Here is a 144,179-nt window from a genome sequence, read left to right as displayed (position 1 = left end):
GCTCCCCCGGGCTGCCAGCACTTCTGGGGGCTCCCTCTGCTTCAGGCTGGCATACTCCCCCCGTCTTTAGCAGACCTGGTCCCCCACCGATGGCAAGGGCCAGTGGGGGGTGTTTGGTGCTCAGTTTCTGACATCTTGAAAAAAATGGGTGTTGCAAACGGATGGCAGCATTTTTTAAGGTATCAGTATATAGAGAGGTGGCGGCGGCTGTAAAGGGGCTCAAGCTGTCTTCCCACCGTCTTAATGGGCAAACGAGCCCTGGGGACATCTCTGTTCTGACTGACCTGAGTCTGCTTGGCACAAGGGCAGTGTCGGCACCCAGCTGCCCAGGCACTGAAGGATACTCCTGGGGGGCTGCTGCTGCTGGTGGCTCTAAAAGGAACCCACTGCCCGTTTGATACTGGGCTTTGGCTGGTGAAGATCTGGCCTGTAACAGTCCCCCAGGTTTTCTGTAGATCATGAGTAAACTGCTTTGTCACTTGATGTCTCAGTTGCCTCTGCGGAAAACAGAGTGAAGGTTTTACTCTTCTATCCACTCCTTTCCTTGCTGGTAGAAACTGTAAATTTGGGGAGACGGGGATGAGATGTATGATTGTACGTTTCCCAACTCAGGAGAACATTTCTGCCATAACACAAATTAGTGGCAATGGTAGACAGTGAAGACAACTTGCATCTTGTGCTACATCCTGCTAATGCACAGTGATAAGAGTGGCACTGGTTCATCTGCTGCTGCTTTCCATGCCTCAACTGTGAATGTTGGCCCCCCTCCCCCACCTTTAATCTGCATTATTGAATAAGGTTTGGAGAATCCAGAGGACAGCCACCCATGCACATGCCATTACAAATGGTGCATAACTGGCTATTAATGTTTTTTTCCCAGCACTTACAGTGCAGGTCTCCTATTCTGATGTCTTTCAATGGAAGTACATAGTCTGCTCCTGAGCAAACCAAGAAGCCTTGTAAACCCAAAAATTACTCAATAACCTTGCCTTTACCAAAGTTAAATTTGCATGAAATAAGCTTCTTTCGATTCCCCTTTATATACATAGAGCAAACAAGCAAGCAAACAAAAAACAACTGTGGAAGCTTGACTTCAAGTTCCTTTCCAGATCATTTTGTTCTAAAACATCCCAGCAAGTCTCCCTTTCTCATCACCAGTGACACAGGTCCATTGCTCCAGAGCTGCGCTCTCACCTGCAGGCTTTGCTGGGCAGGGGCACCCCAGAGCTCAGTAGCATGGCTGCTATAGCAGCGTGACTCCTGCAGCACTGAGTTGAGTGCAGGCTAATTGCTTTTGGTGAGGTTTTGCTTCAGTGATTGCAAATTAAAGTGACACTGCAATTGAAGTCAGCACAATGAAATGATGCTCTCCTTGCTTTGATCTTGGCCCTTAGATAGATAACTCTTAAAAAATAAAAAAAGGATCTGCTGACTAATTTGGTACTAAGCATCAATCAGAGATCAAAAATGTCAAAGTGCAGAGCCTCCTTGTAGGTGTGATGATAACATCTGTAGGTGAAGACAGGTAAAAATTTTCTGGTTCTCCTGCAGCAGCTAAGTGTGTTCCACTTTGCTAGCTGAAGAGCTACATTTAATCTTTCATTTCAGAAGGAAGTTTTCAAAAAAACCAGCCAGAGCTAGTGCTGAGAGAAACAGCAGTGCGGCAGTCAAAGGCAGCCAGGTGAGCCTAGTGGCGAAACTGTTCATTTAGAGGAAAAAATCACAGATGTAGGATGCCAGATTTGTAGCAATAAAGCAAGAAGCTTCATCATCATGAATGTATGAACAGAAACAGTTCCATGACTGTTAACTTCTTCTCAGTTTGGACTGACAGAGCACCTTCAGGCAGATTTGGAGCCTCCTGCCAAAATGTATGACAAATTCAAACTGGCACTGGCTTGTCTCAGCAATTTCTTGCAGTATGAGATCAAATGATTATGTTGTCTGATACATACGGTGTTCTTCACTGGCCTTCAACACTAGATGAGTGGATTATTCAGTATATCAGAACATGAAAAGCTCAGCTATTTCAAGACAAGCTTTATCTACAACAGGTTCCTACTGCTGTAGATAGTAAAGAATATCTAGCTTCAGGTGTAGGACCAAGTCATCAAATTGGAGGTTTACAGCAATTCTCATCTTCACTTCTGGGAAAGTTTGTGTCAAGTAGCAGCACCTTTTCTGGGTTTGGTCAGCTCCAAAGTACCTTGAAGAGTCCGTGGTTGATATAATAGCTCATTTAAGACAGGGATGCCCAAACTTTTCTGGGACAGGACAGCAGCGCAAAACAAAAAATGATCTTGGTAGCATCACATTTCGCTTTCTTTCTTGCCCTCAATCTTAGCTTTTAAATTCTTGTGACCACAAATGACATGTAAATGTTTACCTGAAGCTGTGCTTCACTAAAGATTTTAGAGAGACACTCTTTTGCCTTGAGAGGTTCAACCAGGCAAAAAACCACCCTGACGTGCCCGACCTCTCTGTCATGGTTATCTACACAAGAAGTAAGGGTCTGGCAGTCCTGGCTAAACAATGCTCTGAATCAAGCTTTGTTCTGAACTTAAACACCTTAGAAGAAGTTTAAATCTATGCCCGGTACAGGAAAAGGCATCCTAAAAATGACACTTCTCTTTTAAGGTAGCTGCTACCACTGAACCATAAATAAAAATAATAAAAAGGCTAGTTCTTCAAAAGACCTAGCTGCTTCTTTCTTACATAAGCAATCTTTTGCACAGACACACAGGTTAAAAATAAAGGCAACAACCTGGACACTAAGATGAGCTCAACTCATCTGAAGTACAATTTGCAGTAAGGAAATTGAAACTGAACTATGGAAGTGATTCATTAGCCATATATTCAGTTCCAGCACGGTGTTGCAGACAGTTATGCTGGGCCTTAATTGCTTCTGTTAACATCATATTCTAGAGCTCATTAGTGATAAACAATGAGTATTAATATCATTCAGACAAGAACTAAAGATTAAGGTGGAAATCCATTTGCTGTGATGGCCATTAGTCAATTCAGAGATGTTGAATGATGCTTGAGAATCTAATATGAATTGGAAGAGTCAATATTTCATCAGGCAGATCCTCTCATCTTCCTGTGAAAAGTTCTTTGTCTAAAAAAAGTTGCTTAATGAAAAGTGCGTGCTTGAAAAGGACACATACTAAGTACTGCCCTATTGGTCTCCTCAACAGTTTAAATTCTAAAGAGTGGATAAAGCCAATTTGGGATCTGAAAGAAGCATGCCCACTTTAGGAGGATTGTGCTGCTTGTCACAGTGGTAAATTTGGCCCAGCATTTCCAACCTAAGTGCTTTCAAATATAGAGTTCCCAACTTCAGTTCCATTTTCAAGCTCTGGGCAGGTCACTTGCGGTTTTGTAAGTGACTGTATGCTGGGATTTCTCCAGACACAACTGACTGAAAGCACCATTTGCTGCTTCCTGTTCTTAATTCATGCTAGAGAGATCCCACAAATACCCTAGCATTAGATACATGAACATGAAATGTGTCAGTGGCACAAATAGTCTTGTTCACATTCAGAGGCTGTTGTAGAGTAAGTCCACCTGCTCCCTCCCCACACACCGTTTCATCTCCCCTCTCTTCCTGAGTTGGCAAATGTCTATTTCTATTCATAACTTTGCTTTGAATATGCTTTTCCTTAGGATGTAGAAGACCACATTGCTGGCAGCATGCGTGATCTGAGGAACAAACGTGGTGCAGGTGATGCCAAGACACAAGCAGCAGCTGCAGCCCTGCAGTGGGGCTCCTGTTCCCGGGTCTGGAGGGGTAAGTCACATCCATCCTTCTGCTGTTTGTTCTCCCAAGTAAAGGGAGGAAGTATATCAAGTAAAGGAGCTGAACAGGGTCCTGCACATTTGTATGGGAACCCAGTTCTGGGGTAGAAGTTTGTAGGAAGATCTGGAACATCTTCAGAGAGTTCAAGGGAACTTGAAAAAAAGGAACTTAAAATCTTTAAGGTTAAATTTGAAAAACTGCCTTGTTTTAGTTTATTTTTAAAAATAGTGGAGAGGTAGTTTGACTATTGAGTTACTTATAAAACAGGAGCTCTGGAAAGAGTGCATTTCTGTATGTCTTTATAAAAGGCCTAGCAATATTTAACAGCTAGAAGCAGAAATTTGCCACTTCCAGTGAAGCTGCCATTTCTTACTAATAGGCAGATTGTACACTGAAGGCTCCTGCTTGAGTGAGCTCATATAGCATTATTTTTTGGAATGCATCTCCAAGATATACTTTATTCAACTTCTGGGAAGATTTTTGTAAGCTCTATACACAGGGGGTCAGACTAGCCCTCAGAACACAAACTTACATGGAAGTTGAAAAAGAGCTGGAAAATCAGCTGGATGTATGTATATATAATTGCATGGGATTTCTCTTGATGAGTTGCATGTATTAATTGCCTGCCCCTCACCAAACGAGCCCAAATTTCTCCCACATTTTTTGGTTGCTATCTGTGATGTGGTTCATCTAAAGATATTACTCCAGCCTACACTTGAGGAAGGCAGCATAAAGGTTTCTGTTATCAGAGATCCCCTATTCCTGATGCAGAACGTCTGCAGTGGTGTTTAGGGTGATAATCGCTAATGTCAGCGCAGTCATCCCATGTTTAGCCTTGTTTCTTATTTATTCTCCAATGTATTCATTTCTTTCTCTTTTCGTGTAATTAAGAGGCTATTTCGGTTTATGGGAGCAGGGAGCAGCTCTCTCCTATTTGTAGACAGTGAGCGCCACCTGCCGCAGGTACCACACTGAGCAAGATGCTTTTGGGGCAGGCAGGAGCTACCTGTAATATTTTAATTTAACCTCTTCTCCAGGATTTTTCAGCTGCTTACCTCGAGGCTAGAGCTCAGATAATGCCCTCCTTAGCTGTCACTTATGTCCAGGGTACCACAGGAGGAGAAGCACCCTTGGGGTTACTACATTAATTGCATGTGAGTCCTCTTCTGGTTTGATTTTTTTCAAATGTAAAGATTTTTTTTAAATTATTTTTTGAGAAGCAGTGCACTTTCAGATGTCTGTAATACTGGTATCATTCAAAATTACAGGATCTAAAATGAGTACCAAAGATGCAGTTCTGGTATTTTTGTAACCTAAGTCTTTAGTGGATCATTTCAGCAGACAGAGAGCAGGTAATCACCACTATTAATCAGAATAAAATCTAAATTTATACCAATTGATGGTGTTAATTTTCTAGTTTAAATGGTGATTGGCAAAAAAAAAAAAAAGTTAAAAACAATCTGTCTGTGAGTCAGGACCCTCTCTGCACCATATGGTCTTGCAGACCAGTTTGATCGATGGCTGTCAGAGCCCCGAGGGCATGAAAGAGCTTTAATGGCCCTGAGCAGCCTCACCTGGGGCCTCCCCTCACACCCTGCCCAAGGGCACAGGAGCCAGTTTCAACCTGAGCCCTGGATTTTCAGTATCTCTTTGAGCTGCTCTGCAGGGAAGCTTGGACCTGGCTCAGCTACAGCCATGTTTTGGCTGTCCTTGGACCCTCATCTGTGGACTCATGTCCTGGACCGATACCGGGATGTGTTTTATAACCATGGTCCTGCCTGGCCATCCCAGGGTTGTGTCTCATGCTGGATATTTTTGCTGGACCTGATCCTGAGCTGTGGATTGACTTTCTAAACTTGACCTCAGACCTGCTTTATCATCATGGACTTGTTTGGTGATCCAGGATCCTGGCTGAACCTGACTGACCCCCTGGCCTGCCCTGCTCCCTCGCTTGGGGGGGGGGGGGGCAGGGGGCAGGATGGGTCCTGGCTGTGAGGTCCTGATCTGGGCCACCGAAATGGAGCCAGTGGCTGCCTGAAGCAGCTTTCTGAAGGAAATATTGCCCAGCTCTAAAGGCGATGGAGCAGGAGAAGATTTGAGCACAGGAAGATGCCCAAAACCCAGCCGTCAACTACAAAGAGCTGATGTATAACTGAACAGGACTATTGTTTCTTCTGTTTTTGCCATCGTTGTTACCTGACAAAAGCAAAACCTCTGATGGGCAGAGCTATGTCCTGTGTAGCAGCCAGGGGTAAGTGAAGAGCACTGCTGTGCTGGTTTTTTTTCTTGGTCTCATCAGGTGCTGTAGGTGCATGTGCTTGTTGACTCTGGAGCAGTGCCTGAAGCAGGGGCACTGCAGATTTGCAGGAGGCTGGGGATAATGCATTCACCAGATCAGCTCTGTGTTGTTCAGATTTTGCAGAGGGGACTTCATCTGAAGGGGCTCACCTCAGCTGGAGCATTTTGTTCTAGAGAAAAACTAAAACTCACTTCACTGAAGTGGGAACCAGGCTGGGGAGCAAATGCATCAATGTCTTTCCACAGAGACCTGAAAACTGTACAGAGATGTTTTACTTGGCCTTTTGAACTCGAGTCATACTGTGCTGCTTTTACTTAGGCTGAAAGCAGCCTCATTTGCACATCTTGGTAAGCAGCCGTTACTTGTTCCGTTGGCCAAAAAAATCCCCCGGAGAATAACAAGACTGAGGCTTTGGTTTGATGTTGCCTTTAGGAAAGATTAGAATATAAGCTTTCCATGAAGGTTTAGAAATACAGTTAACAGTAATATAAACACTCTGAGCAACTTTGTAGCTGTTCTCTTTGCAGTTGCGCTGGTACCAATCTTCAGCATGAAAACCCAGCTGCAGCAAAGGAACCCAGAAAGCAGTGCTGGTTAACTGTGAGCAGCTCTGCCTCAGATGGGGGCAGAGCACTACACTGAGATCAACACCTCGCTGTCGTTTTCTGCCTATCTTTCTTTTGTATACCAGCTACTGAGCAGAATGTACTTGTACAGTTGTGGGTCAGCCAAGAGAGTTGCTTTGGGCGGAGGATGAATCAGTCTGTCAGTGCCTCTAACATTTGGAGCTGCTTTGCTACTTATTGCTTTACAAGGTGTGTGAATTCTGGAAGTTACTTTTTTCCCCTCATGTTGAGCCACTTGCAAATCAAAAGGTAGACCAAGACAGTGAAAAGGATGAGCAGCAAAATTATCATGGCTGCAAAGAGTATAGAGTTGTTCTGAAATCCAGGGTTGTTCTGTTCAAGGACACCCCTGCTGAAATAATGAATAGTATTAGTTTATATATAAGTGCATCATGTTGTAAAAAAACTTAAGAGTAACAGGACTGATTTATGGAGAACTCAGGCACAGTGGTGTGCATGTTACTGATACGGGGAAATAGTGTTCCAGTGTCTCTGGGATGCCATCTGGCATAGACATCCAGCGCAATGCATTGAAAAAATGCCTATTCTGTGCTCTATTGCTTCAGGAAGAGTTGCTCCTCTCCTCATTCCCATGCTTTCCTGTACCAGGAAGAATTGGAATAGGAGTTTATTCCCATCTTTTTTCCCCCCATTATTTTCAACTAAGAAAAAGAGGCAGTTATCACCCTCCCTTACTTCTAGAACTGACACAATGCTCTGGCAAGGCAGAAAAAACCCTGTCTCAGCAAGGGTCCGGCTGTAAAACAGGAGGGAAAATGAAATAATCTGGAATTTCCTAGATTGTGAGAGAGCTTGTAGGCTTTGATTTTGGATTTGGTAGTAGCTGAATTAGTTCATGCATATTCTGGGGGGGAATCATCTATCTCAAGTCACCTCGCCTTAAAAAAGAGCTGCCCCTGATCGGGTACCCCATGTGGTACAAGCAGCAAAAAACTGCATGTCCCATTGCATGATTCACCCGCGATTGCACCCAGAGTGCTAATGGGGGTATAAATGAGAGCTGCATTGGGGGTACTTTCGTTGACAGGCACTTTTCTGAACTAAGGTGAGTCCATCAGATTCTTTTCTAAAATAGTGTCTGTGTGCTGCCACTAACTGCTTTTGGATTGCTGGCAGTGACACAGGCTTTTGCAACAAGCAGCAGTCCCTCACACAGCCGGTGCTCCTGTTCCTCAAGAGAAGTGGTTGTGACATAGAGGAGACGGAGGAGCAGCTCCAACCCCAGCCCTGGACACACATGCTTATTCTTCCTCTGTGCCATGTGGCTGGTGACAGGCTGCCCGAAGAGTGTCTTGTCTTTGGAATAGCATGAGAATGAACATGGTGAGGCACTATGCTTTGGATTTCATGATGGCCTTTGGTGCAGGAAGTCAGTAGAGTTGTGTTCACTTATACCCCTTTGCATTTCTCCCACCTGATATTGTGTAGTACGGTTTTCTTTTTCATGTCATGACAGCTGGAAGTAGGGCTTGCTACTCCAAGCACTTAGGGCTCTGGTGTGGAACTTGTCTCTTGTAAAGACATCGTGTGAAGCTCATTTAGTGCTTCTGGAATCTGTTACTTGTGAGGTAAAAAGTCTTAAATGGGAGATAAGCTGATAGAAGGGGGAAAACACTTTTATTGCAGACTGTGAGCATAGTTCCTGGGTGTTTAAAGCAGTTTTTGTGCAGTGAGAAGGTTATGCTGAGACCTTGATGACTGCCCCAGCTTGAAAACAGCTTGTTTGAGGCCCTGTTGCCAAAGGGAAGGGTGTGCACAGCTGCTGGAGCAGAGCTGCGTGCAAAGGCTGACCTGGAATGGCTTGGTCCGTGGAGTAATTCAGGTCAGAGGGGACTTCTGGAGGTCACGTGTCCAGCTGCCTGCACAAAGCAGGTCTAGTTCTGGCAGGTGACTCAGGGCCTTGTGCCACCGAGATTACAGGTGCCTCGTGTTTGGAAATGGTGGAGTTCTTTCTTCAGGCCCTTGTGTCACTGGACTATGTGGAGACTAATAGGAGCCTTGTGTGATGTTTGGGCTATGCGATGGCATGGTGTGAGACCTGCAGGGAGAGATGAAGCTGTGACCTTCCTGTGGAGAAGCCACAGGCAGTGCTGTCCCTGCTGCCTACTACAGGGCTGGATTCTTGGTGAGGTCTGGGTTAGCCCACGTTAGAGGTGATACCCCTTTCACCGGCAGATCCAGAGGTAGGTGCCTTCCCTGTTTACAGCAGACATTTTAAAAGTGCTTTGCAATGATCTTTGGTTCTTCTGCCATCGCATGGCTGACAGAAGGATGCAGGGCTGGCTATCTGCTGTGCGTGGTAAAAGCTCGATTCCCTTAGTAGTTACAGCTTAATGAATAAAAGATCTTCTAATAAGGATTGGCTGGGAGCTTTCTCCCTTGGCTCAATCCTCTATCGGGGAAAAGAGGATTTGCAACACTCGGGCAGCTCTCCACTCCCTGCCAGAGCAGGGCAGTACGGGGAAGGTCTCCTCAGCTTGGGGTGGCTGGAGTTTGGGATCCTTGTCCCAGCAGAGTCTGAGGTGCAGGGCACCGAGAGCCTCCAGCAGCTGAGCTGTGCAGGGTGTTGCTGGGGGGGTGGGAAGCGGTAGGGAAGACCACATGCTGTCTTCAGCCACCCTGCAGTGCTTCAGCTGTGCCCTGCATGGCTGCTGCAGAGGGGAGCTGGGACCTGCCCCACCGCGACTGCTACAGAGCAGGATGCTAGAAAACCAAGTCAAGTGAGTGCCTGCTACCATAGCCCACGGGAGATGCAGAGCAAGGAAAAGCAAAGCTGTTCCCAGTGTAGAGGTTCTTGCCAGCAATATCAAGGTACAAATGACTGCAGTGTGAACATGCAGGGAATCAGCCCTGAGGGGTGTGATGGGGTCTCATGGCTGACACCCTAATCTGCGTCATCCACAAGCTATCCTGCTTCAACCATGTAGGCACTGGTGGTGGTGTGCATGTACATGGATGAAATTGTGTAAGAATGCACATAAGTGGGTTAAATCATGTTATCTGGAGATACTGTAAATAAATAGCACTCCTACAAGTCCCCCCACTGCTACAAAGGAATAAAGCAGATGGAGCTTTCACTTTCTAATATTTATTCATATTAAAACAGTGCTACTCATACTGACTTGTGACAGTGATTTGTGGCCTTACAAATCAAATGTATTAGTGTGAGCAGTTGGAGTTATACTTTCATCACTTTTGTAAAAAGAAGGAGAAAGCAAGGTGGTACAAGAACATCATTTATAAAGGGGATGGGAGGGAGGGAAGGAAACAGTGGGAGGACAGTTCCTTCCCCAGCTGTGATGCACTGAAAAGAAAGGAGTGATGCAGCTGGGTGATGAATGAGACTGTCAGCTGCTGCCTTTCAGCACTGGCAGCACAGCAGTGTGATCTTCCCAACAAGGACCTGGGTGAAAAGCAGGGGATGAGGAACCATGTGAGCTGTCCGTTTGTACGCTGAGCTCTGGGACTTTTCTGCTGTGTCTTATATTAACCAAGTGTTTCATTGTCTTAGCTGTGGCTTTCTCCAGATCTCATTCCCAAGAGCAGAAATGATGCAGCATGTTGCTAATGTGGAATTCATGTTCGGCTGTTCCTCAAGGAACAGCTCCACAGTGAGGGGAGCACAGGCATGTGCACCATGGGGGTGCATCCAAACATATAGTGAGAATTACATGCTTTAGGTCTGCTTCCTTCCTTCTGAAGCCTTTTATTGATGGGTAATGAATGCTAACTCCAGTGACTACTTCTTCTGCAGGGTTATCTGGAAAACAAGCTCACTTACTGCAGCTGGAGCTTCAAAGAGTATCCTCAGATGGCCCCAAACAGCAGGTCAGAGCATGGGCAAGGATGAGTTATGGGCTCTTCAACAACAAGCACCTGTGAGTCCAAAAACACACTTGAGCATCTTGGAGCAAAGGGAATCCACATCCCAGCTTATCTATGCCAGTCAGTGGTGATCTGATGAGCAAAACTATGCCATAGCTTGGTTCAGAGGAAACGCTTCAATAGCTCACAGCAGCTAAGCATCAACTGCTTTTTGAAGCAAGGTAACAAAAACTATCTGCCAGCCCTGGGGAGAAGAGTTAATTCATCTGGCAAGAGCAGCTAGGACACAGCACCCACCTCATGCTTGGCCATGCTTTGCCCAGCACTGTGTGCACATTGACATGCTGGTATCTGGCACAGAAATGATGCCACCGGGTCGGTATTGGCCATTCCCAACAGAGCAGGTGATCCTCAGCTCTCCTAGGACTCTTCTATCGCTGCAAAAGGAAAAAGAAACATCGCTTCAGAGCTTCTGCTGTATACATATCTTCTCCCTGCACTGCCTGATGGCAACTCTTCCCTACAGAGATTTTTAGATGCCTTGTACAAATCCTGCCTCACCTCCTCAGAAAGGTTTTCTTTTCCCTGCTGTGTCTCCATTACTTTCAATACAGATTTCTTGATGTTCTAAATGAATAAATGCAGAGAGGAGGAGGGAGGAAGAAGTTAAATCAGGAGAAATTAAGACAGTTTTCCATTGCCTTGCCCTAACATAAGCACCATAACAGTAACATGCCAGGAAAGTAAGATTTACAAGAGGAGCTACGCTCCTGGATGCAGAAGCTAAAGTAAACAAATTATTTTTAGCAGGCTATTAAGTAAAGTGGATGCTGAGAAGCACAGGATAACAAGGAACAGCATTAGGAGTAAGGCATGAGTTAGCCTCCCTGTTCTTTGCCTAGCACAGCACCAACAGAGTCAAGACTGGGCCAGATGCTGCTGAGTATGGATCAGCTTGTCTCCTGCCCATGGGACTTTTCCCAAAGCACCAAATAATCAGAGCAACTGGTCCTTAAACATTAGTTACAGACCTTCCTAGGAAGCACTTTTTGTTTGCTAAGCTGCTATAACTCATTCCACTGCATGTCACAGCTGTCCACCTACAAGCCCTAGTCACTGGGCCTTAAGGGCACCACCTCGGGGACTGCTGGGTCCCCTCGTTTCAGCCTCTGGGCAGCTAGCGGTCAGGTTCTGAGAAGTGGATTAGGATTTAGATTTGTCCACTCACTGGTTCAGGGTGCTTCCGTATCTTCTGACACTGCTTGTCTGGGGCAGACTTGTGCTCTTCACTGGGGTTTAAAGCTCTTTCTGTCTTTATTGTATCAACACAGCATTATCTGTGTTGGCACAAGACTCTTGCAAGGAAAAAAGAACAAAACTGTAGCCAGAAGAACATAACTCTTGTGCAAGTTTTCCCAATGGCAGCTCCCTGGCCTATATACATTTATATATTGCTTACAACACGAGACTGAGTTTCATGCAGGACAGCATCATTTCAGTAACATAGTAAGTCTTTAAACAGATGGCATCCATGATCCCCTAAGGACAGAGTCTGACTTGGTGCCATGTTTTGGTCCCTTCTACACCACGCAACATGTATTTACACCCATGGTGCGGGACAATCGTACAGAAAGCTCCACAGCCTTGCTCTGCCAGTACTCAGCCAGCCACCAGTGCTACAGCTGGCAACAGCCAAGCAGGATGCAAGAAACTGCGTTCACAGCAAAACACAAGGACAGCTCATGCTCCCTTTGCCCTGGTCAGAACGGAGACACAGCCCAAGAAATACAAGCATTTATACCTCGTGGCTTGATGGCCACTTAAGAAGATCTTCATGTGTTAGAAAGTGTCCAAAAGTTTCCTCTTTGCACTTTTCTCCACCTTGATACTTTCCTGTCAGAAAAGGAAAACAGTGACTATGCTCCAGCTGAAACAACTCAGATCTTCTGACTCCTTTACTTCAGCCAGCGATGCACCGTGCCCAGCATGATGGTACACCTCTCATACCCAGTGGGGTGCAGCTGTGAGCCCAGGTTACACCTTAGACCCACAAAGTAAAATACACAGGGAGCTTATGACATTATCCCCTACAGTTTCAGAAACGTACCCGTTTAACAGATGCCTCCTTTTTTTCTGAAAAAGCTGCCTGCTGACAGTGCCATGCAGGGCATGGAGCAGCAAGGCTCAACAGCTGTGCAGTGGTTTGCAACTGGCTACGGGTACCAGAGGCTTTCATCTTAATCCCACCCCTCTGCCAGCACACATTGCATCGTCTGCATACATGCAGGCCTGCTCCGAGTACACAACTGTCACTACAGAGCTATGTGTGAAAAAGCTCATTCCCCTGCCCAACAGCCACAAATACAAGGTATAAAGAAGATGCGTGTCCTACACACAGCTGTTCCCTTCAGCTTACCTCTAGGACATTTCCTACTCAGTAGACTGAATAGGTCCATTTTCCTGACAGCCTCTCCTTCCTGAAACAAAAAGGAAGATACACCGTGCTCCGTGTGTGCGCACATGGAGAACCATGTCTCTATGCCCAACATTTTAAGTATTTACACAAACAAACACTAAAAGCTTCTTCATAACTTCTCCACTCCAGAAGGTGAGGGACAAAAGAGAGGTTGTGAAACATGATTTAACTTAAAAGTAGCTAAACATTTCACCGCAGGGGCACTGCAGTTCCAGAACCCTTCGTAGCATTACGCAGACATCAGTCCACAGATCCTGGAGTTCTACACAGAGCACTTAACTGCCACTATGCTGCAGACAAGAGGCTCAGATCACTCAGCAAATGAAGATCTTTGAACACACTTAATTTAAAGCTAAATATAGTATCAGATGATGCTTGAGAGTGTTCTTTTAATAAAAAAGTTATTCGCCCACAGATTTACACTTTTCAAATGAGAATTTGATACCTGATGATATCTCTTTTTCAATTACCTATGCTTTCCATTCCTACAACTGTCATTTTATCTACCATAAAATCTCAAAGGCTGTATTAACTTGAATTAAACTGAGAACCTTTGAATACCCATGCTTCAGTTCAGGTACCCAAGGCACAAGAGCCAGCGATGTTGCCTCCCCAGCATGCTTGTGGCGTCAGCAGTGCTCAGTAATTCAGCTACTCAAAATAAGACATAATAATCCACTCCTGTGGCTTGCTGAAGGACACAGAGCAGACCTAAGGGTTTACTCTTGAGTTTCCCAGCAGACAACCCACAACACACCACAAAGTATGTTGCAAGTCAGCTGCTCAAAGACGGGTTACTGTCACAGACCTGGCTAAAGGAGAGTAGAGCTCTTCCACTGCTCTGTGATAACAGCCTTCGACAACTTTATTCTCTGCTTCTGGTGGGCTGAGCCCGCTTCCATTTGGGAGGGCAGATGGTAGAACCATCCAGAGCCACCACTCAAGATGACATTTGCATCCTGCGAGTCTTCAATGTCACCTTTCCTCTCTGCTATATGGCCCTGTGTCCCCAAAACACCCACTGTCTCTAATGAGAAACCAAGCAGAGACACACAAATGATAGTTCCCAATCTCCCACCCAAGCCCGGCTGACATCCCCAATTTTTTTGCTTCTGAATACCTGCCTCTAGCCTTACAGCCAAGAGAACCCATTGCCCTGCAACAGCACATTTGACGTTTTGTGCTGATGCATTATACTTTCTAACATGAATTTCAAAAGTGCCCCAAGATTGTCAGCTGTAAAAGCAGCTAATATGGCAGCAGAGGTTCATCCAAGCACTGCTCCAAGCCATGAGACTGGCAGCTCATCAATAGAGAAGGGACACCAGACACTGAAATGCTTCAGATCAAATAACACATCCTTAAAGAGAAAGCTAAAAATAGAAAAGCAAACCCACTCTTTGCCAAATGCACAGCTCCCTTAGTGCTACTGAACATGCCCTGTTCCTAAAGCCAGCATAACAGACAGGTATCTGCACTGAAGTCAAATATGCAAGGGGTGTGCGTGTCTCTCACCTGCTTTAACAGCCACTCAGCAGAGTGATTTGAAGTTCTCAAAAAAGAAAGTGGCCTGGACCAAGAAAACCTCCCAGATACTCCCAAGCTCCTTCTGGGGGCCTAATGGGGACCTATGCTCCAAATACAAATGCTACTGAACTTCAGCAGCATCAGTAGGTCACCCACGCAGGGGAGTGAAGAGCACCAAAACGTGGAGTGTTTCTTAGGATATTGCCAACAATTCCCTTCCCTACCAGAGGGTGTAAATGCAAGTGGAATAAGGAACCAAAACTCATCTTTGACTTGGGCTTACTCAGCTCACTGCCAAAAGTACACAGCAAGTATGTCTGAAAAGCTCGACAAACCTTTTCCATGTGCTCTTTGCTGCTGATCTTCTCTCCTTCCGAAGTTTTTTTCCTGTCTCCTTTCCCAGGGCTCCCTACGGAGAGCTGCTCAGTAGCACAGGAAGCTGAAACAGAGAAGTGCAGGTATCTGAGGAATTTGCATTATTGGTGCTTTGGCTTTTTTTGGGTTTGGTTTTGGTTTTTTTTGGTGCGGTCACCGGATTCCTAGCAGCTATTCCTTTTACACTGCAGCACTAGTCTAGGAGCACAGGCTCCCACTATCAAGTGACTGAGTGTCAGCTGAGACATAATTGCTCGCCACATACACAAAGCTTACTGCCATTGCAAAGAAAATGCACCAGGCTGGGGTGACTGAAGCAAAGGCATTTGGCTTGGTACCTTGAATTTGCACAGTGAATGACTGCCTAGTCTGACAAGCACGGGTCTGGGCCCGCAGAAGTGCAGGAGGGTTTATCTGCCTCAGTGGGACCGGGCTTGGCTGGCAGGCAGCGTCTTCATTCCCTTTTCACTTTGCCCAGCAGTTTGCTACCAGCATATTTGCCCTGATTTCAGCTAATAGCTCAAGCAGGTTCAAGTCAAGGACAGGTAAGTTCAGCTCAGGTTGTTTGCAGCTGGGATTATTTTTTGCATTTTTAATAATATGTAGTCACAGAGCATGTGTAGGATACTTTACTACTCTGAAAATGGACCATGCACTTGTTACATATTTTAAAAGGTGGGACACAAATTAGCAGAAATGACGTATGTGACACCTCAGCTCTCACCTCCTCTCTCTGGAGACATGTTCCTCATGACACAGGAGTTACTGGCTTTCCTCCAGCTCCCCACATACATTCACTGGCACAAACAAAAGTTCTGCTAGACCAGCAGTGTAAGTCTGAAGAAGCTTGTGCCCGCGGCAGGACAGCAATAAAATTTAGGATGGAGTTTATGTTCAGCTAACATTATCTTCACTTTAGCAATTATCATAGAATTACAGAGTCATTTAGGTTGGAAAAGACCTCTAAGACCATTGAGTCCAACAGTTAACCCAGCACTGTCATGCCCACCACTAAACCATGTCCCTAAGCACCACTTCTATGTGTTTTCTAAATACCTCCAGGGATGGTGATTCCACGCCTTCTTGGGCAGCCTGTTCCAGTGCCAGACCACCCTTTCAGTGAAATAATTTTCCTAATATTCAACACAAATCTCCCCTGGTGCAGCTTGAGGCTGTTTCCTCTTGTCTGGTCGCTTGTTATCTGGAAGAAGAGACCAACACCCACATCCCTACGTCTTTTCAGATAGTTTTAAGAGCAGTAAGGTCCCCCCTGAGCCTCCTTTTCTCCAGGTTAAACACCCCCAGTTCCCCTCAGCCTCTCCCCATGAAATTTGTGCTCCGGACCCTTCCTCACCTTCCTTGCCTGGTTCTGGACACGCTCCAGCCCCTCCACGTCCCTCTTGCAGCCCTTCCCAGTCTGTAAGCAGCCAGCCTAGGGGGACATCTCCCCGGCTGCATCACTGACCTGCTGTGCCAGGAAGGTCTCTTCCACATACCACAGGAACCTCCTGGGCTGTTTTCTCTCCACTGTGTTGTATTTCTGGTGGACATCTGGTAGGTTGGAGTCCCCCATGAGCACAAGGGTTAGCGATCATGAGACTTCTCCTAGCTGCTTGTAGAATTTTTCATCTGTTTCTTCATCCTGAGTGAGCAATCTATGCTTATTAACTTTCCTTCACCCACAGATACAGGTAGCTTTCAGAGGTAGCTTTCATGGTGCCAGGGTCACTATACTTCAGCAAACAGACCTAAATTTAAGTCAGAGGACTCCAATTTAAATAATCAAAGCACAAACAACACAGAACAAGGGGGAAAAAATTGCTAGCTTGGACCCAAAAGAAAGTAATCACAGTACTAACAAAACAATCTTCACTGGTGCAACTTAAGAGGAAGGACCCAGAGGCCCCAGGAGGCCAGGCTGCTTAACCAAGTCACCATGGCTGGAAGGTGGGAGATAATCCAAAACCCAAAAATGTTCCCTTTCCTGGGAGGATTGGATACCTTTTTTTCTGAAATCACTCAGTGCAAACCCTCTGTATATAATGAAGAAAAATTTACACAGATTTTTGCTTAACAGATGCTGATACCAGAGGTAGCCAGATAACTTGAATCGCAGCAGGCATCATGAGAGCAATGACGTCGTTACTGCCAGGATGATGGCATGGTGCTCCTGCCTGGATCTGGGGCAGCCACATGGCAGGCAGATCCAGGAAAACTGAGCAACACCTCTAATGCCACAGAAACTGATCTCCAAGGAACAGTTCACATACAGGGTATCACCGAAATGTACTGTGGGGGTCTGACTGCAGCTTGTCTGGCTGTTCCTAAACTGAGTTGATTTTAAGAAATTGCAGCAGCATGGATTTTAAAGTGCATTTGCTCTAGTACTTAATGTGGTAGGTGCCTCATTGCTACAGTCATTTGGCTTTAACCCTGCCATACGGGACACGTCTGCATAAACTGTGGTACCATTGTGGTGCATAAATCTGCCGTGGATAAGAGAGAACAATTAATGACTATAAAACTTTGTGTTGTTTTTCAGTTGAAAAAGAAGTCTAGGAATTATGAAGGTTGTTTTTTTTTAAAAGCTGCCTCATATGTCAGGGGAAAAAAAGAAGAAAAGAAAAAGAGAATCAGCCTTTTGCATGTGATTCATGTCTAAAAACACCCACGCAGCTCATCACATTGACCTCAAAAGACAGAAATGCTGCAGCAAGACATTTCCAGAGAAGGAATCCATGGGCACTAAACCACAGTGAACAAAAAGCCTGTGAATTATCAGCTCTTCAGCACTAATCTGCCAAGCAAATATTAATACAACTAGTGCTGATCCCTGAGTCTCATCATTTTCAAGTTATACTGGATTTTTTGAAGGACAGAGGCTTGTCACTGCCTTCAGCGGATCTGAGCTGGGAGGAAAAAAAACTGAGAAAAACCTAACGAGTCGAGGAACCATTTCTCTTCTCTCTGTGTAAGGAAGCAGCAACTGGGTATGGCCAGAATGGCAGAGATGATGCTTAGTGCTGCTTTCATTAGGCTGTTCCAGAAACTCTACTCTCCTGGCTCTCAAAAAGCAGTATTGCCCATGACTGCTTTCTGTGCTGTCTCAATCTGTCATATATCGGGCTGGCCTACACTTTCTGAGAAGGGACAGTCTGAAGGGTCTGTCATTGCCCTATGCTCACGCTCTCTGTGCCTGCACAGTAAAACAGCGCATGTGAAGAATGTCACACACCCTAACTGTAGCTCAGGCCAGCCCAGGCAGGAGGTTGCTCATGGCTCTCTAGAAGTGACGAGGCTGCATATTAGGCTGTGATCCAGAGTGACAGGCCAGCCACCCTCTCCTCTCTGCAATCCCCACTGAATCCAAGCAAAGAAAAATCCCCTCTTTCTTAATCTCAATTAGAAGAGTAAAGAAGAAATCTACTGCTTGGATACACACAGATAAACCTGCATGAATAATCACAAAATTATCTTTTGTGACTTAAAAAGTGATCAAGATCCCAGAGGTTTTCAGCCTCTTTTCCAACTGCTTCATGTGTTCTCCAGCGAGGTTCTGACTTCTCCACAAATTTTTGGACTCCTTGTAAGGTGAACCTTTCCACGGTGATAGAATCACCAAAGAGTTTGCACAGAGACCCTGATTTGCTCAGTACACATTTTGTAAACTGTAACCCTCAATGTTCAACCCAGGCAATTCTTGCTAAGAAACAAGGAGCAGACCGCAGCTACCTGTTGTGCGAGTGCTGTAACCAGTGGATCAAACACATCCGTCCAGAAAAGATGAACAAGCTGAAATACACTGTCCAGACATGAAATCCACAGCAAGGATATCTGAATGTCAGCTACAGCTTCAGCCCTTTGAAGATGGGGGAAGCCTCTATATATCTTCAGGCTACCAGAATTACAAGATACTCATAACTAAAAGGAAAAAACCCTACTATGGCAATACTCTTGCAATTCATTCATACCTCACGTGCATCCAGGATAGTTTTTCACATTATTAACGTTGTTAAGTATTGTTCTGGGAAATTCCCAAAGTATTACTGATTGTAGTTCAAAAAAAGACGTGTCCCTGAAGGTAAAACACCTCCTGAAAATATGGAACAATACCAACATGCAAACTTAACATGTTTTTTCCAGAAGATGTATGAAAACAGTTAGCAATACTCTAACAGAGCTGTTTAAGCATTTTATAAGAATTCATTTTTTACTTTCCAAATATAAGCACTTTTTAGAGTTAAAAAAAGCCTGTATTGAATAAAAATCACTAGGACGCAAAATTCTAAGTTTGAGAGAACACCATAATGACTCACACGACTGTCCACCAGTCCTAGTATGTCACTTCTAACAGGAGCCAAAAATAAAGGGAAGGAAAGAGCAAGGCAAGACCATGAGATACTAATGTTCTCTAACACCTTAACCCCCTTTCAGCTTCTATGACTCCGAGGCAGACGTGATTCCTCTGCCTTTAACAGCTCTAGTAGGAATATCTTTCATCAATTGATCATTTCCCCATCGATCCCATGTAAAACTTTGCCACACATGATGTCCTTTGCAGGAAGATCTACAGTCCAGCTACCAGCTGAGTGAAGAATCCCAGCTTTTTGCTTGCTTCCAAACTGCTCCTATCGGTTTTATTTGGTGCTGCCAGCTGCTAGTAGTGGAAGAGAGGTTAACAGTCAGTGCCCAAGCACTCACTCTATTCTGCTTATATGTATACATGTTGTGAGCATATAGATGAGATACTGGAGTAGGTATTGGGGAGTGTAACAGGACAGATAGTGGAATTCAATGTGAAGTCTTTTGATAGACTGATTGGTTCCCCCCTCCAGGTTGTCACTGGGCAAGAAATTTCAAAGGCTTCATTTTTAACATTTCTGCATGAAAAACAATTTTAAAATAGCAGAATTTCCTTTCATACAAAAAAAAATATCTGGTTTCTGTTAAGCAGTGCTGTTGAACAAGCACATTCTGTGGCACTTTTCTTCTACTGTTTCTTTGCAGAGACAAGCTCCATGCTGTCCCCTTTCCAGGTGATGTCTGTTACCAGTGAGAGGATGCGACAGGCAGTTTAGAAGTTCTCTTTTTCACCTATTCAAGGAAGGAGAGCTCTGAAGCTTGCAACGGTGAAGTGATTTCTTGCCATTTTCTCTCTTTGTGCTTAGCTGCAGGTTTCCACCTCTGGTCTGCAGCACCCCAGGGAAAATACATACTACTTGTAAGCTGTCAAGACGAGGTAACTCACTGAAGGAAGTCATAATCAGGAGGCTTAAATTAGCTGTAGAGGAGGCTGTATCTTCACTGGAAAATACTTAGATGCTGCATAGTGATCAAATTGAAAACAGAGAGGGCAGCCCTGGATGCAGTGGTTAGCAGAAAAATTATAGAAGCAGCATCTCTTCTTCTCTCTTCTACATCCTGAAATATTGCTTCTCAATTTCTGCACACTTTTGGTCTCTGTCCATTTTAATCAGAGCAGTGCAGAGGCTTTCCTCTTATAGATGCTTTGCATTATTTGTTTTTGGTTGGGTTTTCCACCCCCCACCCCCCCTTCTCCTCATTTGCCCCTTTTTCTTTTCTCTAAAGAGCTTTCTTGCATGGAAAATGGCAGCCACTTGCTTCTATTGTGAAGCTGCTGGGAAATTCTAGCAGCCACTTTACTGAACACAACTGCCTTTGGGCAGAAGCAGGCCCAGCTGGGACTGAGATCTACAAGTGGACAATTAGCAGCCAAGTAGTGGACTAAAGCTGGTTATTTTTATTGCTGCCCTGAGGAGATAGGTCAGGCAAGGCAAAACATTAATATAACTGGCAAACTGTAAGCATCTGAAGCTTCTGCAAGCCCTGAAATGCCTGCGTGCTACGTTTCTGCGCAGCACCGGGTAGCAGAAAGATGTTTCTCATATCATGTTTGTAGCAAGAAAGCTATTGAAAGAGACGCGTGAAGCACCCTTGATTATTATTTTGTGTGTCTCAGTTTTAAAAGCTGATTTTGTGGTTTTTCTTTGCTCACCATGTTATGATTTTTCAGTGCTGGCTGCCAGCACCACTGGTCACGGACGGTGCCAGAACGGCATCTTCCACTTGCACATGCATGAGACGAGATGGTGACCCTCTGTGCTAAATTCACATCCCAGAGACACAGGGCAGACTCCAAGAGACCCACCTGTCCAGTCCTGCTGACAGAGGACCTCGAGAGAAGGTGGCCACAGTTTTCTCACATTTCTTTGCACATCAGTGCCATCAACCAGCACTGCTGCTTGGTGGAGCAGGTCTGCCCTGCGAGGTGAGGGTGTAGATCAGAGGTGGACGTTGCGATGGAGAAGTGGCCTTAAGCTGTGGATAAGCCAGTGCAAAACTACAAAGTCTGCTGGGAATGACTTCCCTTATCACAGGCATCTGGCTGGACTTTGCTTCATTCCAATTTTCAGGCACGTTTTATTGCAGGAAATGGAACATTAGAGACAGAACTGGAACCTGCTTGTCTAAATCCTCCACGTACTGTTACAACTGTTCTTCAAGCCACAGTGACACCCCACATAGTGCCAACCTGGCAGCTGAGTTCTCAGAATAGATGCACATGATCTTTTTTTAAATCTGTTGTGATGTCAGAAAATTTCCCTTTTTAGCTTTTTCCTCATCTATCAGCTATAACTTGCTCATGGTTGCTGAGCCATAAATAGATTCTAGCAGTTAACGTAGGCTAAGATTCACAGAATCATTTGAAGAAGTTCAAGATCATTAAGAGGGAGCCAGAATCTCCTTACACTGCTTTTATTGCCTTGACCTCATGGCACGATGAGAAGCATGAAAATATAATGGAAAATACACAATATTTCATTGTGATGCAGGAAAGCTCTTCCAACATATTTTATATCTATTACCATGAAAGACTTAAGGCACCAAGTAGATAAATGTTTTTGCTTGGCCTAAAAAAGTCAAAGGCTGAGAAGTGGGGGTCGGACAGAGGGACTTGTACTCTGCTTCCAGAGCATGATTTCATCTCTCCCTGCAGTGACTGGAGGGAATCATCTCCTAGAAGTGGACTATAAATTCAGCTTTGAGTGAAAGCTTCATAGAGACATTTTAACCATAGATACGAGAAGCAAAACGAGGAATTAATCTGCCCACTTGTGGGTGCCTGCAGCTCCACCAGTGAGACCCCCAGCAACCAGGGTCCTCAGCACAAGCTGAAAGCTGCTGGGGAGCCAGCAGGGTGAATCCAGACTGCACCCCTTTTGTTCCTAAAACCCTCTGTCACCTTCTGAGGCTGTGCCAGTTGTCAGGGCACTATTAGTCTTCCCACCTCACTTCTAAACATCTATTCAGTCAACATATTGAACACCTCTGCCACAACCAGTGAATCAAAAAAATCACAGAGTCCAAAAAACAACATGAACCTGGCTAAGAAGTTCATATAGATGATGTACATTTAAGCCAGAAGCATTTGCTATCCTTTCTTCCTAGTTATTTACGACAAAGCAAGAACATGCAATGACAGAACAGCTGCAGCAGCCCTCACATGCATCCACTTCTTAAGTAGCTTGTGAGCATACCTAGGGACCACCTGTTGCTGTGGCAGTTGATGAAAGCTTGCTTTGCAGCATTAGATCCCATGCAGGAGACAGTCCAAAACTTAAGGGGGGAGCAAAACATGACACACACACACCCCCCCCGCCGCCAAACCAACAGCGAAACACTTTATCTTTTCCATCCCCATTCACTTCCTCCTATTCCCCCAGCTCAGAAATGACAGCTTTGCTTAAACACTCAGGAAGAAACCATTAAATGGTGAATTTTGGAAAGTAGGAAGACTGCTTCTTCATGTGTGACTGAATGTAAAGCAGTTTGCCTTAGAAATCCCGGAAATGTGGGACAGAAATCTTCCTCCAATTCCTTTATTAAATGCTTCTCCTTAAACAGATTTGCAAGGACTCCCCCATGCCCACTTCAGCCCCCCTTCATTCACCTCTGTACTTTTTCCTGAAATTCAGTTTATGCAATTCCAGATCACCCATTACAGCCGGTGACCCTGAGGCAAGCAGAGCATAACAGAAATGTGAAAAAAAAAAAAAAAAAAAAAATGGAGCTAAGGAGCAAACCTTGCCGCACATCATGGGAAAACTGCACCCAGGAAGCACATTTCATCACCACAGACACGCAGAGCTGTGCTGCATCACGACAAACGGCAAAGGTCAGAGTGAGATGGGGGCTGGTATTTAAGCCAGGAGTTGGCCCTCTTGCATGTAAATCAGGAAATCCCCAAATGGGATCCACATAGTGTAAGAGTCGGTCTAAAGAGAACAATATTGTCTCAACATTGCCAACTGACACCTGGAGATGGAATGTGGTCCTCATGGACACCAAGACACAAAGACCCTGGGAAAGAGAACTGCACGGTACGAGGAGTACTATGCCGTTCTCTGCCACCTGGGATTGAATAAGGCCGCATAACAGCTGTCCAGAAGATGGATCACAGCCGTGGTCATAACAACGAACCAGAAAACAATGCAAGAACACACCTCCTGGTCTGAAGCTACCCGCCTCTGGGGCAAGATAACCTGGCTCGAGAGGGCGGAGACTGGCGGCAGTCCATGGACCAGAGGAGGAGCAAGGTGTGTTGCTTGGCATAAAAAGATGCCTTCTTAGCAACTGAACTCTGGAGATCTTCCCCACCAAGGATCACGACGATCGGAAGGACCGGCGGGACGCTGCCTGGACCTGGGACCACAGGGACGCCTTGGACCCGTGGTGGTAGCTATAATCCTCTTTCCTTTTCTTTTTACTTTACCTTTTATTCAATTTCTGTCTTTCTAATCGCACGCCGCTTTACGGGCAAACAATAAAATTGTGCTGTTTGATTGAAGCATAACCCCTTGGCGTGGTTGCCTTGATTTTTGCGCTTCGAGATCATAGTTAATGAACCATCACGAGTCCACTGAGTGGACCGTGACACATAGCCATGAGATAAAGATGCCCAGAACAAGGGGAGTGAATGGTCTTCAGTAAAGATTTCTGAAACTGACAGTCTTTGCTCCCAAACAATTAAAGAATGGAATTATAGTTATTTTGAAAATACAGTCATAACCACTCCTTTCCATTACTCTAGGATAAGCAGCAAGAACACAGTCCTGCCAGGAATAATTTCTTCAAGAGAACTGCAGTGAGGTACAGAAGATAGCGCAGTTTATAAAAGCACATCTCTATAATTATTTATCTCTGTGGTATAATTGCAGGTCTCCGCCTGGTGACTTTCATGTTGTTTCAGATAGGGATTCTTGGAAGATTTCAATTTCAGATTAAAGATTTATGAACTTCATGTTAGTGACAGTATAGAAAGTTTGCAGGTGATCTGTCCAAAGGCATACGGTATTTGAGGGCAGAACTGTTTTAATCCAGAGGGGTTTGGTTTGGTTCTTTTGCTTTGGTGGTTTTTTTTTTTGTTTTTTGTTTGTTTTTTTGTTTGGTTTTTTTTTTTTTTTTTTTTTTAAAGAAAATAGACAGAAGAGACTTTTACCTTAGTAACGCTTAGATACATACCTAGATTGACAGACTGAAAAACAAAGCTCAGTACATTTGCTTAGCTCTTAGACTTTAATATTAGTTTTGCTAATTGCAGACTCAGTGCTCTTTCTCTTAAATCAGTACAGAGCCTGCAGTAAGGTCAAAGATGGAGCACTACCGTGCAACTCCTACTCGTGCCTGACAGGTTTTCATCTTTCTGCCAGGGAATCCCTTCAGGGATAGTGCCTGTTCACCCTAAACACCTGCTAGTCCAGACATGGCAACGCCATTATAAGTCTTCATGATTTGTCTCAGCAGCCCTCCGGTGCTGAGCTAGTTGACCGTAAAACTTGATGTCAAGACCTTGATGGCTTCGCATATTCAGAGCCCCTGATCAGCTCCTTCTCATCAATCTCTCCTAAATTAGTTTCCAGTTAATTTATAAGGTATTTATCATCTAGGATTTGTTTGCTGCCTTCAAGCTACACTTTGCAGGAGAGTGAAACATCAAGGGAGCCATGGCTGGTAAAACAAGTATATGTCATCCTTTTCACCTGGAGATTCAGGGCTGAATTTGTGGGAAGCCAACAATTCATGGAAGCATAACTCCAACTGAAAGACAAAATTCGTGAGGGGAAAAAAAAAAAATAATGGGAGAGCAAGGGAGTATGAGGTTACGCAATCTTCTGGGATAGTTTTGTCTGATTCAAGACTTCAGTTCCCAAGGCCTGCCACTAGATGGTAATAAAAACTAAAATAATAAGACTGACTTGGCATTAACATATTTGCCAACTGCGGCCTCAGCAGCTTCTCAACACTGCGCCACAGCCTCTCTAAGCCTGCGAGCCCAGAAGAAAGCCACTTGTCCCTTCAAAGCCCAGCAGACCGCCGTTGCCTCCTAACCACAACCACTTGCAGCAGCTGGGCTAGAGAGGCCCATTGCACAGTGGTACCTGCCACAGGGCCAGTGGTGTGGGCGCAGGACAGAGCTAACCCATGCTACAGTCCCCTGTAGTGCCCTGGCTACTCGCCACACAGGAGCTTTGGGCAAGCCTTTGCTCCATATTCATACAGACACCCACGTTCCCAGAAGCTATCCATGCTTTATGCACTGGTTCCAACTGAGCTGGGCTTCCCCACCCCCAGTTCAGACAGGAAAATAAGTTTTTCCTGGACACATCATGTCACAGGACTGGGAGGGACTGCCAGGCTTTGTGTCACATTAGTCCCTTTAAGCCTGGTTGTGGCTCCGATATCCTTCTCCACTGCATTTAGGATAAAGGGGAGATATGCCACCTCCGCTTTCTGCTCACAAAGATCCCAATTTCTCCCAGATTGCTTCATCTACTAAAAAGTATTCAGTAAAGCAGTGAATAATTATAGCCTTCAGCTTGCCTGGGGCAGATATCATACCAGACATGGAAGCAGGTCTGATTGGATCTTTTAATAGGGTGGCATCATTTTGGGGTCCAAGATCACCTGAGATGCTCTGGGACAGAGCCAGACTTTCAGCAGAAAAGCTCATTGCCAAGCTTGAGGATGCCTATGGATGGCAGGGTGTTCTAGCAAAACAATCCCCTCCTAAACAGAGCTTTTTAAAATGCTAGGTACTTGTGGAAAATTACTGGATTTTGGATACAAAACTAGTCTCAAAAACAGTATGAGCTCAAAGGCAGTTCAGAACTCTTCTTTCATCATCTAGTCATCAATAAAACCAGTGCTTTGTAGAAACACCCAAGTGGATGCACCTGTTTTGTCACCTTCCCCCCCCCCCCCCCCCCCGCCCAGACCATCTTTTATATTTTCATAACTTTCAATACCCTGTGGTTACTTGAACTGGTTTGGTCTCATCTCCTGTTGTCAGTTATGATGGCAGCGTGGGGTGTAGCCCATGCCTGGGATTTTTCCTTCCTTCACGTAACTTTTGGCCTGACTTTAGCAGAACCAGCAGATTCAGAGCTTCAGCTGCCCATTTGTGATGTTTCTGTGTGCACTAGGAGAAAGCACACCTGGTCTGTGTTGTACAAAGTGGTCACACAGCTTCAGGAGCCCAGCTTCTCTTCAGAGGCAAGACAACACACTTGAGGAATGGGAGAGTTTTGATGTAGCCAGATAGGGTCATTCTTTACATTTCTTGTAGAGAGGCAAACCCAGGGCACCGTGGTCCTGGCCGCAGAGTGCTCCCGGGAACGGACACTTGCCTTTCCTCTTAAGGAAGGTCTCCACAGAGCATCCCCCTCGCTAGGGCACATGCACCCAGGCAGGGGCTCCACCTACTGCCACTTCCACGGAGATTACCATCTCCCTCTAGCAGGGCTTGAGTAGTCTGGAAGGAAAATCTTAAGTAGAACATTTAAAACACTGAAATAAGTGGGACTGCTCGAAGCACCGCGCTACTCGGAAGGTGTCAGGAGCTAAATTATTCCAGAAGCACCCAACCATATGCTGTCAGGAGCAATCCTGCGTTGGCAGAGAGAGGATGGACAAAGCAGCCTGATAGATCCCTTCTTTCCATCCTAGCATCTATAATTTTTCTGTTAATGACTTGTAATTGTGTCCCACATGTCAGGACACATTTTGATTCCTTGCTTGATAAAGTGCTGGGGCCAGTAAGATCATTCAATTAACCGCACAGTCCAATACCTCCCCCAGCACCAAAACTCCTGTCCCAGATCAGCCAGGATTGCCTTTCTGTCCCTCTGTAAGGGCCCAAGGGGGACGGGAGCAGAGCAGAGAGAAACGTTCATTCCCCTTATTTAAAAATGTAAAACACATTCAGGACTGCGTGTAATAGTGTTGTAAATCTTATTTCCATAAAGTACCTCCAGGGCTAATTCACAAGACATTAATCATATTCCAGCTTCTCCCAGCTGTTAATTCATCTGCAGGGTTTTTAATGAAAGATTTCATGTGCGTTTTCAAGAGACAAAATCATACTAACAGGGGCTGGTCTACTCAGAGAGGAGATGTCCATGGTCTGGAACAAAAGCCACCTTAGAGGCTTCCAAGCCCCTTGCCTGGCAGGTTTCACTCCGTAGCTCCAACCAGGGTTACCTCACCCTCCGTTCAATGACGCCCTATGGTGATGAGGTTTGGCTAAGGGACAGGCAGTAATATATTTCCAGATCACTTCCTTCAAGTGCAATCTGATTTATTCCCAGCCAGTTCATTGGCATTGCTCAGTGGCAGAACCCTTAATTATTCCTTTAAACCTCATTTCAAATTCCAAGCACTGCCTCCCTGCTCCTGCCCGCCTCCCTCTAGCCTCCTGGAATTGTAATCTGATTTGTGGATAAACACACTGTTTCCTTTTATCCCACCTGTCTGAAAGCTCTTCTTTCCAGGAAAGACCTTATTTCACCTCTGTGTCATGTTGGGCAAGTGACAAGCTCTCAAAGGCATCAGGTCTTCTGTCTCAGGGACCAGGGAACACAATTGTCCTCAACTAGGGAATGCCACAGGACATCCAGAGAGATGGGATACACCTCTTTAAAATGCTGCACATACAAATTTCCCTTGGCAAGACAGCAAGTGACTTCAAGTTGCAGCAGCAGGGTGACCAGGCGTCGGTGTGCTGCATTACAATGTCTGTTCAAAGTCCTCCTCCACTAACATCTCCCACTCTCCCCCAACCCACAGCCACATCTGCATCTGCTCACTCATCCCCTGGGTCCCATCAAGTCCTTGTCTCTTGCTCCTTGCAAAAGGAATCTTTCAGATTACCATGCTTGTGCCTCTTCACACATCCTGCAAGTTTTTCCTCCAGGTGAGCCTGGGATAACAGGGGAGAGCTGGCCTTGCGATACCAGCCAGGCAGCAGGTCTGCCCTCAGCCTCTTCTTCCTCAAGTTCCTTTTCCATATGCAAATCCAGATTTGGGAGGATTGCATTGTCTAACTCCATCCCCTAAATCAGCTTGCTGGCTAATCCTAGTTTAAGTGTACTCCACTTTCAAGGGAATGTCACCGTGGTCACAGAAGCCCCTCTCTTGCTCTGCTTAATTACACAGAATAACATTCAACCCAGCCTCAAACTACAGAAGCCCAGTTGTCAAAGGGAAAGTGGCAGAGGCTTTCCAAAAGCAGGATCTCCTCCACTGTGACAGCTATAAAAATTAAAAGCCAGGAGCCACTGGCATTTATTAAAAAGGGAGAAAACTGGACATCTTCCCAGCATCAGGACAGCTAGTTTGCAGTTGCAGTTACCCACTCAAGGTAGTATTCCAACCTGATGATTCAATTTTTTAGTTGCTTAGCCACTTAAATAAAAAAAAAAAGCCAAGCCATTTTTAAAATGAAAAGTGCCACTTCACACTGAACTGTCCTGGTGTTTAATTTGTTATTTTCCAAAGGAAGCCTTTCAACTTTTCTTTCCTTTCCTCAGGTGAAGTTAATCAACGAATTTGCCTCAATTCTTTTAAGCTGCATCTTTAGAAAAAGAAATCACTGGTGTTACTAAATTTAGGAAAATTTTTCTTTCTTTTGAAAAAAGGATGTGAGTAATAGAAAGCCAAATTAAACATGGGTGGGACCACATTAGATTTAGACAGAACCACAGTGAAAGGAGAGACATGTCCTAGTTTTTACAAGGGGAAAGAAGATGTAGAATTGATGAGTAATTGTTGGTGGGCAAATAAACTTCCATATTTCAGCTTCTACATCTTTCTCTGTAATTTTTTTTCTTAAAGACCAGCTTCAGCTTCCTACTTTTATCGCAAGCAGTTGTGATGTCAGCACCCTCCAATGATCCCAGATGTGGAATGGGATGAGCAGCTATTCCCAGCTTCCCTCCCAGATGCTTTGCCAGCTTGAAGCAAACCAATGGCTGGTTTAAGACTAACAGGTGGCCTCCAGCTGCTCATAAAATTCAAGCATCCCCCAGCACTGGGTCAACTTTCAGCCAGCTGCATCACGAGCTACGTAAAGGCAATCAGCGCCTGGGCAGGCCGTGGAACCAAGGGACTGTACTCACACATGTTGCAAAGCTGTACCCAGGCTTGCTGCTGCTGCACAGCGGAGATGGGGAACCAGCATTTGCTGGGAAGGGGGATGGGGCTCTAAGTCCACACTGAGCACACAAACCAGGGGAGGTCTGACCTCACCAGTAAGTCATTCAAATGTATGTGAGGATAAAGCTACAAAAAACCACAAACCCAAACTGAACAAATCAGAGTCAAAAATGCTGATTGATGCTGCATTTTGGGTAAGAAAGTCTAGTCCATGCTCCAAACCTTTTGCCTGTTGACATCCACAAAGCCCATCTCCCTAAGTTCAGCACTGGCACAAATGCATCCCCATGGGACTGCAGCATTGTTTTTCTCCATCTACCACTCTGTCCTCAGAGGAGCTTGCTCTGCCCCTCTCCTCCCTTCTCTTCACCTGTGCTTCTTCCTTTCTAGGAGCCTTCCTGCAGAAATGACAGTCCAATACTGCAGCTATTCCAGATATTCTGCACTCCAAAGAAAGGGGAATATTTTTCCTATGATTAGAAACCTCTCTCCTACTAACCCACTGCCTACCGTGCTGCAGGCCTCACTCTTCCTTCCTGTTGCATCTCAGCTTGATCTTTAACACCATAAAGCAGCGTTACAGGAATACTTCATTAAAGGCAGAAAAATTCAAGAGCATGCTATCTGGCAGCCTGACTGTATCACAGCTAAAACGTGGTCTTGCAAGTGACACAGCCAGCAAAATAAATTAAAAAAAAATAATAATCAACAACTCTGATTCCTTTCTTCACCTTTCTTTGGCTTTCATTCCTGGAAGATTATGGTTTTATTCTAGTATTTCTGTAGGTTCCCCACTGTCCCATACAGCCTTTTATTATGAGAAAAAACAGACTCTTCACGTCATTATCAGACAGTTTTATTCACACTCTGAATTTGTTTTCCATGTTTCACCTTGGAAAGTACCATTCTTATCACTGCCATTATCTGTGTACTTCTTTTATACAGTAAAAAAGCCAACACCAAGTGCTATAGTGCTATTAAATGCATGTGATACCAGGAGTTATCTTCATGTTTTCCACTGCGTGAAGTGTCTATATTTCCCTTCTCCCAGCCCCCACTGAAGAACCAACCCTCTCCCCAGAAGTTCCAACCCACCACACATTTAGAAGCTAGCAATAATTATTTTGGAGTCCCACAGCTGCAACTGAACAGAACCACCATGAGTTCTGTGAGCAGCTTAATTTGGTCATCTTGGATAATCTATTTGTTTTCTTAGCGTTAGGTAGTTTAGATTGATTTTGCTATTATTTTCAGCTCCACAGGAAAGAAAACTGGTAAATAACTTTTTTTTTTTTTTTTAAATTGTGACAATCATTAACTGTCAACAGACCATCAGACAATCAAAATGCCACCAGCAGAGATCATTCTGTAGGAGGGAAAAGACCACAAGCTCCACAGGCACTCTCAGACCAAGCTCAGGCAGAGGTAGACCCAGTGAACACAGCACAAACCAGACAGCCATCCCACTTCTGGTCCCACACAACCATGGAAATCCAGCTTTCCTCTATGAAAAGAGGGCTTATGGGCCCATGAGGCTGCAGCATGTCCTTGCACCTCTGGGAGGGTACAGGCACACACAAGACAGCTCTGAACCTGACCTTCCCCTCCAGAGCTCAAACCCTGCCTGGTCAAATCCTGTACCCATGCACACAGCAAGCTGTCTGCCACTGCTCTGCTCACAGATCACCTGTTGATACCACCCTGCATCGTCTCAGTAACACATCCCAGACCACTGACAAGAAAAATTAAAACCACCCCCAGCTCTAAACTCCAGACCTAACATACAGCCAAAGGCAACTTTTCTGTTCCCCAAGCCACTCCTTACTTTGCCTTATTTCTCTGATTTTTCTTGCTCCTCTTCTTCCTCACCACTTCCCCAGTCTTTCAGGCAAATCTTTAGCAGCAGCTCCACATCTTCAGACTCTCATCTTCACACTGAATCTTCCTGCTTCACCCAACCCCTAGCCAATAAAGCAACTCAACACACCCCAACACTTACCAAAAAGACTACTCTCCAAACTCCACCACTAGCCCAACCTTCCTCCTAAAGCAGCCCTCACCTGCTGGGCTTTGCCCCGTTTAGCTCTAACTCAGTACAGCTGTGGCAGGCAGGGCTGGCTGAACTGGGCTGGGGAACAACAGGGTGATGTCGTGTGTGAGCAGTTCTTCTGAGATGAGGCACTCCATAAGCATGGAGGGTGGGCAATCAAATATCGCTTCTTTTTCCTCTCCAAATAGAAGATTTCAGGAAGCCAGGGAGAAGTACACCTCCTGTTTAGAAAGCATTGTTCCTGTAGCAGCACTACAGGGCTTGATGCTCTTCTACAAAGCATCTGCAGATACTATAAAACAAAGCTCCTGCTGCTGCTTGCTCCCAGAATTAAAAACATTGATCCAACATGATATTCAGGTGATTCAAGCACGGGAATCACATGCAACGCACTGCTTAAAGAAAAATATTGTAATTTCTTGTCAAGAGCATCAAGATGTTCTGATACAAACCTTGTCCCCACATATACTTCCATCGAAATATGCTCTGCCATCATCCATAGCCAGATGGCCACAAACCCCTCAGTTTTTTTCTAAGTGAGCATCATAGGACAGATTTTGTTCTTGCACACTCTGGTTATGATGACTAGAGGGGAGACTCTAGTGCAGCATTTCCAGTGAGGACAGTGCAGGACTGACAGCACAACCACTTTTGGCTAAGGAGAGGTTTGAACAACAGACAGAGAGGAGAAGCAGCAAACATTGAGGCTTAATTTTATATTTAGCCAGACCTTCACATCTCCTTCTCACTCAGCTCCATATGACAGGCTACCCTTTTCCTAAATATTTTTTGAAAACAGTTCCTGAGTTTATCCTGGGAGCTGGAAAGAGAAACTCTGATTGTTCCTATATCTAGCAAAGCTGCCTCTGTTACACCAGCCCAGCTCTGTCTGAAGGCAGCATCTCTATCCCTGGGCAGGCTTTTGAAGAGCTGTTACACCGTGACATCTAACATCCAGCTCATGCGCCTTGTTCTTGAACACCAGCCTTTCACCCTTTGTACTCAGTTTCATTTCACTCTCAGAACAAGAAGAGCCACTGTGGAAACTGCAGCAGCCACAGTTGCTGGAGCTGGAGGTGGTGTAACCTCTGTGAAAAGAGGAATGATGGCATGGTGGCAGCCAGGTGACCGCTGGCAACTTTGGTCTGTTTCCTTCTGGCATGAGGGCCATGTTCTGGCTGAGGGCTGGCACTGACACCTCAGTTTATCTCCTTCCCAGACAATTCACCAAGCCTTCCCCTTACTGAGTGGTTCTTGGAGTGTTTTGTGAGGCAGGGTGGGACTTGCTTCACTTTCCCCACCCAGGGCACTCTCAGTGTCCATGCTCTTCCTTTGGTACTGTGGTTTTTTTGTAGCACTTATCTCTATCGGGTAAACGACTAGTGTACATGATGATCAAGGTTTTCAATCAAGATGATTGTCTGATAAAGGAAAAATCACACATGTTACACCAGAAAGGGAAACAAGAGATTTTTTTCAGGCCTTTGTGTGCACTAATAGGCTTTAGTTGCCTGGACCAGCCTCATCGGGGACTCGCACCCATCGCCCATGGGTCTAACAGCTATATTAAGCTCTGGCACAGTTTCTGGCTTTATTTTCAAATACTTCTGACTGAACGGCTGTGTGGGCAATATCTTCCCTTGCCTGATGGTGACCACAGGCTCACCAGAACCTCTTACTGTCACCAGGCTGCCCCGTTCAATGTACTGAGGTTGCACCCTGCTGGTTAGGGTACTGCTGGCACTGTGGTCAGTCTGCCCCTGGCTTGGTTTTCCTTTCCTGCTAGATTTCATGGGTAGACAAGATCAAAAGGGAGGACGGAAGAAGAAAAACCTGCCCCTGTGCTCAGACTGTCACTGGATAAACAGCAAAGGCTGAGCCAGGATGTGATGGTTGTTTGTGACAGGCAAATCTAGAAATTAAAGACCAAAGTCACTTGGTAGGTGGGGAATACAGTGAACCACACTTTCTACTGTCCTGTGCACAACCCTTTACCGACCTCAAAAAGATGCAGGGGATGACCACACAGCTCATGTGCTTGACTGTGAGCATATGATTAGCTCGTTGAAAGCTGCATTTCCAGGGTGCAGCTCAGCTCTGGTGAAAGCCTCTGGCAAACTCCTACTGCTTTCAATGCATGGAGAAATCCAGAAACACCAGGCGCTCTGTTGATGTAACTTGATGGATTTGTCAAACACATTTTTGCAATTTTACCATGTTTTTATGTGGTGCAGAATCACGAGCTTTTTCTGCATTTGATATAGCTTAAATGCCTTGAATTGCTTATAATGGAAAGCTGACCTTTTGCGTGCTGGTGCTGTACCACATCACGTTGAGGCAGGGAGTTTGGAGGCAGCATGTGCCAAGGTTAGGAAAAGAGCAGTTTGCCATGGTGGGACTATTATATGTATGAGATGAGTCTTGACTTGGGAAAGTGGGAGGCAAGCTGAACTGGCTTTGGGAGGATGGGAGCATGTACCTGGGATCAGCAGGGCTCCCTTGCACTGGGTTTGCAGGACGGCACAGAAAAAGTGTTCCAGTCCCTTGGCAGATGATACAGGGCCCCTGCAAAAGGCAGCAGGGAGGACACAACTCCTGGGTGGTGGGGACAGACCAGATGGCCTCCTGCACACCGTAAGGGATAAATGTGTCTTGCTCTGCCAGGTGGTGTGGCCTTGTGGTCTGAAGAGAGGGTAAGCGTCCCAGAAGATATGGGGAAGGAAGTGTCAGATCATGCTAATTGTCCCGTGGGTGAAGGAAGGGGGAGCAGCCATGCTGTGCAAGATACAACTGCTCCTGTGAAGTTGGCTGCATATTGCATGAGGAGATGTATTTACAGTTCCATAGGTGACATACTGGTACCCTGGGTCCATTAGTTAGGGCTTTTCGCAGCCCAGCTGTGTCCCTAGCCCTCCCTGTCCCTGCTGGCGAGGGTGGCCGGGCGCAGAGCAGGTCCTCAGTGTAACTCAGGCTCAGATCCCTCTTGTAGGGGATTTCTTGTGCTTTCTGCCTCTCCCTCTGCAGCATGCAGGCCCCCCTGATAACTGCTGTATTTGGTTAAAGGAGCTCATTTTCTTTCAGCCAACCTTCAGAAGAGTCCCTCTTGGAGCAATTTAAATTTTTTTCCTTTAAGTAAGGCTTTGGCTGACAGCAGCTGCTCCACTGTCAGTGATGACAAGCAGAGAGGAGTGTGGAGCCGAACATGAAGGAGAAGCAAAAGGCACAGTAATGGAGAGCAGCAGCATTGCAGTGCCTTGTTAGTTTTGGCATCAGCTAAACTGGAAATGGGGACATATGGGAAGCAGGGTCAGGGGAGGGTGAACAGCAGAGAAGCTGCTGAACATCCCAGTCAAGACTTTGTATGGTTGCTCAGCACTAGCACTGCCGGTGCTGTTGTGAGGGCACTTCAGGCTGTTACTGGTCTCTGAACCTCGCAAGCCTAGCTGCAGCAATGGAAAAGGGGTGGGAGCAGGGATTCTTCAAGGCCGAGCCTCTGACTGCTGCCTTCAGAAGCTGGTGGTGGGTGGTGCTGGGGTCCCCCATGCCTGTGACTGAGGTCAGAGCCTGACTGAGCTCCTTTACAGGCCATAACTATCTATGTTGCACTGCATCTCTCGTCCTCACAGATGTGACAAGGATGTATAGGCTGATGGGGCGTGAAATTATGGTCTCAGCCATGCCTACAGTCCACTTGAAGAAAACAGTGCTCTGCCTTCTTGTCAGGGAACAAATGAGGATTCTTCTGAATGCACGTGGAGTCCATACATAGCACACAAACAGACCCTGTGAACTACAGAGAGATGTTGCCCATCTTCACGCAGGCAGGAACCGCTAACTGGGGTCAGGCAGTGACACTCAGGAAGATGGAATAGCTTTGTGCTGGAGACTTCTTCCACACCTCATACACATCCTCCCGGCTGGTCCCAGCCAGAGAACATCAGCGGCCCTGCTATAACGCTTGGTGGAAATCAGAAGAGGTGAAGGAGGTGTGGGTGCTCCCACGTGTGGATAGCAGTGCAGGCGTTGAGGGCTATAGGAACTCACTCATACTCTTTCCAAGGCTAACCCTGGCTCTTGGACTCAGTGCAAAGAGCCTCAGACATCAGGTACATTAACAAGTAGGCTTTAATGGCCCTCAGCAGGCAACCTTGGCCCTGCCAGGCTTCCCGCAGCACAGTTGGGAAGATCAAAGCTGTCATGCGTGAGTGCCAACTTGACTGATGGTGACACAGGGGAACAAATACAATTAAGCAGGAGGGATAAGGCTCTGCTCAGGTCTTCCCTGACAGCAGTGGGAGTTTGGAGAGCAGCTGGTGTTGATCTGATGTCTGGTCCTGGGTTGGGAAGGATGAGGAGCAGGTAGGGGAAGAACTGGTCCCCAGCCCAGTTTCACACAGCACTATGTGGGAGTAACTCAGCTCCTGGCACTGCAGTTTTCAGCCGTTCCCTCTGCTGTGAGTGCATGGGGATGCTGTCTCCTTCTCCCCGCAGACCCCCGCACCACAACTGAAAGAGGCACCATGGTGCACACCGAGCTTGCATCTTTTCAACCCCCTCATCAGGAGCTCGAGAGGGGGATGGGGAATTTCCCTGCAGTGATCCCACTTCTGGTGCTGACTTTGTAACAGACACTTATCATGAATTAATTATGCATTATTAGCATCCATTATTCATTCCTATTATGTGTACATACATGTGTGGTGCTGAATAATAAGGGAATTATGCCAAACAATTAAATGACCCTCCACCGAGAAACAGCCTTGAGAGGAGGGAGTGTATCACAAACAGAGAGGGGTTTAGTGAGGACGAGCATCAAACTGGGTGGGGGAAGGAGGCAAACAGACCGTGCAGGAGGAAAGCCAGGGCAGAAGGCAAGAAACTGGAAGAGACGTGTGAATTACAGCTGGTTGAACAGACTATTTTTCATGCGAATGGCTGAACCTAAAACAATCAGAGGAAATTTGGGTCAACCATTCTGGCAAAATAAAATTAGACCCTAAAGATCATTAAAGTCAAGCCTACGTAGTTCCTTCAACAGGAAGAGAAAATTGCCTTTATTGTCCAGTGTGGTTTTAAACGTTAGGCTAAACAAAATTTGCATCAGTTTTGGAATTTTAAAAAAGGCTGTTTCAAAACATTTCAGTCTGATGTCAAAACAAAAATGTTTCAACATGTCCCACATGCTTTTGGCTGAAACTTTTTGTGTAATTTGACCCAAATTTGCACACAGGTTGGATCTACCTCAAAAAGGAAATTTTTAAGCAATTTGGCACATTTGGTTTGATTATTCATGGCATGGTGGGGAGAGGAGAGGAAGGAATCACCCAGAGCTTAGGCCAGAAAAGCAGATCAGCCAGCATGGCTCAGAGATGCCATTTGTGTACAAAACACCAGAGCTGCAGCAAAGCCCAAGAGGGGAAGCTCAGGTTTTCAGAATCCATCTCAATTGATGGAGATAATTACAAGTGCCACATTCCCAATTTCTTCTTCTGGGGATTTTCTTTTTTAATAAACTCATTCTAACAAATTGATCACAGCCTCTCCGGTACTCAGCACATATCAAAGCCATTTTCAAGATTGAAGAGAACACTTTAGGTAAAAAATAGGAACCAGTGCCAGACTTCGTAGAGATCTAATCTACCTCAGCTATAATACAATTGAATTAACTTGCTCTCTTCACATGCCAATTACTTAATATGTTCATGGATGTCTGCTTCCGAGCTTTGGTCAGTGCTGAAACCAGAGGCAAGGACCGGTAGGACCTGCCTATGGTGTTTCCTGTATCTTGCACCTGCACAGGGGAGCCTTTGACAAGCTCAGATGAGTAACACCCTGCAGTCATCTACCCAATGCAGCTTGGAGACATCTGGTCTCTGTGCTGTTTCGGGCTGACTTCAACAGGCTGAGCCCAGCAGGACATTCATGTAAACCTTCTGCAGGGGTTTGAGTACACAACTGTTTGGTTGGGTCTAGATTTCTTCTCTTGGTCCTTTCCAGTACTTTCTTCTATATTCTCAGTGAAGTGATTGTACCAGCATAATTCTAGTGAAATAACTAGACAAAGAGTAACTTTCTCATAGGAGCATCCAGCATGCTGAAGACCTTGCTTTCTAAACCAATATAACTAAAACTGCTCCAAAAAGAAAATCAGCAACTGCCTGGGTGAGCTTTAAACCTAATGCTTTTAAGTGCATTTCATTAGACCTATGCAAATGCTGGGAGGATGTCCTAATTTCCTATTGCAAGTTAGTCTAAGCCCATGAGGAAAACATTACAATTAACTCCCCTGCCTCCAAAATAAACATTTTTTAACCCAAACTGAGAGCACCCAGATTGGCATTGTTCACTTGAATCAGCTACCAGTTCAGACAACCAGCGCAGACAAAACCTGAGCTGTGTGGACTTGGTTTGCTCTCCACGCAAAGGGCAATGACCCATTCAGCTGTCATCTGGCCCATGTTCTTCCACCAGCCCAGGATGTCAGGTGTTTACAGCAAGCAGAAATGCAGGGATAGGGCTTAGCCTGGACTGTTTTCCTGGTGTCTGGTTTAAACAGTGCTCGATCTAATATGGACTTCCCCTTCTGCTCTATAAGCCAAGCTGGGGGTGAGAAAATGGTTTGCTTTCCTCAAGGAGGCTGGGAAGGAGCAGCTGAGGTTTGCATTAAGAGCAACACATCTCAAGGGAAAGAGAGGTCCAAGGCTCAGTACGGCACATTTGTCTGCTGCAACTACAGCTGGGGTTTGTCGTAGTTAGGTCCTGTGGGGAGTTACAAGTCACTTTTTCCCCAAGATGCAGGAGCTTTTTTGCAGCTGCTGAAATTCCCAGAGTGATGGGGGCTGAGTCAGAGATCCCCAGCCTCCCCTTTCTGTTCCTCCTGTTCTCCCAAACCTGCCTCTCTCGTATACCCTTTCTACCCAGGAGAGGCTTCATCTGCACGAAAAAGTTGCATCAGTTTTATGTAACATGCAGTTGAAGCCAAGACAGACACCTGCACAAACCCTCTTTTGGCACCCCTTGTGCAAGCTTTCGGTGCCAAAGGCACCTCCTCCTGCTCCTCAGTGACAGCATTGCTAGTCTCAGGGCTTCATAGGCAGCCCCAAGAAAGGGAATGGCTACTCTGCATCTCTCCTTTGCACTCCTGCCTCCCTTAGTCAGCAGGACTCAGGTACTGACTGGCCACATTTCCTTTCAGCCTCAGGAGAAGGGTACCAGGAGCATCCCACCAGTGTCCTCTGCTGGGTGGCTAAAAGCAGCACTGCTGGCCTTGCAAGGGGCTGTTCAAGCTCCCGTCACTGCCACAGCCACTACACTATGTCAATAGCCAGAGAGGGATGTGGGTACCACAGCACAAAGCCAGCCGCTGGCACCACACGCCTTTGGCTGGCAGGAGCTCAGCACCGCAGGCAGGTGCAGGCAGACCAGGGGCACAGGGAGCGTGTGGAGCAGCCAGTGGTGGCTTATGAGCAAGATGCTTCTTGGGGCATCCCAGTGAGAGAGATCTGCTTTTGCAGGCACAGCAGCAGCATTTTGCAGGCCTGGGACTGCAGAAATGAGTTGCTGGCAGGCTGCTTATGCCCAAAGGGACTTTGCAAAGAGCTGGGTGGGTGGCTGACAGCCTGGGAAAGGAGCCATTCAAAGCAGTGGGAAATAATTCTTCCAGTTCAGGTGTGGTTTTGATGTTTCATATGCATCTTTTCAGCCTAAATGAGGAAGAAATTTTCAAATGGAAAAATAAGTTCTAAAACAGACCAAATAAGCACATTTGAGCTGCTGAAACATTGTATTGGCAATTTTTGTGTTTAATTTCCCTGTTGATCTTTTAAATGCCCTGTATTTTGAGCTACAAGTGGATATAAATTTATGGAAAAAAGATTGACCTTTTTGTTTAGAGCATGGGTTTTTTTCAATTTTTTGGGGAAAATGTATATTTTATTGAGACCTTCCCCGTCTCACATCTACTTTTGGCCTTACAGAATTGTTCTGTGATTACTATAAAAAGAAAAGAATTCACCAAGATGCTCACAACCTCTCTCTATCTTCCTGCGAGGACTATGTAAGGCAAGGCCATGACTACATTCATATGCCCAAGGGATCCTATATCTAGACTTCCAGAGGAAATGGAAAAGTTGGAGGCCTGTGGCCTGAGGCTCATCCTCCATTAGTTCAAAAGTGCTGGGTGACTAAGGCTAAATTTCAGCTTTGCAATAAAAAGTGAAGGAGGGCAGACATCATTCGCTCTGCGGGTTTTACCCAGTGGCGGGAATCAAAGGTAAAGAGAAAGCCGTGAGTGGGTTAAAAGCAAAGCTCCCAAATCCAGGATCCAAATCTCAAATACCAGCCTGGATTTGGTTTATAATGGCAGAGAAGAAAGTTGGTGGAAGACTAGACAGCACCTTTGCTGCAGGGAACTGGTCTACTTTTGTCTTATTGCCCACATGAAGCTTCACAAGAAGCATTAGGGCAGCACCAAGAAACAGATCTAAAACATGCTCGGTGTTGCACAAAGGTGAAGGATAGAGACTGCTTTGCTCTGAAAGGCTTGTACCTGCACATCACCCGCTCTGCAGTGGCCACTGCTGTGCTGGGCTGCCCTCCTGGGGACACCACATCCCACTGCTCCAACCCCAACATGGTGGCAGTTGTCAAGCAGGGCAAGCACCATGAGCTGTGCCACATTGGTGTTTGGGGAGAAAAAGCCTTTTCTGCTGTGCAGAGAAGTGCCCAACCTTAGCACTAGGTGCCTCCAGCAAGCTGGTGGCCTGAGAGCTTTTTGCTGTGTGTTTATGGAGATGTTATATGGCCATTGCTCTGGTGCCTTTCCTTGCTATCTCACCCTCATGCAGCCTCTCAGCCCCCTCCTGGTACTCCCTCCTCTGTGTCCTTGCCACTGTCCTGCTGTCAGCCTGCCTCTTCCCTCCCCAGCCCCGCGGGATGGGGCTTGGCTGACTGCAGAGGAACAATTCAGAGAAACTCCACTAGAGACGAAGGGCTCATGCCACTGGTCAGGGTGAGCAAGCAGGACACCTGGCTGTGCCGTTTCCCCTCCAACCTTGCTGTACTTTCATTTTTGGCTGGGGAGGGAGGTCAGGGGGAATTTCATTTTGCTGCTTTAAACACACACGGGCTCATCTGCAACGAGAACATTGCTGCAGTCATTAAAAGCAAACAGAGCACGCTGACGCCCAGCATCAGCACCACTGCAGAGGGGCAAAGTGAGAGCTGGCAGCCCTCCAGGGAGCCTGTGACTTTTCTGAGGTGGGGACAACTGGCCTATATGGACGAAGGTGAAGACACTTTCCAAACCAGCCTCCAGATAAGGAGCCCATCTATCCCCTGGAGAACAGAGGAAAGACCAAGCCATCTATCCCCAAGATGTCAATAATCGGCGCAAGATCCTCAGCTGGAAAAAAAGCATGTTATTGCCTTGGCTTCCCATCACCACTGCTGCTTCATCAGTTTTTCACAAGACAAAGCCACACTGATCTGGCCTAGTGATGGTAGCAGCCCTATGTTGGCCTGGATGGTCCCTACCACCAATGCCTAAGGCATGGAAAACCGATGGCCATCTGAAGGGGGTTCCTCCCCAGACCCCAGCAAGACTGGCCAGGCTTCCTCAGCATTGCTAACAGCAGAGGAATGGAAAGTTCTCTCAGGCTGGGCAAAACCTGGAGCTGGTGGGCTCTTCTGCACCCCCAGCTTGGCTCGCAGCCTTGTGGCAGAGGATATATTATTTCTGAGACACAGCAAGGTTGAATTGTGGTGTGGTAAGGCCCCAGACTGGCAGTGTATTAGTAAAAAAGCACTGGCATCATGCAAGATCAAGCAAGAGGGGTCAAATCTATTACATCACCTTCTATTCTGGCTGAAAATGTATTCACTTTTAGCATTAAAGAGAATTTTCTCCTGGGGTTAATATTTTTGTGGCATTTATGGGAAAGCAGACCACTGCTGTCTTGCTTTTCAGGAATATTTTTGAATTTGTTAGGTCTCCTGGGGTGGCCAAGCTAAAAATATTATTTGGGTTTTGGCTGTTACTGCTGCCAAAAATAAATCAAATCCAAATCCCTAAAAAGAATTTCATTAGGCATTGTTTAAAGGTCAATTTAAAGAGTCCTTACAAGATGGATTATTAAGTTTGTGTTAGGGCAACCTGGCCTGGAGCTTGGCATGGGTCTGGAGAAGTGAAAGTCCTGTTCTTCTCTGCAGGCACACTCACTTGCCCTGGCGCCTGCCAGAGCCAAGCACCATCCATTCCTGTGCTAGAGCAGCAGTGATAGCAAATAAAAAAATAATGAAGTAAAAATCTTAGTGCCACACAGGGCCTGAAGCTCCTGCTCCCCCAGGGCACATGTCAGCAGTGGCATTTGGGAAGGAGATAAGCACATGGAGAGAGGGAGCTGGGGATGGGGAGGGAAGAGACGCAACAGTGCAGATGAGCCACAGAAGCCATGGTAGGACATCACAAGTTCCCCCGAACAATCTGTTATATGCAGAGAAATTCATTATGACGAATTCTAAGTCCTGAATTTACATCTTCAAGACTACCATCATAAGGGAAAAGGTTAGACTATTTTTTGTTTGTTTGTTCATTTTCTTAAGTGGCAGCTCAGATTAGAGCTGACACCAGAAGGATAAGCACTGAATCCCGGGCTAAATATTTCATCTCCACAGATGCTGACATCAAGTTGGTTACAAAGAAACTCTTTTACTTTATTTTCTTTTGTTTTGTGTTGTTTGAAGGCTTTCACTTAATTTATTATTTTTTTTTTAAACAACCTTCTGCTACATTTTGGGGTGGACAAGGAAAAAGACAATTCAGCTCAAAAAAACCGACGTGGAACTGAAATGAGGCAAGTTACAAGATAAAGAAAAGGCTGAAGCAGCAAAACAACAATATCTCTGCCTTCCTTACAATTTTCATGCGTTCAGCTGCTCTGCCTCACACAAAGATCAAGGAGGGCTTTGCCCTAATTCCTGGCAAAAAAGAGATTTTTCTCAAGAATCAGCGGAGACAGGGTTCAAATTTAGGCAGAAGGGACTGCAGCCACGGTCATGGTAGGCCCCTCATCTTGCTATTCCCTGTGTCATGACAGGTATCACTGATGTCAGGGAGCCCACCTGGGACATGCTTGGCTTTAACAATCCCAAGGGCATACTCCTTTATGGCACCACACCTCAGACAAGCGGGTAACATATTGCTTCTGGTACAATCAGTGAAGGGCAGCTAAAGCAAGAAGTGATGCTGAGGAGCCACAGCTTCCCTTTGTTGTATTTCAGAGAATCACTATGAAACTTCACAAGGGAAATTATGCTTCAATGCAGTGAGCAGAAGCATCCCATTTCCCTCCTCAGCCATTCAGGCTAAATGCAGCTCTCCCTGACACTGGTATCATTGGAATACATCCATTCTGGATTTCCACAGTGGCATGTGGGAGCAGAACATGGACCTTATTTATTTATTAAGGCTATATGGGTTTGAGATTTGTTGTTGCAGGAGGAAACTTCCTCAGCATGTTTTATGCTCAGTTGCGGAGGACTCAGTGCTCCATCCAGAGGAACGGAGCCAATTAGCAGAGACAGGGCTGCAGCCGTCTGCGCACGGCAATCCTCCCGCGCCGCTGCCGAGTGCCAGCTTCCAGGAGATCCGACCAGGGTCTTTCCTGGCTGAGGAGCCTTTGACGTCGGCACTGATGCTGAGGCAAGGGAGACACAGATGGATTAAAATAGCACCACTATCATCAGCTTCACTCGAAATTCTGTTTCAATTTAAATTCATTTGTCAGGAGAACAAGAAAACTGACTTTTTCTTTGAGCAGTTTTTCTCCCTCCTGGCTCCAGAAGCATCTCAGTGCCAGGAACAGCAGACTTCAAGGCCTCATGACAGAGACACTGTTTGGCTTCTGGGGATGCTCCCAAATTCTTTCCAAACACAACCAAGCGCTTGGTGGCTCATGTTGCTTATCCCACTGGAGAGCAGTAGGATATAAGGGGTCAACCCCATCCAACTGCCCCAATGGCTTTCAAGGGAAGGAATGAGCCCACGCAAGGAGAAGTCCCATAGACCTGCTGTGGTCAGAAGACACTCTCTAGAGCCATTAACTGGAATTCCAGTTTCACCTTCATTTTGGGGAAAGCGGCTCCCTCTCTCTTCTGCTCCACAGCACTTATGAATACAGCCATTAACAGCACTTTCCACTATGCAAAAAGTGTTATCTCTGAATGCAGTTCTCTCTGCATTTGTGCAGGCTGGGATGTTCCCAGACTGGTCTTTAGGAGCTGGCACATTAGGTTTCCCTTATAAACACACTTAGGTACTTGGTGCTCCAGAGCTTGCGGACATCCAGTAGAACATCCCAGCTGTACATTGGTCTAGCCCATAAGAGTGGCCCCAGTGTCTCCTCCTCACCCCAGCTCTGCCCTCCTGCCTTCCCACATTATATTACTGAACACTAAGCACTGAACAGTATTTCCTTCCCTTCCCTCACCACTCAAAAAAACAGGGCTAGCATCCATACAGGGTGCCTCAATACAACAAGCCTCTGCAGAAGTGGTTTAATTTTTCTTGCTCCTTCGGAAGGGAAGACATCTCTACAGAGCCCAGTGTGATGCTAGCACTGGGTTGGTTGCCTAGTCTTCCTGTGTTGAAGTACCTTCACCACGCAAGGCTGCTCTCAACCAGGTGACTTGGTAATGCTGCTGACATGCTTTTATTTCAAGCCAAATTCCCAGCTGTTTGGGAAGCTTAGGTAGGAAGAGAAGAAAACCATTCCCTGGCCTCACACAGCCTGTTTCCAAGTCTGAAGTAGGGTAGGATCTGCCGAGTAGCAGCAGCAAGGAAAAAACTACGACCCAATTCATGGTTGCACTGCTCCCTGAGTGCTCAGGTACCATGAGGGGTAGAAAATGCTTCCATATCTGAAACGAATTACCAGTCCTCAGCATGCATGTGCTAGAGCCAACATCTGCACCTGGGTTTTGGCCATCCTCCCCATCAACAGGAAAAGACTCAATGCTGGTCCTGCCCTCTGTGCTGGAGTAGCATAGCCCCTTCCTTGGGTACCTCAGACCCCAGGGTGCCAGCTGCTAAACAACAAAAAAATACTGAAAAGCTGATGCCAGTGCCCACCATCTTGATTCCTGAACATGAAAGTACTAGTCCACCACCATCCCCAAGCAAGGAAAATGATAGGAATGTGATGATGTGACTCAGGCAACTGCTCCTCCTTTCAGTACGAGACACATTAACACGCTGTGCTCAGCGGTGAGTGCCTCCAGCTCACGGCACGTGGGCAGGACAGGGATGTGCTGACAGAGAGAAACCCAGCCAAGGAGGAGTTAATGGGTAGAGACACAGGTGGACCTGGTTCTGAACAGGGTCCTTGTGTGGCTCGGCCAGGCCACACACACCACCACAGCCCACCCTGGGGAGCTTCACGCATGCAGCCATCCCTGCGGCAGCTGACAGGCAGCTCAGGATTTGGGGTGGTGAGCTCCTGTATCCCACGTGTGAGGCAAGCTCAGCCTGCGGGAGAACAGGGAGAAGCATGGGCAATGGAGGAGGAAAAACCGTCACACTCAACAGCCAGTGGGTTCGCAGTACCTCTGCTCTAACAGCTACAGGCTGCCTCAGTTGCCCTCCCCCCCCCCCCCCCCCTCCCAAACTCTGCTTGCCTCCCCACCTCACTCAGCCTCTGGATCAGAAGATATTTTCCTTTCCCTTTCCTCCCTTCCCGGTGGTAATTCTGGCCGAATTGATGAAAAAAAGATGAACATGTTTCACACACAGCTGCCCATCCCTGGAGACCAATGGAGCGAAAGCAGGAGCTGCATCACTGGGTACTCTGCGGCAGAGCCCCTGGACCCATCCTCCCTTTCCTTGGGGACGGGACTGCTCTGCTGACGTGCTTGGCTGGGCATGAGAAGGGCTCGTTAGGGACAGAGGGCTCCCACAGGCCCTGGCCATGGCACAGGCAGCACAGCCCCGACACAACCCTCGCTCGCTCTCCTCTGCATGTCCCTGGGGAGGGATTCATCTCCTCCCTACCCTCTCAGAGCCACCCCTGGACTCCAGCTGGAGACAGACACTTCCTGGTCATCCACCCCAGCCCCACAGCACACGGGCAGCCTGTCCAGGGAAGCGGAATTTCAGATGGGGTTTTAATTTGTTAAGTGCTGCAGCTACTTCCCAGTAAGAAGATACTGAGCATGTGAAATGCCTCCCCCTCCTCTAGAGCCTGTCATGAAGTTTGTAGTAGATGTCTATAACCCTCCTCCTCCGAGGGGCTCTCCAGGACCATTTGCCCTCCCGAGCGGCTGGTGGAGCAGCCTGTGACTTGCTGCACCCCTGGCTCTCACTTTGCAAACCCCCTGCCTCTGACACAGGGGTTACCAAGGCTCTCGCTAGCTCTGCTCCCTGCCGTACTGCAGCCACCTTGTTGGATTCCGGGTGTGCTCTAGGCCTCAGCTCTCCATCAAAAAGGAAACGGTAATATATCACCATGTCAAGGGGCTGAGATGGGCAGAAGCAAAAGGCTACCAAGCAGCATTCAGATGCCTAAAAGATGAATTCAGCAGATGACAGTGATTTTGCACAGCTTCCCTTCATTGCTGACCACACAGCTTTCAGTGAAGCAGAGTTGGCAATGCTGATTTTGGGCAGGATAGCTGCACTTGCCCATAATGGCACTTGACACAATAGTGCCCCTGAATCCTGACCCCACCACAGAGCTGGTCCCTGCTGGGTGCTTAAGTGTGGTTCAAAGCAGAGCTGGCATCAGGAGCAGAAGTATACCCGCTGGACTTGTGGACTGGCCCCATCACTAACTGCAGTGACACAATGTTCAAGACTCTTCCCCAGACACCAGGAAGAAGTCTCCACTGATCTCTTGCACGTCTGAGACCTTTCACTGTTCACTGAGGTAACCTGAGCAGGATTCCCCCTTCCAGGCACAAGCAGCGTCATGCTGATTTGGACAGCTATGCGGGTGTGCTAATTGCTACCCACATCTACCTCAGGAATGCAAGCCATGGGCTGTTAGTTGCTTCTATGAGAGTACAAGAAAAAGACTGGTGTGATAGGCTCTTCAGCTGCCCTCTCCAAAAATCAGGGACCTCACCATTGAGAAGCACCCATCAGTAAAGAAAAGGTCCCTGGTTGCTCTGAGGAACGGTGCTTTGTCCCAGCCCACACAGTAGCTGCAAAAACATACAAATTCCTGACTAACTCATCTTGTTCAATTAAATCCCAGAACTGTTGGACCAGAGCTTGAAAAGTAAGCAGAGGAGAGGAAAGCAGGAGGACTGCATCCCTTTGCAAAGATTTGCTCCCTGTGCAGGGAAGGCCCCATGCTTCCCTCCTTCTCCAGCTCTGGAAGAATTGCCCGCACAGTTTTGATTTGGTATTTCCCACCTCTCTCCCTCATTTCGCATCCTTGTGTTTGCCGTACCTTCTGCACTGGAAACAAAGCCTTAAAATAAATTTGAGGAGAAAGGGAAAAGAAATCACACAGATCGCCCAATTAGCACGGAGCAGTTAAGCAGTTAGATCTTTGCATTTCAATTGTAATCAGTCCAAACACAAAAAGCTGAAGTGACAAACCCCACAGCTAATTCTGGCTGATTAAGTCACTCTCCATCCCAACACTTGTGTATGTTTCTGGTTTAATTTCTTGGCCTCTGGGCACAGCCCACTGATAAAGGCAGTGCTTTATTTTTACTCTCCTCCACCCAAATCAGTTTGCTTCACTGAATCCTATTCCAAAGTAATATCTGCACACTGGAGCTCTCTCCCCTGGTCAGGGCCGTGCCCTTAGATCTTGTGGTGCCAGGGACACGCCCAGCACTGAAGGCTGGTGGTGTGGGCTGAGGAGCAGGTGAAAACAAGGCAAAAGCCAACACAGGGTTCACAACATCCCAGAATAACTCAGGTGGGAAGTGAGCTGTGCAGGTCGCTGGTCTAAACCCTGGCCAAAGCAGGACCACCTTTGAAGTTAGCGTAGGTCCTCAGGTCTGTCCAGTCAAATAACGAGTATCTCCAAGTACAAAGATCCCACGGCCTACTGGGCCTGTGTTTTGATGACTGCCTTCCCTATGGAAATTTCTCCCTTTTATCTGATAGGATTTCCTCTGTTGCAATTCTGCCTCTCATTCTATTACTGTAAAAATAAATTAGAATCAAATTAAATCAGGGAGTACACAGACCCAAGAAGAGTTCTTGATCCTCTGTGAAAAAAAACCACACAGGGTGCACAGCCCAGTCTCAGCGCTGAGCACAGCAGACTCAGACCAAGCCGCGGATTCAGGCTTGCTGGGGCTTTAGCTCTGGATCAAGATGTGCAGAGCTGTGTACACAAATAGATAAGCCTCTCCGCAGTCTTCCCCAGAAGGGGCTCCTCTTTCCAGTATTTAGCACAGATACAGTGTTGATCTTCTGAAATGATCAGTCCACTTTTTCCACCCCCTACACCACATATTGCTACCAGTTACACCTCTAATCACAGGGACTCTCTGAACCTGTTATGCTCTCCTTCCAGCCACAAACACCCAAGGTAAAATCACAACAGAGACCAAAACTGGAGACATTTGTTACCAGTTGAATCAACATCACTAAAGCAACACTGTGTGTGGAAGGACACACGGTGTTGGATCACACTTATACCAGAACAGTGCAGAAGGGGATGTGTGAAGAGAACTACAGCTGTACACACTGCTTCAGACCCTTTACGTTATTGTCTCTGCATCAGGTCCTAAAGATGCCAAGCAACATCACTTATCAAAGCAGGATGAAGGTGCAGACCTTCAGCTTTGAGAATGGCAATTCTTTTTGAAGGTCCTGAGAAAGCTGGGACAGACATCAAGAAGAAAAAGAAGTAGGAAAACTGAGAGACTAGTACGGAGCCCTGTAACACAAGTATTAAAGACGACAGTAGCGAGGCAGATAGGAGCTGTAAGTCTAATGTGACATTACATGGAAAACTCCCTCTAAAGTGGAATCTGAAGAGCAGAATGACTGGGACCCCACTGCTTCATGGCAAGATGTTGTTCTGTGGTAACCATGGCCCTACTCAGGAGGAGCTGGTTGTTGAAGGACCCAGTTGACTGAAGGTTTGCACGACCTTTCTGGTGCCCATTATTCCTGTTGCTTCAGCACAGGAGGCAGCATGAAATGTCAAATTGGTCTTTTGAGCTTAGAAGCAATGAGGTGCTGTGACTGTTGTACAGAACTTACAGAAGGGTTTTCTTTGGTTTTCATTGCTTTGTAAATTAGTTCTTTTAATCAAAGTGTTCTTTACTTAAGAGCAATTCTTGGAAGCAAAAGTGTAAGTAGTGAGAACTCAGCTCTTCTCTAGCACACATCCCTCTCAAGTCCTGCAGCTGGGTGCAAAGGGGCTGGTGCAGCACAGCTGACACCAGCAACCAGGGGAGAAGCTGGCCCTGGTCATCACCACTCCATAGGACAAGGGATGCACAATGTCACCTTGGCTCTGCCACTTCTAGTTCTGCGGGTGCTCAGCTGCACGCAGGACTGGGTCTGGTGTGGTCAAACATGCACTTCAAACATATCCCCTTTCTGTAGAAAGGATGGCTCAGAGACTCTGTGTTTAGTACATCGAGTTAAAGAATATCAGAGCCTGAAACTGTGAGCAATGCTGAATTTTCATTTCCTCCTGTAAGTAGGGCTGTGCTCACACAAACACAGTACTTTTTGTTAGTCAAAGTGAAAAAGCACTTCTCACAGGAGGGTGGGAGATGAAGAGTGTATGGCTTTACACTGAATCAGACATTTCATACAGAAGGCTTAATTGGTTTTTTAGTCCCATAGGAAGAAAACAAATAAAGAAACGGAGTAATCTTACAGGAATGGGGCAGGAGGAAAAATCCCGATCCCAACATATGTTCAGCAGCTGCAGCCAGGATGTGGGCCCACTCAGCTCCGTCTGCTACCCAAAGGGGTCTGAAGCAGGAGATCCACCATCTCTAGGGTGGGGAGGACATATCAGGTTGTTCCACCCCTCCCATTTTGATGGCTTTCCAGTTTACATGGGTAACAAAATGTTCGCTATCGCATGAGGTAGAGGTCATAGACTGCATTCCCAGAGCATGTTCTCCAGCAACAGGTAGGCAGTGGGTTTGACCTTGTGCCTAGGAAAGGACTGGGAAATGGTAGTAAGAAGGCAGCAAACTCAATACCCCTCTGCTCTTCTATTGCCTGCTTTTAAGGCCTTTTTGGCTTTGTGTTCAGGGAAACTCCTCACCCGTGGGAATATCGCAAGATCACCCCATGCACCATATAGAAAAAGTTCTGACCAAAGAAGCTTGCTGAGAAAGGAGAAAATAAAAGCATCTGCACATCTCCCCACTAAGCAGAGTGAAGGACCTGGCAGGGTAAATCCTGAGATGCTCAGGGAGAGGCCACTCCTACTGCCCAGGCTTCTCACTCCACAGACCAGCAAATCACACAGATTTTCACTGTGCACACTACGAAGTAACCACATCCAGGAGACCAGCTCTTTAAGCCTTTCTGCCAAGGTCTCTGAAAAGAGCTGTTTGTCTATGAAGAGCCAAGGAGCAGCCCAGACATTTGGCAGTATTGATCCCTCACCTCCTGATTAGGCAGGAGGACAGGACTGCCCAGCGAGCACAGCTGGGGCAAGGAAATCAGGCATAATTTGGTGATCAAAGGGAGCCTGCTCTATTTGCTCTGGTCTCTCTCAGCCACCTTCCTTCCCTCTTGCTACGTACTTACAGAAATAAATCATTTAATTACATCAGCCTTAAAAGAGAAATACAAACCCCAGGTAGGTAATGAGTTTTAAGTCTATTTTTTTAACGTGGGTTTTAACAGTTGTGCTTCTAGGGACAGAAACCCAGATCAGTTACTGGAGATCACCATTCATTCCTCTACGTTAGCAAATGCATTTGCCTGCCATTCCAGGCCCTGACCACCCAGGTGCAGTACCTGCAGGCGTTACGCACGGCATTTAACAATGTCCACTGCCTTCATGTTTTCCACAACTTCATGAACAAGAAGACCACAGATCTCAATGGTTTTGATATAAAGAAACACACTGTGCAAACCTGAACTCTGAAGTACTGGGCACCATGGAGGACACAACACATCTCAGGAAGTCCCTTGCACGCTTCAAGGTTTCCTTAGAGAGCTTCTGCCACCCCATCCCTTCTCCTAGAGCTCAGGGCCCCTTGCATCCCAGCCTCAGAGGGCAGGGCTTTCAACACATGTGTTTTGGCTGTCTCAGATTTTACCTTTTTAAAGTGAGTTGTCCCAGCAGTCCTGCTACCAAATACCACTAGATCTTCTGCAATGATGGGAAGCAGCAAAAGCAAAGATGCTCCATAAGTTGTGACAAAGGCAATCACAGCACCCAAGCAGAGCAGGACCAGTAACAAGATCGACTGACAGCCCAGGAGCTGTGGGACAAACATAAGGCAAAGAGACAAATTCAACGCCAATCCCACCAACAAGCCAGGACAGAGCCAAGCACAGCCCCACCGGCAGCACAGTTCAGACCAGGACTAAGTCCCATGTGAGGCTGTTCAGGCTAATTAAAGCCTGTTAGTGCAGGCAGGGCCCTGACACAGGACAGCAAACAGCCTGACTCAGGTGTGCATCCCCTGCAGGTGTCTGGTTTGCTTTGGGGGGGTTTGCCTGCTGCCCCCCCAGCACGCAGCCTGCTGCAGGGGCAAGGCCCGGCACCTTCTGCGGCTCACCAGGCTAGCACAGCAGCTTCAAACACTTGCCAAAAAAGAGAGGAAAGCCACTTTTCTTCCTTTCTCTCTTTGGCTTTAATGTCTCTTGCGTCAAGACGAGGTGGAAATGAAGGCGTGTTGGTAAAAGGAGCAGAGCAAAGGCAGAACATGACAATAAGCACGGCTCAGTCCCTACAGCTGCAATGAGGAGGTGCAGGGCTGGGTTCATTGGAAGCTGCCGCACCCCAGAGGCACAAAAGAGAGCAAAGACAAATCTTCGTGGGTAAATTTGCTCTGTGTGTGTGAGAATCCACCATGGTATTGAAAAATTCACAGCACGTTAAACAAAACAAAGCTATTCAACCTGCCAAGGGACTCTGGCCCCTGTGACCCCGTTAGCTGTCACTGGTACCCAGTCCCTTCAGCCCCAGTCTTACTCCTTATTTCTTTCTTTTCTAAGTATAACTGATAACTGTGCCTGCCCTTCTTTGTTTCATGCATACTCTTAGGAGCCTCTCTCCTCTCATTTTTATTTCTGCTCTGTGTTTTGCCTTTGTATAATGCATCCTGTCTTCGTTTGCCTTCTGGCTGAAACACTTACCCAGCTGAGGTTTCCTCCTAACATTTTCCTCTCCTCCTGGAAAGCTTGCAGAACTGCTGAGGCTGCAGCCTTTGTCTGTCCCAGGAAGATGCATGGAGCAGGTAGGGTTGCTGTCCTGGGACTGTGGGATACTCTCAGGTTAATTTAGGAAATTAACTTCAGACTCAGCAGCTGCCGCGGCTGCTACTATTTCAAGCAAGAAGGAAAATGCTGATGGTAACAGCTGCCTCTATGATTTATGAGCCATATAGGAACATCTAGCAAGCTCTGGAGAGCTGCATATGGAAGGGGATTTTCCTGTGAATGACCTTTAAGAAGAGGTTCTAGGCACACGTTTGAGGGGAGACTGCAAAAGAATCCCTCAGTGGTGAGCAGTTTCATCTTCCTTTTGTCTGTCTACACATCACCCCACTCTCTGCCAAAAGGAATGATGTCAAAGTGGTGATCTGAGGACGCTTTCAGGGAAAGGATCCTCTTCTGTAAAACACTGTCCACTCACCTCTAAGGTCTGTGAAGAAGATGCTTTTCACTGTCCCAGTACCTCAGCTTGACTTTGTCTAGGAACCTTGCATTGTGGCAAATAGGTCGATATGTGTGCAGATTTGTAGGGCACTGAGAAGATGGGTGAAACATCCGCTTCTCTTTTATCCTTCTTGACACCCTTGTGTGGACAACATTTTCATATGATTACGGTGACCCAGGGTGCACAACAGCTTCTGCCAATACAGCACTCACATTGTCGTAAGAGATTGTAGGAATTTCTCTCTAAGTCACACAGCAGGTATCTTATCCTGCCTCCAAGGACAGTGCAATGCTTCCCCCCACTCCAGCTGGACAGCTCTACCAAAAAATAACATCAGCTGATTGGGATGACAGTCCTGTCTCATCTTTCTGAACCATCACTGGAGGGGCACCAAGTTCTCCTCTGCAGCAGGAACTCTCGTAAATTTCCCATCAAGATGCTAAATGGTCTCTGCTCCAGTGGATGGGGTGCTGCACCAGGGGATCTGGAGAACCGAACTCTGCATTTCTGGTTTTATTGTTTATACTGTTCTTGGGTGCTCCCTCTTGCTTTGCTTACGTACCTCCTGGGGCATTCACTTGCTCCTGTAGTGTGAATCATCATTGCTGTTTCATAACATGAAGCCAGGTGGAAACTTTATCCAACAAAATGTAAAATGAGCAGTCACATACTTCTATTCCACCTTTGCTTGCACTGCATAAATTATGTTTTTTCCTTTGTCCAGTAAAGCTGATAAGAAGCAGTGGTGCAAAAGTCCCATATAAGAAAGTTAAATTCTTCTGTGGGGTTGGGGGTGGTATACACACATTTTTATGTTGCAGGGGAAGGGAGCTCAGGAGATTTTGGACTGGGTACAGAAATACCGTCAGACACAAATATTCAATAATCATTAGTTATTTGCCTTTTCAGTTCTCCAAAATCTTGATTTTGACTTGAAACCTATTACCTGATTAATAAACATTCAATGGCAGATTCCTTTAATTTATCTTCTGATAACAGGCTCCAGCAGCCACATCTATGAGAGCTTGTTTCCATGACAGAAAGTTACTTTTTGTTTTTAAATGCAAACACAGTCCTGGATGTATTCCCATGAATCGAAGAACATGTTGTTGTTTTTTTGAAGAAGGACTTAGAACTAGGCTCATGATTAATTCACCAAATTAAATTAAACCAGTTGGCAACTCTGATTTAAAGTTGGCTCATTTTCACTCATCTGACTTCAAAATGGCAGAATGGATTTTGCTCAAACTTTAGGAAAAAAACAAAAGAGCTTGCCTTTAGGAAAAGGAACAGAGACTAGAAATAGAAATATGAAATAGTATTTGTGCATCCTCTGTGGTCATCCCATGTTAAATAGAAGAACCAGCTTGCCAGCAGCTCTTCCTGCAGGTGCAGGGCAGTGGAGGGATGTCTTTGTCAGATGGTGATGGCATCCAGGTGCAGAACTGAGACACCAGAGTGGTTCCTGCTCCAGAAGGAGTGTGACTGGCAGCGCTCAGCAGAGTGCTGACTTTCTGCCCCTCTCCTAACAAAAGGCTCCATCTGTACCTGCAGCACCCATCTTTAAACCCAGTGTTTTAACAAACTGGGCAGCAACTCCTGTTGTGATCTTCACAGCTCCCTGAGGAGGGTGCATCTCCACATAGCAACTGAGAGATGCATCCAGTTGAAAATGTACTCATCATTCACCAGTAAACCCACAGAGTGAAAGAATATACAGTGTGAGGATGTGGGTGGGTGAGGATGGATCTATCCAGTGGGATCAGGTACATGGTAGATGGGCCATCTCAAAGCAGTACTGCTGTGAGCTCAGTATCACGCCACCAAAATGCTGGCTTCTTCTGCATGGGGAGAGTTCTTTCCTGAGGGCTTGCACAGCAGAGATGTTAGACACAGAGCATAAGGAATACAGCCTCGTATCTGCCATATCTGCTGATACTGCTTCTTACTTCAATGACTTACAGTTTCTAATTGGTCTTGCATGTTTACCTGACAACACCTCCTAGGAGAGTAGTGTGAGTGCTGACACTGAACTCTTCTGTTGTCCCATGAGGGCAAGTACGGGGAAAGGGATGAAATCTTTTTTCCATGTAGTTGGATACAGGCTGAAGCCAGAACCTTCCTTGACACAGTATAAAAAGCTTTAGGGAGCTCTAAATCCTGATTTACGACCTGACCTGTAAATACACAACACAAATGAGAGCGATATTTAACATACAGGCTACAGAGGTGAATTTTCAGTCCTAAAACTGAGATGATCATGCAAAACCACTGTCCATAACAACTTGTATAAATCACATTTTTAATGAGGAACTCCTCTGGAGACTATTTTTCCAGCTACAGACCTTGGTTTCATAGGCCTTCACTACTGCAAGGCCAGACTCCTGCACTGTGCTTAGTATGATGTCAAAACTTAGGTGACCCCATAAGCCAAAGATGGTGCAGACCCTGACATGATGCTTATCAGCAATATCTGTTGCTGGGTTGTTTGGCCTCAAGCCCATTAGCTTCTGGTGGTTTCGAGGAAGCAGGTTTTATGGTTTGGGTTTTTTGGCTAAGTAGCCAAAGACCTCAAACCTACCTGTTTTGGAGGTAATAGGCCCTCAGTTTCATGGAGAAGGAGCCTTCATCCCTTCAGCAGACAAGTCCTGGGATGCCGAGTTACTATGGCCTTGTGTTAGCAGCAGCCTGCCCAAACAGACCCTGCAGTCATGGAAAAGTCCTGTCTGCCTGCGTAGCCCTTTTGTGTAAGAAACGGAGTGACAGAGGGGGCTTTAGGAAAGGCATGTGTGCTGTCTCCAGACTGTTTGTGACTGAATAGTTCTGTTTGGGGGAAAAAGTCCACGAGCAGGATTCAAGGTTGAATCCTCTGGCTGATACTCCATTTCCCACGGGCTGGTGAGACCACATGGACCAGTTAATATTTAAACTGTTGACACAGTGCCCGATTTAGACAGCTGCTTCTGCGTCACCCTCATTTGGAGAAGTGTATTGTCTGGGGGAAAGCCGCATGATCTAAACAGCAAGCACAAAATGTCTAGGCTCCCTCAAACCACGTGTTTGGGTGGCAGCTGAGTTGGCTCAGCTTCTTCTACTTGCCAGGCAGAGAGTGACTTGCAAGGGTTTTTCAGCACAGGGTCTATTAGATGAAACTTCACAAGACAACTGGCTGGAAAATGTGTGTTGTTCTTTTCTTTTTTTTCCCCTTCTTTTCCCTTCAGAAATCTGTATTTTTCCAAAAACAGTAAAAAAAAAAAAGTGAAATCATGGTGATTTGAATGAAATGCTTTTCAGCTGCCTTGAAATAAAATACTTTATTTCATTTAAGCTTTAGTATCCATTTTGCTCTCAATTTTTCTTTTTCTGTATTTCCCTCCTGTCTCTGCCTGCCTGAAATTAGTCAATGAAAATTGTGTTGATACAGGTCAAAACATAATTTATTCTTGGACACAAAATGCTCCAAAGATACATCAACAAAAAATGAAACTTTTTTCACACTGAATATTTCACATGCATTAAAGACATTAGTTTGAAATTTCCAAAAGAAATCTTTTTTTTTTTTAGAATCTCTGTTCTTTCTTAAATTTAGGGGGGGTTATATATTCGCTTTAATGCATGATAGTTGGCAGAGCAATGCACTAAACTCTGCCTTGTTGCTACCTTCCAAACTTTTGGAGGCTGATCTGCAGTGGTATTTCCTGCAAATAGAGTTAGGAGGGATTGTATTGATATTCTTGCATGCTGTTATACAAACTGATCTTGAGGATTTTTTTTTTTCCAACAGCAAGAGAATTCCCAAAATAAACCAATCTAAACATGCTATTAATGTTTATACAAACTTTGCATATCACTTTGGATATTACTGTTACACAACTTAAATGCCCAAGCCATTGAAGTCAGAGGAACTTGGATGCTTTAATCACTTAAGGACTTTTGAAAATGTGGAGCTCTATCATTATTTGAATATTCCATAAGTTTACTAGCACCATTAATTATAACAATATCCCTGCTGTTACTAACAAAAATTTCCTTTCAGTACCCCGTAACAGAGGTGGGCAGGTATTGATTTAATAGGGTGTTTGTTGCTGCACACAGTGTAATCCTGCCCTATCTGGGCTTCCAGGGTGTTTGGTTATGTACTGGTGCTGCTTACTGAAGATATGGATTAATACAGCAGAATTGCTGAAATTCTAATCTAGACAAAATATTCTTCATAAAAGGACAGAGGGTAGTTATCTTGGGCAGGTGTCAACCCTGAAGATTGTCTATGGGTGTGAAGTGGTTATTAGCACCTTGTCCCAAACTACGACTAAAAGAAATCATTAAAGCTTTTGCCCTGTTGCAGTATGAGATCTCACCATGGAAACCCAGGGGACAACAGATTAAACAGACAAGAACAGGAAGGTAAAGTGAGATTGACAGGGCTAAAATCTCACTTTAAATTAAATGAGATGGCAAGATGAGGAGTTTTTCCAGCAGCTAAACATAAACACAGTTATCTCTTTAATAAAATGAAGGCAGGAGGAAAAAGAGCATCACAGAAGCTCTCTGGTGTGGCAGGTTAGCAGAAACTGTAACTCACCATCACAGCTTGAAAAGATTTCCATTGTGCTGCTCTCCTCCGCTCTGTTCTCCCATTATTTAAGCATAAACACAGCAGACACTATCCACTTGCTATTTCTCTTTTAAAGCTACCAAATAATTGACTTTTGCTATTTCTATTGGGGGGAAAATCCTCTTTAGCTTTCATCTATGATTTTAGCGAGGCTGAGACTCTCAAGAGTTTGGGCATCCAGGACTGAGAACTGGAAATCTAGCTCGTGTGTTAGGTTATGAAAAATTTCAGCTTTAAGCAAATATGGGGTCAGTGGGAAGGAAGCCCAAGGGGAGAGGGCAGCAGCGCTCCCAGGGCCTCCCCACCACTGCGGCTTTGCCAGGAAAGGGCATCCTCTCAGCTCAGCAGGGCTGTGGAGCTTTTAAAGACAAGAACTGTCCCAATGGCTGGTGGGGAGAGCTAAAAGATGAATTCTCATATTTGATGAAAGCAAGGTAATGTTTTTATATTATATATAGGCTTCAGTGAAAAAAAAAAAATCCAAAGAAAAAAAGAATCTCTCCTCTCCATCACCTGCCAGGTATCATACAATCAGTCTGCTGGACGGGTGGTGGCTTTGGTTGGTGTTGGAGAGGGGAACAAGGACTGGATTTCATGTGTTGAGTGCTGAATGTAGCTCCTAGCATCATTTTTTCCCTGACTTTTCATCCTAGCACCCACAGTGATCCAGCTGGCAGTAGGTCCCAGCTGAGAAGAGATCCAGATACCTGAATGCCTACCTGGACCATATCAGGCAGTGTAAATTTTCCTATTTTCCTGCCTGAGTGTGGGAAAGAGAGCATCTCTCTGCTTCAGGGATGCAAGGATGGTCCCATCAGTTGCAAGCAGACTTCCAGCAGCCCACCAGCATCCCTGCACCACTCAGTTTCCCTGTATTTTTAATCCTTGGATGTATGCTTACAGTGTAAAGCCGTGGAGGTGTGGAGCAGACCAAACTGTGAAGAATGCAGCCTGGATGGAAGATGGACACCCAGTGCAGTTGTAGTGAGGGACTTTGGGGTGGTAACATCAAATTACACCACAAAGAAGTGGGGATTCAAAGTCAGCTCCCTCCTTCTACCTGCAGCTACAGCTGACCATGTGTCCCACCTCCCTACCAGCACCCTCGTGTCCCCACAGTCCCTCGCTGAGCAATGCTGACAGCCTGCAGCACCTTGGCTGCTCAGCACACTCACCCACTCTGCAACGGCTGTCCAGCCAGCCTTATTTGCACATCCAAAAAACTTCTAGATGACTTCAAAAGGCCAAGACTTTTAAACTTCTAAAAAGAAATTTGGGAGCTTAAGACTCAGCCTATTAACATGAAATACGCTTTGCTCTAAGTGCATCAGTCGTTTCTGAGCATGGTCCTGTCTAATCCACTTTTGGTCGGCATGGCGAAGTCTGGAAGTGCTTGAGCACTTTATTTGCTTGTGGAAATAGGGCTGAAGAACCACTGAAAATGTAACCTCTGCTCTTTTTTCCTCAAACTTAGGGTAAGTTACGCACCTTATGGTGGAAGAATAAAATAAGATTTACTCTAATCTAATTTTCCCCTCTTTTCTAGGTGGTGTCATAGAGCTTGTGTGTATCCCAGTTATTGGCTCATCATGGCAGAACGCTTGGACATGCAGAACACTTTGCTTAAGTCCTAGCAAAGACCTTGGGACACACATGTCAAATGGCATCGCTACAGTTACGATCAAAGTTAAGGACAAGTTTGAGTGCTCTGGATGGTAAGGCTGATCTGCTTTTCAGAGGCCAGTAACACAGATTTGGCCTAAAGACAGTGCCTTGAAAACGAAAACATGTAAGAACATTGAAACCATCAGAGAAAAAGTTGACTATTTCTTCTTTACAGGCTGTATTTTATAAGTGTTACTTTTGTTCTGGGTAGGAAAAAAAAAAAAAAAAGCAAACCCAAAAGCCCAAGAAGGACTCCTAACTGATTAATAGTTAACAGCGTTCAAGTACATTTATGTCCACATACAGCATTTGTTAAAAAAGAAATGGTTTTGTGTTTTAACACCTTTTTTTTTTTAAAAAAAAGAGAATAAATTAATGTACACATTACATTATTTGGCACTGGTATGGACCATTTTTAAAAACATTTGTTGTTAGTATTTATAATGGTTTGTACAAAATTGTAAACTATTTTCAAGTTTGTTTGCTTTTGCTTTTGTTCATCATCACCTTTCAAAAACTGTCAATGCAGGAACAAAAATGGCCCAGAGAAAAACCCAAAATAAAATCAAGGCAACTGTCCTCACCCTTTCCCACCCTTCCCCCTGCCCTCCTGCCCACTCCCTATAAAAGAAGATGAAGGAGACAGTTTTTGAAAGCACCTGGCAGTAGTTGGTGAGCACACCCTTCCCAGCGCCCTGCTGCAGCATGGGTGGGCTCCCTCGCCTCTCCGACTGACACAGGACGCTTCGGAGAGCAGAAAGTGCCACCCACCAGCCACACCCCACACCTTCCCACTTCTAGAGCAGACAAAGATGGCTCTTTAGGTAATTTTATTTTATTTCTTTGTTGTTTTTCTCTTTTTTTTCTTTTTCCCTTTTTTTTTTTACAAAAATTTCTACATCTAAATCACTTTGCTAGAAACATTTTTCTTTCCTTTTTTTTTTTTTTTTACATTACTTAAAGCAGAATCTGCTTTTGTGAAAAAAAGACAAGGATCAAGGTCTTATTTCATGCAGAAAATGCAAATTAAAGATCATAAAAATGGGTGGTTGGTTCTGGGAGTTTTTTTTGTTGTTTTTTTTTTGTTTCTTTGTTATTTAGCGCTGTACAGGATGCAACGCAGCCACTCAGTGTGTTAAGATGGTTCACAGCAGTCCCTTAGATAGTACACATTGACATTGATCTCCCTGTCCTGTTGTCATTGGTGTTCAGTTAGTTGTTTGACTGAATTTCAGGCCACATAAGATGTCCCCAGTTAGAGAAGACGTTGGCTCTTCTTCATCTTTGAGAGGAAGATGGATGGGTGCAGTTTGACAGGATGATACATTGGCATAAATGGTCTGGATTTTCCTGGGAAGAATGCCCCAGCCTTAGAGGTCTAATCTTGTTTGCTTTCATATCTCTTGGCATAGCATGCCTGTAGCGAGCACATCGTGGGAGGGCATTTGTCCTTCAGAAACTGGTTTATCTTCAGAAAGGGGATGTGATTTCACACAAAGACACAATATTATGACATGCCAGGCAATGGAAAGAAAAAACACTGCAGACAGGACAACGGTCCTGCCACCAGGGTCATGTGTACTTGCCAACAGATGGGATGTTTCCAGGTAACTCTTGAGGCTTTCCTTTATTCTAATTTTTTCCATTTTCGTCTCCAGCACCTAGCTATTCATCTTTCCAGATGTTAGAAACTCTTCTCTGTGATAACTGCTGAGCCTTTCTAGGGGGTTGTCCACTAAGAATCTTCCCTTTTGGCCCGCCAAACAGATTGGCCCCAACCCAGTGAAGCTGTCAGATCCAGGCATGATTTTAAGCAGATGCACTGTTGTCAGGTCTGCTCCTATGCTCGGACCTGACAAAAAATGGGGCTTTGCTGGACTGGGGCACGGTGTGGGTTTAATCCCACCATATTTCTCTGCTATTGCCCTCTTGCTTCAGTGCAATTGAAATGGGAGAGGAGAAGTCTGGGGCAACCTCACCTCCCTTACTAACCTCTTCCTTCCTCATCACCTAGACTTGGCAGGGGCTGAAACTCAGGGATTTCTGCTGAGTTTCTGCTTGTGAGAGGCTCTGGGACATGCCTCCCTTCTCTGTGCTTCCAAATTCATGGGGTATGAGGCTGGCGAGATCTCTAACAACAGTCTGTAAGCTGCACTAGCAAAAGATCTATTCCTGTTAGAAACATCCCTGATGGGTCCTCAGAGGTACCTGAGGCAGGTAGCACAGCGATCCCCAGAACTTCAGGTCCTGTGGGCCACTGTCTCTGAAGAAGCAAGGTTAAGCATCACTGGCTATGCCAATGCCAGCTTTCTCACAAGTGCACCTCCCCTTTGGCCTCCCACCTGACATGTCATGATATTGCATAACACCCACCTGCTTGCCTCCTGCACTCACCAGTGAGACCCTCTGGTCTCATTGGGAACAGCCATTGCCTTGGCAAGGCTTGGTGCTACAGCAGCACAAGCTCCATGGCCCTGGCCACAGCCAGGGGATGGTGATGAGAAAGAAGAGATCAACCAAATGCACCACACCCTACAGGTAAAGATAAAGAGGACCTGCTCAAGGACTGAGTGGTGTTGAGTGAGTCTGTCCCAGTGTGGGGCAGAGCATCTGTCAGCAAAGAGGCAGTGCCAGTTCCTTTCTCTGCAGAAAGGAGTTGAGATCAGCCACAGAGAGGAATGCCCCTGCTAACCTGAGATAGGGTGTTCCTGATGCTAAAACCCAGGTCATTGTCCCTTGTCTGAGTCCCCAAGAAGCATCACAGCAAATGCAGACACATTTCCTTCCTTGCTGGCCTGGCTTCTCCCAGCCTGTTGGTTCCCAAGCCCTCCTCACCTGGCTCAGCACAGCAAGGCTATCCGTGCAGCTGGGCAGCGTAAGCCACGTGACAGCATATCCAGTAAAGCACGCTGCAGTCAAAGACTTGTCCAGAGGGGTGGAAAAGTCAGGGAAAAGATCTTTCACCCTCCTGCCTGGACACTGTCCACTGGATGCCCAGCAAGGTCCCCAAATAAGACCTGGACCCAGCATCTAACTGAATATTGCAATTAACCCGGAGCCGCCCCATGTCATTCAGCAAGCATAGCACTGAGGGATGGGAGGCATTAGCCTTCAGAGAAGGCAAACCTATACTGATGTACTGTTTAAAACACATACTGGAGGAGAAACTATCACCTTCTTCAAAAAAATGTTACTCACCGCTGTGCTATCTCATCCTTTTTGGAGGAAAAGTCTGCCAGCATAAATGCCAAGCTCAGCCTGTGCAAATGATAAAATGTGCATCCCTGTATCATAAACGGGTCTACCACCTCTCCTCTCCCCACTTTGTCATACGCATATGCAATACTACTCTGTAAGTACTTTCTGCCTGTGACACTGGCAAGTTCTGACTATCTTAGATGGGAGCAGGCAGCCCACAGCATGGAGCTGAGAACAGGAGGTTTGGGATGGGTTTGGTCCATTGTCTCTAGTGGGGGATGATGACAGTATAAGCTTCTTGGAGCAAGGGGCCACATTTTGTTCCAGGTTTTTCTAGTCTAGAGCACAATGGGGTGCAGGAAGTCATGCACACACAACTCATCCTTGTTTTGTCTCTGCAAAACACCTGTCCTTGCTTATGTACCAGTCCTACTTGGCCTGCTCATCAGCAATGGCTGAGTCAGGGCTGTGTGGCTGCACCATACTGATGCACTCTAGCTGGAACGGCAACTGCAGTGGAGAGAAGTCTTAATGCTGAAGAATGGCCTTCCCTAAGAGGATTGAGACTCCCCTGTGGTCTGCCTTCCACGTAAAGTTTTTTTTTTTTCTTTTAGCCTTAATGCAGTAACACAAAAAATACAACATTCACTGGCCCAGCTGTAGAAAGACGCCACACTTCAGCCCCGTAGAGGCAAGACTGTCCTCTGCTTTTCCAAAGCACTAAACATAAGACAAGACAGACGGACAATTTCTCATATTTTCACCCTTGACACTCCCCCCAGTGCGGACAAAGATGGATTGTAACACAGAGGGTTACCCATACGCCTCAGACCATCATCATCCTTGGCATTCCCCGTCACTCAGTTCTGCTACTTGAAAGCTGCACAGAAACCAGGTGTCCCTCAGTCCAAATTCAGTCAGTGTCCTACACCTGAGCCCACTCATTCGTACTTCTGACCCTTCTGTACTTCTGCTGAAGAATTTGCCTCTGCAGGGCCAACGGCCACTGAAACAGATAACTAAGCTTAATGCAAGATCCCTGCTTTGCACTCTCTTCCAAACTCATTCTTCACAAATAGCCAGGACGCCACAAGCAAGGTTCTATCGAATTGCAGTCTCTTAAGAAAAGTCTTTTTACATGGAAGTCTTTCTTTGCACCTCTTCTGAGAAGCTGGGCATTTCCTAGCCCGTGTCACTCTAAAGTAAGTCACAGGGCAGAAAGCAGCAGCAGCAGCAACAAAAGCTTCTCAAAGAAAGTTCAGGCTCATACTGCCTTTACTCCACCTGCATCACTTCGTTTATGCAAGTGATGCCTGATATCATCTTCACCCCCTTCACTACATCCCAGGATACAGTAAGGCATAGTGCAGGTTGGCTTTACAGGAAGAGACCATATGTGCAAGAGGTTAGAGTCTAATACACAGCCTCCTCCCATTGGCCTCAGGGGTGTTTTGATCAAACACTGAGAAGTTAGTTACATACCATCACTTCCACCTCTACTGCCCACCTCTTCTTTACTGCGCTTGGAGGTGGATCAGGGAGCCAGCCCTAAGGTCACCATCCTGGCAGGCTGCGCCTCCATACAGGCACAGGCACAGGTTTGCCCTCCAGCCCCTGTGGGAAAAGTCTGGGGAAATGCGTTATAGCATCAGCCTGGAGGACAGTGCTTCTTTATTACACTTGTCACCTTTCAGCTGTTCTTTACTTCTGAATGTACAGAACCATTTTTATTTGGTTTACATCAAGACATTAGAAATCAAACATTTTTTTTTAAAAAAAAGAGAACAAAACCAAACAAAAACCAAATGAAAATAAAACCCAAGCCCCAACACTATGTACATCTTCTCCTCCCCAGTTTCCACTCCCCTCCCACCCTCCCACCCTCCCAGCATCTGCATTAGGTCCTGCTTCCAACATGTAGGTTTCACATCTTCAACCCAACCCGTGTCCCTGACCCAATTTCCATGTCTACTGTAGAGACATCCCACCCTGCTTGGTAAGCCCAGTCTCATCTTAAGGAAGCATTTGGTAACCCGCATGGTGTTCCTTGCCCGGCTGGCTCCGACCTCTGACACCAGGGCAGAACTCAGCCACCGCCCCAGCTTTGCACGGCAGTAGCTCCCCTGCACACCCCAGCCCAGCTCCTGCAACATTGTCCGGATGCAAATGATTGTCCCTGCCTAAAGGGACTGAGCTCATACTGGCGGCAGCACGCCGTGGTTCTCCCTCTATTTTCCCTCTTCCTGACCTCACCATCTCCCAGAGACCACGGTCTCTGCCCGCTGGGGACTGCTGCCATGGCTGGGTTTCCTTGAGTGCTGCCTGCAGCTGCACCCCGCCTGTCTGCTCAGTGGAGATCTCTGGTGTTCAGTGCTCCAGTCCCTTCAAACCTATTGTATTGCACATTGTCGTGGTTTATATTTTCACTACCTCTCTACTATTTGCTCTGTATCTGTAGTTACAGCTCTCTCTCACTAACAACCTCTTCCTCATCCCATCCTCTCCATTAGGATTTCTGTAACCACCTTCCCTAAAGCCACTGTCCTTTGATCTGCAGCTCCAGAGGTTTCTCTTCTGCCTGATAACAGCTCAGAGACTTAAAACCCCTTCCTCTCCCTGAAAAAAAGAAAACAAAACCAACTCCCTCCCCCACCCCTTATCTCCTCCTGCCAGAGCCTCTGGAGCAGATCTGGTCAAACAGACTGGCCGGATCAGTTCCCCACATGGCTCTGTTTCTGGGAAGTGGATGTGCTGTCCATTGGACAGAGGAAGTGCCAAGACTTGGCAGGTTCCCTACTTATTTGCAAGACATAAGCTGCTGGCATGGTGTCAGATGTGCATGCAAGAAAGCTGGATGCCAGTTAAGACCTACAGTCCTGTTTGTTTCATGCACTGTGAACTTATCCTATATACACTACGGGCTGGTTTATGCTTGCAGGCATGAATATAAAGGTATGTATTTTCCTTTGACTTTAGTAACCAAAGCTTTACCTTCACCCATGGAATAGCAGGGATTTGCTAGCAGGGCTCTAATTTTCCTCATTGGCTCTTTTTCTCATTCTCTATTCACTTCTTAATACTCAAGGTGAAGGGGGGATAAGCGGGGGGACAGGTAGGATTACAGTCCCAAGGTCCTAGTTCCTAAAGGTCCCTGAGTGACAGCACTATACAGTGTCAGAAAATGAAGCAATAGAGTTGCATTGGCCACGTATATCCTGAGAGAGATTTAATTTCTAATTCTTCACTTCCTTCTCCTCCTCCACATGCCTGCCTTAGGCTGTTACGCATGGGAAAGGTGCAAAATGTTCTCCCCCAGCCCAGTTACCTCAAGCAGCCTGGAGCATCCCTCATGCTTGTGTTATAGTCTCCACTAAAAACCATGGCCCAGCAAGCAGCAATCCTGCCCCAAGCTACAAACCAACCAAGCCCCACTCAGAATTGCCTCCTGCACCACTGCAGTGAAAGTCAGAAGCAGCTCTGCTTTGGAACAGCACTCACACCCTTTCCTCCCCTTTCCCCATGGCTCTCCCTTCACAAAGAAAAGGTGGGACAGCAGCAGGCACACAAGCTGCAGTGTGGAAATCCCCTCCACCATTCCAGTAACACCAGCTTTGCACCCACGGCATGAGAGGTTCATGCCTTGCCTTTCCTCATGGCTTGTGATGGCTTGAAACCTCTGAGCCTTGAGCATTATCAAAATACCTTTTTTTTCCTCCACTATCGCCTTTCTGGATCACTGGACCTCAAAATGAGAAATGGGTTTGTTGCCTTTCTTGGGGGTGGATGCAGACAGCTACAGAGGGGGAAAATGGAGATGCCACCTTGGTTCTGAAGGAGGGCATTTCTGAAGGAGGGCATTTCCAAAGGCCATGGGCATTGTTCCCCCATCCCTGTATGGGAACATATTTTCTATTACTCATCTGAATCACAGGACACTCAGTTGTTCTCCAGCGTTCTGCCCCATCACCAGAAATTATAAGGCAGTTCCTGAACTGTGGAAAGTCCTGACTGCACACTCTTTGGCAAAGATTATTGTGTAGGACCTAATAGTCCAGATGTCTGGATATACTAAGACTAAGTCTATGAAGTAAAACTGACCTGGTAATATGAGGTCAGAAACATTCAAAGAGAGAAACTAGGATGACTCCTGATAAGAAAGAGAACCCAGCCAACAAAGAACCAAGGCAATAACAAAGGAGTCTGGCTCCTAGTCCCAGCAGGTGAAGAAATCAGCTGAGCAGTGCTTTTTGCCTGGAAAGCTTTTGGATTGTCACTATGAAATTCTAGGCTCAGTTTCTGATTGAAGCCTCAAATATTAAACACAGCCTCCATGTACCTGATCCCCAGCTGCTGGAGGCCCTGGGCTGTCTCTGCAGGGTGCTGGGTGGCGTTGGCCAGGACCTCACTCCGTGTGGGGCTCAGTGCCTGAGCAGCAAAAAGCATAGGTGGGTTTTGCATCATCTGTGTGCTGCCGCTCCTGCTGGTCTTTGGGACCAACTGAGAGAGTTCTCAGGTGCCTAACTCCTACCACACACTTGTCAGGCTTTTACTACAACTACTGAATTCCTGGAGTTCCTGAGTCACCTCCCTCAGTTTCATGATTTCTTACCACGTGGCCATTTTTCTCCCTTCAGTCTTCATAGGCTTCTTAAAACTGCCTCTTTTTTTCCCTTCTATCGTTCTGACCACCCTTTACATCACAATCACATATATAAAGGGTAAGATATTTTATTTAATCATCAATCAGCTGGTTAGACTCCCCTTAAAAACTGAACCTGCTGATAGGCAGCCTCCCTCTGGAAACTGCAGTCATCTGACATGCATATATCCACCAACATTATACTGTTGATGTCATAAAACATGACTTTTATGACTTCTATTAAACTATGTAAAAGCCATTTCCAAATAGAATCCCACTAGAAAGCGTAACTTTCTCCACTGGCCAAGCTTTAACTTCCCGCATACTGGGTAGACAGAACTACCTGTTCCAGCCCTAGCCCTGTCATCCAGCACTGTTCACTCCTCAGATTCCTATTCCTATACAGATCCATATAGACCATAAGCTGCAATAATATTAGGAAACCCCATGTTTAACAGCATCACTCTTGAACGTGGAAACCAGCAAGAGACCATTCTCCAGGGCAGCTGGGAATCTAAGTCTGATTTAACAATTGTGCTAAAACCTTGGTGAGTCCAGGGAGACCTGGACCAAATGTGTGCATGCATGAACATGACTGAGAGAGGGAGACAGAGATTGTGGGCAGTTGAGAAGGATAGATGCTCTGCTTTTATGCTTAAGATTCTGTTAGTAGAAAATGCATAAGACACATTACTGATATAAAAATAACAATACTTATTACTCTGATGAGCACTGATCCTGTTTCATCCAAGTCGAGGCAAAACTTTCCATGGTTTCAGTGTTACAAGGTCAGGCGTACAGTGATTCACATTTTCATAGCACTGCACAGACATAAATTAGTGAATGTAAAGATGTGCATTAGATGCATCTTTTGCCTGAAAAACAGGAGTTTCCCTGGCCTGAGGATCACTCTGCTCTACCCAGCAGTGAGAATCAAGGAAAATGGAAAAGTACACTAGCAGGAAAATAAAGAGATGGCTGGATTCAAGGCAGTGTGTGTGTGTGTCATGCGTCAGTAAGTAAAAACTTCCATCAGGTAAGAACAAGGTTCTCATCATTATTCCAGGAATGGCAGAATGACCCTAGGGTTAAAGTTTTGCACTTGTGAATTTGTTATTTTCATGGCTTTTATTAACCTTATCAGGGAGATTATCAATCATCAATGATTGCCAAAGTGGCCAATAATTCAGTGATTTTCCTGAAAGTCACTGGCTCCTTTGGAAAAAGTTGACCTTGATGTCCAAGGCCAAGTTACCCTTTTGTACCTTTTTAACAAGTGCCTGTGGATGGAAGCTGCTTCCACAAGCACTGGCAAGCTCAGCACTTTCATTGCAACCTTCACCCTGCCCGGTCTTTGAAGACCATCGTCTTCCAGTGGGATGACGATCCATGGAATTCTACTGCATCCTTAGTTACATCTTTTGCAAGAAGGGACACAGGGTGCTCTTCTCTACACTCTGCATGTAATAACAGACACAAAGCAAGGCCTGATAGAAGCAGTACAGATCAGAGGGTGTCAGCCCACCATTTGCTTCTGAACTTCTTAGGAAAGTGGATAGTTATAATTTCTGGATCTTTTTTGTCCTGAAGCACAACAAAGTTAAATGACATCCACCTTTTCCGGCACCTTGCCATACGTTATGGTCTCTCGGTGGGCTGGAGAGCGAAGTCCCTTGTCTGGCACAAGGAACAGGTAGAGGGGGGGAAGGGTTCAGCTTTCAGAGTCCTGCAAATGCTTTTCTCCCCAAACTCAGTAAGAAAGATGCAGGGTGGGGATGATTACGAACAACCCATCCTTTCAGGACTGAATCAGCTGTCTACTAGAGATCAGATGCCAGCAGCACCGCCCCATTGCTGATCCCCAGAGCCCTCTATTTCCTCAGCAAGTAGATATTTGCACAATCTGCCTCTCCAGCTCCACCTTTCTAATACAAGCTAGGACTCCGACCTCCAGCCTCGCACAGTTGCAATGAGCAAACAAAACCCTGCTATTCCCCCTCAAAACACTGCCGGTTAAATGTCATCTGTGTTCTCCTTCTACAAAAGACATTAGAAAACCCCCCTCCCCAGCTCCCCTCCCCACAAAACATGCTTGCACACACACACCTGTACCTACATACATGTGCTCACACGCACACAGATGCGCCGTGCGCGCACACACACACACATTCATACAGGAAAAACAGCTTGCAAACTCCTGAAGGTGGAAAAAGGCAACTTGCAAATGTGCCTTTGTTTTTGATATGCTCCCTCCTCCCCCCCTCCCATAACCCCACATTGCCCCTTCCCTCCCAAATAATTGCCTTGTCCTCCCCCCTTCCCAGCTCTTCCAAAATAAATATTCGTTTTATTTGTTGGTTTAAAAGATTCTTTTAGGCTTGTAAGCAAGAGAGAGGGAGAGAGAAAAAGAAAAGAGAAATCTTGTAGCATGAGAATGAACCCCCACCACCTCATGAATCCATGAAAGAATCAACATGAAGGGGTTAAGGGCAGTGACAGAAGAAAGATTAAAAAAATGTAATAATACTGAGAGGAGAAAGATGAAATTCAGTAGTGAAATGGAAGTGAAGATAGCGCATTAGTGAGCACAGCCAAAGATAACCTATCGCCCCCACCAGTTTTTGACTCAATTTCTTTAAATCTCCTTCCCCCGCTTTTTTTGATTTTTTTTTCTTTTTTGGGTTTTTTTTAGTAGTTTTTTTCTTTTTTTCTGTAATTTTTTTCTTTCTTTTTTTGGTTTTTGGTGGTTTTTGTTTTTGTTTTTTTTTTTACAATGGTTTAAGTCCTTCAGCAGGAAACCAAAATCAAGACAAACACATCCCTCCCTGAAACCAAACCCCTTCCCATACACCCTTCTCTCCCTTACCCACCCCCCCACTCCGTGGTTCTACATGTGCTGAAAAGAGAAGAGTAAGCTTAGAATAAATCTAATGAACCAAAGGAATAAATGATAATGATAGTAAAGAGTAAAACCCAAACCCAAAAGACCACAACACTCCTGTGTTGTCATTGTCTGAGTGTCTGTCCCTATCTCTCTTGGAGGCCGCAGGCATCAATTTACATAGTACAACCAGTAAACAAGGTTGAAGAATCCAAAGGTGATTGGAAAAATGATTCGTGACCACTTGTCAATGGTGCTGACGTCTGTCAGGTCTGGGATTTTGAGCTTCAGCTTAGATGACCGCCGGCGGAGACGGCAGTTGGCACGGTTGCGAGCCGCAGCATGGTGGGTCAGTGGGACATGGCGGTCCAGGGTCGGGTGGTGACCAAATCCATCCCGAGAGGCCAGCTGCTTGCGGAACTGGATTCCTGAGCCTTCAAAGGACATGACAGAGTTTCGAGAGTCGCCAACGCTGCTCATCATGTCTGTGGCCAGCAGCTCGTTGTTCATCTCCAGAGTGCTGAGGAGGATGTTACCATAAGGGTCAACCTAGAACAGGGAAGACAGAGAGAAAGGTAGCAGGGATGTCCTGTGCACAATGCACACAGGGCCACACCATCAGGGATGATTTTGAACTGTTTTCTGGGTAACAATACCACTGATTAGGTCATTTGTGCGCTCTGAACCTGAACTTCTGCGGTTGAAAATGTTGTCCACTGATGCTGGAGTTGAAGGACAAGCCGCATGTGCTTGCAGCAAATTTTGAGCGGAGTAGTGTGGTTCTGTCAACACAGCAGGACCAAAAGCCACAGGGGTACTTTTGGGTACACCTGCCCTGTGAAAGAGGATGGTCCTGATGAGACTGGCTTGAGGATGATGACAAAATGATCAAGGAGAAAAAATTCCCAGTAATCCCCAGACAGGGGAACTGGAGTTCATCTCTTGTGATGAGGAGAAAGGCTGCTCCACAGCTCACCCAGGACTGAATGAACAGTGGAGAGTCTGAATTCTCCTGCCACAATGAAAGAAGGGGACAAACCTGCTCTCTCACCCTCTTCTCCTCATAACGGTGGCGCTCATTGTTGGCCTTGCTGATCCGTTCACTCTGTTTCTTTTGCTGCCGGGGGCCTCGCCCGAAGAATATGTAGTTGACAAAAGCATACTCCAGGAGCGCCAGGAACACGAAGACGAAGCAGCCCATGAGATAAACATCAATAGCCTTGACGTAAGGGATCTTGGGGAGAGTCTCCCGCAGATGGGTGTTGATGGTAGTCATCGTAAGTACCGTGGTGACCCCTGTAAGGAGAGGGTAGGTGCTCTGTTACCATGGCGGGATGGCTTCCTGAAATGCCACTCTCAGCTTCCCCATCCCTCCTCCCAGCTGGACAACCTCAGGAGGGATGACAGCAGTGCAACTGGGAAGAAAACTACCATTGTTCTAATCCCAGCTGCCCAGTACAAATTGCTGCAGGAAATAAACCAGCCACCAACAGTGGGAGAAGTTGTCAAGAAGAGTATCATTAGGATGATGGGGATCAACATACTCCAGACCTTGGTTCTTTAAGTCCTCCCTGCTCCTCCTTCTTTCCCTCAGTGGGGTAGGAAACATTCAGTTTTGCTCTCAGTCTCTCAACCTCTTCTCCTCCCTTTTTTCCACTTCAGGAACACCCTGCACCCTACTGAATGCCTCAGTATCCTTGACATGAATTTATAATCTGCTGTGTTTTTCCAATGCCATGAATAGGAGAAAGAGTGAAGAGATTATCTTTTCATAGTGGTCTCTTTTTTTTTTTGCCTGCCTCATAGGCTTCTGTCTACATCCCCATCAATTCCCACCTTCCTCTCATCAGCTTTACCACTCACTACTTCAATTATCACCTGTACACACTCCTCCCGTGGTTCTCATGCTCTCCTTTTTAGGCCTACTCATATTTCCTGCATCTTAAGCAAACATTTCTTGGTCTTATTGAACACTTTTTTCCCCCATCTACTCAATCTCCAAGAGCCTGGTGCACCATGTTTACTCTCACAGCTTCAGTCCTCTTTCTTCTCAGCCTCTTCCCTTCTCTAGACTGTCAAGAGTGGCCTCAGATCTGTCTCTGGCAGCCTTCATGCTTCTTTTGGAGGCAGTAACATTCCCTCTTCAACCTAGGCTTCTTTTCCCACTTCCCTAGCTCAGCTGTCCTGCTTTTCTTACTACCTTGCTGATCTTTTCTAGTGTCCTTTCCCCTCCTCTCTCTCTGCTGGCAGCTGTCTTAGTCTCCATGACCTTAATTTGCTCTTCTGGTTTCATCCCTGCCTCTACAGTGATGGCTTTCAAACCTCTCTGTGCATCCTGGTCCCCTGCTCATCCTGTTTGCCCTCCACCCTCATTGTGTCTGTAGTGTCATTCCTGATAAAGGATTTAAAGAACTAATTGTCTTCAGGTCACAGAAGAGTAAACAGAAAGGAGATATATTTATATACATGCAATATATTATATTGTCTATATTTAGACAGTAGTCTAAATATCCAGAAATCTGGGGCAAATAAAGGGAGACTAGAATGTTCTCCACATCTCCATTAAGAACTAGACAAATCACAATGGAGACTTAGAAGAGAGGCAAAGAGGTTTTTAACTGTGCGAGCAGGTAAATCTAGAGTACCTAGAGTACCCAGAGGAGGCTGTGGAATCTCCTTCTCTGGAGCTTTTTAAGGACAAGTTATATAGAGAACTGTCAGGAAGAGTTTAGAGAGAGCTGTTCCAGTTCTGATCTACAATGTTTTTCTTCTGTCTTCTCCTTTGAATCCAGATGTCAGCAGAAATTCAACAGCTGTGTGTCTCATGTCCAGCCTTCTTCTTGTACTTTCACTGTGCCAGCAATGTCTACCATGGTCTCTTTTCCTTCTCTCACTTATTATACCCTTGTCAATGCAACTTACCTTTTCAATTTACCACATTCTTCTTGTTCCCTCCCTGTCTCCCTGCTCCAGCCTCTCCACACGAGCACAGCCAGATGATCTATATTATATCTTTGTACACACCATCCCTCCTCTGAGTCTTCTCAAACTTTGTCTTCTCCTAGAGCTAGTTTAAGCCCCCAACCTTTTCTGTAAGACCCAGCCTCCACCTGCGCTCCATTGCCTCTCTGGGCCTTTTCCCCCTGGCAGATGAAATCCTTCTCTTCCCTTGGCTCTCCTGTTTCCTCTGAAGTTTCTATCATGTTGCACAGCCCCATTCTCAAATGCCAGCCATGACCCCTTTCTCCTGTTCCTTCTTCAAAACCCTCATCTGCAATCCACCCCCACTTCCCTTCTGTTGCTTAAAAGACCTCATTTTTTTCTCTTGTAGGAGAACATTCCTATTTAGGGGAGCATGTTCTTAAGAAGAACTTTGACTTCAACTACTGTCCCATATTTGCCTTGGTCATGAAGGCCTTCAGCTACAAAAAGTGTCTGTATGGGGCTTAAAATATGAGAATGTGTAAAGCCAATTCCTTTACTTTTTTCATCTTTTAACCATTCACCACTCATCATTCTTACTACTCTTTGGCCAGCCACCCTCAGCATTTATTATCCAACTAATAGGTCTTGGTACATGTGTTGACCAAGAGGTGCCCAGATTTATCCTCTGCAGAAAAGACATACAAACCAGAGCAAAGGACCTGGCAGGCTCATGGCGTCTCTGAGAAGCTGTGACCATTTATGCCTTTGTTGTAGAGTTTAAACACGCACCCACAGAAATTTATGGCAGAACTTTAACTGATTCAAATAATACAGAGTCAAGCTTGGGAAATACTGATACTTCTGAACAAAAACATAAAAAGAAAGTAGTTCTTCTGGCTGAAAATTTGAAGTTTGTTCTCAGCAAAAATGTCCTTCATTTGGGATGACAAATTTGACAGACCTACGTGGCTTGCTTAACTGCTACAGCATAAAGAAAAAGGTATTTTCTTTCTTAGAGCTGGTCCTAGCTTATCTCTCTCAAAAAAAAGCCTTCTTCAACATATGATGAAAAGGTACCTACCTAGTGCCACTCGTGCAGCAGAAGCATCATAATTGATCCAGAAGGAGACCCAGGACAAGATGGTGATGAGAATAGATGGCATGTAAGTCTGCAGGATGAAGTAACCAATGTTCCTCTTAATCCGGAAACTCAAAGATAAGCGCAGGTACGAACCTGTCAATGAGATATGAAAGGGAGATGCTGTTTAAGAGGAGGCTAAGGGTGTATTTATGGTAAGAGCTTAGGTTAGGAATTGAAATTTTATTTTGGAAAATGTTCTCAAGAGGCAACTCAAGAGGCAAGGATAATGAGAAATCTGTCTTTTTTTTTTTTTTCCTTCATTTGGTTTTTGCAGATTCATCAGGTTTTTGGAAGGGGGCTCTTCAGAGTCTGCTCAGTTGGCTCAGAATATTAAGACGAAAGGATACTCTACATAAGTTACATTATTATATCCAGCATCATGGGGGAATGTCTGTTCAGTACTGAAATTGCTATTATGGTAAGTGCTGATTTGATACAGGCTTACACAGGAGACTTTAACCCTATATCTGGATGCAGTGAGATGATTTTCCAATGTTTCATGTACTAGCTTTTCCTCCAAACAGCAATGAAGGTCTGAATCGTATTTTTCCCATGCTGTTCTAAAAATAGATTATGGTCAGACTGGGCAAATTCATATGCAAATAGAATACTCTTAGTTAATCTGTAGGGTTGGGGTTTTTTTCCCAAGTTGTTGCAACTTCCTCCTAATCTTTTAGCAAACCTATTGGGGATAGTGATAGACAATAAGTACTTTTTACAGTCCTTCCATGGGAGCAGGGTCATTTTGACAGGGACAAAGCCTCTCACATTGCTGTGAAATAAAGTCCAAGTCATTCCTCCTTCCCACCTCCGTCCCTTAGGCAACACAGCAGCCTGAAACATGGGTGTAATCATGGGTTGGCAGCTAAAGTAGCAAAAGAACAATAGTCTTTAATGATCAAGGAGGTAGACTGGGGAAAAGGAGGTTATGTTCTCTCACCATTATGTGCCATTTACGTAGCTTGAACGCGTATTTCACCAGTTTTGTTTTTTTGGTTTGTTTGTTGTTTTTTTTTTGTTTTTTTTTTTTAAGATCTTACCTATTTAGACTGCAAACTTCTTTTGGAGGAATGTTGCCTCTTGTTGTGGGTCTCTAGATTACCATCGCAATGGGACCCTGCTCCCAGCATGCCCCCGAGGCACTATTGGAACAACATCACCATCTGCCACCACAGCTGAAAGACTCAGGCTGTGATTTCGCGGCGTTTCAAAAATTGTCCTATTTAACAGGTGTGTGGCATGCTGCTTTGGCAGTGAACTCCATGCCAGATCAAAGTGAAGACAGCAATCAAAATCCAAGCCCCTCCAACTTTCCAGCTAGCAGTATCTGAATTGTCCAAGGTATTCTCTCCAGACCTTTTTAGTGCTGTGGACAGATGGGTTTGCATCATTTCATAGACCACTTGCATTTCAACCGATATATTCTTCTGTTTATTATTGCACCTACATTAGCTTCAAAACCCAGTTGCAAACAACATCAAAATAAGTTAAGGGCTGAAAACCTCCTAAAGAGCTTCTACTTTGAGCTCAGTTGGTGTTTTGACAAAGAAATGAAAACAAGTTGAAGCCTAGATTCTAAGTTAGTGCCTCCAGCATCTCAATCAAAGGAAGAACCACACTGACACTGGTCAGCAGAGGGTTTGCACATTCCATGGCCTCCCTTCAGCAGACACTCACCGGTGGTGAAGACCACTTCCCTGCTGACCAGCCTCTGCTCGATAATGGTGAACTGGGGCAGTTCTAGCACCTCCATCCCCGTGACGGCAGAATCATTTCCTTGCCAGAAGAAGACAATGTCATCAACTGTGTAACCATCTGCAGAGATGAAGAAGCACAGAGAGAGAATTAAGCTGACAAGCAGGAGCAGACGACACCCCCATTTTCACTAATGTGATTTGGAAGAGGATCCAGAGGAAAGCCCACACCATTAGACAGCAAGCATAGCCCTTCTCTGCAGACATACTTTTCTTCTTCAGCTGAGCTTGACAGTACAGACCCCAGGAGAAGAGGAAAAAATTGGTCAGAACTCCCACTTCTGGCTAGAATTCAGGAGGAAAAGGTGAGAAGTGGCCCATCAAGCCTTGACTTCACCACATAATCTCCATGGCTGACATGACAGGGACTTGACCATCAGAAGCCTCTGTCAAATGAACCAAACACAGCGTCTTGCTTTGTAAAAACTGCCTCCTTGTACCAGAAGGGGGAGACCACACAATACATCCTGGTGGGGACTAGGTAAACAGAGCACCGAAGTATTTAAAAATTCCCAGAGAGAAAAAGACCTACAACAGCAGCTGAAAAGAAATTTAAACATCAGAGCACCTCCCTCTTCTAAGTACTCTTGGTCAAAATTTGGAGTCGGGAAGCAGACGGAGTCTCTGAGATTGGGGGCTGCTTTTACCAAGTGCTGGCTGAAAAGAGCGGTAGTGGGAGAAGAAAGAAAGGGGAGTCAGGCTGCTAACAAATACTCATCCCTTGTTTCAGGGTAAGGGTTTTTTTAACTCAGCCAACGATACAGCCTCCTACTTTAACCCCAAAGTATACATGCCAGAGAGGGCTGCACAGGCTGGAAGTGCTGAGGAGCCTAACGCCACAATCCCAGGAGAAAGAGTCCCCAGATGCTCTGGACTTATGGGGAATGAAGCCCAGGGGACAAAATCATGCGGCTCCCCTTCCATTGGTGTGACCTTCACAACCATGCCTGTTGCCTTTGTGGGCAAAGATTCACCTCCTCTTGAAAATTAATGCTGCTTGTGACAAGCTGGGTTTTGAAACAATGTGGCTGTTGCTGCACAAGGGGTGGCCTCTTATTCCAAGCAAAGTGCAGAGCTGCATGGGAGCACCTCTGTGTGCAAGAAATCACAGAATCATAGAAGGGTTTGTTTGGAAGGAACCTTGAAGATCATCTAGTTCCAACCCCCCTGCCATGGGGAAAGACGTCTGCCACTAGACCAGGTGGCTCAAGGCCACACCCAGCCTGGCCAAAGAAGCAGTAAGATACGTACAGGCTTTGGTGTGGCGTGGTGCAAGGCTTCCTTTAAAGCATGAACTTCACCTGTTCCCACAGACTCCTTTTATTCACCTTCTGCACTGCAGCACAACAGCCTGCCCTATCCACAAGCCCTCACAGCAGAAAGGCAGTTGGCTAGCAATACCCAGCAAGGCTAACATCCACCAGGGAGAGATGCCACCAAAACCAGCCTCACTGTATTAGTGGGATCAGGGGAATGAAGAGCTATTGAATGCACCATGGAAGAGAAATTCTTCTACCTAGCCTTAGAGACCAAGGGTTAACCCAGACGTGAGCTGAACTGTTGAGGATGGTGTCAACCTGCAGGTCCTGAGTGGATAAAGAGCTGAGCAACTTGATCTGATCTCATAGCTGACCCTGCTTTGAGCTGCAGGCTGGACTAGAGATACCCTGAGGTCTCTTCCCAAACAGGAATGATGATAGTGTAGTCTCCAAGCCCACATCCTGCACTCTCAGTCATTTCTGCACTTATTCATGGGTGCTAAAAAATAATAACAATCTTCCAAATGCCATGCTAGATCTGCTTCTCATCCCCCCATGTCATGATCCTGCTCCCATGGCAGTAAGGCACCCACACCCACAAGCCCATCAAGAATCAGGGCCTTCAGGTTATCATCTCATCTGCTGCAGACATTGGGGAGTCACAGGATATTACACTGCCTCGAGTACCCCAGCTTTGTGCACAAGAACTGGTATTTGCATCTGGCTGCAGCACATCTGGCTGTAGCATCTCTCCCAAAGCACCGAGACCAAGTGTGGAAAGCAGCAAGAAACAGCCAAGTCCCCCACTCCTCCCAGTGGACGATTCCAGCAGCTCAAACACTCTTGCAGTTAAAAAACATTGTGTGTAATTTTACATCTGAATTCATTTGGCTCAGACTTTCAGACTCCGGTGGTTGTTCTGAATTTTTCTAGGAGGATACCGAGCCCTTTCTACCCAGTGCTCCCCCTCTGCAGAGGTGCACCCAGCCTGTAAACAAGTCACCTCTCCACCTCCTTTGCAGTAAACAAACCAGATTGAGCTATTGAGGTTCCTCGCTGCAAAACATCTGCTCTAGCCCTTGAACCACTTTTTAGCTTCTTTTCTCAACCTCTTCTGATTTCTCAACTTCCTCTCTAAATTTTGGAAAGCAAATATAGACAGAGTCCCTTTCCCCATCTCATCAGCAACGTATTCAGAGGCCAATCGATTCCCTGCTCTGACTCACAGCTCCCCTGGTTTATATAACCCAGGCTCACTCCAGCCCTTTTTGTCAGAGCCCTGCTACAAAACCTCCAGCCGTGGTGCTCAGGGCTGCTGTCCCTTCGTCGCTTCCCCTGGTCAATACCTGCACGGGTACGAGCCTGGCAGCCTGGCCCGCGCTCCCGCACACCGGCACAGACCTCCGCATTTAGCTCTGTTCAAACGTATTCTGGATGTATTCAGATTGGGAGGAATTCAAATGTGCAGCGAGCAAGCCACGCAGGCTGCTATCTTCATCATCCGCAAATTTAACAGCAGTGACTTCAAATTTACTTCCTGATCAGCAATGAAAATGTCAAATTACAGTAACTAATTTTAGGAGATTTTGCAGTTAACTAGCTCTATTCCATTTACGCTATGACCTGCTGGCATTGGGTACCAATTTTTGCATTTTTTTTTATTATGGCATTATGCAATATGAAATCAACCGTTTTTCAGGAAGCCATTTTTAAAAAGTGAATCTAAAGGGAAAGGTTGTTCGGTCTAAAAATAAATGCTTCGCTTTGATTTCTAGCTTTAAAAAGGAAATCAAATTTCCATTTTACTTTTAAAAAGTAAAAGAATGTTCACAAAGACAAGTCATTTCAACCTGAAATATCATAAAGTATTGATACGATGTCTTAAAATGTCAGATTAACAGCCTGTTTGCAGCCTGCCTCAGCAGGTTTTTGTGGAATCCTGACACGCGGCTGGGCAGGGGCATACATGGTGAGAGATGCTTTAGGGATGGAGCGATGGGATCAACAGGCAGTGCCAGCACTGGCTTTCCTCCTGCAGGTAGGTGCCCCAAGCTGCTGCTTTACAAACCCAGCACCCCTGCACCACAGATTTTGGTGGTTTGCTTTGTTGTTTGTTTTGGGGTTTTTTTTTGTTTTGTTTTTATTTTTTTTAAAATATAGTTTGTTTTTTAAACCAGCCATAACAGGACTGTTATTCCAGAGTTGTGTGGACTTGGAAGCAAACAAAATGGAGCCCTGCAGATTTCAAAAGTGGAAGTGTGTAAAAGATAAAAGCTCCGAAGAAGAAAACAATTGACTCTCTTCATCTCTGCATGGATCTTAGAAATACTGTAAGGAAACATAGCTTTAACTAACAAATTGGCTCGACATGTCCCATTAAGAACAAAATCACTACACGAGGAACTGTGTGGGTAATTCTCTGTCTTCTGTTTTCTTGGTTACACCAGAAACTATTCTCAAAATGCTCAGGAGTACCAGAACCGACATGTCATGAGTGCCTGCAGCAGGACCTGATTTACATCCCATTACCCAACGGCCACGCATCCCGAGCAAGCGGTGGATGGGAAGAAGGCTCCCAGGCGCAGGCAGGGCTGGTAAGGCGGCACGGCACCTTCTCACTGTGGATGCTGTGGGACCTCTTTTTGGAAAACAGCAATTCTGTGATAAACACCACTGATCTGCTGCTCTGGACTGCTCCTGCAGGGATACTGCAGTGCATTTTTATGAGGGCGAGCCAGACCTCCTCCGCTAGCATGGTCAGAAGAGGCTTTCCATAGGAGTCAAGGGAAGATCCAGATGGGAAGGGACTGTGGGAGGGTTTGAGTCCTACCTCCTGCACAGAGCGGGGCGGCCACGAGTCGGGGCAGGCTCCCAGGGCTTTCCTAGGGCTAAGGGAGGCTTCCACCACCCTTCCGAGGGTGAAAGTGATTTTAATGCCCAGCCTGCTGCTAGAGCTCCATTTTCCTGGGCATATTAGCCACGAGTTCCCCTCAGGGTAAAGTTTGGATGAGGAAGCCAGGTCCTGCCCCAGGGGACATCCTCCAGGAGGGGATGGCCTGTAACACCCCTGGGAGGCATCCCATGAGTGGGAAGTGGCTGGGGCAGGTGGCATCAGGTGGCACTGCATGGTGGAGGGTAGGCACGAGGCATACGCACAGCTCTCGATCTCCAGCGTGCAGTTCTGCTGGTCCAGGGGGTACCTCCGCAGGTCCATCATGCAAGCAGCCGTAGTGGTGATCCTGAAAGGTGAAGGGAGAAAAAAAGTCAGTTGTGCATTTTTTCTTACCTAAAAAAAAAAAAAAAAAAAAAAAAAGGAGAAATGAAAGGCAGACGTGAAAGTCAGGCAGCATTTGGGGCCGCTGTTTCCCTGGAAACCAGGGAGATCCGTGGTGGGAGGTGTGCAGAGTGGGGGCCTGGATGCAGCTCACCCTCAACTGCATGGCATAAACCCTTCGTGACTCATGTCAGCAAGGCAGTATCTCTATTAACTGGGTGGGGAGGGATTTGTGTTCCTCCTCTGTCTCTCCTGTGAGAGACAAAGAAACCGGCAGTAGGCAGAGCTATGGGCATGGGGGGGGGCGGAGAGGAGAGGCATGTTAGTTTGTAAGAGGGAGACAGCTGACACGTGTCTGTAAAACAGAAGATGTATTGATTACAATGCCCAACAATGACCTAGGGAGAATAGCTGACTACATTATCACTTCCTATTCTTCCCGAGCTGCCTCAGTGACCTTGAACTTGCCGCCCCCCGCCCACACCCCCTCCATCACACCCACTTTAACACGGCGCCCTTCCACTCCTGTAGATTCACAGCTCTGGTAAAGAGCCATTCCTGCACAACCCATTGCATGATCAAGATCCACGGAAGACATGTTGTGGGGCGCGCATCCCCACGAGAAATAAATACGGGGAGAGAACGAAGGTCTGTGCTGCTTTGGGGTGTCAGCGCGTGGCGTGGGGGCACAGCAGCACAGTGCTGATGGTGGGGCTCACGTGAGGGTGTGAGCAGGGTTTGTGTGTGCTACGTGTCGCACATGGAGGAGCATCGCTCTCTGCGATGGGATTAGATGAGGGAAGAGGGCATGAAGCAGGGACAGAGCAAATCAACAGCTAACTCACCAGCCTGGCAATGCTGCCCGGGAGTTAACAGGCTGCCCCTGCATCTCAAATATATCGCTCCCCTCACCCTTCAACGCAGTTTTCGTCCTGTGCAATGTATGTGTGCAGAGTGCTGAAGGTGGGGGGGGGTAGAGATTGGTGCTTTCCCCCCCCCCCCCCCCCCCTCCTTTTTTTCAATTAACCATCTGGAAGACATTAATCAAGCTACACATTTTTTACTATGTGGGCATAACCAGTGAACTGTTAACGAGAAAGCTTTATCTTCTGAGCCCTGTGGCTTGGGAGAGAGAAAAGGGAGGGGGAAAAAAAAAAAGCAGGAAAGCAGAGAGGATGAGATGGCAAACCAGCAAAAAAGAAGGGAAAAAAAAGAAAAAACTTATAGGAAAAGAGACCAGGAAAGGGAAAAGGATGGATGAAGCTGGACAGAAAATTGGAAAGGTGGGGTAGAAGGGGGGGGTGGGGGGGGGTGGGGAGGCAAGCACCCACAGGAGAGGTCTGCCCCCGTGGGGGTATCAGGGTGGGGGCTGTAGCATGGCAGGCGAGCAGCCCCGCAGAGCTACTGGCTCTTTAAGAAATCTCGTGTGCTAAATTTATCTCTCTGCTGTCTGTGAAGTCTGTTTGTAGGAGATGAAGCCTTGAGGAGAGCCTTTGCCACTGCCTGCCGTGCTATAAATAGATCCAAAGAGACGGAGGGAATTTATATATATCCTCACTGGGTCTAGATACAACATTGCAACTGCCCTCTCTCTGAGCAGGGGGCCCAAGTGAGCTCTTAACCCTTTTATCTGTAATGTGGTTGGGGTGGAGGAGAAAGCTCCGAGGGGGAGAAGGATAATAGGACAGGAGCCACTTACGAACTATAACCACAGCTTTGTAAAAGCATGTATTGCTTTTGCACCCTCCCAGTTTGGCATCTCTCAGAGGGCTGCTGGAAACGCAGTGCCTCTCCCACCCTAATCCTCCCGGACCGGGGTAGCTGGGCACAGGAGACCACAGCGGAGGAGCAGATCCAAAGCACACCTGGGGGGAGCTGCACTTTGCCAGGAAAGCCCAAAGTGGCAGGTGCAGAGTCCATCCTGGCCAGGCACCGAGACCAAAGAGTCATGCACAGGTATGACTCATCCCCCTATGCCGCACACGGCATATACTGTATATATTATACTGCACTCGTGGGAGATCGCAGTTACAAATGCGTTTTCCTGTTTTCCCTAAAGTGTGAGATGCAAAAATGTATTAAATGAAAATTTTCCACCCCATTTGTGGGCCCCTGTGGGCTAAAACCTTTTCACAATGTCCATCCTAAAATTGCAGCCTGGCTGGCTAACTTGACCACACAAAGGACATCCAGGGGAAACCTTTTCTGGCTCGAGAGGGACCATCTCACCTCGCAACAGGATTTGCTTATCGCCTGCAGTGCTGGTTGGAAACGCAGAGCACGACACAGTGAGCTATGGCTACCACACTCCATGCGCCAAATCCTGCTCACACTAACAGCCAGCATAAATCCAGAGCCACTCCAATGATTTTTGCAAGATCACACCAATTTTGTATCAGCAAAGATTTACATCAGGGCAGAATTTAGTCCCATTGATTCAAAAAAGAGAACCTTATGACAGGTAGGACGGAAAGGAGAAAAAACCCCAAGATTACGAGGGCATCTGTCCTCAAAAGCCAGATAATTTCTCTTTCCTTCTGACTAAAGGGTGAGTCTATCCACACCGTAGAGTTCAGAATCCTCTGGAGATACCCTAGTTGGCTGCAGGTCCCAAAATCCTGGTAATTTGCCTATGTAATACTGTCAGGGAGGTGAGAATTGGGACCACACAGGGAGAAGTTTTTGTTATGTTTTCATTGTGGAGGTAGCACAGCCACGCACGGCTGTCTTAGGCTGTAGTCACCTGCTTGTCTGGAGTACTTCAGCTGCGGTGCCATACCCATGGTAAGGTGTGCCTGGCAAGCCCAGGGACACCAGCACCCCAGGGCCACCTGGATGTGGGGCTCCTGCAGCGTGACCAGATGCAAGGGGCAGCGGGCCTGAGGCATCAGATTCAGTTCAGATCCTCCCTTTAGGTTTTCGAAACCATGATAAATCAGCCCTAATTAGGATAAAGCAAGTGGTATCCCAGAAAGGAAGGAGAGATGTTTAATTCTTTAGACTTCAAGTCTCAAAAAGCACTCTGGACACCAACTTCCCTTTGCCGTACCCTGCCTGACAGTGATTGTGGGTGACCACAGCAACACAACAGCTGCCATTGTTGGTGAAATGTTCACCTGTGGCCTCTGACCGACTCAACATTCACTTGTTCCTAGAGGGACCAACAAGAGATTTCTCTAGCTCCTTTGCTAGCTGTGTGCCATGGGTAGGTGGGACTCATAAAGGGGTGAGAGGCTGCACCCACCTTTTGCAGCTAAAGGGGAATGGGAGCAAAACTCAGGCACACAAGTGACCTTGTGGGGTCACAGCACGTGCCATCTTTAGTCCAGAAGGCCACAGGACCAACCTCTATCTGATTCCTTGATGAGTATAAACGTATTACCTTGATACACTCTGAGCTGTTGTGTGAAGAGGTGTTCGCTTGGCACATAGAAACAACGTGGGGAGGACTGGATGGAGAGACATGTGGAGGATTGACACTACGGAGCTCCTGAGTGCCTCAACAGGGTTAACAGGCAATAAAGATGGAAGGAAAGTAAGAGGTGGAAAAATAAAGAGAGGATCAAAGAGTGATGGTAACATGAACACTGATGGGGGAGGCAGGAGTGGGGATGAGAGACAGGAGGCCACTGAGGTAAGGAAACAGAGGAGAGGGATCGGGGGAAGCAAGGGGTAAAAGCAGCTGGTGAGGGAGAGCTGGAGAAGAACGAGAAGATAAAAGACAGAAAGCAGAGGAGTGGATACACACTCTGTAAGAAAGGAGATGAGGAGACAGAGAACAAACCATCGCCTTGTAAACAGCTCTAGACAGAGTATGCTGCCTCCAGGAGATGCAACCGAAGTGAAAGGGAGCAGGGAGTGCGGGGGCCAGAGGGAACGCTGGGGAAGGATGCCACCTTCCCCGTGGCATCAGCAAGAGGCACACTGGCACCCAGCCAGGCTGCGTCTTCTCCCTCCCCCTCCTCCTCTCCCACTTCTCTACCCACCTCCCTCCCCTTTTAAATTCAAAAATTTGTGTGGTGTGAAATTTCATCTGCTTTGACCGCAATTCACAGAGACACTGCCCATCGGAGGGGAGAGGCTCGCCTGCGCTTTGTACGATGCACTCAGTGAAGCGGTCCCACTCCCTCCAGCTGCCAAGTCTGGCCACCACCACCAGCCTCCGTCTCTGGCTCCCCTTTCCCCCTCAATCCCTGCCCGTCCCGTGGGCCTCCAGGTCAGCCCCCTCACATGTCACCACCTTTACACCTCTTTCCCCACAAAAAAGACATTTGTGCCCTTGCCCTAATCATTTCTCCTGAGCTCTGTAGGCAGTTGTGCTACCAAGCAGCCAAGTCCTCACTGCCCTGGTACTCTTCTGCACAGCTGGCAGGCAGACATAGTTCATCTGGGGCTGAATACACCTCAAGAGAAAAAAAAAAAAAAAAAAGAGGAAAAAAGGGACATGCACTTATAAGGTGTCAAGCAGCTCTGGCAGGCTGTTGACTGACAGAGATCCCTATTCTCTACCAGCACCCAGTGGATTCAAGCAGAAGCCAAAGTAGTGTGGATACGTCACTCTGAAAAGCACCCTTCAAGCCCAGGTGAGGTAAAGACCGTCTCTAGAAAAGCAGCCACAAAGCTCTAAGTCACGCTGGGTGAGCGCTAGGTCTTTATTTGTTACAAAGAGGAAAGCTCTGCTCACTTGAAGCTTGTATTGACAAAGCAGATGCTGGCGCAGAAAGGGTAGCGCAGCTTCAGCCCACCGTCCCTCCACCGCTGCCTGCTCTGCAAGCTGAACCTGGCGGCAGCAGAGGACTGTCCCACCACAGCTGCAGCTCAAAAGGGAATGCTGAAGTTTATGCGAACCATCAGTTCTTCACAAATATTTCAGTTCTCTGACATGAACACCACCAGCCATTTCATTCCCTCTCTGATCTTCCTCATCACTGTTTACTTATTAATGGTTTCTTCTATGTTATTTAGAATGATTATGTATGTCCAGAGACAGGAGCAGCATAGAGCTCCAACCTGCCATTAAAACCTGCCACAGTTGAAGGTCTTCTTTCCATCTCCTCCCTATCCCATTGCCGGCTGCCTCCAAGGTAGCTGCCCTTTCAGCTCCTGCCCCAGTCAGATCTCCCTCTACCAAACTGCAGCTCTGAAGGTCCTTGGCCACCAATTCATCCTCTAGATCACCTCCAGTGTGTTGGGACAACCAAATTCACCAGATCTAAGTGTAAGGTGCAAAAAATGACTTTCCCAAAATATCATCTGATTTCGAAAAGAGCAGGTCCAGACTCTCTAAGGAGGACTGGGTGGGAGAGAGGGGAAAACTAACAGTGTACTACCTCTGAGAGGTTCCTAAAACAAGTGGGGTCCCTTTCCCCTTAAGCTTATCCTTACAAAATAAACTACTGCACTGTCTGCATCATAACTGTCTATACCAGAAAGCTGAACGTGCCTGGCACTGGTTTCTAGGGCTGATGTCAACTGGTAACGGAACAGCCTTTGTCTACACTTAAGTTCTTACCCTCCAGAAAAAGGGTCTGGCCATGCGCAAAATGCCTGTTGAGAATGGTCACCATCCTCTGCCGTGCTCTAACTGGGAAATGCCTAAGGGACAACGTTTGTGGACACAGACCAAACCCAAGAAAAAAACTGATTTTGCAGGCCACTGACATCCAGTGTCCAAGAATGTTCCCAGATATCTTTGGCTTCAAGGATGCTACCTAAAATTCAGTATGGGTGAGAAAAGATGTATAGCACAAATACCCCACCATTACCTTCTTAATTCAAGGGAAGACAGAGCCAGCAGTTCAGGCACTTACCCAATTTTGCAGTTACGGATTGAGCGTCATTACGCAGGGCTAACACAAACAATCTCATAGCAAAATATAAACATTTTTTTAAGTTGCCAGTTGCAACTTTTTGGATTTCAGATCTCCCAAGATGCTGAAGATGCTCCTGTCCCCCTGGGATACAGACTCTCGGAGCTCACAACAGTTTGCAGCAATAAGGAGAATGGATGGAAGCAGCCTGGTGTTTCGCAGGACTTGTGCAGGCTCACCCCATGGGGCAAGTTAGACTCATAAGGGAATTCTGGTGACTAAGAGTAGAAAGAGGCAAAACTGCTGTTTTGCTGAACATGGGGAAAAACCAAAACTGAATTTTTACTCTGTACGTTCTCAAAGTCAGTCATAAAAACATGCTGGTAAATGTCACCTTCTGCCTAGCAGTAAGCACAAACTTCCAAGGGCCTGAAGGGATTTATAAACCCATGGTGAATTCTGCCATTCTTTTAACATGGTCTGATCTTTGCAGACTCCTGGAGGTCATGTTAGAGCCAAGAGAAAGGCAGGGATATGGAATATTTTCCCCTTGTGTCTCTTTGCCTAAAACTGACTCCATAAGCCTTGGCACAATCCTGCTAAGGCCACTCTGTTTCCAAAAGCATCTGTGCTTGCATAGGCATCATTTGATAAATAAGAGTGTGCACTGCACTCAGATAGGGGAGGGGAAAAAAAAAGCGTGCTCCTCTAAACTAGTGCTCAGGCTACCAGTCATCTAAATCAACCATTTTTCCACTCTGAGAGAGTACAAGGCAGAGTTGCCCTCACTGCAAGGTTTTGCTTTCCTGCCTCTATTCTATTTGAAATGCAGTGTGTGTCTGCAAGTTGTCAGCTGGATTGGGGGACAAGAGAGACCCAAGTGGAACATGTTTAAAAAGAGATTAGTTTGTTATTGTTGCTCCAGACAACAGTCATCTGCACTTAATGGAGCGGGAGGTCTCTTCCTTCAACAGCATCGGGCTGGGATGAAGCTGAATTAATAAAACAGTAACCTACAACTTAAACCTGCAGGATTTGGCAAAGAATAGACAGGGTTCAGGGATGGGCTCAGACTGGTGGCTGGGACAGAATAAGCAGGAAGACTAAGAGGTGCTGCCAGGGTGAGCCAGGGGTTCAGGGCATGCAAGCTGCTTCGGTGATCTTCAAGGAGGCAGTGGGAGTCAGCTGTTTGTGGATACTCCTTGACCCAGTCAACTGTATAGATGTAGGCCCTGGTGATGCTTGCCTCTGTTCTTGCAAATTTAAGGATGGAGAAGCAGCTCTGGCACACTGTTTTATCCTGTTTTATTGAGCTCCGATTTCTTCCACAGCTTCTAAGACTATTCTGAAATTCCATATTAAGCTTCCTTCCAATGTTTCCAGCTAAATTCCCTCATCCCAGCCCTAGAAGGCAAAAATGCAGAAGGCAATCTGTCCTTAACCTCAACTGGGAAGCTGAGCTCCTAATTAAATTCTCATTTTCCCTCACCCACCTAACGAACTCTTCTCTGCCCCCACATCTTTGTGCTAAGGAACTGGCCCAAAGCAGAGCTCCATGGTAGGAGCTGCACAAGGCTGCAGGACCAGCTGGATGGACATAAGCCCAACTGTTTGCACCCGAGCTGCCAAAGGAGAGATTTTTTTGTTGCCTTTGCCTAACTTGCAGAGGGAGCAGGCACAGTTACTAGGGTAGAGCCTGAATAATCTCTCACATTTCTAGAGAAACCTCTCTCAGGGAGGGGAAGCAAAAATCATGGATTCCTTCCCTTCTGGCCTGTAAGATGGGAGAGGAAAATTGCTCAGTGGTCTCAGTACAGAAAAAACTCCTGTCTTAACCCATCAGGACACCTTCTCTGCAGAAAATCAAATAACACCCATCGCAAGAACAAGGATATGTCTGCAAACAGCAGGCTTCGAGTGAGACAGGAGTAGGAGAAACCCACCCGCTCCCTCTCAGAGAGCTCAGGGATGCAGTCTGGGCTTCTCAAAGCACCTGTGTTGCTGGAATCCAGTTTTGTCCCTAATTAGAATGAAATTAAATAGCTTCAAGATTTCCCAGAAGGATGTTTTAAAGCTGGAGAACCCAATAACCCCAGACTGGGACCTGGGGAATGTAATGCAGACAGGGCTGGGTGCTGATCAAGAGGCAGGTTGGAGATGGGAGCTGTGATGAACTCCAGTGGAGTCCCAGCCCCTGGGAGCAGGCAGGGCAGCCCTGGAGGCATTGCACACCAGGGTGGCAGGGGGGTTCTGGCAGTGTACCTGCTGTTGAATGAGAGAGTGGGTGAGATGCCTGACGTACATCTGTTAGCTTGCATTGTTTCCCTGTGTAAGGTGAGCTAGAAGTGGTGCTCTAGCTGCTGCCTTGCCCAGGAACAAGGTCAGGTCCACAAGCGGGTCAGCAGCAGCTTGCTGCAATGCGAGGGCTGATGTCCCCCAGGAGCCGCTACCTTGCAGAGAGGAGCTGACTGATGGCAAAACTCACCCCGGGAAAAGCAGAAATTAAGTGCTCCAAAGCAGATACTTTTCTCAAAGCAAAGCTTTTCTCAGTTTAAAACTAAAAATTGTGAGTTGTTTGAAGTATGACAATTCTCTCCTCCTTGCTCTAAGCACTGAACAGGTATTTGCACTGATGAGAACAGCAGGGGTCTGCTTCCCCAGGAGAGCATTCCCTGGGCCCAGAGCCCCGCTATGCCTTGGCGCCTCTGCATGCATCCAAACTGCTTCACCTCTAAAACACATCTCATTGCAGTTGACTATCGTGGACAGGAATAAAAAACCCACAAGACATATGCACACGCTCCCCACCACAACTACCACCTTCACAGGAGGAGATTCCTCATTCTCTCTGCACAGGATTTAGTCTCCGTCATCAAATTCCTCTGCAGTTTTTTAGTTGCTCAGTTTACATTGCTTGGGCTCCTTGCCAGCCAGGCACTGCATCTCACTTGCTGTCCACCCGGCTTCACGCCTGCTTCCCAGCATCCCAGCCCACCCGCTCCCTCTCAGAGAGCTCAGGGATGCAGTCTGGGCTTCTCAAAGCACCTGTGTTGCTGGAATCCGGTTTTGTCCCTAATTAGAATGAAATTAAATAGCTTCAAGATTTCCCAGAAGGATGTTTTAAAGTTGGTTTCAAATATGATATCAAATTACCATACGAGAATTTCAGCATTGTTACAGTTGTGTCTATTTTTAGGTCTCTGAAAACGGATAGCAAAACACTGATGACATCAGCATTTGAAAAGTGTCAACTTGTTTCACTACCAAATGGATGCTACATGGTCTAGAAAAGGAAGTAAAAATCTCAGGCCATAACGTATAGCTTGTATGTGGGATAATGTAAAGCTTACTGAATATTGTGGCAGGGGTGGACTAGACAGTCTCTGGAGGTCCAGAGAAAGCCTTTGATGATTCTCTCTGTTACTCATACATCAGCAGTGGTAGTAAAGCAGCTTGAAATGGTGAGGGAAATATTGACTTAAGTGAAAAATTCTCTGCATAATATTGGGAGTGAAAGATCAACATTCTCTGAAATGCTTTCTCTTAAATGAAAAATTTTGCCCTAATTTTTTGTTTAAAATTTGATGAAACCAAGGCAGTTTTTGACAAAAAGCCATTAGGAGGATAAATACATTCAATTCAGCCAGTACTATCCAGCTCTTCCTCACTATTTCATCCACCTCCCTCTACTACCCAGTAGCCGATCACTTTGTCTCTGTGGGTAGCTACTTTCAGCCTCCCTTCATATTGCAGCTTTTCCACATCATTCCAGTGCTTCCCTGCCACGTGCCCAGGGTGACCAGCCCTCCCGTGCTTCCCAAGCACTTTTAATCCCCGCAAGGCATTTGGGGGCCAGGCGAGTTCAGGCACCATCGTGCCAGTTGCACCTCTTAAACACCCTGTCAGCTCTGCAGGTTTGCATCCTCCCATCCTGCTCTGTGTTTGCAGAGATGAGAGTGCCCTCTGGGCTGGATCTGGGCTCCAGGCCCCTCTTTGGCCTTCTGGGATTTATGCCATCTGCTAAGTCGTTGGGAAGGGGGTAGGGAACACCAGTCCTGACTCCAGCCCTGCAGCAGCCCAGCACTGCCACCCTGGCGCAGCCTGCTGCTGTTTATGCATTCCTTTTGTTGGAGACCTGGCAACCAGCTTTTAATCTGAGCCCAGTGGGAATTAATTTTGGAGTAAGCTTTTGTATCGAACGCTTTCCTAAGATGTAGCTATATTACATCTGCCGCACTCCCTTCATCCATTAATTTGCTAATTCTACCAAAACCAAGCATATGCTTTTCTGACACACAACTTGCACAATGGAGTGGAGCGGAGGAATAAAGGGCTTCATTCACTCGCGCAAACAAGTTATCTGAAGCCTGATCTTGTTCTCACTGAAGTCAGAAACAAAATACCCATTGACTTCCGTGTGAGCTCACTTGGACCTTGGGGTCTGATCCAGCGCTTGAGCTGATCCTGCCGGTCGCTTGAACACCTGCTGAAGACAGGGCCCTGCCAGGGTGTCATCCCTCCCGGTCTCTGACATCAGAGACTGCTGGAAAGAAAAATGACTGTTGTGCCCCAAATAGCATGATTGAGTCACTTTGCTACAGGATAAGCTCAAAGGAGGGGGAACTGGCTGGGGAGAAGGTAGCAGGAGAAAGAGCAGAGCTGTGGTTTCTTGCTTGGGGAAAAACAAACAGACAAACAAAGGAAAAGAAACAGAATTCTCCTCCTTTGGCTTTCTTCCATCAGGGAAACTCCATTTTATGAATCCTTCTGAAAAACGCAGGAAAAGACAAGAACAGGCTTCAAAAGACAGAGGACCCACACTTTTCTTTGCAGGACAAACGTGGGTGCATTTTTACAAAGATAAAGGGAGCACAGATGAATACTGAGTGACTATTTTCTTACTTGCTTACACCTACTGTGGACATGGCTACATATTTTTGAATAGGATCACAGTTATTTGCACCTGCAAAACTGGACCGAGTACTTCTGTTGTCAGCAAAATCGCAGGTGCAGGACTCAGTACATAAAGCAGCCCTAAAGAAATCATTGTCTATACCACTATGACTAAAGCTAGAGGGACTTTAAGCATTCAGGGCACCTGGCTTGTCCCTCAAAATCCCAGTGCTTTCAGGATAGTAAAAGCCAGCCGCCCTGACCTGAGGCACTGCTCATGAACAGGAGCTTCAGTTGCTCAGTGCTTCATTTTTGCAATTGCCATTTTCTCCAGGGGAGGAAAACCAGCCAAGATTTAAAACAACACAGGCAGCTCTTACTATCACCCTGGAAATAACAGGGGCAAACAGCTGTCATTTTCTTTCTTTTGGCCTAGATGCAATTTTCCTCATCTCACCCGTTTACACAGGTCATCATGCAAGGAAGCTCCCTTCCCTGCTCTGCTGGGCCCTGTGGAAGGGGACGGCAAGGGACATCCAGGAGGTGCTTGCACAGTGTCCCAGCCTGAGCCAGGTCGAGTGCAAACCCTTCAAGGACTTCTACTGCCTGTCACCTGTGCTGCAGGGTTCACACTGCTCTTTTGAGCTGACTAAATGGCAGCTGATAAAAATATACTAGCATTTCTTCTTTTGCCATGCAGGTGTGTGCAAAGATTTCCCACCAGCCTGGGGGAGGCAGCTCTACGCTCAGGTGGGCTGGCTCAGCAGCAAAGAGCAGCCTGAGCTTAACAGCACTCTTTGCTCACTCCTTCCCAACAGGCAGAATTTATACTCCTACCTACCCCAAGTGAAAGCACCTTCTTGCCTAACCTTCACTCTTGTTTTAACACAATGAGGAAATTCGGGGTAGTCAGCTGTGGGAAGGCTGCTCTCTTTCTGGTGGCTCAGTAGAGCTGGCTCAGGGCTCCTTGGCAGTATCAACCAAGCAGCACCAGCCCACGGTATAGAGATGGATGTACCTGGCCCGGGAAGGAAGGGGGAAGAACTGGGACAGAGTCACAAGGTTGGGCTTGTTGCATGTTTTGCTGTCTCCTGGCCTGGAGCAAGAGGCATCCACTAGTTCAAAGGAAAAAGTAGCACGTACATTCCCCCACATACTGCAGCCTGTCCCTCAACACCAGCAGCAACTGCTGCTCCCTCGGCTTCCCAGAGCTCTGCCACGGGGAAAGCCCAGGGCACAGCCACCTGGCTGCCCTGGCAGGATGATGCCCTGGGCAGCTTCCTACTTTGCTATGCCGAAACCCAGCCTTACCCTCCCCAAAACAGCTCTGCTACTTAAATAGGAGGGAAAAAAATCATAACAAGTCAGACTTTGCCACAAAACACGAAACAGCAGAGGAGCTGATACTGTAAATGGGAAGGGTGGGTGTACCTTCTTTGAAGGAGAAAGGTCTTTCCTCCTCCTTTGGTGCACTGGGATGTAAGCCCAGAGCTGCTATCGCAATCATTTGTGAATGTGGAGGCAGGTCTAAAAAGCCAGCTGTGAATTTTGGTAGTTGAAAAGGAAAAAAAAAAAGAAAAAAAAAGAAAAGAAAAGAAAAGCTCAAAGCAGACAAATAGAGGGTTGGGAAAATCAGTGCCTAGATTTCAGCTACAGCATCCAAAACCTGCACTCTTACCTACAGCCACAGACTCCCTTTCAGGCCTTTGCCCCACCTCCATTTGACTTTCTTACCTACCCTGGCATCTCCACGTATCCAGATCATACAGTAAAGCCAACCTTTGCCACTGCACACAAGCACAGCACTTTCAAAGGCTCGTGTCCCTACATTAATTTATTCCAGACACCACAAAAAGCCTCCTCACTGAGAACCATTCCCCTACCAAACATCAACTTTCAAGCCTCAATCGTCAGAATCGTTCTGGGAAAGAGACTTTTTTTTTTAACTGTACAAAAACATGCCTCGTATCTCATACTCAAAAATGACTAAAATGATTTGATTCAAATGCTACAGAAGTTCAGCCTTAGATACGAGAGTAACAAAGTCTCATCTCGATAGGCCAAACTTGCAGAAAATTATAAGCAATCGAAAATGAGTCGTTCAAATGGAAGTGTTATGCAACATGAATGACAGTGACCTGAAATACTCAGAGCACACTGTTCCCATCTCCAATATTTGACTATAGCAGCAAAGGAAACTTTGGAGGCCTGAAGAAAACCATTTCCACCTTGGAGAAAGAACAGATACTTAAAACTGCAACACTTGAGTATCTTTGGGGCTTTCGATTCCTTGCCTTACCAGAATACCTTTGGAAATGGAGGAGGTTTAGATGATGTGTCATTCTCAACTACAACCAACAAAGATTACCCTTAGACTTACCTCAGGCCGTACAGGACAGTCCCATCAGGATGGAGCCGAATCATGCGATTCTTCACTGTCACCCCGTGCAGAAAGGACTTCTTGTCATTCAGGAAGTAGGTGTCCGGCAGCCACAGCTGGTCAGCCACCCGGTTGTCCAGGGTCAGGTTGAGAGGAAGGTCGTTATACGCCAGGCGTTTGTCCCGCCAGCTCTGCTGGAAGTACATGGTGATGGTGTAGTCCTGGGAAAGAAAAGTGCAAATGTCAGCCCAGATCTAGGGTAGGGATGTTACTCCATCCCTTCACTACTGCCACTGCGAAGACTTTGGTGGGTCTCCAAATTCCTTGGCATCAAAATCTTTGGGTCCACACCTCCACCAGTTTGGGGGGCACTGTGCTTTTTCTGGGAAAATGGAAACAATCCTGAGCCTTGCAGGTGACAAAATGGCATTACATGACTCCAGCAAAGCAAAACTGCATCCCACTCACATTGTCCCGGCCTGCTTAGAGTTTGGCTGCAAAACCAGTAGTAGTTAGGACTATGATAGCACTAAGGGATGTCAAGCAAGTGGGCTACACCACGCCAAAGACTTCAAGGACTGATCTCCCAATTAAATCATGTCAAGGTGTCTGGACACAATGCCCAGCCACTGCTTGTTACCATGCAGTTGGTAAAAGCCAATTTTATTTTGAGCAGAAATTCAGGAGATTCCAAAGGGCACATGGAGAATCTGACCTCGAGGCCAGGGTTTCAAAGCCAACCCAGGCCAGCCGTGACAAGCTATTAGCACTTGCCTTGTTATATGAGCTAAGTCGGGAGTTCATTCACATTCTCAGGAAGGGACATATGTGGAGGAAATCTGTCATCAGTGGAGCGTGATCCACTGGTAAAGGGGCAGCTCCCTCACCATCCCCAGCCAGCACAATGCCATACATATCTCCCTCTCCTCTCCTTTTCAATAGTAAAAAGTTGACACTTAAACTTGCCAAGACAAGCATGTTTTAGAGGACGGGGAGGGCTGTTTGGTGGCCCACAGCTGTAGCTCTGCAGAAACCACCCTACTTGTTGGCTAGTAACAGCACCATCCAGGGGAGATCCAGAGCCCCCCCATCAGCTTGTTCAGAGGCACACTACTGTGGCACTGTACTGGGAGAACGATCATTTCTTCTCAGGTAAATGAGTGGTACAGGAAGGGGTCTTCTACACACCAATGACAGGAAACCTTCTCAGAGCAGGTCTCAAATAGGCTAGGATCCAAGATTTTGAGGGTAAAATAGCTAGCGTTAAAATAACAGGATGTTGATTAGGAAATGGGCACAAGCCTTGCTGACAGTGGCCTTACAGAAGTCAGTGATTTTTCACAATCCCTTAAATAAAAAGCATTTTTGCAAACGCATGCAAATGATCTAGAACAGATGGGGCCAGAGACTCGTTCTCTACCCAAGCAGATACCTACAGTGCCACAGTAATCCTCTTGACTTTTTTGATTTGCATGATGGACATTTCTGCTCTGCAAATTCCAGCTCTGCGCAAGGGGCTGGTGATGACCTTGCTCATGCACTAGCATCTGGGCTGAGCACAGAGGCATCCTGCCTGCCTGTCTTCTCCCACGGACTTCATTCGAAGCCAGGTTTGATTAACACCTCTGAAAACAAGCTCAAATAATCCCACATTATCGGTATGCCAGCTTTCGGGTATCTAAGTATGATTCAGAAATCTAGACCCACATGCATATCCGAAAGGTCACAGAGTAAATCTGTGGTGTAGACTAGATACAAAAGCTATATCTGTCACTTTGTGTGTTATATTGAAAAGAACAAAAACACAGTGACAGCTTTCTGGCCAAGAAACTGTTTTGCTTTGCTTTTTAAAGGACTGCTAAACTCCTGCCTCAGAAGCCTCACAGTCCATCTCTCAGGGGCACAAACATTTTTCATTTTGGTTAAGACCTTGCAAAGGAAAATGTTCTCTGGGGTACCCCTCCTTGGGTGTTTGGACCTGCACTGCAGTGAGAGCACAAAGGAGCAGAGCTCCTGGATTCTTGGAGCCTCTTATCCTCCCTGGTGACAGATTCTTCCCCTGCCTATAGGAAACTTGGCTACAGAGGCATCATTTCCATTCTCCCCCTTTGAGAACTCCACCCGGACATCTTGGCAAGCTGCTTCACTGACCTGCATTTTCCTAATCCTTGACAGAGCCCTGCAACAGCTCACCCCTAACCAGGCCACCCTGCTGTCATTGCAGGCTTCTGCTAGCCTTCAAGCACCAGCAGACAAGAGGTGGCACTGATCTCAGAAAACAAAAAAGGCAAGCTGTTTACAAAGTGAACAGTCATTAGCACCTAAGAAATTCACCTTCTAGGTGCAGAGACCTTTCTGGGGAAGAACAGCCAGTCAAGCCCTGGGCTGAGCTCCATTTCCCAATCTTCCCAGGCTTCTTGGCACAATAGATTTCTTTGGGCATCCTCATGGAAATCCAGAGTACTTGATAGTCATGGTTCATCTAGTGCCTGAGGCTTCCCTCAGCCCCTCTCTCTGCTGATTCCTGTGCTCCACTTCTCATTCTCCTGCTCTCCCTGTCCCATCACGCTGTTGAACAGTGGGCAGGATTTCTGGGCAGAAGGAAAAGAGCAGGACAAATGTCCACCCCACAGAGTTCAGCCCTCTGTGGGAGAACAAGTACCACTGACATACTGATGGACACAGCACTGAGCTATGGGGAAGAGGGGTGCTCTGCCTCCAGCCCCTGGGAGAGGACAGGGCACAGACCAGGGGTCTGGATGAAGCACTGATATGGCCCACTAAAGCAAATGAGAGGGACCAATACTCAGGAGAGAAAGCAGTGAGCTTTCCTTCCCCTATAAGCCCCATAGCCTGGTCAGGCAATTATGAAGTACCTGTGTGACACCCTGACATCATCACCTGGCCAGGCTCCAGGCCAGAGCTGATGAGATCTTAATCATAGCCTTCCTTTCAGAGGCATATAAAATAATGACCAAGGGTGACATCGTTCTGCAGAAGCAGAATGGCCAGATGGAGTCAATGCATGCAGTGGTTCATAAGTTCAGGAATCAGAAGTAATGAAGCTGATTTTCCTCCAAGTCTTGAACGACAATCCCTTTGTTGTAGGGTTTTATCTGTCATTCAGCTAATATGAGGCTTTCCCAAACCTCCCAGTAACCAGTGACATTCACAAGCCTGCTGATGCCACAGGTAACACCACAAGCTGGGTTTCCCAGCATCATCAGCAGATAGAAAGTTGTCCCATTTACCAGGCTCAATGTTAAGCTTCAAAACCAAACACACCTAGAGCCCATACACCCCTCCAGCTCACCACTGAACCACCTTAGCAGGACAACACAGCAGAATTTCCCCACTGCCTGTCCTAGGAATAAGCAAGGGGGCTTTCTCCATGCACACATACCCAGTAAGCAGCTTTCTCCACTGCTGCTGCTCAAGGAGCAAGCAGACAGTGCATGCAAATATGATTTTCCACTTGCCTTTAAACTAGAAGCCTAGACCCTCTTCCATACTGCACCAGTGTAGCTCCAGTAGCAATAAAAATGCTTCCAAATTTCCTGTTACAGATTCCACTGGGTCTTTCTGGAGGACCATAAAATGCTCAGGTGTGGCCAGTCTAGCCAAGGCCGGTCACTGCTGCAGCTAGGATGGGAGAGCTCTGCAGAGTTCCCAGCTCACCCTGCCAGATACACCTGCTGCACTGGAGAGAAAAGGCAGGACCACGCTGGAGGGAGCATGCATGTTGCAGGCCAGTCTGTGCAACCTCCTGCTTCATCTGGTGGCTACCATGGAAGGGGAGGCAAGCATGGAGGAAGGGAGGTACCACTTCTCATCAGAAACTCTGTGCAGGTTGCACTGCAAAGACCTTTGGAAATTATTCAGTATGAACTTAGATTTCAGTTTTTTAAAAAAAACAACCCAAAGGCTAGGACAAGGGAAAGGGGCTTCTGAAGGGTGGATGTGACCAGAAGTTATGTGTCTCCACTCAGTCCTGTCTTCCACTCCCAGGAAAAACAAGCTTCCCAAGGATACCTGCAAACTTTCTCTGGGTAGGCTTTGCTACGGTAGCTTCACTGGCCATGTCAACCTGTACCTACCCTGACCAGTATCCCACTGCGGGAAGCTGAAATGAACAGCACTGGCAAGGGGAAAGCCTGTTTCAGACCCAGATGAGCCCTGCTGAGTCTCATTGACCTACAAATCATGTGTCGCTTAGACTAAAAGAGCTTGTGTTTTCCAAAACAATCTGTTTCTCCCTCCCCATCTCACTAGTCCAGCAGCGGCCAGATCCCTTGCTCTGTCCCAGAAGTCCGGTACCCAGTAGCTCACAAGCTGCACAGCTCTAATGCTGCTTCCAGCCTTTTTACTCACCGTAGCACCGCTGTGCTGCCCTCCCTGCCTTGCAAGGCAGACCTCATGGCCCAGCTGTGTGCAGGACTGCGCTCAGCACTACAGCTCCTCTTCAGCCCCTCACGAAGCTGAGGCGGCACCTGAGCCTGCTGGAAAGCTGTTCTGCATGACCATCCCTGTGGGACCCCCCCTGCACATGCCTCCATTCGCTCTGCTCTGCTGAGCAGCTCCTTTCAAGCTGTCAGTCCCAGACCCCCTGCCTCCCCCGCTCCCAGGTTTTGCAAAAGCATTGCTCTCTTTCTCTCTCTCCCCCTTCTTGCTGTGTGACGCATATACAACAGAGGTGAGAGCAAGATGTGGAACTGGCAGACGCCTATGTTGCAGAGGTGCCTCCCTGTGAGGAGGGAGGACAGCTCGCTTGGAGATCCACAAAATCCCTGGGGAAGGGGAGCTTACCTGAGGAACTCACATGCTGAAATGGCAGTGCACCCTACCAGCTACCGAGAACAGGGCTGCTAGCATCCATCTCCAGACGAGAGGAAGAGACTGATAATTACAGCCTTTCCCGAAACTCAGCAGAGACCCCAGACCAAAGATGTTGTGAGAGGACTGAACAGCGAAAGGCTGAAATATTGACATGAGAGGGGCATGGATGAAGGAGGGTATTTCCTGCAGAGCCCCAGAGGCAGCAAATTCAGTCAGGCATGCACAGGGATTCCCCAGTTTCTCAGAGGACAGGGTAGGTAAGGTCTAAGGGAGCACAGCTGAGGCACAGCACAAGGGAAATAAGCTGGCACCATTAGTATGAATTCAGGAATGGATTTCCACGGGCTTATATTCCAAACACCTTTATTAGCATCTACCATATGAGCCCCTCCACCTCACAGAGCCTCTTTGGGAGTGCAATGCTCACCGATCCTTAGAAAGAAAACTTGTACTCATCCTGGACCCCTCCCCACTTGTGCTGGCTCTGCGCAGCCTGGGAGCAGAAATGAGCCTACTGTCAGAGGAGACCAAAGCCATCTCTTGGAGCAGAAAAGTCCCAGGAGGTGGATGCCAGATCTGAGCCTAATGAGAACAAACCCACTTGTGTAGAAGAAGGCAAAGTTTAGGGCGGCCAAGTCAGTGAAAGGACACACGGGTCCAGGAAATGGAACTAATACAGGACAGTGGGTCACTCCTGGCACTGTAAGCACAAGTTGGTTGCCACCGAAACACTGACAGACTGGAGGGTAGGAGGATGCTGGAGCACTTAGGGGTAGCAGATACTATCTGAAGCCACCACAACCCAGGTGAGGACATGGGCATGTGGCCAGTTGCTTGTGGGCCAGCCACGCACATTGAGCAGTGTGCAGGGATGTGCCCAGACCGCCAAGGGACACAACAGTACAGGGAGTCGGTTCAGGGTGGGAACCTTTACTTCCATGTCTACAGATCTAAGAACAGCAATGGGTAGAGCAGGCCAGTTAAGGCACCTCGGTAACAAGGGCAGCACTCTGCAGAGAGCACCTGCAGTCTTTAACCAGAAAGCCACCTAAGGCAGTCCTTTGCACACACTGTTAGAGTCCCTGGGCGCAAGGATGCCCCTTTGGAGGCTAGCATCATGTGTCCCTTTCTGCTCCCTGCAGTGAGAGAAGGGGTCCAAAATTTAGGAACCCCTCTTCTCAGAAAAAGCTGCTCTTCCACACAGTTTTGTGCCAGCACGCAGAACACAAACATGGTATATGTCCCAAGTGGTTTTCTTACAAGTATGCTTATGCTGATTTTGGAGACACAGTTGTCTTGTGTCAGACCAAAAGTCTTCCGACATTAGTATCCTCTCTTCAATAACAGTAAAGAGAATAGCAGAGAGGAATATAAGCAAAACAGGATCTCTGTTGTGGTACTTAATTCTCCAGCTATTTGAAGCTTAAGGATCTCCTGAGCCAGAGCTGGTACCTTCTTAATTGAAGATACTCAGTTTCTCTTCTGAAAATTTGCCTTAGAATATTCAGCCTTTGGCATCTGCAGTCTTGTGGTAGTGAGTTCCACAGTTTAGCTCTTCACTGTATTTACATCACTTTAAAACAAGTACCAATCAGTCTCAGTCTTTTCTGATTCCCTGTAGTGCTTGCATTAAGTCAGTAAATAATAATAACCCTATGCTACTCAAGCTTACAGGGTTCCACCCCCTTTTAGATACTTAAGGGTTACTGAGCAGAAAAAACTACATGAAATAATAAATAACTACATGAACTCTCAAAAGTAGTAGAAAGGCTCTGACAAAGGCAGAAAGCAGCAAGGAGGGGGGGCAGAGGGGGGAGAAAAGTTGCATAGGTTAAACAGAACAGAGACATATGATGACAGTATCTGACATTCTGCAATGGGTTGTTGCACAAGAACAGACTGAAGACAAAGTAACAGAAATAACTTTCCACAGAGCCTGTGGAATTTGCTGTTACAAAAGCATGAAGTCAGGAGCTTAACAGTATTTTGGAAGGTCTAGGCATTAATGCGGAAAATACAGTCCAAGACATAAAAGGAAGGAACTAACAGGAAAGAATAGCCCAAGGACACAGACTTTCCTGCTGCAAGGCAGAAGCTCCATCTTCCAGTAGAAAGTCACCAGAAGCATCCCTCCTGGGCAGGCTGTTTCATAAACCCTCAGCACCGCTCCTGGGAGGTGCAGAGCATTGGCAGGTTGGGTCAGATCTTCTTCCTTTGTGCTGTGACCTATAGAGTCCCCAGTACTAAACTTGTCCAGAGGCACAAGTGTGCATGCTCATCGGGAGCTACACTAGACTCAGAAGCCAGGATTAGAAATGGAAAGAATAATGTATGTGAAAGGGTCAAATCTTTGCTCAGAATACAGTATTTCTGGTAACATGGATGTCTCCTGTGTCTAGTCCATTTACGTGGATGACAAATGACTTTGATACCTTTTGGAGGGGCTTTGAAAGTGAAGGTGACTATTCCAGGCTGCTAGTGGAGGTTGTGTATCACCAAGCACTTGTAATGTGCTGGAAGCAGTAACTTCTCTGCAGGAGAAAGTACACACTGCTCTTCTGCTGCTGTATGACTTTGGGCATGATGGATCAAGGTTTTGCAGCTTGCCTCTAGCACTAGCTGTGCCACTTGACTGGGGTTTTTTCCCCCCCATATCCCCTCCACCCTGACTTTGATAAAGCACCTCTGTTTGGAGAAGTGACCAAATAAAAGTCCTTCCCCATAAAAGCAAATGACATATGGTCTCCTTATCCAAGATCACAAAAGAACATTAGGAAAGCCAAGATGCTTCAGAAAGAGAAGGAAAAAAATGGAACATCTGACTTAGTAAAAGCCAAGCTGCCACTGCCAGAGACTAATGAACAGTTTGCTGGCTTCAACTTCTTTGATGATTAAACACCATCTCCTGTTCCTGTCATTCTTGGGAGAGAAAGTAAAGGACAAAGTAGTCCTCAAGTATGTTTCATTTTAAGGAGGGGGTAGGGGAAATAAGAGGAATTATTTTTAAGGGGAGGAGAAAGGATGTGCCTGCAATCAGTTGCAAAGAACTGGAGCAGTGTAAAATGTACAGCAGAACACAGGAAGGACAGAGCAAGACAGCCACGGTTCTTCCTTAGCAAGCTTGTTTAATAAAACCACTTTGCCCTCAATAAGGGGTTTTCCATTACCACACAGGTAAATCAATGGGTTCCAGACCTTAACGAGCACCAGTTAATCTGACATAAGTTAATACTTGATAGCAGTCTCTCCAGCTCTGAGACAGCACAAAGTCTGTTCAGACTCTCACTTTTGCTTAGGGCAGGAGGCAGCTGCTCTTGTACTTACTGTACTTTTCATGGGGAGGGTATTCTGCCAAAATACTGCTTTTAATTTTCTCTTTTGGTGCAAGGCTGTGCCCAGTTTTACGAATCTGAAGCTCTGCATGACAACTGTTATACATAAAGTGACAACAATTTTAGGTACTGCCCTTCTCCCTACCTTTCAGCTTAGCAGGTGAGAAAGCAACAATCTTTTTTCCACTTCCCTTATTTTGAATAACCAGATGCCAGCACTAACTCGGGGATCAGGAAAAGCACCTTTCACCTGCAATCTCTCTGTCAGTAATGCAGGGGACAGGAATGGTTGGCTTCTGGGGTAAGCTCTATGCCCTACTGTGGTGCAGGTCTTTGTGCTCTTGAACTCATTTTCTTTAGGACCTGAGAAGTACTTTGCATGGAGATGCTCCCCTCGCTGATCTACTTTTGTAGTATTTTGCATGTGTTTAATTGCTGAATGTATGTCCAGAAACTGGGACAGGCATCAGCTGTATCCTCAACAGCTAGGGGTGTGCAAGTAAAGTGTCACTTCGTCGCCCTATTTCTCTCCTGCTGTGCCCTATCCCTGCAGCACCTGGATTGGTGCTGGTCCTTCAGGTGGGTCATAAGCCAAAGGGGCATTGATGTGTTCATGACAAAGCTTTCAGACTTTCAAACGCGTATATCAATGCCCTGTCTGAGCAGGAGGCAGCACTACAGTCATCTGCTTAACAGCCTCAGTCATGCTGGAAGCAGAGGTCAAGAGGAGAAAGCCAGAACTGATAGGCACAGGGATGCTATCACCTGCTCTATGAGCACATGCAAAACAGCAACATTGTTCAGTGTTACAGGCAGCAATCCCAAAATCACCACCTGCAGCATGACATCTTCCTCAGGCAAGATCTTAGAAAACAATGCCAGGCAGTTTCTATTCTTAAGCCATGAAAATCTGTGAGCTACTTACTGCGTACCATTTCTGCTGGTTTAGCCTCCTCCCTCTGTTCCCCATGAACGAGTAGCTGGACAAAACCCAGAGCCCATTCTACCCTCAAAAGCAGGATTGCCTGACCTTCCCATTTCTGCATAGCTTTCACTCCAAACCTCATCATAACTTGAGAAATTGTCTCCCAGAGAGGAACCACTTAATAAGAAAGGGTCAAACTAGTTTTTGTTTCCTCTACCTTCCCATGCCAGACCAGCACAGGAGGGCATGCTTTGTGCAGACAGCCAACTAGGGCCAGAGAAGCAAGGCCATACATTAAGTTTAGAAAAAGACGATGCATGAATTTTACCAGTTTTCAGGCAGAAAGTCAAAGGGAGGGTGCTTACACTATCCTCTCATCCTGGATGGTCTGGGAACTGGTAAGGACTGATTGTAGTACCAGGATAGCTAAGAACAGGGAACACGCTCACTGAAACAAGGAGGGAGCTCAGGTCCTCATCTGAGTAATTTCTTCCAGGAAAATAGCAAGTTAAGAAGGGTGACTGGCTTGCAATAGTGCAGGGAGGGCAGCAAGCCAACATCTCCCCCCCGAGAAGCACAATGTGTGTTTTCCCAAGTGAAGTCTGTCCCAGGAATGACATGGGTTCTTCCCCTTCCTGGAGATCCTGAAAGGTTTATTGCTTACATTTGTGTTCTGCTAGTACATCAGATGTCTCCAAACGGCTTCATCAAGCTCTCTCTTACTGTATTTACTCAAGGCAAAATATTAACTTAGCCCCTTCTATTGATTCTCTTAACCTCCCTCTAGGTATGCACAAGGTCACCCATTACCACAGTGTGAGCTACACAACCATTAATGCACTATCTCAGTGGAGTCTCAGAGAAGCATCATGATCATGCACCGCATAGCTGGGAAAGGGAGTCTGAGGGCATGCTTATATTACAACAAGCTTTCTGGTTTAAAGCACTTGGTAATTTAAAACAGATTATGGTGCCATAGGCTTCTGCTGACCCATGACAGGAAAACATGGTGCTTTCAGAAAGGTTGTCTTTACCTTCTACCATTTGTCTCTTCTAATCCAGTATGCTATACAACTCCCTTCTGCACACCGCTGCCATGGGTCAGTGTTGGTGCCTGCGTCCCAACCTCTTCACCTCCCATCTCCCCACCTAGCTTCTCCCAACTATTTTTGTACGTTCCTAGCACCACCCTTACTGTCTTACAGCCCGTCGCAAGTGTCCTCCTGCATACACATATGGACTTATCTACTATACAGCCATTACAGCTCAAAAGCATTTTAAATAATCACTTTGTATTTAATTAAACATGCAACAACTAGCCTATTAGAGTAAATTAAATTTGAGTGAGACATCTGAGCAGTGACTAGTGAAGATATCAGTTTCTGAAGCCCTCAGAAGGATGGGGAGAGAAAATTAGATTATGTCAAGGGGAAAGTGATGCTGGAAGACCAGCGATGCTCCCTAAACCTTATCAAAGAGGCTTCACAGCCTCTGCACATATCCTCGAAGATTTTTCACCCTATAGTGACTTTCTTACCCTTGGTTGCTGACAGGTTCTCACTTCAAGTCGTTAAAACTCAATAGTCTTTCTAGCAGGAGCAACCTGGTAACAAAAAAATGTAATCTCCAAAACGTTCCCAGAACTCTTCACTCCTCTGTACCTTTTTTATATTTAAATGAAACTTGCTCTTCACCTTGCCAAGAGTTTTACTGGACACCCATCCAGACAGACTCTGCCCCAAGCAGCAGAGGTTCTGCAGCCCTCCACACAGGAGATCGGGGGAAGAAAGGCTGGAGGAAAAAGTTTAAGGGGCTTAGTAGCCCATTGGAATTAGCCACTCCAGAAAACACCTCTGGGTATCAATTCCAGCTCACCCAGTGATAACTCTGTGGACTTTGGGTACTTTCACCTATGCTTTATTTTCTCTTATCTGTAAAAATAAGACATTGATGCTAACTTGCCTCCATGTTGCAGTTTGCAGCCCCCATGTCTCTAGGCAGGTGTTTAACGTGTAATGAACAGAAAAGATTTTTCTCCCTGGGGGGAATAAATAAATAAATAAATAAATAAATAAATAAATAAATAAATAAATAAATAAATAGGGCTTTTAATTCTCCGTGGCAGCGAAGACCAGCAATGCAGTTTGCGACTGCATAGGTAGGGAATCATGTTATGAATGAAGCAGTATTACTACTTTACATGGCAAAATAAAATGCTGTATGTACACCTCTGAGCACTGAAACCACAGACTCTCTGCAACAATATCAAGGCACACAGTGATTTAAAGACACTACTTGACTTAGAGAAGGAAGGTTTGATATTCCAGATTCTGAAAATTGCCATAAAGATGTCATTTCCCAGGAGGTAGCCAGAGGCAAACAAATCCTTTCAATGATGTAAGGTGACTAACATGTCCTGGGCAGAACAATCACCTCAACTAGGCTGGCACAGATTGGCTTGACCAAAAGGTCAGAATGGCACTTATTTGCTGTAGAAAGCAAAGTTTGGTCATGTAGGAAGGATAACTGGGAGTAAGCAGATAAGATAGTGAAATGCAGAAGAGCAGAATATATTTTTGGCAATAGGGTTCAGGTAGGACAAGGGTGGTCTCCTAAGGGTAAAGAGTAGCAGCCCTGCAGTTTGAAAAACTGCATATTGCACTTGAAGACCCTAAGACTCCTGCACACAGAGACCCAGTTCTATATCTGGGGAGATTGTTTCTACATATAAATATTCTGCAATGCTATATCTGTGGTTCCTAAGTTGAGAAACTCCGTAAGATTGAGTTATCATTGGAGAAAAGGGCTAGCAAATCAACTTTCTCAACTGTGGTGTGAACAGAGCACAGTATAGTCATGCAGGAACAACCAAAAATCACAGGAGTATCAACTGATTTGTTCCAGGAAACAATTTCTACTGTCAAGGGTACCGACCAGACACTGTATCATCACAGATTTAGTCTACCTCTGCTTCTATCCATGGGTTAGTCTGCCCTTGGTTATGCCAAGGTAAACCCAAGAGAACCAGTCCAGGCTGGCAGCAGCACACACATGGTCCATACTAACCTTCTTCCACTTTTAACGGTTCAAGTCTTGTCTGCAGGATCATAAACCTGGTGGACAGGTGCAGTGTAGTTAACTGACAAAGGCATTCAAAATGCAGCTGTATGAAACACTCCTGATTCTGCTGGACAAGTCAAGCTTATTATAAGAAGCATGAAGAAAAATGAGATTTCAGCAGGCTGTGGAGGTCCACAAGCAAGCAGACTTTGACTTCACGGCCAACTGGATGGCAGAGAACAAGCTGCAGTCCCTGTCCATGCTGAGTGAGTGCTCTCTGCAGTACCAGGACCAACAGTCCTGGAGCCAAGGAGCTCCTATTTGCAGAGCTGGCTGAAAGTTATTGGCAGTAAGCCCATGCAAGCTCGGTAAATAAAGTATCCAGATAATAAAAATACCCAAAAGCACTGTTTAATTTTTGTAAGGCTCTGATACAGCCAGTAATATTGAGAGGGAACAGAAATCTTACAGACAGGAACAGAAGCACAGGGCAAAACCATCCTTCCAGAAGAGTGGAACACAAGGCACCTGGCAGATCTGATGGCTCACAGCTTGTACGGCTAAATACCTGACACTCATTTATGGGGGGAACTGCTTGAAAAGGAAGAGGGTTTGTGTTCAGGAACTAGACTGGGACTCAGAAAAACTAGGCTCACACAGGAGCTTACGTATTGTAAATTCTCAAGTCCCCTTGAACCTTAGCTGGAAACCCTTGATGGATAAAGAGGTCAGTATTTTGTGCATCTGTGACCTGGGAATGCATCAAAGGGGATGGGCAGGGAGATACAAGCAACAGGCTGCCTTCCCCTGGGGTCACGCTGAAGTTAAGGGAGATACTGTGGTAGCAGGTTGCTGCAAAAGTGGCAAAGGGAGATGAGGTCCAGCTTGTAAGCAGTGAGTATATTTTGGGTTTGCTTCCCTCTTCACTGGAGCCTCAGTTGGGAGCTCAGTGCAACTTGCCAAGGGGGGCAAAAGAATGTGTAAGAGGGCATACTCCAGTCTGGCAACCCTCTGCACCCTGCCACAGACAGTAGGAGGCCAGTTGTGCACACCTTGCAAGCAACGATGTGGAAAGGGCCAGTGGATCGTGCCTTTTACTCCCTCCTCTGCCATTTTGCTGGCTGAAGCTGGTCTGAAACTCTCCTTGTGTCAAGGCAACAGGGACTACACACATTTCATTCCACGTGCATGCACACCCTCCTTCCCCAAAATGATCCCTTTTGTCTGACTAGAGGACCTTTCTGGATCTACAAGCAGCTCAGCAGATCCTCTTCCTTTTACCATCCCCTTTCCTTGAATGTTCATTTTTCTCTGTAGCCTAGCAACTCAGCACAGACTCAGAATATTAACAACTCCTGTCCCCACACACTATCTTCTCCAGAGGCCTGAAAATGCGATAGCAGAAAGGCTGAGAGGGGTAGGAGCAAGCACAGGATATGTAGGGAGCATGCAGGGAGCCTCTACCAGCATTCGGAAACAGCAAAGCTATTCAGCTGTCTTATCTGCCACCTTCACTTAACATGTACATAACATATAGAGCTATATATAGCCCCATTTATTTACATATTCAAATAGCAACATGCACGCACTTGTATTTGGATTTAGGTTCTATATTGAGGTACTGACACTCTTGCGCACATACACTCTTTATTGCTAGATGCTTCAAATGTATATATGACAGGATGTCAGAAGGTCAGAGTCTCAAGATCTGATTTGGTTTTCAATCAAACCAGATGAAGCTTTCCCTTGTGGGAAGATACTTTAGCATTCTGAAGTAATCCTCTCCAATGCTGCAGCATTGCTATTGAAACAGGTGGCAGTTTGGAACATTGCTCTCAAATACAGACAGCTTTTTTATACATACATACATATATATATATATATATATATATATATATATATGAAGGCTGTGGGAGTTCTGCCTGTGTAAAAATCTGAATAAAAACTTAAGCAGGGAAAAAAAAAAAAAAAAAAAAAAGGACATTTTTATCCTGGGCAAAGTTTTCTGCAGTAGCAATTCTAACTACTACAGGAATGCTGGTGTGCAAGCTGAAGTGGTTCATACCAGCGCCATACAACACTGACATGTTCAGATCTAAAGATAACTTGGCTGATACAGGAACAGATGGAGCACTGCAATACATAGCATCACTGAGCTGAAAGTATGCAGCACACTAGACTCTCTTCCTCTCCAACATGACTTCTCTCCTGCCATGGGGTGGAGTCACCTACGAAAGGCAGAGTGAACCTAGCCTCTTCAGTGAGAGCACAGAAATGTTCTCATTTGGGAAATCGCCTAGTGAGCAAAACACATGAACTCTTTTTCTCAGTATTGGAGCAGGGTTGACTCAGCCCTCCTGAGGCTTGAACTTGGAATGCTGGAGGACTTGCAGAGCTGCTCCTTAGGGATAACAGCATCATGGCAAGATGCACAGGGGGGAATCATTTGCAGCAAGCATTGCCACCACATTTTATTCATGCTGCAAAAATCAAGGTCTAGGCTAGGAATAAGCCAGTCTACCCAACAGCTTTCCCATAACCATGAATTTCCAGTTATGCAGACAAAAAGCTTTCTGCAGACTCTCTTATTAAGATATCACGTGAAAGCTACAAGAAATAAGCATGGTAGAATAGAAAGCCTCAGGGGCAGAGAGTCATTCTCTAGTCAGGCAGTTCACAGCCTTTCTTCAGCTGAGAGCTTGTTTCAGCAAGGTTTCCACAGTTCATCATCTACTGATCTATGTACGCGGCAAAATCATGCAATTCAGCCAACAAAAATATTTCATTCAAGGACATCATTAGTGTTCAAAGCATCAGAGCCCTTCAGCACAAGCACAGGAGACCTCTTTACAGGGGAAACAAAGCTGTCCTCTCTCACATGAGACCTCCAGACAGTACAGCAGCAAGGACCTGGCAGGACTGCTGCTTTACCAGGCTGCTCTCTGCTACACGGGCACTGGAGTCCTTGCGACCTCTGCCTCAGAAGGAATTCCTGGTAGCTTGTGCAGACCCTAGCTTTCAGCTGGCCACAGCATTTGAAGAGTCCATGCAGTGATCTTTGGGTTGTTACTTAGCAACTTGACTCTAAGATGTAGTGAATTTACTGGGCTGTCTCCGCAGCCAAGCAACACCAGGACCAAGGGCATAGGAATAATTTTTTCATGGAAATGGGATAATCTGTGAAATATTATGGAAGACAGATAAGATTTTTCTCTTCTACAAGTTGCCATAAATGCTGTAAATATTGACATATGAGTCACACTGACCTATTTTCTAGTTCTTAAGCCGGGACAATCTCTTTGCAACCGATTTCAGAACCAATGAATGGGAAGCACTCCAGAGCCCTTCATAAGTTTTCTTTATTCTTAACTATTTTAAGCAAGAACATTACCATCCTGTGGAAGGACCATCCCTGTCTTTTGGGCAGAAAGGGGATTGCTGCTTGTTTAAACTTGAGCATCCACTTCCCCCTACCACCACACTGCAGAGTGCCCTTGAGGCCAGATGCTTTACTGGTCCTCATGCACTACGTTAGTCGAAGAGATCTTTCAGCACAATCAGTGGGACTTCTATTAAAGAAAAGCCTAATGTGGTGTGAGCAGATATCCACTTCTGATTCTTGACTTTCTAGACTGTATCAGTGCTGGCAAAAATCACCCTGAGTCCCAACATCCGCAGGATGTCACCACTGCAAAGATAAACAAAGTAACCTCAAATCTAGCAATGGTAGCTAAGATGAGTCCCTATCATTTGCTTTGCTGCAAAGTTGTTTCTAGGAGCTCAGTAAATTTCTACTCTTACCATCTATCTAGATGAGCCACAGAGCAAGAGGTTGCAGCTCCTGCCTGCAAAAGAGACCAGCTCAAAGCTGCCATCTCTAGAGTGGCTTATAGGTTACTCTCCACCCTGCTATAACCATCTTTCATTTCTCCAAACACCCCTCTAGCAGAGAAAAGCATCGTGATACTGTTGCTTCCCTTTCAGCTAGCCAAGTCATTGCATGTTTATACACAAGCTACTTCCTATTGCTGGAGAAGCAGAGACATGAGAATGTCGCCAAAGTGACTATACGTAGCTGATGGCAGCGTGCACAGGACACTGCACACAACCATGTACAGGACTGCCCTTGGCATCCTCTGATGACTCTTCCCTTCAGGAAAATGTTGTTTCACATGTACAGAACTGCCACTGTTTGATTTCCCAAGCCAAGAGTCATCCAATGCATTGCAGCCCTGCACGTAGAACTTGAAGGGACAATAGCTGCATAACCTAAGTAGTACTGAAGTAATCATTGGCAGAGGAAGTCACACTTGCCAGCCCTGAAGAAACCTTCCATCTCAGCTGCACGTTTGCAACACTTTAGTCTAAATCACGGCACACAGAAGCTCCTAGTGTGTGTGTAGGGGGGAGAAGCACATAACCACACCTGTCCCTGCCAGCAGAGAGCCTGGGGATATGTCACCCTAGTCAGAGCTGTACCATTCTCACCATGCCACACTGGTAGGATCTGGCCCCTCTGCAGCACCAAGGCCCCACAGCATCCTCTGCTACCTGCAACACTGCCATCCCAGGAGCCTACAGTGATCCAACAGGACTGCAGCCCCTGCAGTACCATGACAGCACACCATCATTAGCTCAGCACCAAAGCTGTCTCTTAGTTTTACCTTATTTTGGCAGTCTTCAATATTCAGCAGACTTAAATACCAAGATGTAATGTATACACACAGACACAGTTTAGATACCAGAGTGTCACAGGGCTGAAGATACCCTAGGCTACAGAGAAACATTTACAGTACTGGAGTGTCATGTCGTACTTTTATCTCATAGCGTATAACTCCAGAAACCTCTGACTGTAGAATTTAAATGCTTTAACCTTTGCTTTTTTAAACCCCTCGGATACCCAGGGACATAGAATAGACTGACTGGGAAATATCTGCATGTTATTTTTCCATTAAAATGAGACTGCAACAAAACAGAACACTTTCAGTTAAGAATAAGAAAAATGCTGATATATTTGAAGAGATGTATGGTAGTATAAGGTACAGCATAATAGCAGAAACCTGTTCCTAAAAGTCTTGAGTTTTAAAGCTCAAGGCATCAAGATACCAGTGGAAAATCCTTTTCAGAGCATATTGCAGCAAAGTAGTTTCTGTTCATTATTGCAGGCATACAGGTCTGCTGAGAGTCTGCAAAAGCTACTGCCAACACTGCATGAGCCCCAAGAAAACTAGGGTTTTGCACACACAGTTTGACTGTCAGAACAGTTTAAGCATGGATTGGACATCATGCATCCACATCAGCAATTCCACACAGCTATAAATTTTCCTGACTTTCCCTTCCCCGTTCCTGAAAGGGCTCAAAGGTCAAGAGTTCTGACAGGAGAATGTACAGCCTAAGAGGCTGCTGTGTTGTGTACCAAAGAAAGCCTCTCATATGAAGCCTAGCCATCCAAGCTGCCTTCTTTCATCAGTTATGCCCAGCACACATCAGATTCAGGCACATATATTACTGTGCACAGGTTACACTGAAACAGATTCAGCTAGTCAGTGCATATTCGTATTCCAAGGAAAACAGAACTGCAAAGCCTGATCAGGACAGATTCCACTACAAAGGCTATTTCAAGCATGCCTAATAGAAAATTTGACATACTGAGAAGAGTGATGCCCCCCTGATAATGGCATAGCAGGTTGTAGGATGAACCGTCCTAGTCAAGAACACCCTTACACACAACCTGATCCACTTTCTTTTGGATTAAAAGCCAATTTAAAGCCTTTGCAGCTCATCACTGTCTTCAGACATGCTTTACATCTCTCTTGAACAGGGAAAACTTCTTTGTCAAATAAGACTGCTTGTTTTTCAAGCAAGCTGTGGGAAGTTGTGAAATAACAGACATGATGCTTGCTTCCATAACCCCCAAGAGTTCCAGTGGAGCATGCCAATGGGAGTGCACTCACTCTGACAAGACAGTAGTGCGGCAACAGGTGATACAGGAGCAGGAGGCAATGAAGCAAAGCATCAAGGTCAGCTTTGCCAAGCATCTTGCACCAACCTTTAACCTATCTGCAGACTGTGCCCCAACAAAAAGTATTGCCAATCCCACAGGCATCCTTCCTTTGACACACATATTCCTGCAAACATTTCTGTTTGAAAGCCTTGTTTCTTACACTAGCCCTTTACAACAATCCTCTTGTAACTTTTCAACTTGTCACCAGGTTTATAAAACTTTAAAGCTAGTGCTATAACAAACTGAAACAATGTTATTGCAGATGTAGGAGAGCATCTTGGGATGAATAAATTATAGGAGCCACAAAGAAATCACAACTATAACGGCTGGATGCTCCGAGCTGTCTACAGTGTGCAGCTACACAGGAGGAAGCAGGTTTAGGACTGCACAGATCATAGGGCAGGAAAATTGAAGCGTTATGAAGGGTAACCACCTCTTATTTCAAATGCATACAAAACTTCTTGTTGTTTTCCTTATTGAAATAGTTCATTAATGCTTGAAGGGAGTCTGAACCATCTGGTACTAGAAAAATATTTCCCCAAAGACTACCTGGAGAGAGAAAAAGCTACAGTTGGAAGTATTAGCCTCTAGTCCCACCATGCAGCAAGTACAATATACTCTGAACAGGCTAGTCCTTAGCTGTCTGTTGAAAGAGCATGCAGGAATGTGGGAGGACTTCCAGCTCGTTCTGCAGCCGTCAGTATTGGATACCATCAGAACTGGATCCACCAAAGCAGGCTGGTTGAACCAGACCATTAAAGCGAAAGGGGCTTTGGGCAGCATTCAGGCCACGTACCAGAAGGTGTTCTTCATTCTCTCGGGTCAGGAGTACTGCCAGGCTCCTTAGGAATGTAGGTACCATACTAAGGGGTCTGAACATAGCACTGTCCAAGTAGCACTATACACCAACAAGCATCTATAAATACCTGCATGTTATTCCATGCTTACTGCAATTCAACTACCTGTAGCAAAATGGCATTTACCAGATAACTTATACAACCCATTTCCTTTAATGAGAACTAGGACATACCATCCCTCCATTCTTTGCAGATCATCTGAGCTACTGAACATCATTATGAAGACGTTTCCTCCTTTCAGCCTGCTTTTAAATCCCCAACTTGCAAATACGCACAGGGTATGAAAAGACTCCAGCTAGGCCTTTCATCTTCATGGATCAACACTTCTTAGAGGGTCTGCCACTCAAATGTGCCCTCCCCAATACCTGTGTGGCCTGGCCCTGGCATCCTTTCCCAGGGATTTCAATTGATGTCACTGATCTTGGCCCAGCAAATAATCCTTCTAATCACTGACAGGAGGAGAGGCTGCAGCTTGGTGTTGCTTAGCAGGGCTAAGAGCAGTACACAGTAATAAAGCATTACTCTGGCAAGTGAGCTTGCAAATAAGGCTGACCACACACAGGCAGCAGCTGTGATGAGCAAGAAGGTGTCATTTTTTTTTTTTTAAATAAGGACTGTACTTTTGGTCCCTCATCACTGAGAGACCATTACAAAGCCAGCACTGTACCTAAGAATGTCCTGCATCCTGGCATGACTCCATCTTCTGAGCTGTACCATGGCACAGTATCTGGGCATGGCCCTCAAGTAGATGGAGATGCATTGACTTTGTGTAGCAAGGCACCAGGAAACACATAGCATGTACAGGCAGCTAAAAAACATTCTGTGTATCAGAGTGTCTGGGAACTTCCAGCTTAAAAACATGACTGTGTTGCCTTTACAGAGTCCTGTATCCTCCAGGATTGAAATGTCACCACATCATCATTTTGGGAATACAGTTCTCATGGGAGTGAAGGCAAGAATTGCTCCTTAGATCATGAGTGGTGCTGTATTCCGCCGCAGCACTGCATCCAGCTGGACTCTGTGGAAAACAACTTTTTGATTCATGCAACAGCTAGTCACTAACAGCACTTGTTCCCCACCATCACAGACCCAGCAGATGCCAATAGTCCCAGGGAAAAGCATGGGAAAGCTGGGGGCTTTCCTCAACCTGCCCAGCCCCAGAACCAGGGCCATTGTTCCCAAAAGGATGTCTGAGGATTAATTAATTATCCTACAAGGGGCAGTAAGTAATAACACTCCTTGTAGAACAATAGAAACTATTTGGTTGCCATGACAACTCAGCTTCACTTGTGTGCCTTTAATTTATCCATTACACAGTCCCTTTCCCAATCACACATGATGCCAAAAAAATGCCTTGTTTTTCTTGCCAATATCCATTGCCCAGAGCAGGGGTAAGACATAGACCTTTCCCTGGGGCATCTGTCACATGGAAGAATGATGCACATAAAATCCCTTCAGCCTGGAAACTTATATCACATGAGAACTCTTCTGCTCCCTAAATGTTTGGGTTTTAAGATTATTCTGATTTTTTTAACCCCTTTTGGAAGCTGCCTCACCACAGTGCTTATAGACCCTGATCTTGAGTAGGTTCTCACATACGGCCACTTTGTCCTCCACTCTCCCCACACCCCATCCCGACACATGTAGGAAGGATGGGTAGGAGATTGTATTTGTCAAGTCAAAAAGAAAGCCATAAGGGATAACCAAATACCCAGAAGTGACATGCCTTCATAGTATCAACAGGACAGACAGTGCCTGGTGCCCAACCTGATTACAGCCATTCCACAATCATCAAAACTCTCAAAGTCCATCAACAGTGCTGCCCAAATTCTGCAAGATCCAGAGCAGCATGTGAATGAAGGTCCATGCCAGGAAACCTGCACTCCCATGCACCCTACAAAGATGATATCATTGTTTATCCCCAGCCCTGAGCACGCACATTTGCCCCAGCCACCCAGAGGGAAGCAGATGTTCACTGGAGAGGAGAGGACACCACATTCATATGGCAAGGGTTGAAAAGTGGTGTTAGGAGAATGGCTACTCTCCTAGGACAAAGCATGCCTGGCCATGGTAGATCACAACAGGTGTATGACAAAACACTCAATCAGCCTTTATAGTGCCTGCACACATCTCCAGCAGGAGGTTCATCCTGAAACAGCTTCTGCAGTTCTCAGCTATCTTCTCAGGTCTTCAAAGCAAGGTCAGGACAGGTGTTACAAGTAAGCTGGGAACCAAAACCCTCATTCCTTCCCAGTTACATTTGTGCAAGCTGGGGACTTAAGCTACAGGTCCAGACCCCAGGTTGTTCATGCTGGCTCTAGCAAGGAAGGTGACAGCTGGTTCACTATGTAAGAAAATTCAGGTCCAAGTTGAGACTGGGGGAGGACATGACTCCAAGTTGAGCTCTGCCCTGACAGGCAAGATGGATGGAACTAGGTTAAGCCATCTGGCTCTTCTAAGTTGAGCCTAACCTCAAGCACAGCTACCCAATGCAATGGGGACATAGGTCTGTACCTGAATTTCCTACTGTACACACTGTCCAGCATCACTGTTACTAGTCTGGGGTGTAAGATGCCATGCAGATAATTACAGTAATGGTGGGATGATAGCAGCGAGTCTTCAAAATAACCTGTTCCAGATAAGAACCTGAAGGTTCATTATAGACATTTCACCCTGGGTCATATCAGCACATGCATTCAGGTTTTTCAAGCAGTTTGGAAACCAAAACGACGAGTCAGATTGTCTCGCCTCCCCTCCTCCCCACCATGCAGCAGCAGAATAGCTGGTGGGCCAAAGAAACAGGGCAGGAGAGTCCAGAAACAGATAAATAGGACAGGAGCATTGGGAGACAAAGGTTTTAATTGACTTGAACAGCAAGAGCTCTAAACTAGCCTGGGGTTCTCCTGCATGGGTCAGGAACTGAGGAACAGGATGGCTGCTGCCAGGAGGTCCCCACTAGCCTTCCACTCCACTCAGCCTCTTGGACAGGAGAGGAGTTTGGAGGAGAAGCCTCTGGGCAGGAGGGAGGAAGGCAAGGTTAGGCAATGATCAGTGCAATCCATGATTTCAATTTTGCTGGGCGTTAAGGGCTTCTGAGACAGACAGCACAGACCTGGGTGTGTACCCAAGCCATGACCAAAACAATTAATGAATTTCACCCCAAACCATTGCTATCTGAGCAGATAACTTTTTTCTCCTCAGTGGTATGAAAAGCTCCGGTCTATTAATGCCACCTAAAACCAGATCTCCATTAGATGCCTCCCTTTCCAGTACAGATCTCCAAAGAAATGCCAAATTAACAACAGCAAACATGAAAATCCACTCACTTTTTCAACTTGTGAACTTTACAGCCTGTGCCTGACTGTAAAACCACCGCTGCCTTTACGTCCACCAAAAATTACAATTCACATCGACTCTTTTAAGGCACGAGCATTGATGGCTCAGAGAGGTGGCTGTGCAACCAGCGCAGAACTATAAGGGATGAGAATCTATTGTGGGTAAGATGCTACTAGCTGAAGAGGTGCCAGCAGAGATCTCCATCCACACATTCACAGGTAACACCAGGGACACTTCAGCGTGCCAGTATAGATACTAACCCTACTAGAACTTACCAAAGACTAGGAAGTGAACTACAGTCTTTCAGCATGTCCAACCCTATCACAAGTACCACCAGAAGGGGTAGGTGTGTACCACAACAGTCCCACATGCCAGTCCTGTCCTGCAAGTGTTGTTTGGGTGATTCAGGATTGTTTCAGCCTGGAGCTGGGCTGAGGCTGTGGGGACAACTGACAGGCAAAGTGACACAGGCCACTCAGCAGGTGGAAGGAGCAAGGCTCAGCCTGGAACCAGTATGCTGAGAAAGAAATTTGGAAAAACAAACCTCATCTCTTATGGCTCAGTTAAGTGTTTGATTTTCTTTTTCATCACACATGGAGAAATCATCCTTGAATTCCTTATGCTTTAGTGAGGAAGAGTTCTGTCTTAAGTCAGATTTCCCATCACCCCTCAAAATTCTGTGTCCAAAGCAGAAGAAAAAAAAAATCCTTCTTCATTACCTGACAAATGTCACTCTTCCTCCAAAAACTTCCCAGCTGCAAAGACCATAGAATCATAGAATGGTTTGGCTTGGAAGGGACCTTAAAGATCATTTAGTTCCCACTCCCCTGCCATGGACAGGGAAACCTTCCACTAGACCAGGTCGCTCAAAGACCATCCGACCTGGCCTTGAACACTGCCAGGGATGGGGCATCCACAGATTCTCTAGGCAACTTGTTCCAGTGTCTCACTATCCTCAGAAAATAATTTATTCTTAATATCTAACCAAAATCTACTCTCTTTTAGTTTAAAACTGTTACTTGTCCTATCACTACATGCCCTCATAAAAAGTCCCTCTCCAGCTTTCTTATCTGCCCCTTTAGGTACTGGAGGCCACTATAACGTCCAAAGATGTTGAACAGTGCCGGTCCCAATACCGACCCCTGAGGAATGCCACTCATTCTGTAGCAGAAGGTGAAGGAAGTAGGGGTGTGACTATCCTGCTTTTCAGAAGCGCACCCTGAGATCTCAGGTGGCTCCAAGAAGCCATTGTTTTGGAAGTACACCTCAACCAGAAAATGGAAGAACAGTTTATTAGAGTTCATGGTCTTTTGTTTGTTTGTTTTTTTGTTTGGTGTGGGGTTTTTTTGTTTGGTTGGTTGGTTGGTTGGTTTGGGTTTTGTTTTGTTTTGTTTTTTTCTTTTCAGACTTACCATGTTGACTTCAGAGATCTGGTCAATGCTGGAGATATGGATGCTCATTCCCACTGTGACAGGATTACCTGAAACACAAATGGACTGGATTAGGACCATATTCAAGCCCTCCTTCCTCTATCTGTTATCAGAGAATTGTCTAGAAATGCAGAGATATGATTTGAAGCAGCCTCACATTCCTCAAGTACCAAGGGTTTCCAAGTCATGTGTGCTCAAATGATTAAAGAGGAGTAGATTCCTGTAACTCCCAGCCTTACAGACTCACCCCTAGGAGTAGTGCAGCCTAAAGTTGATTCTTTAATTCCTGGAAGTTAATTACCCCCTGGTTATACAATTATCTCCAGTTATTCCAAATAATGCCTTCAGAAACTACCAGTATGCTCCCAGCAGGTTTGTGTAAAGTGTTACTGATTGACCATACAAAGAACATAGCAATCAAGCCCATGCAACACATGGGCAGGAAAGATACTCCAGCTCACTTCTCCATCACTGTCAGCTCCGAGTGCTCAGTCTGAAAACTCCAAGTAAATTTTAATACCCAAGATACCAGACAAGTACAGGAAACAGACCTATGAAGTGAGAAATGTAGAGCAGCTTTTCAGAGCAGAGCACTGCTTGGATTAGAGAACCGAGTCCTCATTTTACCATTGGGTATCAGGGCTCCTTTCACCTGCAGCCACGGAGCTGCGGTAGACATCTGTGCACAGGTTTGCTGGGAAATTCAGAAATTCCCTTATCCAGTGACCAAGCTACCCTCACGTCACAGTAAGTGCCACTGGCTGCAGCATGCAAGATGAGCTTGTGAAGAAACACAACGCAAGGGCAGGCGCAGCCAGACCTGTTGCCCCCTCTTACACAAGTGCAGCAAGAGCTGCATTACCACTTCCCACAAATTTGTAGAACTGGGGCAGACACCAGCTAATTCTTCCAGCTGTGTGGGCATTCCAACTAGATCCAGACTCACACCCAGCTCTGCCCAAGCCCCTCTGACTAGCAGCTCTCACAGCCAGGCAACAGGACAGCCCTTTCAGTGGAATTTAAGCTGCGTAAAAAAATTTGCAGGGAGAAACACATCCACTACCAAAACCAGCAGAAAACTTCCTGTAGCTTGAGATGGGGTTTCTGAGAGCTGCCCCTCATTGTCACCCTCACAGCCCCAAAGCCAGAGCACAAACCCAATCCCACCGCAAGTGAAGCCCCTTTTCTCGCATGTGTAAGGTGGAAATTTTTTCCTTGCAATGCAGCACTAGAAAGGGAATGGCAAACAGTTATGCCACTCAAGGTATTAACTCTTTCATGGACTCATTAGTAGATCTAAGTGCTGAAATATTTACAGATAATCATGAAATGGCTTAGAAAGTAATTAGGAGATTGGGGGAGAGGGGAGAACTACACAACTGGAAATGAAGTGATTTTTTAATTATGTGTTACCAGAAGTAGGGAAGTAGTGTCATTAGGGCTGCCTTGTGATTGGGTGTACTGTTAACCGAGACCCTCTGCTGCAAATTAAGCAGCATTATCCTTTAATGGAATATGAACAACACGGAAAACATCAGAATCAACAACTGTAATTAGACCCCGCTATGCAAATCTCCTTAAAGAGGCAGTGCTCTTCTCCAGCCCTCCTGGCTCGCTGTCGGGGGTGCCGGAGGCAGGGGTGCTCAGGAGACCTTGCAGAGCCTCTGGAAATGCCTACACAGGCACACTCCTGGCCACATCTTTGCTGTACTGCTACATTTATCTTTCACAAGGGAACCAGGTGGGAAAATAACCAAGAGTCACTCCGGGGTCTCCTGCATCCTCCCATGCACCAGAGGCAAGCAGTGGCACAGGGAAGCTTTTAGGGAAGTCTCACTTTGGTAGTTTGCTCTTTTCTTTCTGAAATCAGGGCCTTGTGATGGAAGCCATAGCAGAAGGAGGAAGGCACCGCTGCCTTGAGAATCTTAAAAGACTAATTGGTTACAGGAGGAAAGACGGGGCCATGCACAGGGCTGCAGCAGAGCTGGGGAGAAGCCAGCTCCCAACTCCTGAGCCTTTCTGCAGTGCTGTACCTTCCAAGAGTCACCCTACTGCCCGCTTTGCTTCCACTCTGTCACCACTGGTACTGGTGTCACTGTGGTTACATGTCCCCTCCTTCCTCAGTGCAAAAAGTGGTTCTTCCCCTCCCTGCTGTGTAGGAAACCCACTGAAACCAGCAGGCTGGGCAGTTATAGCAAGAGAGCACTGACAGTGGTGATATACAAATATTTGTCAAATACAGAGTCTATCCAATCTAATCTATCTGTCTAGACATTTGTGCTGTGTTCATCACCATGGTATCTGAGTGCCTGAGGTCATGCAGTGACTCAGTGTCAGAGCCATGGATAAGATCCAAAGCTCCCTACTCCCAGCTCTAAGACACGCGCTGGAGTGGAGATCAGCCACACTGCTCCCCGTCAGCCTGGGCTCAGCTGCACTCCGGTCCCGTGCACAGTCAGCAATGTTCCTCTTGGCCACTCTGGGCACTGCCAAGGCCTCTACACCCCATCTATCATAGCAAGTGGGAGGCTCCACTCCCTGCTTGCAACCCCTGGGCTGTGTACCCACCAGCCCACAGGCAGAAGCACAAACACTTCAGCTACAAAGGTGTGTAAAGTCCTACCTTTACCGGACCTGCTCCTAGCTTGATCACAGGGAAGCCATTTCACTTTCTCCATCCCTGTTGTGAAGACTGGCTTGCAGTCTCCTCAGGACAAGGATGCAAGAGCATGTACACAGCCAACAGAAAACACATGCCCTACCTCTTACTGCAGCCCAGCAAAAATCTAGACCGGCTGGTGTCCAACACTCAGGCTGTAAGTAGTACACAAAATAAACAAAGGACATAAATTCTGCCAATGTTAATAGCTTCAGGCAAGAGGAATACAAAAGTAGGGTATTTAAAATATGGGATAACGTCATCTGTAAATTTGTCCAAAAAGGCAGAATTCTGCATTTGTCGACCTGAGACAAGGCAAAAGAAGAAAACCTGATATTAAACCTCCGTGCTTTTATTTGTGCCTTGCCAACAAGTGCAAAAAACTAGACCTTCTCCCCTTAAAGAAAAAGCTTATGCTTAGGAGAGATTTGTAGGCCAGATCACCAGTGAGGGAGTGTGAGAAATTCTGCCACTTTCACCAGTGAACGACACCCTCACATGTCCCCATTTCTCACCACCACTGGAGAAATCACCAACACTTTGTCCTGAAAGTGGTCTGATGCCATGAAAAATGTACTTGGGAAGTTGAAAGGGAAGCAGACAAAAGAGTTATAATAAAACCTGTCCTTTTTCTGCAAGTGATCCTTGTCAAATGTAAAAACAGTCAAGGTAGAGAACAAGTTGTGCTAATCCGCAATATTTTCCCAGCAACCAGTTATTACTTTCACATTTTATTTTATAATGTTTAAAAGCCCCAGAACTTAGAGTCATGTTGCTAGAGAAGTAATTCCCATGGCATGACTGCAGAGGACAGGTCGTGTTTTCAAGCCTGCGTCTGCCTACACTACAGCCAGAGGTGATGGCAGCCTGGATCAGGACATCTCTTCCAGATGTCAGCCTGGTACCTCAGCTGCAGAGAGCAGCAAGGACAGTAGCACAAAGTTCACTGTAACAGGTCTCCAGACAGTGGATGCTTACTTGGACAACTGCCCTGTACTAAGGTCCAAGCTGCCCTCTCTTCACTTCTACCCAAGAAAGTCAGACTAGAGCAAGCTTGGGTTTTGTCTGCCACCAGATCTCCAACAGTGGTACAGACACAGGCAAAGGACTCAAAATCAGTGAGCAGATAAATAGAGCTTACTTTATCTTCCACTGAAGCCACACCATTTTTATGAACTACAGCCACTGCTTTGAGGAGTCTGGTTCATGCATTTCTGACCATGCGAACTTGGCAATGCTGGCAGAGCCAAGGCTTGTGGTTGCTAAGGGACAGGCATCAGCCAAAAACCAATCCTCTAGCCTTAACTGCAGGAACAAAGGCATTAACAGGGATCTTGGGAGGTTGCACTTCCCATATCTTTCATGGAAGCAGACCAGATCTTCTTTAAACCACCAGTGTCAGAAATTCCACAGCTCCCCTGGACAATCTCTTCCTACATTCCACTGCACCAATGGCTTTTCCTAAATATCCAAACTAAAGCTTCTCTGCAGTGTAAATGTAGTTTTGTCTCATCATTTCCCCCCAGTGATAGTGAAATAACAAATCAATCATCCTTCCTCGACAACAGCTTTTATCCGTTGAGAAACCACGATATCCATCTTCCTCTCCCACAAATACTGTCTTGCCTAGATTAAATGCACCCGATTTCTTCACCCTCTCCTCAGAGGTCATGTTTTCTAAAGCTCTGACAATTAGTGCTGCTCTCCTCTGGCTTCTTGCCAACTTCTTTACATCTCTATTTTAAAGCACGGTATCCAGAAACCAGCCACTGAAGCAAAGATGTCACCAGTACAGAGAAAAAAAAAAAAACAACAAACTTCATATGCACAGCATTCTCATCAAACCACAAAAGCCTCTCCGAGCCTACTGCACCCATCCTGGGAGCTGCTCACTTCTGTAGGAGGTTAGAGATGTTAAAGGGACAGCCTAGCTCTTGCCATTAGAGCACATCACGCATGCAGGAAGAGGGAATACAGCACTGTGTCTTTTGGACAAGAGGCAAGATTATTCAAGACAGCTTTGTGCATGAGCCCCAGCGTTCCCTGTCCGCACTCTGCCTGTGGCATCACCAGTCTGAGATCCCTGCAGCAGCAGGAAAGCTGCTTTAAGGTCTTCTTCTGAGTAAACAAAGCCAACCAGAGAAAATTAGAGGCTTCAGCCACTGAACCTACATACAGAGCAGGTCTGTGCCTTACCCTGCAACGGTAAATACCCACAGGCAAAATACTCCATCCCATACAGAACTCTGCTCCTCATCCCCAGCTGTCCAGAAGCTGGAGGACAACAGTGGCAGTAGAGCCCAGGAACAGCAAGTCCCAGACAAGGTTGCCCTGCACGGGTTGGCAGAACTGTTTCTGCAAATGCAAGACTATAGTCAGGCATGAAGAGGGTGAGGTTTGCTGATACATGTAGCTACAGGACTGCAATGTGTCATTTGCATTTCCAGTGACCCCCCAGGATCAGCAGTTAGGATATTCTCAGGCTTGCCAAAGGCATGACGTGGACTGTAATTTCACTCCCAGGACTTTTTCCTTCAGTCTTTTTCCCTGATCTCCTGCAGAAGGGAGAACTGTTCCATTTCTCTTTCTGCAGAAAATGGTTTGCTCAAGCCACCGCCTCTGCTTTGTTCACAGCACTGAACCTCAGGGCACCCTAGCTGTATGTTTACAGCTTAGAACCATGACCCACGTCACTGCTACGTGCAGTGAGGGGTTGGTTATACAAGGGCTGACAGACACGGTTAGTTAGGAGGCAAGAGCTCCCAGGTAAGAGGTGCAGAAGGCTGCACATTCAGCACAAGGCTTGTCACTAGCTGAGGAGCCTGGATGCAGCCATATGTTCTCCTCAGAAATCCCACTCTGTCCCTCCCAAAACAACTTTCATCTGATGGACTAATAATTCCTGGGCCATATTTTTTTAAACACACCCAAAAGATAACTCAGAGGCCAGTCTATTGTCAGGACACTCAAATTCACCATGGAGGAGGATACCTACACCCGGGGACAGGAAGGGTGGAAATGTTCCTGGGTTTTCACCATATAGAAGGACTGTAAGAGGAATTCACAGATTGCTATCTGCATAACAGCTGTGCTCACAGATCTCAAGACTGAGGCTCTGCTACAGCAGTTAATAGGAAAACATCTAAAAGATGCCATCCCAGCAAGCTACAGAAGCTAAATCATAAAGAAGTTTCCCAACACTAATTTTCCGGTTCCTTTCCTATTTTTTTCAAGCTTACGTTCAGCATCAAGCACAAACTTGGTAAGTGTTCATGTTACTTGAGAAGTGAGAAGAGTTGGCCACATATCATGAAAGCAGAAATGTTTTGGGAATCACTTTCATCCAGCAGCTCTGATTTGCAGTGACATCTAGAAGCACTGAGTTCAGCAGGGTCTCTTAAGAACCTATTTAAATTTTTCCAATGAAATCTAGGTTTAAACATCCATTAAACACTCCAACCCTTTCTCTACTTGTTTTTTTTAACTCTTATTTCCATGACCTCTCCCCCACCCACAGCCAATGCTGCACACTAAGCTTGCCAGCCTCAGCAGAACAGCCAGGAACATTAAACACATTCAGAGGCTGATATCAAAGCTCTCTCCCAAATCTTAGCAGGTCACTCCATCACATATGTTGGATTTAAAAAAGCGAAGCATACCATGCCATTATGTTTTCGGCCATTGTTAAACATTACCAGAAAAAGAGATGGTCTCATGGCAAGTCAGCAAATATTACATTATCTTTTTCTCTGTGGGACTATGAGGAACTTGCTGCTGCTGAGGAATCTCCTCCACAGGAAGCAAGCATTGCATTTTGGAGCTGAAAGACAGGGCCTTGGTCTCCAGAATATCTGGGGCTGTCAATGTCTGCTACATCCCCATGGATTCATTGTTCTGCTGGGGAAGGAGGGGTATCCACCACCACTAATTCTCACAAAGATCGTAACTTGTCTCCAAGTAGGTCTGGCAGAAGATGGTTTCTTCTGCCTGACAGGTTTTCCTGCATGTTGCCGTGATTATTTAGGGAGCGCTTGTTACTTTTGAAGCCACTGAGCCCGCATGAGACCAAGATTGTGCCTAACCTTGCTAGGTTCTCCATCCATCCACATCAGACCAGACAGAGCATCACTCTGCAAGAAGGCTAACGAGATTTTCCAGCCTGTACCATTCCACTCTCCTGGCAGCCCGGCTTTTCGCTTCATCCAGTCAGATGACTGAGTTTGCACTATTCATTTAAGAAGGGGGAATACCAGGGATTTCCCAAGAGAAATGAAATGTTAAAGCACGCTCTCACCAAGATGGTGATAACAAGGACAGCACACACATTTGATGGAACATCTAAGGGAGGGTACATCCATAGCATGGCTCTTGAGCAGACACTCAGAAAATCCAAACAGTGAGCAAATCAAGGGCTTCAGTAAGAGGCAGGCTTTCCTCCAAGCAAGCAATGAGGCCAAATCTTCAGCAAGGAGCAAAGAGACATAGCACTTGCAGAGCAGGCAGAACTGACCACTGTGATGCTCTTTGCAAACACATAGGTTAACCTTGATAATGGCAGCCGCATTTCCAGCATGTTGTCAAATGAAGCTGTCCCTGTAGATCTGAATAGATACAGAGCAGTTTCTCAAGCAAGCTGTGCCTGTGTGAGCCAGTGCTGAGGGATCCTTTTGGAAGAACAATCCTTTCCCAATGCAGATGCAGCACTTGTTCTGTGACTATTCTAGGGAAAGCAGAGAGCTAAGGAGCACAATCTGTGAGGCACAGTGGATTACCTAATCTATCTCATGGGCATTTTTAATGGATTAGTAGGTATTAGAGTGGGATATTGCAAATATCCCATGGAAATTTGGAAGTGAGAGAGAACAATCAACTGGCTGTAAAAACAGTGTAAAGGTTGTCCCAGAGGTACTGAAGAATTACAAAGGAAGCTAAATCAAGGTTGATTTTAAAAGATGTTGGTAGACAGCTACCCAAGCTGAATAAAAACAACATCTCAAATGTACAGGCTTAAAAATGGAACAAGAGAGTAAACATCAACCCTTACAGCATCTGTACTACTGATGGACTCAGTTCAGAAAAGCACCTGTACACACACACACAGGGCTTTCAGCACTAAGAAAAATCACTGGCTACCCGGAACACCATCTGCTCTTGGGAGAGACCTAGGTCAGTGTTCAGGAGACAGATTTTGAAAGCTGTTTCATCCTCAGTGAGGAAGGTAGTCTTCCAAAGCCTTCCGTGTGTGTATCTCTGGCCTGTGTTATGCACACCCACTAAAGTTACAGCAAAGTGAGCGGAAAAATTCCCAGTTTTGTCAAATTCCTTATTTGGTGTCATTTACAGACATGTTCAGTGCATCACCGTACCAGACCTGATCATTAACAACCTGGCACCACCAGCGGGTCCCAAGCAATCACTTCTTTAAGAGTAACTTTACCGAGAGCTCTAATTCCCAACTACCACCCATCCCTTGAAGCAGGCCACACCCAGGTCAGACCACAGCCAGTTTACTTTGCATGGCAGCCACAGCTCTCACTTTCTGTGTCGGAGCAGGGTGGTTGCAGAAGGCAGATCCAGACCTGACTGTCAGGAGATAAAGGCAATGCCCTGACCTGGTGCACTGTGCTACCAGAGCAAGGACTGGCTACCTGCCCTCCCCTTCCAGGGACATTCCTCCCCATGTCCTCCAGGGCACACACACACACACACCAGCTCAGTGGCTTTGCAGTCTGAAGGGCACACACTTTGCATTTTGCTTTTATATCTCTGCAGATATGGTTTCACTATGAAACATCGCATTTCCCTGTGGTTACGCTGAGCTAACCCTGGGAAAAGCAGAGGCACTGATCATCCCATATCCCTTCAGCTCTTACTCCGCACCAGGAGTTGCAGGAGGGCAACAGGGCTTCCCAAAGCAAGGGTGTATTGTAGACTAACAGCAGATCAACACAAGCCAAGCAGTTTTTCCTCCATAGCAATATGAAGCATCAGACCCACACTGATCAGCCACCTCCACATTTCTCCACCTGAGAAGACTTCCCTCCTACACCTGTCAGGATCCTGGCAGGCAAGTGCATCTCCCCTGTAGGCCCTGCCAATGCAGCCGTGGGGCACAGTTCTGCCCCCTCTGCCTGGGAAGCTGAGGGAGGACTCGGGAGCAGTCTGCTTTTACTCAGGCCCTCAGGGCTTGCATTTGCTCCATCTCCTCACAGCCAGCCTGGACACTTGTCTACGCTCCCAGACCCGCACGCCGCCCCAGCTCAGGCAGGCTCAGAAGCCTTTGGCACCCTGCTGCTCCCCATTCCCTAGCCCACCACCTGTTAAGAGGGCAGAACTTCAGAAAGGATTGCAAACAGACACTAAGTATGTTGAAGCCCATAGGTAAATGAGCAAAAGGGAGCAAGGTATTTAATCATGTGCCTACAGCTTTCCACCACAGCACACTCATCACAAGCCTCAGGGCAGGCAGCTGCCCCCTCCTGCCTTATCTCCAGCTCGCAAAGTTAGTGTCAGAGCAGACCCCCTCCCAGGGCTCCTTCACAGCCTGGAAAATACTCTTTACAACCCAAAATGCTGGATTCCTGCACAAACATTGGTGCTACAAGGTCCACAAATCCACACAGACTTTTAAGCAAGGTTAGGGCTGAATCCCTAGAGCTGGAACCCCCACAGCACCACAACATCTCTTACAGCAGCCCAGGACATAGAAGTGGAGCAGATTACCTAGGGAAACCACAGGAACATCCTCCTACCCACAGCCAAATAGCTCCTAACACCAAGGGTGGTGCTATATGTGGGACATCTCATCCCATCCCAGCACTTCCTGGGGACAGATACAGGATCCAACCACTCAGCTCCCTCCCTCCACAGGACCCTCCGCCCCACTCAGGTGAGGCTGCCAGGGTGGCACACACGTGAGGCCATTTTGCCATTTTTTCTCCATACCAGCTGACAGCTATGGAAATTTCTCCTATGTTGTCCATTAGTCTGTCTCACTTCCTACCAGCCCTCTCAGGGCACAAAGGTCCTGACCCACCTTTTCAGTGCTGAGCTCTTCTGGCACATACCCGTAAGCATCTGCTATATGGAGGAGCCTCTCTCTTATGTGTACTGGATACATCACCCCCCAAACAACTGCCGACCTGGCCTGTACTTGAGTATGTGACCTGTCTGGGAAAACACTCTCACACATTGCCAAATCCTGAGCCATCTAATCCCCTTAGCTGAAAATGAGCTGAACCAAATTAATTTAAATGGGTTAACACAAGCTTCTCCGTTCATATCAAATCCATTACTCTGTCTTGGAAGTATTTGTAACAACAACAAAATATCTGGACTTGTCATTTTTATCAAAGTGACAACAAGAAGGTATTTCGCTTTTTTTCCCCGTTTTCAATTTTTAATGAGTCAGTCACACCGCCTCATGACTGTTTAAGAACTCTTGCCTTTACAGGATACCACATCTAACCCCCGAGTTGAAGAAGAGAAAGAAGATGGCTAGGTCAGGACATGCCAAACTGGCACATATATTGAAATCAGGGCTGGGACATCCAGGAGCAGCAGGGGATAGCCCTGCTGTGGCCCCATTGCCATACCTCCACGAGATTACTTTTTGGTGGTGCCAGACATGGTCCTTCACCCCCCAACACAGTGCAAAGTCAATGGCTGGGGTCTCCAAGGTAAAGTCACTCATTTCTTGTTACTTTTGCCAAGCCCTTTACAGAGATGTAGGCCTTTCCCGGAGCCCACCTTATCCTTTCTGACAGAGCCTGCTCCTAGGGCTTTTGTTAGTGTTGACTTCAGATGCCTCCTACCACCACCTCTCCATCCTGCACGCTCATCCTTTCCTTACCCTAAGAAGGGCCTTTGGCTCAGCTCAGAGGCAGAGCTTTGGGGCTGCACGGTGCCCAAAGTTTATGCTCAGTGACAGTCAGGACAATTTTCAGAGCAAGTATTGAAAAAAAAGAGTGAGTCAGGCCTGAAAATACCATGACATTCACATTAAAATCATGACTCTGAGTTAGAAATCATGAGAAACAAAGCACACATACAAACAAGCCTCTTGTCTTTCCAAATGTTATACATGGGATTATATGTTTTTATCTCCCAGTTTCTGAGTCTCTTGGATATGCCTTGTTCAGGTTGTTCTGCTTTTTCTCAAAACAGAAAAGCTTACAAAATTCAGTGATAACTGAGGATTGCAAGAGTCTTGTAGGAAGAAGAATGTGAGTTTGTAAGTTGGTCATTTTTGAAAGACTGACCTCTGTACTGGTGTTTCCACCATTTCAGTAATGATTGATTTCCAATAGTGTCTTGGAAATTCAGCAGGACAAATGTTACCTTTTACCCCAGCACCTCTTATTAAAAGCTAGAATTAACTGCCATTTGTTCACCAAAATAATTGCTTTCACTCAGGATGCATGGATGATCAAATCTTGCAGAGCTTTTACATATATATTCATCTCCAGCAATTCATCAACATAATAATCACACATTATTAACTTGAGTACTCATCAAATTTTTTTCTCTAGCTTCAAATACTAGCAAGGAGCTAGTGTGCAATAGGGAAGAAAAACATGTAGGGGAACTTGTGATGAATGTTCTATTTTTGCTGTGAAAGGAGAATAAGAAGAAAAATTCAGCTCATAGCCTACCCTCTCACTCACTTCCAGAAATTTCCTACCAAGCTGAGACCCTTCCCTGGAGGCCAGTAGACTGGACTTTCCTGCAGACCTTCTCCACAGCTGGAGGAGTTTTCCTTCTTCAGGTGACAATGTCCCACCAGTAAGCTCCCACCCATAACCTGGGTGACCTCCTCTCCTGGTTTGGCAGCCTCTGATGTTACACCCAGAGCTTTGCCACCTGCAGTAGGCAGCCCCATTCTTTATACATTCCCTGTTAAAGTGCCCGGAGCAGCCCCTGAACCTGGCCTTTCCCATGGCATAAGTTTCCCCCAACCTAGAGGAATCATCTGCTGTGGTCTCACTAATGCAAAGCTCCTTAAAGAAAGAAGCCTGCAGGTGGGTTGTCTTGCTGTGGTCAACTTGTAAAAGAGGAGCAAGAACACCAGGAAGTGGCTGGTAGCTGGGGAGATGTGTTTAGAAAAATCTCTTGATCAGAAAACCCATCCTGGTTCTGCAGCACAGCTGACGTTATGACCTGTGGAAAAGGACAGGGCAGTCTGATGTTCTCACATCTCACTGATGAGCCTCAGTCCCAAACGCAAGCACAGGATGATAAACTCTCATAGGAACCAAGGCACACTACTTTCTCTTGGTAGGGGCATAGTAAAAGCCTACTACAGCTTTTAGTGGCTGCAATGACCCTGCAGGCTCAGAGAGCAGAGTCTCGCACTGGGACAGGCAAGGCTCTGGTGTCCCTTCCTGCTGACAGTCCATGGGAAGATTCATTACAGAAGAAGAAGAGTGAAGGCTGGAACTAGTGCAATAGCCACGTCACCCCTTCTCATTTTTTCTACTATATGACATGATTCAATGCAGTGAATATATTGCCTGCCACATATAATTTTTTGAAAAATTCAGCCAATGACCAGCTTTTCAAAATTTCATTTTTTCTGAAAAGTATGGTAAGGAATGCTCTCCTGCTCTGCCCACCAGAAGGGGAACTATTTGTGAAAAAAATTAATGCTCATTGCATATAAGAGCCTGCCCTATGGCTATACCCCTTCCATTTCTCTGTAGCAAGAAGTGGGCCCACCTGCCTGTTGCGTTTGGGGATTTTACAGGCTACCACAGCTGAAGGAAAAGTCATGGTTTGGTGACCAAGCAGTGGACCAGAGCACTGAGGGTGACCAGGTTTGTTCTCATGAGCAAAGAGCAGTACCAGGAAGCAGGATTTCACAGTGCTGTTCCTTGCACTGCCACAGGTTTTCTGTGTCATCTCCAACAACCTGCCCCCTCTTGGTGTCCCCTAGATGTAAAATGGACCTAGCAGTGGCCCATCACCCCACAGGTGGTGGGCAAGATTTGTTAGTCAATGTTTGTACAGCACAGGAGCCTTGCTGCTATCTGTCACACAGAGCTTGTAATACTACCTGAGAACAAATTATATTCATGCATAATCAAAATCACATCCAGCTCAGCCCTTATTCGAGAATCCTTTTTGGCTGGTGATGATGTCCAGAGCAGAGAGAGCACAGTTTGATTTCCAGAGCCCAGGCTGAGCTGGCAGAGCTGGCAGGTAGAAATATCTTGTTTTGACTGGTAAACTGAGCAAGTTTGACATGGAAACCACTGAGGGAGAATAAATATGGAACAAAAAGATGTAATTTTTACAAAAGCTCTTCTGCAACTCTAACTGTACTCGGAGCCATCCCAGACTTGAACTAAGAGGTCCTGAGGTCTGGGAGGGAAATTCAGGCAGTGGTAGGTCTGGCTGAGGCTCACCCCTGCCACAAGCGCAGTAAGTGCACAATGACTTACCAGCGCTGTGCCTGCGGGACTGCAAAGAGCAGGAGAAAGAGGAAGGGGAAAGATCAGAGAAGAAAAAGAGGTTTTAGCTCTGACACAGAACTAAGGGTAAGTGCCAAAACAAGAAGAATAGCCTATAGGAACTGCGTGATCAGTGTTCCCAAAACCAGCCTGAAATTCATACCCTGCTCAAAGCAAACTGCAGCACTCCCACAGCCTGGGAGGGAGGGCTGACTGAGAAGAGCTCAGTTTCTTTCCATTTGATGGGAACAGGATCAATCATTGGATCTCCAGAATACCTGCTTATTTGACTGATCCGTTCATGTTATAGGGGCTCCACCACCCAACATCTCTCTTTCTTGCATACATGTTGTGAATTCCTTTAATGAGCTTTATCCCATCATTAAGCATATCATTTGTCTTGTCCACATTTCTAGTCATGTTTTAACAAGTGCATGGTATTTCATATGTTATAGGATATAGACACCTAACAAATCCTACCAAGAGCTCTCCACAATAATGGATCTTACAGACTCCTGCACCAAATGCTGTCACTACCACTGAAAAGCCATCTTACATCAGTTCAGCCTGACACTTTAGTAGCCTCCAACTTGTTTTGCTTTGAACAAGACATAGGTGAGAAAAGTGACATGCACACACAGTCTCTTTCATGTAGCAGTAAAACTATGGCATATTCCTTGGCTTTTATAGTTCATGCTATGTGAGTTAAAAATATTTTTCTGCCTAACTGGGATATTGGGAGTCTTAGGAAATGAACAATGCAGATATGTAAAGCTGCTCTGATGAACAGCTCTAGGGCTGTGGGAATATGTTTTGAGTAATCAAAAGAACTTGTACTAATGGGTTTTACACTCTTTAAATTTTGTTTTCAGTGGCAGTCCCTCAAAGGCAAGTTTACCAGCAGGAATAATCTCAGAAATGGTGAATGTTATGTAGACGTTGGTCAAGGAGGAAGATGGGTCCAGGATGAGAGGGCAAACAACCTCCAGACTGGCTATAAACAACAATCTGCTTTTAATCAGTGAATTAATTAAGAAGTATTGGAATTATTCTACTAATCATTCAGTGCATTGTATTCAGTTATAAAAAAACTATGACTAAGAGAAGAGGCAAAATTCATGGAATAAATGCTTTATTAAAATTATTATGATACCTTTCTTTAGAGAGATATCTCAGAGCCCCTTGCTAGCCATGGTGCACTACCAGGGAAAGACTGCACCAGCCAAGGGTGAAAAGAAAGAATGAGGGAAACCACGCAAAATTATCTGACATGGGCTTTGGCACAAACATGAGAATCAACATCTTCTCCAGTTCCTGTGAAAGTATACTGGCCTAAGGATTACAGCAAGACTTCATGTCCTCCACTAGATACCAAATCCAGGAAACTGCTTGGTACTACCAAGCACAGCTCCAGGGCAGGCACACAGATTGCTCAGAAACCCACGTCCAGTTATCTCTGGGCTGAGACTCAGGGGAACTCATCTTCATTGCTGTCTTTGTCATGCTACCCAAAATTCTCTCTACTGCCCTGTGTCAGAGCTTTTTGTCTCTGAAGGAGGACAACAAGGATCTTGTGGGGCCACAGATGCATACACAAAGATGTTCAACATTCAGCAAGAAGTTCACAAGCTCTATCACACTGGAGGAAGGGACTGGTCTAATATCCTAAAACACTATTGCAGTAAAAGAAAAAAAAAAAGCATGAGAAAATAAAATGGATGAAAGTTAGGTGGAAGGTTGCCCACTGCTGAATGGAACTTATGGAGCCAGTTCTTAATTAAACAGTCCACAGGATCCTTGTTCATTCCCCTTCTTTCTTTGATAGAGGATGGATTTGCTCTGGGGATGACGCAGGATTATATACGGGAGGATAGCACTGATGGGACTGGATGTGTCACAGCGCTCCTTCCTATGCAAGCCACCTAAGCCTCACAAGTCTACATGAACTCTGTATGTCTCTCTCTTGGGGCACTGGGGCTGAGCACTCACAGCTGTGGCTGAAATCAATAGGAGCTGTGCTTCGTACATGCAGTGTGCTGGCTACAATGCTGCTAAGTATTCTGGAAAATCGGGTGTTTTGGCTGGGCTCCCCACAGCAGGGGATACCTTTGACTCCTTGGAGGGAAGGTGTGAACACGCTCATGCTGTACTGGTGTGCCTGACAATTATAAAAACAACAAATTCTGTGTTGTGAGCGGGTCTGAATAGAGAGAAGTCAAGAAAGCATGAATCCAATATGGTCTTTGCCTACTCAATCCCAGGATTTGCATCAGACATGCGTCTCTCTCCAGTCTGGCTCAACCTGTCCTTATCACCTGCTGTGACCACCTCAGCTGGTCCCCACTGTCATGTTCCCAGCCCATCCCCCTCTTGAATGAAGGGAACAAGAAAGATCAGGTCCATGCGTAAACAGCATCTCTTGTGTGCTCTGCAGAGGTGTTCAGGAAGAAGCGACTGTTGGACCTTGCCTCCTGACGCACCCTTACAAGGGGACCAAATATAGATCCAGGGAGAAATCCCAGTTTTGGCTTTTCTGAAGTCCTGAGTGTCTGACTACAGCCTCAAAGTCCTTTTCACAGCATGTATTTCCTATAAAAAGAGCAAAGTGAAAAAAATAGAAATTCTATCATGTGGCAATGTGTTAACATCCACATATGTCCCAAGAAGGACTGGATCCTTTCATTTCCTGCCACTTCAGTTAATAAAGTAAGACACAACAGCAGGAGGTTGTCATCTTCCTTCTGGATTAGCCCTAGAGAGGATGTGACCCACGGTCTGGAGCCAGAAGTCACATAAATGGGGGAGGAAGCAAGGGCTGCACAGCAGCCAGCTTTACTGACCAAGAGCATCCTTTTCTTAACACCCTTTTCTCAGGAAGGAAGGTGGGACTACCAGCAGCCCTGGGGGCACATTCACCTTTTCTTTAGCCCCAGGTGACACGGGGTTTGCAGACTTCTCCAGACTGCTCCTCCCTCTGCTTCCTCAATATTCCCCCCTCTGCTTTCAAATCCAGAGCTGCTCCTCTGCCCTGCCAGGGTATTGGGAAGGAAGGGTGATATTTTCCACCATAGTAAGGCTCTGTGAAGTGCAGCATTTCAGGTTAACCCTGTGTCCAGCTTTGGGCAATTTCTCCTGCAGACAGCGAAGGAGATGGCTGTGGCAGCAGGAGTCCCTTCCTGCTAAGTCTCAATTCCCTGCCCCGAAGCATGCAAAAGAGTTGGCTCAAGGCATCTCAGAAGCATAGGGAAAATTGAATCTGGCTGCTCTGAGATTTAAACATTTTTGCCGTAGAAGTGGAGGGGAAGAGAGCTGGAGATCTGAGGACTAAGCCTTAGAAAGGCAAGTTTGCAGCTCCTACTGCCCCGGGACAAGCAGCTCAGGACCAATACCTGCCCTGCTGCCAGGCTGCCCCTTCCCAGCCCCACACCCTGGCCCTCCGGCAGCAGCACCATCACCCTGGGATGCTGCACCAGCACTGGAGGCAGAGGGGCCACGGTGCTTGTGCCATCCAGGTCATTGGCGGTCCTGGGCACCTGCCTGCTACACATGCACCAGAGCCAGCCCTGCTGGAGGTGCTGCCAGTTTCATCCCCCAACATTTTATGAGAGGAAAAAAACGCAGCATGTAGTTGCCTCGGCTTGCTGTCAGAAATTTCTACATCATTTTGTCTAGAATTTCCCCCCTCCCCTTCAAAAAGTCTTAGCAAGCCAGCTGCACGGAAAAAAACACAACCACTGTGGCTGAACCTTACATGCAATGGAAAACAGGGACATTTTCAGGAAGCCATAACAATGTGCAATACCACCAGCCTTGACTACGTAAGAAACCAAATTCCCATTCCTTCCAGTACAGGACCACTAAGACTAGCTGTTTCCAGCCACACAGGGCTGGTGGGCCAGGGCTTGGGCCCCCCTCCACCTCCTGCTGCATTCGTGCCAGCCAGCGCAGCCGCTCAGCCTGCCAGCTCCGCCAGTTTCAGAGCCCTGAACTACTGACGATGCTTCACTGCAACACTTTATGCATCAGCAATCATTTATTTTTACAGTTCTGGGTTTCAAGTGGTGCTGTTATGCAGGGAAGGGCTGAGGGTTTCATCCCCAGGTTCATGGAATTTGGAGAGGACTTTGAAGGAGAAATGCTGGGGAACAAGCAGGAGGTGGGGGCAGGCAGGTCCCCAAGAGGGTTCAGGTGTGGTGGAGCAGAGAGGGGCTAAGGGCAGGAGGGGCAGGGGAGAGAGAGGAGGGAGGCCAAGATATTACAGCTAAGGAGGGGGTTGGGTGTCAAAGGAGGAGGGGTGAGACTGGGCAAGGGTGACAAGGGCTGGGGAGCCAGATCCATGCCACAGAGCAAATGAGGAGCAGGACACAGGCTCGTTTCAGTTCAAGACCCCCGAAGCACTAATTCTCCTTAGGGAAGTTTGAATTAAAAATGGGGCAGGGAAAGCTGCTGGCTCCACAGGCATGAAAACACGGGATTTACTGTGTAATCCTGAGGGCTTCCCAGTCATTCTTTTTTTTTTTACCAGTCATTCTCAGACACTGTGCACAACACCCAGGAGAAACACTAGGAACCCAGCACTCTAGGTGGGCTGGATGCAAGGAGCAAAGAATGCCCTCACCTTGCTTTTGGCTAACGAGATCTGTAAATGATGCTGGAAAACCATAAAGGGTCCCCTTTCCATCCACTCATGAGAAGCGGAGCCAGCTGCTGGAAACTGTTGTTAAGTTTTGGGCTGGAAATGTTGCACCAACAGAGAGCAGCTGAGTCACTGAGCTTCAAGTGGGATCCTCCTGCCATTCCCTCACTGAATTCTTACCCTGGGGCAACAAGGTCTTTGTTTGCTTTCTTTCCCCCCCCCTCCTTCTTTCTTTTTTTTTTTCCTCCTATGGAACTAATGTTTCTGAAAGTGAGTGTCTAAGAGTACCTACAAGAACCAGGGTGCTGCTTTGAAAGCTCCTTCTCTCCCCCACCCATGGCCCTGCAATGCTTCCCAGACCTGATCTGCAGCATCCCCTGCTCATACAGTCCTAAATCGTGAGCATCCTGCTTGTCTTACTGTGGTGTGATTATTGCGCTTGCAATATACCCACCAAACATTGCTCCCCATAATGTCCTTCCCCCTGGCCAGGGCCAACTGGATGACACCCGCCCATGATTTGATCTCCCTGTGAGATACACTGCGTGCTCCCCCAGAGAGGAGCAGGCTCCCCAGCACACCCTGCCAAAAGACCTCGCTCTGCATAGTTGCTGATCTTGCAGTACCAGGACAGACATCTCCCTCTTCAGTATCCAAGAGCCCTGGCTAGATCTTCTTCCTACCCTGCAAATCCTTCCTCCAAAGCTGTTCCAGATCTTCACCACTGGCCAAATGGCTTAGACCTGCTTTACGATGACCCTCTGCCCTTTTGGTCCCAGATCATCTCCTTGCTCAGCCCATGAAAACTGGGTGTTGTGGTCCCTACAGTCCCACTCTGCCGCTGTCCCACATCTTTCCAACGTGGTGTGCTACACCAGGGCTTGGGGGACTGGCTGAGGGGACTGTCCAGGGCCCCCCAGGCTGGAAGGGTTTATCACCTGTGCCCCAAGGACCAATGGACCTGCAGACCCTTCAATGCTAGCCCCTCCACCTCTCCTGGTGCTTGACCCCCCTGGGCTGCCCCCACTGAGCCAGAACAGCTTTCTGGAGGAGTTGCTCCCAGGTTTTTCCATCACCACCACATGGCTGCAACTTTCCCCCTTTCTCCCGTGTCCCCCCCCCCATTCAGTCCAGCTCCCCAGATGAGCACGTCATACTCATTGCCACAGAACCACCCCTGAGAGCCGACCTGCTCATCGGCCTAATGGGTTTCCAAGAGGGTGGGGAAGAGGGGAGGAGAGCGAGTGGCTGATGCTTCTCAGCCACTCAGCTCAGCCCAGAGCTAACGAGGCATCTCAAAATTAAAAAGTGAACTGCAATCCCCAGCAGGCCTGTCCTCCTTTTGGCATTAGTCGGAGTTCTCTTTCTCTCTCTCTCAAAAAAAAAAAGAGGACTGGGGAGCTGTGAGTTGCATTTGGAGCTGTTGAAGCACCACATCCCAGGGACAGTGTAGGCGCTGGAATGAGGAGGGCAGCCCAGAGCTGCTGTGCCGTGGAAGCACTGTCTCTCTTAGAAAGGTTGTGAGGTGCAAGATCTGCTTCACCATGGCAAGGATCATAAATGGTACATGGGAACAGCCAAAGTCCCCAGCCCAGCCCCCTCCTGCTCTGTGGGCAGCAGCCATGGGTGCACAGAGGAGGCACCCCAGGGTGCAGAGGTGAGGACAGTGCAGAGGTGATTGCCACCAGGCACTGATGTGGGAGGAGGATGGCAAGAAGGAAACACTCCTGTAGGAGGAACACATGGGGAAAGCAAGCGGGGAAAGAGCAGAGAGGGGAGGAAGGGAGGGCATGGCGAGCAGCCTGGTTTATTGCTTTGTGGGCAGCATTTATCATATAGGAATCAGTCTGGGAAGGACCCTTCTCTGCCCACACCTCTGGGGTGCCCAGCACCAGCTTCTCTGACCTCCCCTGCCCCCAGTGCCCTCATCTGTGAGCTGCAGAGGGCCAAGGACTCTGGCTTGTAGAGGTGCACTCTGAGGCAGCTGAGCCTGGTTCACAGGCAACTGAGTGGTAGCTGCTTTGCTCCAGTCCACTCCTGCAGGCAGCTAGCTGCCTTGGTCACTGCTGGGACAGCCCTGAGACAGCCCCATGCCATTCCTCCAGGTCATGCAGCTCCAAGGAGGACCTGCCACCATTCTGAGATGCTGTCTTGCCCATTCACAGCTCACCATGACTGGTCCTCCTGGGGCTAGAGCACAAGTGGGTGAAGAGTGATCGCCTCCCCCAGCAGAGATGGCTTATACCCATCTTGCCTAGATTGGAAGGCAGTCAAGGGGAGGCAGGACAGTCCAGGAGGAGCACAAGGCAGGCTGTAGGGCAGTGTTCTCGAGAACAGCCCAGTCCTCCAGTGGGTGGAACTGGGGTTCGGTCCAGCCCCACACACCCCTGAGAGACAGCAGGTCTGCATACACACAGGTTCCAGGGCTTCGCCCAAAGCGTGCCTTTTCCAGCTGCCCACAATTTACTGGGGGGAACTTCACCTTCTCCACAACCCAGCTGTGGATGAGCTTGAAGCCACAAAGGGTTAGACACGTCCTGGAATGATCCTACTGGATTTCTCCTAACAATGCATTTGGACCAAAATCTCAGAGAACTGGTGAGCTCTGGGGACAGCAGTGGAGCGAGGAAACTTCCACCCCTTTTCCCCGGGGTTGTAATGCTAATGATCTCCAGCTTTCAGACTCACCTCTGAGCTCACCCTCTCCTCTACTGTAAATGATGCAGGGGCAATTTTTTCCAGATAAGCTTATCCTCAGGGGAGGGGGGCAGACATGCTGAGAGCACGGTCACTGGTGCTGCCAGCCAGGACTTCACATTTATGAGCAAAGGGAAGGACAAAAAGGGGTGCAAGGCAACAGTGAGATGAGTGCAGGAATGAGGGTTACTGTCATCTTTCTAATTCTCTGCTTGAGTGAGGGGAAAAAGCAGTTTTCTACTTTGGGAATTCAGAGTAACATCAAACAAAATGCAACGGTTGCCCAAAACCATCCATTTTGCAGTCAGGAAGGACGCAGTGCCCGCTGAGCCCAGCCCGTGCACTGCACAGGCTGGCAGGGTCAGCAGTACCGCCTGCACAGAGCCCCGTGCTGCCTTGCCCAGGCTGAAGGAAGGGGTGGCCCGTGTCCTGCGGGGGTGGCTGGATGCCCTGGGGACCTGACATCAGCGCACACAGGCTGTGAAGTGGACGTGGGCTGCTGGACCTCCAGCCCCGTGGCTCCCCTCTGCACCCCTCTGTTCTGTGCCTCCGTGGAGCCAGATCACCTACTGGTTTACTGTATCATAATCATCTCAGTGGCTTACAAGATGGTTTTCTTGCAGTTTTTATGTCATCTCTGCAGTTCTCCCCCTCATAAAATGTGACTGCACCAATTCCTGTGATTTGGGCTGGTCAGATAATAGGGACATTTCATGTTTCCCAGACAGAGTCATTAAATCAAATCCAGCCCTATCCCATGTCCAAAGGAGAGAAGGGGGAGGGGGCAACCCCTGTTTCCTTGTGGGCTGCTGCAAGCTCCTCCAAAGGGGCTCACCCACTGCACTGAAGTGATCACCCAGATGCTTCTGCGCACTATGGAGGGGTGAGTATCTCCCCCACCCCACAGTCCTTCCTGAGGCCAAGGCCTCACAGCACTTGGTGCAGCCACCTGAGCTCCCTGCTCCGTTCCAGGGCAGAGCATGGTGGCGAGGGCAGTGTGGGCAGTGTGTGTGAGGAGGGAATGCAGTCTCTGCTGAAGGGGAAGGGGCAGCGAGTGGATGGGGGCAGGTTTGGATGGGGTGCATGAAAATCAAATGTTTCAGGAACAGGTTCATTCATGGGGTCATGGGAAACTGGAATACACTGGGGTGACTTCAAAATTTGATGAAATTAGTGGGATTATTCCTCTACCCCCAATTTCAAGGAGCTCTGGATCACGCCCTTTGTGAGAAAACTCCTCCCTTGTATCACCACGGAATTGGCCCTGGCATCTCTCCCCATCCAGAGCACAAGCATGAATCTGCTTCCCAGCAGTCATCTGGAGGACATCTCAATGTGGTTCCTGTTCTCCTGCAGGCTGAAGATCCCGCAATCCCACACATCTCCTTATGAGGAGGAAATCGCATTGCTCAGAGAAGACTGAAAACAGCCAAGCTCGGCAGGCTGAAGCCAGAAGCCCTCCAAAACCCCCTTTCTGTGCAGTCAGCTGTAGTTCTCCACTACCTGCTTCTCCCCAACAAATGGACCTCAACTGTGCCCTGGAGTATGACGGTACCCAAGGATTATTTCGTATTTCATCTCCACGAGGACAACAAAGAGAAGGCCCTTCCCATTCTACTTTTTGTTCACAGGACACAAGAGAGGAATTGCAGATTCTTGCACCTCCTCACATCTCCTCCTGAATACCAGCCAGGACACCAGCTCCCCAGGGAATATTTTATCCTATATTGTTGCTGAGAGGGCAGCCTGGCAGACCACCCAACAGCCCTGCCAATGATGACCCCAACCCTCTGCAGGGAAAAGAGCTAAAATATCTGGCATGGGGAACAGAAGTGGAGAAGGGATGACCTGTTGTCTGTGATGGACAAAATTCTGGAGTACATGAAAAGCAGAGTGTCTCTGCCCCAGAAACATATCCCCAGAAACATCATACCATGGACAACCCAACTGTCTGCAAAAATGTGTGACAGCAAGAGGAGAAGAGCCAGTGAGAGGAGGATGGAAACCAGAAGGCAAGAAAGAAATGTGAGGGAGAAGGCAATAAAGAGATGAGGACTAGCAAACAGGGGAGGGTAGGAGACATCAGATGGGAGTGTTTCATGAGGTCAGTGTGTGCTGTGAGTGCCCAAACTGGCAGCACAGACATGTGATGGCCCACATGCTCTGCTCCCCACAACTGGTTGTCACCATACCTCCAAAGTCAGGCCTGAGTCGGACGTCATAGCCCTTCAGCAGTTTGTCCACAATCTCTTTCACCACAGAAATATTCCCAGTGGATGGGCTGAAAGACAAAAGAAGAAAGTCCTCGTCATCCTGTGTTCCACCAGCCTGTGGGAAGGGGTCCTGGCCAGGCAGTACCACCACAGCATCCCTCGTGCCCCATGGCACCACGTGTGTGCTACAGACACCCCAGCCATGGGCAGAGCCTCCCTGTTTCCTTTTCTCACTCATATTTTGTCCCAGGCACAGCTCTCAGCCCCCAACCTGCACATGAGCGCCGCAGGGCTGCCAGGGCTCCTAAACCATCCTGGGGTGTGGCACAGGAGTCCTAGCAGGCTCCTCTTCTGTGGCTCACCATGACTTGTAGGTACCCCAGACTCCATCCCCCCATGCTCCCACCTGGTGTGTGCCTGCATCCCAGCAGTCCCACTGGGCTCTTGCACCCCTCAGTGCAGGCACCACTCACCACTCACACTTTCCCCCTGGCCACCAACCCAGACACTCAGGGCACATCACTGTGCCCTGCCCGTAGGTGGGTGCACACACACACATGCAGGCAAGAAATTCTCCTTTCTGTTCCACCAAGGCATGCAGGGGGCAGCTGCAGCTTCTCTCTCGCAGGGCTCGCTCCCCTTCCCCTGCCACGCTGGGCACTTGCTCCTGGTCTCACAACACACAGCACAGACTTGTCAACGCACTGAGGTCCCTACTAGACAAGTCCCCCCTCGCAGGCACCCTGCACTGTCACACACACCAGTGCAACCTCTGCTTCTCAATGCACCCAGGTATTCCTTCATATTATTGAAAAAGCAACCCTCCTTTTGTCCTATGGCCTCAACATACAGCTGATCTTTGGCGTGTAGATTCATTTTGTCACTCAGCATCACCATGACTTCTTAGCAACGCAAATCAAGAGACAGAGACACGGAAGGAGAGTCCATCTTTCCCTCTGTATGCCAGAGCAGTGATCCTTCCCCTCCCAAACCCCTGACTTGCACACGGAGGGGGGGTGGAGGTGGGCAGGCGTCCTCCCTAAAGCTGCTCCAGCTCCTCTAGCCATTTCAGCAAGGAGGGAGCTCCCTCTAAAAACAGCCCAAGAGCCAAAGCAAAACTGAAGGTGGAAAACCAGAAAGCAGAGGATGCTAAAAATATTGAACCTATTCAGTGCTGCAGGGTATATAGGTTTTCTACCTGAATACCCAGGCTCTGTGCCACCCTCATCCCCTGCTTTGCATGAGAATAGAGACCCTGCCGGTGACAACTGCTGCTCTTTGCAGTCACCCACCACAACAGCATGTCTCCTTGTCAACACCGCCTCACACATCCATCCAAGTAAAGCTGCAAAGCTGCACCATAGCACTACCTCTGCCAGCCAGCCCCGTGCCTCACTGGACACCGGGGTTTGCACGGACACGTCTGTGTGTCTGCACACACACACACACACACACACACACGCACAGACATACATGCCCTCCTGACTGTATGGAGAATATATGGACTCCCTGTCTGTGCACAGACACGCAACATGCAGACACATGAACACACTGGAGCTCAAGGGTACATCTGTACAACATGCACAAACATGTGTGCACGTGTGTGACCCCATCCAAGTCTGTGTGGAGGTGACTGTGGGTGCAGATCCATTGGGTTATGATGGGACACTGAACTGTGGACACAGAATTTATGCAGGAGCACAGAAACAGGCATTTGTGGGTGCCTGAGACTGGGTTCCCAGGTGTTCAGACTCTCAGTACAAATGTGGGTGGAGGCATTTGGGACCACTGGGGAGTCTGGTCATGCATTAAAGCTCTGGGTGCACAATCTGTGTGTGTGCAGGGATTTCTCCACCACGCAGGCATGTGCAAATGTGAGACAGCACACTTCCCAGGCCCAGCTTTGGTGCACGGGCAAACTGTTCAGCACTTGTGCTGGGGAGGGAAGTATCTGAGCTGTACTCCAGAGCATGCACCTTAGAGGGGTACAGCTCTTCATTGCATTGCTTTAATAACTGTAAAAAGGCCAGAGAGGTGCACACAGGTGGACATTTTCACAACACTGTGTCTCGGCTTGCAAGGTCTGCTTGCACCTGTGGATTTCTACGCAGGTGTGTGAGGTTTTGCAACATGTTTGTGTATACGTGCTCATCATGGATTAGTAATGTGCACCAGCATTTGTTCATTTCTAGACAGTCATTCCTAGGTACATAGATTTCCATATTTATAATATAGCCAGTACGTATTTCTCAAGGGATTTAGACACCTCTCTTTAGCTTCACACAGGACATAAACTCAGGAAGCAGTGTTACTCCTTAATATAGCAAGGAAATTGAGGCAGACAGTGACCAATGTGCCAGGGGCCATACAGAAAGGGGAAGAGCAGGAAGAGGGATATATGGGCTCTTTCCTCCTCATCAGCTACAAGTTGGCCCAGTGAGGGCATAAACTGGCATCATAATTAAGGGCAAGGTCTCTTGCCTCTCAGGGCTCCTTTTGATCCAAAAAGCCAAGTCCCTCCCACCAAACATGCAAGTTGTACATTTGCCCAGCTGTGGGCGAGCAGCTGCATGTAAGTGCTATTCCTGGCAAATATGGGTCTGCATCCGCTTAGGGAGCACGTACATCCAGGCTGTGAACTGAATTTTTGAGTACTGTGTCCCTGATAATGTGTGGATGTGCATGTGCTTTGCATACACACATACACTTGCAGCCAAACATCCACATATATGCACACCATGCTGCTAGCTGTGATGTGTGGGAGTAGCTGAAGGCATGTGCACATGGGAGAGTGGCTGGTCTCCAAGGTGTGCACAGATATACACGCAGAATATACATGAATGCTAGTCCTGGACATAAGCAGATATAAGCACACATTCAAGGACACATCTGAGCAAAGCCTTTTGATACGTGCATTGCTCTTTATGCCTTTGCTTGGACACTGCCTCTATACATGCCTGTGTATGCGCCCATACACAGTGGAACCATGCATGAATGGTGTGGGTAAGGTGGGCATGAATCTGCGCATGTGCATGTTTATAACTGTGGGAACATAAATCTCTGTATATACAGATCTGAAGCCTGTGCAGGGATCTGCATGTGTGCTTCAGGAACACACCGCTCGGTGTGCATGGCTGAGCAAGGAGATGCCACAGCTTCCCCCCCCCCCCCCCCCAGCAGACTTCATGCACGCCATTGGCACAGAGGTAGAAACCCACCTGCCCGCATGTGTGAGGAGGGAGGGTGAGGAGGAGTAGGCAGTGCTACTCCCGTGTGTGAAAGCAGGGAATAAATGTCTGTGTCGGAGCAAACAGGTGTGCTCTGTACACCTTGTCCAGGCTGGATGAGTGCCTGCACCTCTGGTTGCTTGGAGCACTCGGTGCTCAAGGCATATACCAGGAATAGCTGCAGCTCGAATATGCAGGGGTTTAGTGCAAACATTTACACGGCTATGCGCAGAGCAGGTAAAGCGTGCTGTGCTCTGTAGGTGTGTTGTGATACACATGTGTGTGCACCCAAACGGGCATGCATGAATGTGCACATGCAGGGATGTATCTGAAGGGACTGCGCCCACAGATGATTCTGTTGCATGCCATAAATCTGTGTGGAGGCACAGACGTAGGCATTGCCTCCCGTACACCGCAGAGCCAGAGCTTTGGTACAGGCACAGCACGCTTGGATGTGAGTGTGGCTGCCTGTGTGTGTGCAGACCCCGGCATGGCCAAGGCAGCCCTGCGCCGGGGTGCGTATGCCCACAGCTTGGTGCCATGCACTCCCTCGGCTCCTACGGACACCATGTTCCTCAGCAAAACACTTCATTTTGCCATTTTCCCCCCGGTCGCGTACGGGTGGGGGGGTGGGGGGGGCACACGCTGCAAGCGGGCTGGTAGGTGGGCTCCGTCTGCAGAGAGCCTGCTCCACGTCTCATGTATGAGCATCCCTCCTCCCCCTAAAATGACACGGACTGGGAAATAACAGCAGCAGGCAGCAGGGGAAGCAATTTGGGGAAAGAACCCCCTCCCCTTCCCCACATACAGATCGATGGAGAAAACCCCAAACAAAACAAACAAATCCTGTGTCAGCCCCCCTGTCCCTGCAGCCTGGGATCGCAATCCTTACCTTTGCGCACAGCAGGCGAGACAAAGAGCTGCTAAAGCAGAGACAATTCCACTCAATCTGTCTGCCTGAAATGTCCACATTTCCACAAAGACGAAGGATGAAAAAAAAATCTTTGGAGGGGAGGGGAAAGGACTGATCTTGTGAAATCCCCCTCCAAAAAAAGGGGGGGAGGGAAAAAAGAAACCAACCCCCCCCAGTTAATGATTTCCTAGAGAAAAAGAATAATGAAAAAAAATTAAAAATGTGGGGGAAAAATATCCCCCCCCCCTCCTTCAGTGCCAGTCAAAGAATTCGTTTCTTCTTCCTTTCAGCATCCTCTCAACAAGAGACATCCTCTGGCAATGGAGAAAATCCCAAGAGAAAGAAAAATAAAATGCCCCAAAATGGGCTCAGCAAAATGTGAAATCGAATCTCACAGGTATGCAGAAGAAGGAGAAGAAAAAAGAAAAAAAAAAAAAAAAAGAAAAAGAAAAAAAGAACTCAGTGTCCCCTGAGCACTCCACTTGGATTATTTTTCCTCCTGCTCTTTTGCCATCCGGTTCTGCAGATGTTGCATGGCTCCTGCTACCCACCTTCAGAGAAGAGGAGGAGGAGGAGAGAGAGAGAGAGAGAGAGAGAGAGTGTATGTGTGTGTGTGTGTGTGTGTGTGTGTGTGTGTGTGAGGGGGGAGGTGTGAGTTATCTAGCAATATGATTTTATTCTGGATTTTACCTACTTGCTCCCCCTTCCTTCTTTATTTTCCGAGGGGGAAGGGGAAGCAACCCAATCCCACTGTGCAGTTATTTTTTAGGGAAATCTCAGGCTCATCAATTGGAAGGTTTGGGGCTTTTCTGAAAGGGTTAAA

The 144,179-nt window shown here is 46.8% G+C and overlaps 1 protein-coding gene across 2 annotated transcripts; it reads right to left on the bottom strand.

Moving 5' to 3' along the window:
• Positions 1-68,788: 68,788 nt before the first annotated feature.
• On the bottom strand, positions 68,789-143,796 carry LOC130159001 (gamma-aminobutyric acid receptor subunit beta-4). 2 transcript variants are annotated; one of them, XM_056360146.1, is made up of 9 exons: positions 143,336-143,796; positions 139,196-139,284; positions 116,543-116,610; positions 92,781-93,001; positions 79,580-79,662; positions 75,088-75,225; positions 73,351-73,503; positions 70,384-70,640; positions 68,789-69,893 (listed from the first exon to the last, which is right to left on the bottom strand). In XM_056360146.1, exons 1-9 carry the CDS (start codon positions 143,413-143,415, stop codon positions 69,516-69,518), a joined length of 1,467 nt encoding a protein of 488 aa, XP_056216121.1. In that variant the 5' UTR covers positions 143,416-143,796; the 3' UTR covers positions 68,789-69,515. The 2 variants fall into 2 exon arrangements, with proteins under 2 accessions (XP_056216121.1, XP_056216123.1); XM_056360148.1 differs by having other exon boundaries at positions 70,396-70,640.
• Between the last annotated feature and the right edge of the window lie 383 nt (positions 143,797-144,179).

This window comes from Falco biarmicus, chromosome 14, assembly GCF_023638135.1.
Source record: "Falco biarmicus isolate bFalBia1 chromosome 14, bFalBia1.pri, whole genome shotgun sequence".
Lineage (NCBI taxonomy): Eukaryota > Metazoa > Chordata > Aves > Falconiformes > Falconidae > Falco > Falco biarmicus.
Note: the sequence above shows the minus strand (reverse complement) of the source record. Positions and strands in the feature narration are given on the sequence as shown.

What these genes read in the sequence shown, in the direction of transcription:
- LOC130159001 (XM_056360146.1), bottom strand. Translation starts at nt 143,415, where the DNA reads ATGTGGACATTTCAGGCAGACAGATTGAGTGGAATTGTCTCTGCTTTA. An exon ending in ACTCAGGCCTGACTTTGGAG is followed by an intron (nt 116,611 to 139,195) that starts GTATGGTGACAA and finishes TTTGTGTTTCAG; the next exon opens with GTAATCCTGTCACAGTGGGA. An exon ending in GGAAGTGGTCTTCACCACCG is followed by an intron (nt 73,504 to 75,087) that starts GTGAGTGTCTGC and finishes TCTCATTGACAG; the next exon opens with GTTCGTACCTGCGCTTATCT.